We start from the raw sequence: 144,179 nt of genomic DNA on the forward strand, positions 1-144,179 counted from the left end.
TTTTGCCCTTTTTCCCCTCTCTATTTTGTGTGTGGTGCATTGCACTTGTTAAATTTAACTCCCTCTCCTTTCTGTGAAGAATATGAAAGAAAAATACAGCTGTAATATGCTAGCTTCACTGTCATAGGTGTGCAAACAATGAGAATCCACTTTAATCCGATGGCCTTTGAACAGTACATTCAGATCTTTTAGTATTTTCATGCAGTTCATAGTATTCAGCCACTGATTTTCTGTATCTATAAACTGCTGGGGTCATTTGCTTTTCAGGGTGCTTCTTATCTGAATAGTTTAGAGAGAGTTTAGATTTCCTTGAAGATGAAAGCTGTTTATCAGTCTAGGCCAAAAACACCTCCAATGGCCCCCTTAGAATTATTAGGGGAAAGTGACAATAGTCACAGTACTCTTCTATAGTGAAGTTTGAAGTCTTTAATGACACCTAATTTGGTCTTTTTTTTTTTTTTCCCCAAATACTGATAGCCTGTTCCTTGAGTCACGTACAAGAATATGCTCTTGGTTCAGTTTTTCAAAAAGACTGTGCAGGGCATCAAATGCCCAGAAGAGAGAGCTGTCTCCCTTCCACAAGCAGTTGTTTCTGGAACTGTTCAGCGAGCTACAATAAATACCTCTGTTAAATCCCCAGTGCTTCTTGCTTGCTAACCTTGGTTCACCACTACAGATCTGCTAGAAGCTTTTCTTTCCTTTTTTCTCATGGCACTGTTTATTGAAATGAGGAGGGAGAGTAAAGTTTCAGGAAGAATGAGATAATATGAGCTGATGAACTATTTACTCTGAATTGCATCTAGGAGATGCAATGTCTCAAAAGAGCATTTTTGTGGTTCTGGTTTCTCTGTTTGTAGACCCAATATGTTACATTGTGAGGAGCTGGCCCTCCACTTGGATGGTTGCTGGATCCTGTTGCACTGGTGTCAGGAATGCTGGTAGCTGAAACCCAGGATGCTGGCCAAGTCCCATCTCTGTGGTTCAATAACTCTTCTTGTGTGTGTACTTGATCCAGCACTTGACAGGAAGGGATTGGTGGAAGGACGACTCACCCACGCTCTTTTGATGGTTGAACTGCTCTGGTGTCTTGTCACTGCAGCTTCACGTTCTTGTACTGTTTCAGGCCATGGTCACTGACCATAACCTCTTTGCCCCTCAGGAATGATCCTTGCTGTGCACATCTTAGGTGGCTCTAATGTGCAGATTAGTGTCCAGCTGGTGGATCTTTGCTGGGGAACTGTCCAATTAAGTATTAATTAAAAGTGGATTTAACTCATTACAGGTGCAAAATAGTTTCTGCAAAAAATGGAGGCTCACTTTGAAAATGAGGCCATTAGGTATTTCTAAAATGCACCTGATTATGCATCCTGAAGCCCATGTCTATTATTAAAAATATATATATAAAAAATCCTGCACAGCATTTCACGAGAAACACAGGTTTGGGGACCCATAAATGAGATGCACAAGAGTACATGACCACTCCCTTCAACAAGAGAGTGTGACAAAGAGTGGTGACTGCACATTTCACAAATAGAACCATATATACTTACACAGATATAGTTAATTTGAAGAGAGAAACATTAAATATAAAGTCTGCTAAATAGCCAATTAATATTGTGGACTTTCTCTATAGCTCAGTCAGGAAGGAGCCCAGGTATTTTTATATCTGAGGTACACTCATGTAACAAAATGCTCTATTGTGAGGAAAAAAGAAAAAGTTTTATGAATGTGTCCTGAAGTTCCCTAGAGCTGCTTAGCGCAAGCACTCTTGCATAGGTGGTATCTCATTTGTATGCTATAGTGCTTCTCTACCCTTTTTCTGAGAGACTCAAACACCTGTGGTTTGTTCAGGCACTGCTTTTTATCCAGCCAGGGAACAAAAGAATACTAAATGGTTTATGGGACAATCACACAGTGAATATGAAGTGCACTTAAAAAAAATCTCTTCAAGAGTGGTACATAAGAAATCCAGAGGAGGAAATAGACTTGCATAAAATATCCTGTAAAGAAGTGTGAATAGTGAATGCACAGGAGGGGAAAGACAAAATATGCCAGCTAAGTTATCAGAAATTGTTCAGTTAATTCTAATGGTAATATAACTATAATTTCCAGTCCTGTAAGTACACCCCGGGGAAGAGGAGAAGTGGACACAAGAAGGGAGGGTTAAAAGAAGATAACACTTTGCTGTGTACATGATGGATATCTGAGGTGCAGTGTATGGAGTAGTGATGGATAATATTTCAAAGAAATACTGAACTGAGTTTCGATCAAAATGGCCTTTTTTGAAGAGTAGGGTTTTTGCGGTTTTTTTGCAAAAAAGTTGTCACCATTGTTGAAAACTCTTATAAAATGTTGTGCTTTTAAAAATATTTAAAAGTGTTGTTGAAATCCTTGTTTTGTTAAATGAAAGACTTAGAAACCATTTCTATAACATTTTGCTATGTTAGATAATTTTATTAAATGAAATTCATGAACAAATGCTTTAAAACCTTCAGTGAGTTTTGAGTGCTTAAAACAAAAACTAACAATTTTCATGAAAATGTTTTCGTTTTTCAACAACCTTTGAGAAAGCAACCTAACAGTACATAAATAAAAATATTTGTATGGTAAGGATAATAATATGGATGTAACTTTGATCTTTGAAGAATGGTCCTGTAAATAAAATAAAATAAAATAAAAATCTCAGCAAAATTCCCTCTAATAAACATGTTAGCAATTCTTAAATTTAAGTATTTATTAAGACAGAAGTAACAGCCTACATGAGGCCAGAAAACACTCCTGTGTACTGAATAAATCCAGATTAGCTAAGAAACAATTACTATGTATAGTATACTGGTAATGTTGTAAGGCCCAATTATATGCAGTGCTGAATGCCTCTTCCAAGGTGCTGACTACTCTCTGCTTACCTTGAAGTGGAAGGTGGTCAGCATGCTTAGGAGATCTGGCCTTTTCTGAGTAGTCCACTTCCATGAAGTTGTTTATCTGAGGCTGCAGCTGTATTTTTGATGAACCCTGTTATTCTGCTGTCTGAGGCTTTGCAGAATGAATATGATAGAGGTTTCTTGGGTAACATCCAGTCTGGTGAAAAATCCCTCAGTGTTGCTCTCAGGGTGGTTTCTGTACAATAGTATGTGATTCATTCATTTTTTAGCAAAATAAAATATTAAATTAAACTGTCGGGGAAAAAATCATCTTTAAAACTTTAGGCCTTGTTTTTTCCTCCTCCTTTCTAATTTTAAGAGCAGCAAAGAGTCCTGTGGCACCTTATAGACTAACAGATGTATTGGAACCTGAACTTTCGTGGGTGAATACCCACTTCATTGGATGCATTTTAAGCTAGTTCCTATTTGCTGGAAAATGTCTGAGTTTCGGTAAATGTCCAAGTTTCAGTAAATCAGATCACACGAATGTGTAAAATGAAGTAATGTCATTTTAAACTTCCTGCAACCACAAATTAAGATTTTTTATTAGTATTTAAGGGTGTGGGTGTGCATGACTGCCATTACCACTAATGGAATCAGATTCTGGGCTTTGGGGGGAGAGAATATGCTCTTCTTTACAGCAGTGTGATGGAGTTAATGAGAACTTGTTAGTGCTATCGGCTTTGACCCACTAGTACACCTGCATTAGGTTTAAAGCCTGGAGGGAGAAGTTAGAAGGGCTGAACCTGGCTCAGTTAGGCCCTAGACTGGGCTGGGTTTGCCTGGAGAGGTGAGAGGGAAAATTTTCTGACCCCAAATGAAGTCACTCTAGAAACTGAAGAAGAGTCTATTGGAGAGGGAGCATGGATACAAAGTAGGGAGTGGGGAAAGAAAAGAGTAGAGGCAGAATCAGATGATAATATCAGCCAAAAATGCAAAGTGGAGGAAGAAAATAAATGAAAATGTTACAATTGTAAGATCCCTAGCGAAAGAAATAAGATGAGGTGATGTTCACCTTGGGATATACTTAGAGCCAGGAGGTGGTCAGATGGGGAAGTTCTAGTTGAAAGTAACATCAAAGAGCAAGGCTGATAAACAGCTAAAAACTAAATGGGGCTGGGAAAGTTAAACTAAGCTGTAGCGACCAAAATATTTGAGTGAAACAAAGGGGGTTCTATATGAAGTGCCAGTAGAACTGACCAATGATCAGATAACAAAAAAGCACAGGAAAGTATGAAGTGTTAGTAAGTAAGTAAGTGACTAATCAGTAAAGGAGGAGGAGAAAGCAAACCATTAACAGCAGTGCTGATTACATTTAGGGAGGGATTTCAGCTGAGAAATTAATACCTGGTGTGACGTTGCAGCTCTATATGATTTTATAAATATATGCTAATGAGTGAATATAATGTAACTGGAATATGCTTTTATGCAAGAGGTCTCTTGTAAAGTATCCTATTTGTATAAATGTACCACTCTTGTATCTGAAACTAGAAATATAACTCTGAGGGCCTATTGTAATGATGCAAAGTGTGGGCTATTAATGGTGGTATGGAATTTTGATGACTCCCATCAACCAGGACAGTTGACTGCAGATGGCTCTTTTTTACCTGGAAGTGTGTGCTGGCAAGTGGGCAATGAAGTCTTCCAGTGACATGTGATCATGTCACCTGAACTGAAATTCATCTTTCACCTGGTGTCTTTCCATTGAGAAGGAGGGGTGGGAACCCAGAGAGGGACAAAGGATTTCTGCCGTACACAAAAGATTATATAAATGGGTGGAACAGGACAATGGAGGAGGAGCCATCATGAAGAATCCCCTAGCTACCACCTGAGCTGGAACAAGAGCTGTACCAGGGGAAAGAATTGTGCCCAGGCCTGGAAGGTGTCCAGTCTGAGGAAAAAAACTTACTGATGCATCTCTAAGGGAATGGCCGTCTCCAGGCACCAGCACAGCAAGCTGGTGCTTGGGGCGGCCCATGGAAGGGGGCGCATGTCCAGGTCTTCGGCAGCGGGTCCCTCAGTTCCTCTCAGAGGGAAGGGGCACCCACCAAATTGCGCTGAAGAATGAAGCGGCACAGTAGAGCAGCCACAGATCGCAGCTTTTTTTTTTTTTTGCCGCTTGGGGCAGCAAAAAAGCTGGAGCTGGCCCCGTCTAAGGGTGAGATTATCTGTATTCATTTTGATTAGACATAGATTTGCATGTTTTATTTAATTTTGTTTGGTGACTTACTTTCTTCTATATGTTACTACTTGGAACCACTTAAATCCTACTTTCTGTATTTAATAAAATCACTTTTTAATTGTTAATTAACTCAAGAGTATGTATTAATACCTGGGGGAGCAAACAGCTGTGCATATCTCTCTATCAGTGTTGTAGAGGGTGAACAATTTATGAGTTTACCTTGTATAAGCTTTATACAGGGGAAAACAGATTTATTTGGGTTTAGCCTCTATTGGGAGTTGGGCATTTGAGTGTTAAAAACAGGAACACTTCTGTGAGCTGCTTTCAGTCAAGCATGCAGCTTTGGGGTGAGTAATTCAGACCCTGGGCCTGTGTTGGAGCAGACGGGCGTGTCTGGCTCAGCAAGACAGGGAAAGCAGGGGCAGAAGTAGTCTTGGCATATCGGGCGGCAGCTCCCAAGGGGGTTTCTGTGATCCAACCCGTTACATTTGGATGTAAAACCTACATCCCCCTTCCCCCAAGGTGTTATGTGCTAACATTATGGCCATGTACTAATTGAAAATGAGATGTGGTAAATGTGCAGGAGAACATTGCTGTGACAATTGCATAGAAGGGGCAGAGGTCAAGTGTAGTAACTGGGGTGGTAACCATAATCTGGCATATAAGAATTTGTGTTGCACCAAGACAAGTTAAGGAGATACAAAAGACAAAAATGGTTAATAACATATTTTAAGCAGAAGCTGAAAGGAGACTTTCAAAACGCCAGGAGGAGAAAGAAGAGAAAATCAGCACAGGAAAAGGGGAACTGTGGACAAAGCCTCACTCTCTTAAAAAGGATGATAAACACTGCAGAAAGAATAGGTGATGGTATACTAGTAGTGAAATAAAGGTTTATTGAAATGATGATAGAAGTGATAAATTGTTTCTGATTTTTTCCCCTGATTGTGATGTGCAATGAAAATTATAGAAAATGCAGTGGAAAAATATTTGAATATTAGCAATCTGTCAGTGGACCATATTCATGCAATTTTTAATGAACTTTTAATGCTGAAATATGACTAGCATGGGGATCGCAATCTTTTGTTGGAGGTGCACAATTTGATAGCACATGGTGAAGAAGTATTATACTTGATGGCAGCTAAGATCATTCAGTTAAGTCTGCTTTGCCATTTTAAAAAAAGAAAAGACAAGTGAGGCCCTGACCAGGAAGGAGAGCAGATCTGTGCTTCTCAGTCAGTGAGAAAGGCCTGTTTGGAGTCAGGGAGCTGAGCTGCAGACAGAGACCCCGTGAAGGAAAGCATGCATGCAATAGGGAGCACAAGATAGTTGGGAAGGAGCAGTAGAAAGTAAGTCCTCCATCCAGGATTTTCTTTGCTGGTGGAGGGTCCTGCAGGGAGCAGGATGACTACAGCTTAATCAGGGACTACCCTGTCAGACAAGCAGAGAGATCTTCTCTCAGCAGAACCAGTTGTATGGCAGAAAGAGTGAAGTACCCCTGGAGTGAAACGGTGGAAGAGGCTTAGTGGGAGTGGAGAAGATACACTGGGAGCCTGGGAAGAGGCTGTGGGAAAGGCCTAAGAGAGGCCAAGGTAGAACAACCACTGCAGGAAGGAATAGCTGTCAGCAGGGGGTGCTAAAGGAGAGTCTGTGATGCCATTCCTAGCTACCCAGGGGTATGCTGGTTTGTCATTCACATGCTTACAAGCAGTGAATTCACATAATTAACACTGGAAAAAAATTCTATACCCAGAATAGAATATAGCCAACCTATCATGATATAATTCCCCCACTCCGAACCTTAGCGTCCAAGAGATGGGGTACCAGCATGAATTCTTCTAAGCTTGATTACCAGCTTAGGACCTGTAGCGCTGCCACCAACCAGGAATTCCAGTGCCTGGTACACTCTGGTCCCCCCAAAACCTTGCCAGGGGAACCCCAAGAACCAGAACCTCTGGATCTTAACACAAGGAAAGAAAACCCTTTCCCCCACCGTTGCCTCTCCCAGGCTTCCCCTCCCTGGGTTACCCTGGAAGATCACTGTGATTCAAACTCCTTGAATCAAAAAACAGAGAGGAAATTTCACCTTCCCCCCTCCTTCTCTCTCCCCCTCCCAGACTCTCCCTGAGAGAGACAGTAATCCTAACACAGAGAGAAATTAGCTTTCCTCTCCCCCTTCCCTCCTTTCTCCCCACCAATTCCCTGGTGAATCCAGACCCCGCCCCCTGGGGTCTCACCCCAGAATAAAAAAAAAACAATCAAGTTCTTAAACAAGAAAAACTTTTAATTAAAGAGAGACAAACAGTACAAATTATCTTTGTAAATTTAAAATGGAATAAGTACAGGGTCTTTCGGCTATAAACACTGAGAATACCCTCCCAGCCTAAGTATACACGTACAAATTAATATCCTTTCAGCAAAATACAAATTTGAACTCCTTCCAGCCAAATACACATTTGAACTCCTTTTAGCCAAATACACATTTGCAAATAAAGAAAACAAACATAAGCCTAACTCGCCTTATCTACCTATTACTTACTATTTTTGAGCACACAAGAACCTGTATCAGGGAGATTGGAGAGAAACCTGTTTGCACGTCTGGTCACCCTCAGAACCCAGAAAGAACAACAACCAAAAACTAACAGCACACACAAAAACTTCCCTCCCTCAAGATTTGAAAGTATCCTGTCCCCTGATTGGTCCTCTGGTCAGGTGACAGCCAGGCTCAGTGAACTTGTTAACCCTTTATAGTCAAGAGAGACATGAAGTACTTCTGTGCTATTAACTCTTACTTATTTGTTTATGACACAACCATTCAAACAAATATGAATTGGTACTGAGGTGTGAATCTAGCTAAAAATTTGTATTGTAAATGGAGCAAGTGCACATATGAAATCTTTTCAGACAATAGGTGGAAGTTTTTAGGTAGAGATGGTACGAAAAATCAGGAAAGATGAGATTTGTTTGTATTTTACATCAGATTTCTGATTCTATTTTGTGGGTCAAAAATAATAAAAATTTAATAAAGTGATTGAAAACGTTCATTTTCTGTAAAATTTGTTTTGGTCAAAGTTTTCCAATTAGCTCTAACTTTTGGAGATGTTTGTTTTAACAGCACCATGGGAGGAATGTTGAAAACGTAAAGTTCCATAAAGATTGGAATTGACCAGCTGGAGAAGCACAGATCTGCAGAAAATACAGTGACAGCAACAGGACCACTTTCAAGCAGGATTCAGCAAGAACAGTCAGAGAGGGAAAGTTAGTAGGAAGCTGCATGACATTCATGAATAAAACAGGATAAGGGAGGTGAGGAAGGGAACAGAGTTTGTACAGAAGCAGAAGCAGGGAGAAAGTGGCAGAAAACTAAAAATGGGCTGTGAAGTCATCCTGCAAAGATAAATCTGCACCAAGCTAACTCTAATGCATTGATGGTGTAACAAAAAGTCAACAGCAATTCACAATGGTCTATTGTTTAAGTATAAAAGGTATTCCACTCCTTCGCCCCATTTATAAAACTCTTTATTTACCTCATGTTGGTGAGGAGCAAGTGGATTCAGAGGGTTAAAAGTCTATTACTGAGCTTTTTATATACTGTGGACTTTAGCCAGTTCAACGGTGGACTGCAGAATTTGGCCCATTTTGTGGAGTAGGAATTCAGGGTTTGTAGTCATGACACTAAAATAAGGATCCTTGGAGCATCTACCTTTTAGTTTTAGGGGTATCCTACAGCAGAAATATATTTTTAACACATAACTGGATGTTAAAGAAAACAATAGTCTATTGACAATATTAGGCATCTAAGAATCAAGGCTTACTCTGTGATTTTTACCCTAGAGACTGTACCTGCCCAAGTGCTTCAGAGGTTGTAATGATCACAACCTCCAGTAGGGAACCCTGCAAATGGAACATAAGCAATATTTATTTTGTAGAACTAATATTATTTTATATTATATAAATTAATGGGGGTTTCCTTTAGATCCCAAGTATCAGCTTTAATGCTTGATTGATCTGAAAATCCTTAGCCTTGAAATCTAATGAGGGATGGATTTATATAATGCCTAACAGGTGTTTCGATAGTCCACTGCCACTGAATCTAGTCTGGTTAAGTACGTGCATGCTAGAATGCTACATACAGCACCTATCACAATGGGGACCTGGTCCTTGAGTAGAGCTCCTAGATTCTATGGTAATATACCTACACACTATGCTGGAATGTCTCTTTGTGCACTTCGAATGGGGTAGTTTGTTTGAAGTTGGAAGTATGTAATGGTCTCATCTCCCGGCAATTAAAGATCTGCAACAAGGACATAAAGTAAAGGACTGTATCTATTTCCAGTGAATGAAGATTCTTTAGCTAGAGCTCCCTCTTGCTGTTTGCATCTGAAGGTTGAATGACTTCTATGGTCGGTACATTAAATATGGCAATGGAAGTAATTTCACAAAATTTACTACTAATTCTCTTGTCCCTTCGATTAGTTTGTTTTTCATTGCTGTGGCCCAAAAAGTATCAGACTGATGCTTTTATTCCTTTTCTATATTGTATTGAACACCCAGGATAAAACTCTCCATTGAAAGAGTTAAAGATGTCATGCAGGAATCCTATCCAGAGTTGTGAAGAACACTATGTGGGTTATAGTATTCTTTGAGCCAAAAGTCTGTTTCTGAACTTCTGTTGTATTGTAAAGCAGTTGCACAAAAGGAGGTTTAATGGCCAGAGGAGAGTCCCGGACTAAGAGTTTCCAGGAGCTGGAGTTGGAACAAGTATTAGGCAGTGAGATTGGCATGAAATCCTGGACAGAGACAGACACAAGGCAAAGGTGCTTGACCTGAGGTTTCTTCGAGAGGGAGTTGGCTGTGTGTAGTCTGTTACCACCTCTGTTCTGGCTAAGAGGATTGCACACACATTCTAAATGAACAAATGGGACTAAAAATACCTGACTCTGCATCACAAACTTCTGGTCCAAATGGGAAGCTGATCTACAAGGCCACAAAAATCTGCTACAGTTCAGCAAAGGGACAAGAATATGAACATTATTTAGTAGTAACAATCTACTACTCTGGATCTTTTCACTTCAAGCACTCCTTCACTCACAAGTACAGCAAACAATTGTACAGTTCATTAGTTTGGCAACTCTGGGAGGGGTGGGCTGGGATTAAAAGGTGTCCTGCAAAGGAAAAAAAATGAATCTGAGATTTTTATTCTTCTTCATGATGAATACATTTCTCAGTTCCCACTCTGTTCTGATACAGTAAATTTGTCATAAACTTTTAACAGAAAGTGGGTGATATTTGTTCCAAGTGAAATCAAAAGTATCTAAGGAAGTGACCTTTCCATTGCAACTGAGTTCCCAGAAAAAGTCCATTGATTGAAATAACTGAGTTCCCGGAAAAGGTCCATTGATTGAAATAACTGAATTCCCAGAAGAAGTTTTGTGACTGGACATGTGGGTGGAGCAAACTGGCAACCCTCACTGTTACGTATACAGCAAAAGAGGGAATTATAGACCAAGCAGATGTTGTACTTGTAATTGAAAATGCCACCAGATATACTGAGAGGTCTTAACTTCAGTGATATAAATGATCTTAAATTATCTTTTTTTTAAGATGAGTCTTTAACCCACCCTGTATAGATCCATATTAAATTGAAAAAAATATAGAAGCTTTTAGCACACATGCCATGTTATTCTGAGTTAACATTTTAAGCAAATGTTAGCAGATTATGGAAATAGATGGAGTTGAATTTATAACTTGAAACAGAAGCTCCTAAACTGGTCTTTCAACAGTGTAAGAGTGTAACAGTGGAGGGAGATCGAGGGTGAGGGGCAAGAGAAATATGGGAAGGCAGGATTCCACTATACAGTAGATCCCAGGCTGAGGGAGTCTTCTGTTACCCTGCTGCTTATGTTAATTTGTTTTAATTTCTGGTAATAGGGCCTGATCCAAAAACCACTGAAGTCAGTGGAAGGATTCCCTCTGACTTGACCAGGTTTTGGCTCAGGCCTGTAAATTTTAATCTCTTGAGGACACGCCTTGTTCAGACTGCACACAAGCATTTGTTTCCACTGAAACATTCCACCAGTCTCCATTGCCTTTAGCTAAAACTGTTGTTTCTTGGGGCTGTGCTGTTTTCCACATTCCCAAATCCAGAGTGCAGTGAAAAAGATACCAGAGAGGAATGGGGAGGCAGCACACAGTTCCCCAAACACAGTGATGAGCAGACTAGCCAGTGCAACCACCTTTTGTTGACTAACCAGCCTAAGAGGGGCTGCACTAACTGATGAATAATCTCTTTAATGTTTTGATGCTGCCAGGTGCACAAGGGACAATGCAAGAATATAGAAGATCCCCCACCAATGCAAATCCCTTGTTGTGCCCAGTATGGAAGGACACACACATACCTACACAGCATAAAAGAAGCAGTCTGCATACACCCAGTCTTGCTGCTAAGCTTCTTGGACTGTAACTTAGCATCCGCTGGCTGCAATCACTATCTTGGTCATACCTCTATGCAGCTCCTTCATTGCTTGGCCTGATGGAGCCCCACATTGTGTCCCATAGAGACCATAGCATGGGCTTATCGAGACCCCTGTAAAGCACTCACCATATGCCATCTTCTACCTGCTCAGCTAGGGATCTCCAGCACAGTCGACAATTGCAAAGGTTTTGGAAGGCCACTGCTGGTCCTGCTGGTGTCTGTGTGCTACCTGGAATTTAACCAAGACTGCACTTGCCAAATCCTACCACTTTATTGTTTAATATTGCAGATATTCCCACTCGAAGATGGATACACTGAGGGTGATATTGCCCCATCAACCAGTGTCTGAATATTTCCTGTCTGCTCCCACCATAGTCGAGGACAATCTTTATATTCTCATAATCATGTTCACCAGTGTTTTGGTATCAGCTCCAGACCAATTGATTGCCCTCTGTTTGGTAGCGTTGTTAAACTCCCCTTGATGTCCCTCACCCTTGGAAATCACTCTTTCTTTGCATGGGAGATTTGCTAGCTCAGGCAGAACAACTATGTGGCAAGCTTTGATGCTTTTACCCTATGTCTCCTAACCCAGGAGCATTCCCAAGGGGTGGTGATCCTCCTTTTCCAACTATGCTGTAATATCACGAAAAAAGGCACAGCAGGAATAGGTCCAATAGCTTGGCCTCAAATGGGTACCTTTTTCTGCCTGGGTTAACTCATGGTCAACAACCTCCTTACGGATATCATGACAGTGTTTGCAGGTGGTGCATTTGCAGAAGGACACTCACTGAGCACTTTCCCATTGTGTCTGGCTTCCATTGACAGATGATCTGTGATACTGAAGGTGCCTCAACAGCAATATGTGTCATCTGTTTACTTTCTTCTCCTTTAGGAGGCTGGTGCTGGCAAGTGAATGCATGTGCAGCTTGGCTCACAGGAGAGCCAGGTAATCGATATTAAGAATAGTATTTCTAAAATGTGATTCCACAGTCTGTGTCAGGCTGGAGGATGCCTTTGGATGCAGCTAGAGAAGGTGTGCTGCTTGGTGTGACAGCAACATATGTGATCTCCACAATATGGCTCACCTTTGGGACCTATCTCAGGAAAAGGAGGGCCTTGTCTATGAGCCTGTGGCTAGAGAGAATGGCCAGGTTATGAATGTGAATCAGCAGGGCAGGGAACTGACAGCATGTTCCTTCACCTGACCCCATCTTATCTTTGGTGTGCCTGTGCAGTGGGGTTACCTCACTTATTACAGGATGGATTCTTATGGGTGAAGGCAGGTTTGAAGGGATTTAGCTGGGGAACGGGTGAGTCTGCGTATATGCAGTGACTGAACCCTAGTCAGCACTCACTCAGTTGTGCATTTGCCCCGTTGCTTGTCTTCAGGATTCTCTTTTATGTTGAGGTCCCAGATTGGGGTGGGGAGGGGACTGTGTTCCCTTCCTGTGCATCAGTCTGCCATCTCCACCTCTGGATGCAGGTCAGGTTGGCATCTACAGTTATGAACTAGACTCCCTGGTGTCCTTTTATCCACCACTGTTCTGATATGCCCTTCCTCTGTTCTACAGGAGTGAGTGGGATGGGGAAAATGGGTGTGGGAACTTACCTCTCATCCAGGGGACCAAGGGTTTTGTCCCACTGCTGCTGAGATTTGTTTTCCTTCTCTATTATACCTGTGGGCTCAACCCACCCCATGGCCTGCAGTGATGCTATTTTTGGGTAGCCATTGTTTTTAGTCAAAAAAGCTAACAGAAAGTTAGGAGCCATTAGGAAAAGGGTAAATAATAAGAGAGTAAATATCTTAATGCCACCATGTAAATCCATGGTACGTCCACACCTTGAATACTGCATGCATTTCTGGGCACCCCATTTCAAAAAAGATATATTAGAAATGGAAAAGGTACAGAGAAGGGCAAACATGATTAGGACTATGGAACAGCTTCCATAGGAGGAGAGATTAAAAGACTGACTTTTCAGCTTGGAAAAGAGATGACTAAGGGAGGATATGATAGAGGTCTATAAAATCATGATTGGTGTGGAGAAAGTAAATAAGTATTTCTTCACATAATGCACTATCAACCTGTGGGACGCTTTACCAGAGGCTGTTGTGAAGGCCAAAACTGTAACTAGATTCAAAAAAGAATTAGATAGGTTTCATTGAAGATAGGTCCAATCAGTGACTATTAGCCAAGATAGTCAAGGATGCAATCTCATGCTCTGGGTGACTCTGAGCCTCTGACTGTCAGATGCTGGGAATGGGTGATGGGGAATGGATCATTTGATGATTGCCTGTTCTGTTCATTCCCTGTGAAGCATCTGGTATTGGCCACTGTTGGAAGACAGAATACTGGGCTAGATGGACCATTGGTCTGACCCAGTATGGCTATTCTTACATTAAAGTTAAGTAAGTTCCCTGCAATTGCTCAGCCATTTGACTTTCCTGAAGGTTTCTCATGTTCACCAAGACTTCTAGATACTCATTGTTATCCATACTGTGCAATATTCACTGTTTCAAAGTGAGAACAACAACAAAAATCAGATACCTACCTTTCTGTAACTGTTCTTTTTCAAGATGAGTTGCACATGTTCATTCCACTGTAGGTGTGTGCATGCCTCGTGCAGTACCCATCGAGGTGGTCCGAGTGCCCTCTGTTGCCATGTGCCACTGTGTGCTGGTATAAGAGGATGGAGCCATCCCTGACCCCCCTTAGTTCCTTTCTACTGGATAGACTCCGATAGAGAGGGGAAGGTGGGCGGGCTATGGAGTTGACATGTGCAACACATCTCAAAAAATGACAGTAACAGGAAGGTAGGTAACAGTTTTTATTCTCTGAGTGCTTACACATGTCCTTTCCACTGTAGGTTATTCAGAAGCAGACAGATGTGGAGATAGGCTCAGAGTCTGCCTGCAGAGTGATAGTAAGACAATCCATCCAAAACTGATGTTGTCCCTGGACCAATCTGAAATGGCATAATGCAAAGCAAAAGTGTGGACAGATGTGCTTTACAAATGTTTATGATAGGCACTTGCACTGAGAAAGCCACTGATGTTGCCTGCATTCTAGTAGAATGCACCAATACCCTAGTTGGTGGGGTTATATTAGCCAACTGGCTCATAAACAAATGCACAAAGAAATCTAGGATTAAATCCTTTGAGTATATGCTGATCTGCCATTGCAATAAATAGTGGAGTAGAGGGCCTTAGCATAATCTAAATGGAAAGCTACAGATCTTCTCACATCCTGAAAATGCGGTCTCTCCTCATCTCTATGAGCATGAGGTTTCAGAAAAAAGTTGGCAAATAGAGTGCCTCATTAACATGAAAATTAGACAGTATCCCTGATGATGCCACAGCACAACTGGTTCCTGAACTTTATGCCTTTATCCTATTTCAAATTTGATGACAATATATACCTCTGGATCAGTGACACTGCTATGGGCACCCACATGGCCCCATAATATGCCAACATTTTTATGGCTGACCTGGAACAACGCTTCCTCAGTTCTCGTCCACTCACGCCCCTTCTCTACCTACTCTACATTGATGACATCTTCATCATCTGGACCCATGGGAAGGAGACTCTGAAAAAATTCCACCATGATTTCAACAGTTTCCACCCCATCATCAACCTCAGCCTGGACCAATCTACACAAGAGGTCCACTTCCTAGACACCATGGTGCAAATAAGTGATGGTCATGTTAATACCACCCTATACCGAAAACCCACCGACCGCTATGCCTACCTTCATGCCTCCAGCTTCCATTGAAGACACACCACACGATCCATTGTCTACAGCCAAGCACTGAGGTACAACTCCATCTGCTCCAACCCCTCAGACAGAGACCAACACCTACAAAATCTTCACCAAGCATTCTCAAAACTACAATACCCACACAAGGAAATAAGGAAACAGATCAGCAGAGCCAGACGTGTACCCAGGAGCCTCCTACTGCAAGACAAGCCCAAGAAAGAAACCACACAGTAATTAAACCAACTGTGCCAAATAACGAATATAACATAAACAACAGCTAAAACACTCAACTGAGCATCATCAGGATGATACCAAAACGCCATACTGACAATGTACCCCCATCTTCCACAGAGCTTTGCGCGTTGGGAAGGACCAGTCTCTGCGGCCACTATAGACAACGACCGCCAACCGCATTATGGCTGAAAGGCATAAATTCTCACCGGTAACTGCACACCGCACCATAGTAACTCTAACTCAGGACCAATCCATGCAACAAACTTGATGCCAACTCTCCCCACATATCTACACCAGCGACACCAACATCACAGGACTTAACCAGATCAGCCACACCATCACCGGTTCATTCATCACCACCACGCCAATGTAATATAAGACATCATGCCGCAATGCCCTCCTGACTATATCACAGAGCAAACTGGACACCCCCTCCATAAAAGTGAGATAAACGGACACGAATCAGATATTAGGAATCGGACATTAAACAAACTGTAGGACAGAACACTTCATCTCCCTGGAAACACAATAGCAGATTTAAAGGACGCATTCTATTGCACAGCAAAAATTTCAGGACCAGACTTCAAAAGAGAACACTGCTGAGCTCAACGTTCAAAAATTTGCTTAAGCAAACCATCAGCCTTCAAGACTTAAACAAAGACCTGTGATAATGGCTAGACCACTAAACAAGAGTTTGCTACCTCCCTTGAATTTTTCACGACACTTCCAAACTGGCCTCACACAGAAGGGAGCCTGCTCCTCCCGTTAACGTGAACACAACCTCATTATCTCTAGCCTGATTCTTGCTTGCATATATATACCTGCCTCTGGAAACTTCCACTACATGCATCTGATGAAGTGGATATTCACCCACAAAAGCTCATGCTCCAATACATCTGTTAGTCTATAAGGTGCCATAGGTCTTTCTGCTGCTTTTACAGATCCAGACTAACACGGCTACCCCTCTGATACATGAAAATTAGAGACTATCTTAGCAAGAAATTTTGGGTGAGGGCAAAGATAAACCTTATCCCTATGGAAAGCTGTATAGGGAGGTTCAGATACTAAGGCTTTTAACTCTACAATCCTTCTAGCTGAAGTAGTGGCCACTAGAAATACTACCTTTGAAGAGAGGTGCAGCAGAGGGCAAGTTGCAAGGGGTTCAAAAAGTGGTCCCATCAGTTTTTCCAGGACCAAGTTCAAAATCCCAGGAGCGATGGGATCTTGCATGTGTGAATACAGTCTAACCAAACCCTTTAGGAATCTTGATGATGATCTACTATCCACCAAGATGCTGAAGGCCAAAATAGCTGCCAGATGCACTTTCATAGTGCTAATAGTGAAAGTCTTTTTTTAAAATATAGAAAATAGCCAGTATGAGGTCCAGGGATGCCCACTCCAGAAATATGCCTTTCTGATGGGACCAAATGGAGAAACGCTTCCACTTATTCAGGTAAGTACTCTTCATTGGTGGTTTTTATCATCCAGAAGCACTTTCTGAATGTCCTTTGAACAAGATCTCTCAAATGGTGTTAACTATGAAGCATCCATGCTGTCAGATGGAGGGCTCTGAGGAGCAGGCGACTGTGGTCCTGGGAACGGACATCTGGATCCAACAAAAGAGACAGCAGAGGCTCGATTGAGAAGGCTAATAGGGTCAAATACCAGTGATGATGAGGCCACGTTGGTGCTAAAAGGATGAGGCGAGCATGGTCTTGTTTGCTTTGAACAAGGTTGTAGTCAGGAAAGGAATCAGAGGGAAGGTCAACAGGACGAGATTCCTTCAGGATGAGAAAAAAACATCAGTCAGTGTGCCTGGGCTCAGACCTCTTTAGGAACAAAACTGAAGACATTTTCTCTTGGTCTGTGCTGTAAACAGGTTCACAGATACTGCTGAGGGAAAAAATTCTCCAACTGTGTACAAGGTCTGTAGGCACCTACAGTGAAATGGACATGTGCAAATATTGGAAAAAGTAATGATGATCAGTTCTTCAAAAATCCTGTATTAATCTTGTTTCTTTCATTCACTGTTAGAAGTGAAACAATTACTACCTTCATTTTCTGTTGTTCAAATAACACCAGCCACTAGATGGTGCAGGGGCCAGATGATATCCTCTAAGTTTCATTATCTCTGTTACTTTATGTAGAAGTGTCTGATTTCATGGCATCCAAGTGAATCCTATTAAATTGCAAAAGTAGCATTTTAGTTAACTGTTTAAACATTGCACTACTATAAAACATGCTGAGCAGTGCTACACAGATACAGCATTGAATATTAAGTAGCCATCATTGCTGTGATCTCTCTGAATGTTTCTTCAAGATGACAGTCTTATTTCTATCTAAATCCTCAATGGATTATTAGAGTATTACATTGCAGTTCCACTTTGTCACTCTCTCACCACTTGGTGTGCAAATACTGTGTTATACATATTTTTTAGCTCTTCAGTAGCATTGTTCATCCATCGATATCAAAGCACTTTTCTGGTGGTAGCAGACTTGCAATGGATTCAATGAGATGCTTTGCAATCCCCATATTTTCTAGAATCCTCCAACATGGTCATACTGGACAATACTGAATGCTTTTGAGTAGCCAGTGACACACATGATCAGTGTATTTTTCAATGATGTAACAGTTGTGATTTGGTCACATGTGCATTGGCCCTCTCTAAAACCAGTTCTGCTTCTAACCTTTATTTCATGCAATCCTGGATTATGTAAAGCAGAAATTTGCTGGAGATGGTACAGTAGTTGGTACTCTGTCTCCCTCTAAAAATCCCTTTATCCAGTCCTCCAGCCAATTTCTAGTCAGCCATATATCACTACAAAATTTCCACATTAAGAGCGGTACCATGTTCATCAATTGCTTTTAACAATTCTGCAGGTATATTATCTGCCTCTGGTGTTTTCACAGCCTTCATTTCCATAATAGTGTGCCCTACTTCTTCTCACAGGTTTGATGGCTCAGATTCAATACTGTTTTTTCATTATGAGTGACTTTGGGGTGGCACACAGAATGGCACAATAATTTCTCTATGTGTGTGTTTAATATCATCACCCTCGGTGGGAACTCTGCCCTTGTGATCTTTTATAATGTTTGATTGTGGGGAAAAGCTTTTGGTAAGAAGTCTGACCACTGTGAACCTACCTTTTGTATTTTTACTCTCTTTATAATTCTCCAGTTCCATACCCTTGGCCCTTAGATATTCGCTCTCGTCTCATCTAGTCTGCTTATGAATCTGTCTGCTAATTTCATTACGTTCTATCTTATGTTCTTTCATCTCCAGGCCATTCTGTTTCACCCTGCATAGTCTTTCTACTAGCTCAAACATCTTCTCAGTTACTCATGGTGCGCTCCAACGCTGCGTGTGTGCTTTGGCAGTTGCAAGTATGAGGGAGTTGGAAGTAGTGGGGGCAAAAGACTTATCGGACTTTAAGACTAAGCTTGATAAGTATATGGAGGGGATGTTATGATGGGATAGTTTAATTTGGGCAATTGATTTTGGATTATCGGCAGATAAGTCTGCTCAATGGTCTGTGAGGGGATGTTGGATGGGATGGGAATGAGATATCTGCGAGAGAATTCTTTCTGGGTGCTGGCTGGTTGAGTCTTGCGCGAGCATGCTCAGTGGTCTTACCGCTGGATCGCCCGATTTTGGGTCGGGCACAGATTTTCCATCCAGGGCGGAATTGGCAGAAGCTCTGCTGGAGGTTTTTCGCCTTCCTCGCGGCAGCGTGGGCATGGTCCCACTTGCTGGTGGATTCCCTGCAAGGCTTAGAGGGTCTTCAAAATCTCCAATTTGAGATTCCCAAGAACTCAGTCATGGGTTCGGGTTAGTATATAGAAATGTAGGGGTATGGAGTGTTTGTGGCCGGCCCTTGTGCAGGAGGTCAGACTAGTGTCCATATTGGTCCTTCTGACCCCTTATAGTCATTGCAGTCTAATGCAGTCCTAAGTCCAGATAAACACACACCATACATAGGGCTAGAAGTTGTAAACATATAACACTGACAAGACTGCACTTTTTGGTAATCTTAACATTCACATCGTCTGAATTTGGTGTTTGGTGTTTGTGGTCGAGTTTCTGATCAAAAAGTGATAAGGGACAATGTATTTTGTTGACAACTATATTGCATTAGTGGCAGCACTCGTTCCATGAGCTATGTATATTGGCATTGTTGGCCTGGGTAGTTGACCTCATTGGCAATTTTTCATACATGTCTGCGAGGAGACAACCCATAGTAATTCGCACATCAAACACAAAATGTACTTCTATTTCGCAAATAGCTTCAAGGTTTCAGGAAAAATTCTCCTTTCAAAACAACTACGCCTCAGGACAGAGGAGAATTCAATTCTTCCCACCGGCTTAGCTTCGCGGTTCAACTTCTGCAGACCGTAAAACCGGCCACACCTTTCACCTATTTCCTACTCAGTTCCAGCAACCATCGCACTTGAAATTGGATTTCCCATTTCAAAATTTTGTACATAAATTGCTTTACAATAACTTCTGTTTTTTCCATTTACTTACACTGTGAAGGCTATTACTTGACAGGCACTTTGGGGGAATCATGGGCCCTGCTTTGATGTTATTGGCAAAGATCCTGTTTGATATTGCAATCTATATGATTTTATGAAAATATGCTAATGTACTGGATATGCTTCAATGCAAAAGGTCTCTTATAAGTAGGCATTACAAAGCTTATAATCTATCTGACTGGTGATCATCCTATTTGTAATAAATGTAACCCACTAGAAACTAGAATATGAAATAAAACTCTGAGGGCTATTAATATTATGCAATTCTGGGGCCACTAATGGGTGGTTTGAGAATCTTGAATGACTACCCATTAAACCGGGCAATCTGACTGCAGATGGCGCTGGGTGTATTTGTAAGGGTCTTCCTGATATTGACGTGTATGCTGGCAAGTTTGGGTGAAAGGGGTGTCTTAACAGGCAACAATTCGTGATCACGTCTCACTTGAAACCGGGAAATGCCATCTTTAACGCTATTGTGAGGCTTTGGGTGCCACTGAGAAGGCCGGCGGGCGGGGGCCGGGTGGAGCATGGGAACCCACGAGGACAAGGATTCCACTTTATGCAAAAAAAATATATAAAGGGTTGGAACGAAGGTGGAAACTAAGTGAGAGCGATTCATGATAATCTCTCTCCGTAGGGCGTACCAGCTGACGCTCGAACAAGAGCCTGTACCAGGGGAAAGGATTGTGGCACCCCAGACTAAAGAAGGCATCCAGTCTGTAAAAGAAAAATATTGATACATCTCTGAGGTGAGATCTTATCTGTATTCAGTTTCTACATGAAGTTGACAAATCTTGCATGTTTTATTTATATTATGTGCTTGGTGTAATCACTTTGTTCTGTCCTGTTACTACTTGAAACCACTTAAATCTTACTTTCTGTATTTAATAAAATCACTTTTTACTTATTAATTAACCCAGAGTATGTACTAATACCTGGGGGGGGGGAGGCAAACAGCTGTGCATATCTCTCTATCAGAGTTATAGAGCGTGAACAATTTATGAGTTTACCCTGTATAAGCTTTTTACCGGGTAAAATGGATTTATTTGGGGTTTGGACACCCTTGGAAGTTGGACATCTGACTATTAAAGGCAAGAACACTTCTGTTAGCTGCTTTCAGTCTAGCCTGCAGCTTTGGGGCAAGTAATTCAGATCCTGGGTCTGTGCTGGATGGGGTGACCAGACAGCAAAAAAAAATTGGGACGGGAGTGGTGGGTAATAAGAGCCTACATAAGAAAAAGACCCAAAAATTGGGACTGTCCCTATAAAATCGGGACATCTGGTCACCCTAGTGTTGGAACAGATGGGAGTGTCTGGCTCAGCAAGACAGGGTGCTGGGGTCCTGAGCTGGCAGGAAAGCAGGGGAAGAAATAGTCTTGGCACAGTAGTTGGCAGTTCCCAAGGCGTTTTCGGTGATCTAACCCATCACACCGTTGTCTTCAGTAGGGCCTAGATTTTACACTTTGTGTTTAGTTATTTTCACTGTTTTGTTGATGATCCATTGTACTTCCTGTCTTATGCCTTGCACTAGGTTGGGGTAAAGTTCTTACGAACATTTTAGCCTGGGCCCTGCAAGACAGTGCTTACCAGTAACAATAGTAGCAAACATGAAACAAAAGGATCAGCAGGCAGGTGAGTGCCTAGACTGAAAGGGAGAGGGCTGGAGGAGTGGACCCGAACATGTTTGCTCTTGGTCCTACCGAAATACCCTTTAAACAGTACTGGAAAAATCAGGCCATATAATTTCAAGGGTTCTCTGATAGAATAATTCATAGTTTGAAATAAATTAATCTGAAAAATTACAAATTGATAGTGGCCAGTTAATTTAGAGTTTTGCTTCTTCCCCAAATAATCTCTGTGTCAACACTGATTTGTTCACTGGAGGATATTAACATATTTGTATATTGTTTTACCTTTTTTAAAGGTCCTGTACAGCTATGAAGTTGTTGGATTCATCTGCATTGCTGGAAATAGTTTTGCCTGTTTCTATAGGCATGATTACAGTGAAAGTGGCCTTATTTTCTGAAATGACATTTTAGAATGCAAAAGGAGAGGGTGGTGGAGTTAGTCTAATAATACAAGAGATAGTCTTGGAATTTACTCATAGAGCAAGAGTACCAGATCACTTTGTTAGTCTATGCGTTTTTCAGGCATATAAACATTAGCAAATGTATTCAACTCTGAATAGCGAGAACTTGTTTCTTCACTTACTGTAACTGCATTGAGAAGCCTGCAGCCAAGAAATCAGTTATTCTCCAACAACAATAAAACAAATATAATTGGCAAGTGTTCTTGAAACCATTTTTCTCTATTGGAGTGCACTTTGATTTGTAAAAGATTAAAAATAATATTTAAGATTTTGTTGTAAGTTACCATTTTGCTAATGCTACATTATTTTTCATTGGATTTGTTGTTTTCTAATGAAAATGTGCAGAAAACCATTTGTTTTATTGGAGGGGGTAAATATGTTTAAATGTGTTTAATGAACACATCATTGTTTTTAGTAAATTCTGTTAGGTTTTGTGATAGTACTGAACAAAAGACAGATAAAGGCCTGGGCAGAGTTTAGTGTTCTCCTATTGATACTTTTGTAACTACATGTGTATGGCTCAGGTTATGGACATATGTACAGTATATACAAATGAAAAGAAGATCTGTGACAAAAGTCCTAGCTACACTAGAAACAGAACAATGTTTAGTGTAACTGCGTTTGTCAGTAGTAGTAAATATTTATATTATGGTATCATACTGTCTGGAGTGGCTTGCGACTGAGAGTTCCTACTTTAGGGAGACTATCAGAAGAAGGGCAGATACCCCAAACTGGTGGTATGTTCTATAATTTTATTTCACCAAACCAGTAACAAATGTGTGGAAGTAGAGAAAGAACTGACAGGGATTTGAAGGGGATTTCATATTCAAACAGTCCCCTTATGTGAGCAAGAGTCAGGCTAGCCGTAACCCTAATAATGCAAGATTTGTAGAAGTGAGGATTGTGTGAGGCGAGTGGGAAAGAACTGTATGAGAAGTTGTGACCTTGTGTTAGATAAGTATGGAATGTAGACTATAGTCTAAATTGTTGAGGAAAATAAGAAAACAGGATGACATACGTATAAGCAAAATGCAGCTGTCGCCCATTATTATATGTAACAAAAGGTATAAATGCTTGCTGTAATTGTTTACCTGGAGAGAGACCTGTTCTGCTCTCTCCCTCCATGCAATTGCTAGAGATAAAGTATCTGACTTGCTGCACCCAACCTGAGAGAGAGAACTCTGTTTTTCTCCGACAAATGTGTGTTGTACAAACATATGTCTGTTGGACAAAGGTAGAGTTCACATGCTTTATCATGTGTATATACTACAGTTTATTGATAGAGTTGACATGTTATGCTAATAAGAAGCACACAGAATCTTTTAAAGGGGATAAGGCAATATGCCACATTTACTGAGAGTTTAATTTAAGCATTAAATTCAGCATGCTTCCATTCACACACCCACACACAGCAAAAAGTTCTGCAGCTGGATTTTATAGTTACCAGTCCTTAGTGTTACTCACTCAGTTCCAGCAGCCAGCTGAAACTGCACACGAGGGCAGGGAGCTGGGCCCCTGTGGAATTTGTATGAAGCTCCAATGTTGATGCAGAACAAACCCAAACTCCCAGGGCTTTACACCCTTCTTTTATAGTGATGAGCTCTCACACAAGTCTCTGGATCTTGCTGTGTTACCTGGGAGCTGTTCAAGGTTTCTCCAATCAGCATTATTTGGGTTGTTATTGGGAGTTATCCACAGCTGTTTCTTATCTTGTCCCTCTGGCTCCATTCTTTATCTTGTCCTTGGGGTTGTATGCCTTTGGGTTAGGGTCGTCAGTCTGCCATCCGGGTGAAAGCTGGCACCTCTCAATTCCTCCACTTCCTTCTTTACCATCAGGCCTAGCTGTCTTTTCTCAGTTAATTATCATACATTCTTCACTCACACCAAAAAGTAAATAAGGCAGTTACAGCCATAAAACTTCTATCCTTCTAAAAACAATCATTAACACAATCAATAAAGAATCAACTCAGAACAATTTCTTTTTACTAATTCAAGGTTACAATTTCTCCTTACTAATTCAAAGCTAGCAAAATGGAGTATAAAGCAAAATGGAGTACTTGAGACAATTTCTTCCTATTAGGCTTTTGCTTACATTGTCCCTCTTTTGACCCTTTAATATCAATATATTAAATGGGTCACATCTTCTTTAATTGCGTTAAGGTAATGTATTGCAAAACAATTTGGGCTTGTGGTTTGAATTTATATATATATATGGAGAGATATACCTATCTCATAGAACTGGAAGGGACCTTGAAAGGTCATCAAGTCCAGTCCCCTGCCTTTACAGCAGGACCAAGTACTGTGAGATTTTTGCCCTAGATCCCTAAATGGCCCCCTCAAGGCCTGAACTCACAATGCTGGGTTTAGCAGGCCAATGCTCAAACCACTGAGTTATCCCTCCCCATTCTCTTCATCCAACAGCACATAAAACACATGACAAACATTATTCCAATTAGTACAAAGAAAACAATTATGGGATAAAATATTTAAAACTGATGTCCATGAGGGGGACCAGCCTCTAAAAATGTCTTACCAATGGCGCACCATCATTTGTTGAGCTTGTGTGGATACAATTAGAATTTCAGTTCCTCAGTGCAAAATAGCTAGACTTTGTGTTAGTATTTTTGTCCGGGTTGCTGCAGCCAGTGGACTAATTTGCTTATTCCCTGCTAGCCATTGCTACGAGGTAGTCCAATTAACCCCCAAATAAAAGTTAAAACTCAAAGCTTTATTGGCATCTACTGGGTTAACATCCTTGTTTTCATGAACCGGAAAACAGTAAGTCATGGTGGGAGTTTGCAATATTGTTACATTGCACATACATTGTTGTACAGGTGGCCTTTGAGTATACTTTTCCTGCCACACAATTTTTTCCAATCCAAGAATACAAACACAATTCTTTCTATCATAGTATACTTTCGTGGTGCTATTATCCAAGTCATCCCAGTAGCATGTTGCTAAATTTTTGTTTTGCATGGAGCAAGGCTCCTCTAAAATCGGCAAGGTGGGGCATACCCAGTGTTGGCTAGTCCATTTTTCATACGGTAATCTGTGATGTCTTCTTTCTCATTTAAATACATTTCTGCCAATCGTGGGGCCCAAATATGCCTTCCCTGTAGAGTGTGCTAGGAAAGACCATAAGGTATTCAGGTGCATGGCAGGGCAAACCTGTATTACCTGGATAGTAATATATCCTGTTAGGGTGTTTGTGTATACTTATGATTCCACAGGCTTATACCACTCTAGAACATAAGGAAGGAAAAGATTATTTCTGTGTCTTTTGGCAAGGGTGGGGCGGGGAGGGAGCGGGTAAGGCAGACATATCCTTGGCTCAGATCCAATCCATCTTTCTATTAAAACAATGGCTAACAGCTGTTGCTCAGTTAACTGTGCTGTGTTGCATTGTTATCATGGGTGCCACATATGCCTTACCGGCTGGTTGTTTTTTAAGTAAATGTGGCTTGGATCTTTCCATTATTGGAGGACCATTTAACAGTAGCACTGTTATGTTGCACACAAAAATTGTTTTGTTCACCGACACCGTAATCGTGTGCACCTCTAATGGTGGAAAGGTGTGTGAACCAGGTTCACTGGCTTCGCAAAAAGGATTAAAATCCATGATTGGCTCCATAGAGGTTGTCACCTCAATCATGCAGTCACAGTTCTCACTGGTTATATTAACCCAGGCTTGGAATGTAATTTGTGTGAAGGGACCATACAGGGTATTGTTATGCATGGATATTTTCTGAACCCTCTTCCACGCTCCAATGAAACCATTATAGCCCCCAGTCTGTGTATGTTATCCCTGAACCTCAAAAGCTTATAAATATCCCCCAAAACAACAACCTCTTGCCCTTAGCAGATTCCTTGCAGGACTCCCTTAGGATCAGGTAGTGTGTGAGGGAATCTCCATTGGGGTGCAGGAATTCATGCGGTTAGTGGCAGGTATATACTTCTAGTCTGTGTACAATACCTGTAATAATTGAACATAAACAGATTAAGAAAACAATTTTATCTGTGACTGACGAACCTATTTAGTTTGCCGTCTTTTTCAATATGGTACACTAGTGGGATAAGACAGTCAGCTATGGAATAGGGACCTGTCCACTTAGAATCCTTTTTCCCTAGCTTTAAATACACTATCTGGTCACCGGCTTCCTGTAAATCAGAATCAGTGGCTTTTTGCTTGTACAATTTTGTATTCATTTGTTCAATAGCTTGATTCACCCTGTATGGTAAGATAGTTTTGTTTTCTTGCAATTGTTTAAGCCACTGAAAGTAGTCATGCTGGATTGCTGTAGAGCAGGGGTAGGCAAACTTGGGGTATAGAAAATTGTATGAATGCTCACAAAATTGGAGGTTGCGGTAGAGAGGGGGTGAGGGCTCCAGCTGGGGGTGCAGGCTCTGAGGTGGGGCTGGGGATGAGGAGTTAGGGGTGCAGGAGGGTGCTCTGGGCTGGCATGGAGGGGTTTGAGGGCAGGAGGGGTATCAGGGCTGGGGCAGGGGGTTGGGGCATGGGAGAGGGTGAGGGGTGCAGGCGGCACTTACCTCAAACAGCTTCCAGAAGCAGCGGCATGTCCTCCATTCAGCTCCTATGTGGAGGTGTGACCAGGCAGCTCTGTGAGCTGCCTCGTCCGCAGGCGCCGCCCCTGCAGTTTCCACTGGCCACGGTTCCCGGTCAATGGGAGCTGCGGGGGTGGCCTTTGGGGCAGGGACAGTGTGTGGAGCCCCCTGACTGCCCCTACATGTAGGAATTGAAGGAGGGACATGCTGCTGCTTCCAGGAGCCACGCAGAACAGGGCAAGCCCCCAACCCCACTCTCCGGCTGGAGCTTGAGGGCTGGATTAAAATGTATGGAGGGCTGGATGCGGTCCCCCAGGCCGGAGCTTGCCCACCCCTGCTGTAGGGTGTTCTTCAGTGAGGCATTCAGTATTAATCATTAACCGTACCTGCTGCCCAAACAGTATTTGGTATGGCTGGATTTTTGTCCTCAGTCTGTCACTGCTGTGGATGACAGCTAGGATTAAAGACCGCTTTTCAGGCCAGTTCTACCGGTGTGGTCTACCACTTTTCGCAGTTCTTTTTTAATGGTACGATTCATTCTTTCCACCTGTCCTGAGGATTGGGGTCGGTATGGGATATGAAAGTTTTGTTTAATTTCCAGAGCATGCATAATTATTGTAAAGATTTCCCCCACAAATGTACCCCCATTATCTGCATCTAATAAGAAATGTTAACTAATATACAGATAGAGATATAGAATGAGTGGCCACTATACTTGGAGCCACCTTAGAACTATTTTATTTATACATACTCAATGCTTAGTTCCCCATTCAAATTAAAAGGAATTTGTACAGTGCAAGATAGTGGAGGGGCATGGGATGGTCTTCTTATTAGTTACAGCAGATCTGGAAGGTGATGCTGTGGCACTGTATGTGGCAGATTGGGAGGGGCCACTTTGGCAGCATGAGGAGTAGAACTGGGGTGGTGTATCAGCAATTTGTGGGGCATATTTTGTATCTTGGATTATATATAATTTAAGGCCCTTTGTTTCTGGTTTTTATTTTGTGGCCTGGGAATGTCAGTGTATAAAAAACAGGTGAAAAATCAGTAAAAACTGAAAATGAAAGGCCAGTGTTTGGGGTGCATTAAGGATGTCCAGTACTCATAGGAGGTGGCATGAGGGGAGCCTTCCATTGCCTACAGGCTTATTTCTGCAGTGGCCAGGCAATCTTGGCTGCTAGGGCTCATCTCCCTCCCCCACTGCACTGGGGGAAGCCGACACAGCTGTGCTGAAGGGCTGGGGTCAGGAGAGGCATCTGTTGGGCAGGGAAAGCAGATGGTGGCAACCATCAGCCACTCTGCCAATCTCATTCCCCCACACTTGGCAGCTGCCAACTGGCAGTGACCCTCCTCTGCTCAGGTGTGCTGTGCTGTCGGGCAGCGCCTGTGTGAGGCTGAGCCAGGTCTGAGTAGGTTTTTCAATTTTGGTTGGACACATCCCTGGAGGTTTCATCAAATGATATAATCTTTAATTAAAGATTGATTTTTAATTCCTGTAGACTCCAGAGCAATCCTGGGGGGTTGGCAACCCTAGGTCTGGGGTGTTCCTGCATTTGCCAAATTCAGGTTAAAATCTGATGATTTGGTTTTTAAAAAATCTGGTAATTTTGTGGGGGCACGAAATGGGCAGAAATACAAATTTAAGGTCTGTGTAACCCACTGCACTAATGTAGTAAAGCAGGCACCATCCTAAATTGTGACAATTAGCTGCTAGGTTCGTAAGATCAGTTTCAATAGTAGATGGGGTGCTGATAATCGATCTCCTTCTAAAATGGAGCTTGGTCCCTGTGTGAGTGGGGTTAGGTGGCTGGGTTGCCTGTGACAGCAGGGATGTGATGACTCATACGCCCCCTTGTACCCTTAGGTCCTTCTGAGCCAATAACGCCTCCTTATGGCCCAGCCCCAAGCACCCCCCATCTCATTGCTGCCTAGAGAGAGGACGGCCCGCCCATTGCCGTATAAGCCCCACCCACACCCCCACTCGGCCCCGCCCCCGTTCGCTGCAGACGCGAGCCCCGCCCCCTGCCGCTCTAGTCGCTCTGTGTGTGGCAGTTGCCAGGCGCCGCGGCGGTGTCTGTTGGTGCGCGGCCCTGTACAGCCGCCCCCCCTTGTCACAGCGGCGCGGCCCCCTCCCCCACCGCGGCTGAGGTAAGCCCCCCCCCCATGGGAATCCCCTCCCCGTTGGGCTCAGATCCCGCTCTTCTCCCCCCGCCCCGCTGTCCAGCTGCGCGCTCCCCCCTTGGCTGACTAGATCCCTCCGCCTTCTCTTCGGCCCAGTCACCGCCCCCAACCCCGTGACTGGCTCCCTCCGCGCCCCTCACTGATCTGCCCCTGCCCGGGCCGGCCACCGGGATCCCCAGGGGACGCGCTGCGGCCCATTAGGCCCTGAGGGCCGGGCAGGCCTGGATCGGGTCCCGGCCTCAGGCCGCTGCTCCCGGCTGCGGTGCGGAGGGGGCTGTGAGATGCCTGGACAGGTCCCTGGAGGGTCCGCGGCTCCTTGGGCCTGGGTGGATCGGTAGCTCTTGGGTCACCAGCTGGTAGCTGGGTTGGGGCTGTTTCATTTTCGTGTCCGTTCACAGAGTGGCTGGTTGGGGCGCAACAGCAGCTGGAGTGACCAGATGTCCTGATTTTATAGGGACAGCCCTGATTTTGGGTCTTTTTCTTATACAGGCTCCTATTACCCCCTCCCCCCGTCCTGTTTATTCACACATGCTGTCTGGTCACTCTAGCCCAGCAGCAGCGTTAAGAAAGGGTCATTGAAAAGTCAGTGACCCATCCCCTGCTTTATGAATCAGGGCATTTCTGTGCCAGAGCAGTTAGGCTTTGAGTCAGCATTGAATAAAGGAGGGGTCCAGTCTGCTCATCAAAGTGGAGGTTCCTCTAGAAACATCCAGTGTACAGTTTGTGCACTGCTTGAGCTGAAACATGTATGATGCATGCAGATCAGTCATACTTGATTTTTGTACCATACATCTAAAGCTTAATTTTTTTTTCAAGGGATGTCAGCAGGGCTGATGGAAGCTTCCTAAAAGTGTGTATGTAGGGGAGCCAATGCCTGAATTGCCCTTTCTCCCCTGATGCCCTGCTCGCCCTTGTGGACAGTAAGAAGAGCGCTCTGACCTTCCCCCCCCCCGTTCTGGTGCCCCTGCATGTCAATTTAGTACAGTGGTTCTCAACCTGCTGCCTGCTTGCAGCCCAATCGGCACACAGATATGTGACCTCCTCAGGGTCATATAGGTAGTCTATGTACTGTGTTGATGCAATAGAGAGCTGGATTTTTGTCCCCAAATGGTAAATAGATTGAGAACCACTTTAACAAATGCTCTCACATATACAACTCCACAGGAATTCTGTAGCTCAGTGTTTTGTCTTTGAAAACAGCCAAAACAAATTAATATGGGCAACTCTTGTATTTATCCTACAATGTGATCATATAAAGTGAATAATTCTAATATCAAACTACACCCATTGAATAGGTATGTCAATGGCTGAGGCCTTGCCTACACTGATGCTTTATAGCGCTGCAACTTTCTCACTCCGGGGTGTGAAAAAAACACACCCTTGAGCGCTGCAAGATACAGCGCCGTAAAGCGCCAGTGTAAACAGTGCCTCAGCGCTGGGAGCGAAGCTCCCAGCGCTGCAAGCTAAACCCCATGAGGAGGTGGAGTATGTGCAGCGCTGGGAGAGCTCTCTCTCAGTGCTGGTGCTGCAACTACACTCACACTTCAAAGCGCTGCCATGGCAGCGCTCCCACGGCAGTGCTTTGAAGTTTCGAGTGTAGCCATACCCTAAGAGAGAGTTTCTCATCTCAACATCAGGAAAGTTCAAAATTGATTCAGAAGTAGGTTGTCAGTTGAGATTTCAGCCAAATTCTTATGGACTTCTCTAGCAGGATGTCTAGTGAAGCTTACAATAGATTGAAATCTTTGTCATCCTCTCATAGACTTTAAGGTCAGAAGGGACCATTATGATCACCTAGTCTGACCTCCTGCACAATGGAGCCACAGAATCTCACCCAAGATGAAATGGATCATTATCTAAAGTATATGTAAGAACATTAATGTATGAAGCTATACAGCGCTGTACATACATTTCAATTAACTTACACCACTGAATCAAAAGAAGAGGAGGTCTGTATGTTTGGGGTTTTTTTTACCAGCAACATTTGGTCAACTATCTACTTTGTGATAGCCATGTTCCAGTGAAATACACTGATTAAATTTAGTATTGATGGTGGGTAACTTTTATCCTTGAAGAAAGTTTAAAATAAAAGTCATATTACTGAGCCAGAAGCTCAGATTAATACACTCTATCTATGCATTGAATGGTGGTTAAGCATTTGAGTTACCATCCATTTTGTATTTATATATAATATCTTTGCTTTCATTTTCCATCATAAATGTCTCTGTATTTAACTTTTTCACTTTGGAGGTTGGAAGCAGATATAATGCCAAGATTTAATCAATAGTTAAAGTAATCTTTTTTTACTCTTACTGGAACACTGAAACATGTGTATTGGTAGTGCTGGAGGTGGAATGCTTGGCTAGATGCACCAGTGGTCTGTTCTGGTATTACTGTTCCTTAGCTTGCTGACAGGTTAGTGTTTGAAAAATAAGCCTCTTGACTTCTTTAGGAATAAGTCAAAATAACAGAACTGTATAACTTCTGTAGCTTTAAACTAGTCTTACATGAATTTAGAATTCATTTATCGGTGCATTGGGATTAAATGTTGTTGTCTCCTTGGTGATGTATTCTAACTTGATTCAATCTCACAAGTTCTTGCCCCAACTTTCTGAAATCCATTCTATACCATTATCTAGGGCCACCAGCTAATTTGATAACTAATATATTTTTGGACTTGACTTTCCCAGTTGAATTCTAGTGGTCTGTCTGGATGTTTAATGTGTGATGTAACAACTTTATTTGTTGAAATGTTCTGTATAACCAGATTTGATTTCTAGTGAGTGAGAGAACCTAGACATTACTCTTAGGACAGTATGTTAAATTCACAGTTAGGAATAAGAACAATTAAAAATATTTTTGAAAATTGAATTTAAATATGTAAGAGATACTCTAGCAGGTTTTAAAAATTGTATGATCAATACATTTGTTTTAAAACCGCATAATCCAACATCATGCTTCAGTGTATCAGCTGATCACTACAGGGTCAGGAAAGATTTTTCCCTATTGCAGCATTGCAAAAATAGCCAGATACATTATTATTTGGGATGTGGTGTGGTGGTAATATCTTACTCTAAAGATCAGGCATAATCCTCTGCCAGGCACAGTGTACTCAATTTACACCAGTAGTCTGATCTGGCATAGTAATCGGTTATAAAGCTAAAGTTTAAGAAAATAAAAGAGGATATCTTGCAACCGTGTTATTATTAGGGATCTCTTTCAGAACTATAAAATATGACTTGTAAGTGTGAAAATGCTTGCAAAAGCTTGTCACATTTTAAAATGGCTCAGACTTTCTAAAATCAAATATTTCTTTAAAGGTTCTAAAGAATCCACAGGTATTCTTTGGTTTCCTGGAAAATGCACTTGACAGAGGCCTGAGAGATTCCCCATGCCCTTCAGATGTAATCCCTATTGAATTTAAAAATTGCTGTATTGAACACTCCCTTAATCCTACTCAGGAAAATACAATAAAAGCCTCTTATGCCCACACAGTGTTTGGATGGTAGCCTGGGGCTCCTAAATTTGAATTAGTTCATAAATACAGTCTCATGAATTTCTGAAAGTAGGAATACAACTAACCTGGCTCACTAGGGGAAAAATAATGTTGTCTTATCTACATTCTGAGGAATATAGCTTCCCAGGTCAGCATGTAGTAGTGATAGCAAAGAAAAATAACTTTAGTCACAGAGAGGAAAGCTACTGCTATTTTAACTTTCACTAATGCATTGAGTGCACTTCAAGATTTTACTAGTTAATATTTAACATGTAAAGCCTTAGTGGACCATTCTCCTTAAAAGGACCAACTGTTGTTTCAGCTGTGATCAGATGGATTGAAACTGATGATAGTCTATGGGTATGGCTACACTTGAAATTTTAGCGCTTTGAAGTGTGAGTGTGGTCGGAGCGCCAGCGCTGGGAGAGAGCTCTCCCAGCACTGCATGTAAACCGCATCCTCTACGGGTGTAGAGTGCAGTGCTGGGAGCCGCGCTCCCAGCACTGCCGCCCTTATTACACTGAGGCTGTACAGTGCTGTATCTTGCAGCGCTCAGGGGGGTGTTTTTTCACACCCCTGAGCGCGAAAGTTGCAGCATTGTAAAGTGCCAGTGTAGCCATACCCTATAAGGAAGGTTTGGAAAAGAGCAGGAGAGAGAAGTACTGAAGCAAACACAGGATTCTGGAATTCCTTCTTACTGGATGAAGTCTGTGGCATTTTTCTGCATAGACTGTTTTATATGGTGTGCATTGGTTTGCTGTTTGTTAGGAGGTTCATGAGTAATTATTGCCTTGTGTTGTCTGTATCTTTTGAAAACTATCGGCATATAAGGGGGAGCTAGCCAGGTAATTACCTCAAGCCTTCAAGGGTTCTTGGCCCATGTTGCTTATAAAAAATATTTATAAACTAGATATTGACCTGTGCTCAATATCTATTTTATAAATTTTGTTTAAACTCAAACGAAAATAAAATTGAGCAATCATATCACCAAACCTAAAAAAATAAAACACTATTAGATCAGAATCATATCATGATAAAATCAAACATGTTAGTCTCAGTATTGGATTGGGATCAAATAAATACCAAAAATAACCAGTCCCTGTGTATTCTCAGGAGTTGATGAAAGTGGCTGTCTACTTGGTTATAAACCCCAGCTAAAGAATTTTATTAAAGTCAGTCTGATCTATAACTTGAAAAGAGTTAAATATTGTAATAGTGAAAATAAATTGTCTGAACCTCAATGCCAATAATAAAGCTGCCTTCTTAGACTTAAGTTTTATTGTGGTGGCTAACCTTTCCTTCCCTCTATCCTAACAGAAATATTATAATACAGACTTCAACAGAACATTCCTGATAAACAGAAGTTTAAAAACTCTTATTTACCAGAAATTACATGACAGTTTAGTCTCTGAGGATTTGTAAACATGGAAAATGCTTTAATGCATATCTGTGAGATGCATTGAGGTCTGTTTAAACCTGGGGAACTTCTTTCCCCATGTGGACTTTATTGGTGTACTCTCACAGATCCATACACACAGCCATGCTCACGCCCACAAAACAGAAAGGCTGGGATGACTCCCAGTTAATAAAAAACAAGCCGACAATAGAAGAAGGTAATTAAGGTAACTGGTTTGTGAGCTCTTTACCTTCCACGTTCTTCTGGCTTTTTGTAAAATAAGAGCTGGGACTGCAGATGAGGAGCCAGGCAGCGATGTTCTCCTGGCACAGTGATTATCACTAGTGGGCTTCCTTTGGGTGCAGGGAAAGTCTAGTCAAAGGCTAGTTTGGGCTGTTTGTTGATGTTGTGACTTTCTCTACCAAGATGATCAGCCTTGTTGATTCTGGAATATCAGTCTTCCCTTAGGTGCCTTATTAATTTGAAAGCCAAGGTTTCTCAGCCTTACCACTGATGCTTATGGTTTACAAATTTTGCTTCCTTCACCTTGCAACTCTTTCCTCCAAGGTCTTCAGACAAATCAAGTGAGAGGCTTACCTTGGAGACATTGAACTGTTTAGTTCAGCTTAAAATAGTTGGAAAATCCCACTTAAACCAGCAATTTTAAAAAATACTGTGGTCCACATCAGAGACTATGCATCTGCAATCACCCTCGAAATGTCAAAAATCTAGACACATAAGACTACTTTTCTGGAAGCTGACATGGTCTTAAGACATTCAGTTACAAGTTTACAAAAATATTCAACATAAAACCCAGTGAAAACAATGAATAGGAAAAACCCTAGCACAGCAAAACCAGGTTCTCAGCATTCAGTCATCAGCAAAATAAAATAAATTCAGTCAAGACAAATTTCTTTGCTCCAATTTGTTCTTTGCTAACCCACTTCACCTTGAATGATCCCTTGGAATGTATTAACTACTTACGTTAAACAATCTGTTCCACCTTGAATGTAGCTGTTACACTTTGAGTGCATTTTCCAGACCTGAAGAACACTCAAAAGCTTCTCTCACCAACAAAAGTTCATGTTATAAAAGATATTACCTCACCCACCTTGATTCTCTAATATCATGGACCAGCACAGCTACAAAAACCACTGTATATGACCTAAAAAACAAATGATCTTTTTCTTCTGACAATCAAGGCAATTAAAACAACTTTTCTATTTTGGAACTGGGCTGTAGGTCAGACAGTTTATGTTCTGAAAGCTACATGTTGATAAAGAAAAGTTTCTTTAAATCTCATCAAGATGAAAATCCATTTGAAAGATAAAATTTCAAATTTTTTATAAGGTCTATATACCCTTACAAGGTATTCTCACAGTGAGGTGTATTTAAACTTTGTATATTTGATAAGGAATGTTCCTTAAATCATAGGGTGTTACAGATGAAAAAGATGTGTCATATTTCCTGCCAAAGCAGGATTATTCCATATAGAACTCTTCTAGCTTATTTTGGTTCACTGTTAAGTGTTCCAAGTGATAGGACTTCCACTACTGTTCTTAGACTTTTCTGAAATCTGCTACATCTTATACCATGCTCTATTGCTGGAAAAGTCTCCCTGTTCTCATCTGCCAAGCACCTTTTTTAAAAAACCCTCATTAAAGTCTTCATATACATAATCAACAATCCCCACACATTCCCTTTGTTGAACAGTTGTAAAAGATTGAGGAGAGATAGTATTTTACACTGTAAATTACATGTAGTGTCCTGCATTGCTGTATTGTGGGGTTCTCAAAACTGTGGGACATGACCCCAAAGTGGGTTGGGACCCCAATTTAATGGGGTCGCCAAGGCTAGTGTTGGCCCTGGGCCTTAGCCAGTTTGAAGCCCAAGCTTCACTGCCTGGGGTAAGGTTACATGTCCACCATCCAGGGCAGAAGCCTTTGAGCTTCAGCTTTGCTGCTGCCTCCCCCCCGCACCCCCCCGGCAGCGGGGCGCGGGCAGGCTTGGTCTTCAGTCCCCACTCCTGGGGTCGTGTAGTAATTTTTGTTGTCAGGAGGGGGTCATGGAGCAAGGAAGTTTGTGAACCGCTGCTGTATTCCATTAACCCGTTCTTTCTACCCCTGTTTTTGGATTCATTTGGATAAGGTAAGTATGTATGGTTATTTGTGTAAGTAGCATGCACAGGCCCATGGGCATAAGCACCTAAAACATTTTCACTGATAAGTAGCTAACTGAGTAATAAAGGTAGATTAAGGCAGGGGTGAGGCTGGGGAATGTCCCTCACCATGCTCTTAATTGACCAAAAGCTCCATGGCAATGGAGACAGTGTGGAAGTTGTTACAGTAGTGTTCTTAGAATGGCGTAACACCTCGGATTTGCCCCTTAAAGTAATCAGAGCACGAAAGGAAACTCTAGTAATCTGTTGGAGGGTAACTGACAGAAGGGAATGTCACAAAGGGAGAGGAAAATATAAAGAAAAATCTGGGCAATCCAACTTTGTCTGCGCTAAGTGACTACATAAGATACAGAAGATCTTTCCTTTTTGTTTAGAGGGGAAAAATCTCTTTAGACTGAAGTGCTTGTCAGGAGTGGCATCTGCTGTATAAAAATTTCTAGTACTAGATCTCATCTTCTGAACCTTTATGGTGACTCTTCCACCTCTGTCTTCCACGAGTAGCCCATCCCAGTGGATTCTGATTCATAACCATTGTTGTATTTAACTGTATGTAAACTATTTGCATGTTTCCAGTCATCTTTTGATGATAGAGTATGGTCCGATCAAGTAGAAAAACCTGATTGGAATTAACATTTTGCCTAGTTCTTACTCCTTTACAACAATTAACTAAGTGAATGCTGCACATATGTTAGTTATTTTGAGGTTTTGACTCATTGTATGTGATAGCCTAAAATGTTTTTCAAGTCTTGATTAGTTATTGGCCTAGGTGGACAGAACAAAATACATTAAAATGATGGTTATTGTAATCATGGTTCTCAACACTTTTTTGTAAGTTTTGCCTCCCTCTACTAGTGCTAGCACTTGCCAGAAAAACTGTAACGTGAGACAAAGGCCAGTCTTAAACTACTTCAGGGTTCTGATATTTTTGGTATTGTGGACAGAGGTCTAGGATGAAGCAAGGGAAGCTTCTAGAGAAGAATGCAGTTTTAACCAATGCATTTAAGACTACTTTGTAAACAAGACATATTGATGAACTCTGAGTTAACATACATCTTGGAAAGTATAATCCACTAGGGTTTTATTTTGCTAAAAACTTCAGGGACACGTTCGAATGCCTGCAACAGAGCTTTTTTAATCAGTGGCTGGACAAGAAATCAAGTAGTGATTATCTCCATTTTCTGTAATTGTTACCTCTTTACTTCTGTTTGTGCTGTTAAGAGTTTGCATGGCTTGAGCTTTCATTTCCTGTTCTATTTAGGCTGTTATCAGTAATTGTCTTCATTCTGTGTACTTCTAGTGATTTTTCTATTGCTCTTTAATGGAGCTTTCTGGGCGGATCAGTACAAGTGCTGTGTAGAATCTGTTCCTACTTGAATAGTTATCATATCCTCCATAGGTAGGCTAAAACCTGAATTTACAGAGTAGGCTGTGTTATTTGGTCATTCCCGTCTCTAGATTCTATGTTTTGATAGTCAAGCTATAATACCAACCATAATTGAATCTAATTCTAAGTTTAGGAAGTATATTTCTAAAAATTGTTTTGGAAGTATTTTGAGGAAGTAACAGTTATTGGGGAAGAGAAAAAGATACTTAGCACATAATAGTGCAGTGTCAAAACCTTCTTTAAAGATTAAGACTAGCCTAGAAAAGTGCTATGTATTGAGTAGGGAAGGGGTGAGAGTCTTGAAGAGGCATATTTGTGATTTAGATCTAGTTTAGGTTGGGCAGAAGTGACAATTGTAATGTTACTAGTACACCTCTACCCCGATATAATGCTGTCCTTGGGAGCCAAAAAATCTTACTGCGTTATAGGTGAACCCACGTTGTATTGAACTTACTTTGATCCTCTGGAGTGCGCAGCCCTTCCCCTCCCCCCCGGAGCACTGCTTTATTGTGTTATATCCGAATTCGTGTTATATCGGGCTGCATTATATCAGGGTAGAGGCGTAGCGCTATTCACTATAAGCTGATTTCTCTAATAATGAGCTCTTAACTCATCCTAAAAATATTGTCAACATAGAATGGCTTATTGATAGATAATAATGAATAGAATTGTAGAGGAATTTGTCCAGTGGGATTCCACAAGGCTTGGTGACCAGCTCAGTCTCAACATCTTCATTAAAATTTGGAAGGGGTAAAAAGCACAAAATTAATATTACAGGTTTTACTACAGATGCTACTTTTGGAGGTGCTCTCCATACCAGTGAAGATAACCACACAGAACAAATTAGAGGTGAGAAATATGTGCATGAAAAAACCAAAATGAAATTCAAACTGATAGGTATAGCAGATAATAGGCTGGAATACAGATTCACTGGCACGCTGAAAAGTGAAAAGCAGTAATGCTTAGAGACCTCAACGTGATCATGGACAGTAATTTTAAAGTAGAACCCCAATTTTATGAACATCGATCATATTAATGAACAGTTATTCAGCAGCAGAAAAACAGTTTGTGACTTCCGTCCTTCAGCCAACGTTCAAGCAACTGTAGGTTTGAAAAGACAGATTTGGTGGCAAAGAAGAGAGGTAGTTCTCTTAAAGAAATCAGGCAAACTATAAATTTGTTACTGTTCGTTATGTACACTATCATTGAACAATTAAGTTAAATTGTTCACTGTATATACTGTAATTATGAGATTTTCAGTTTTGATCTTATGAAGACAATCATAACTTTGATGCAACTTGTTGATTTTATGAAAACAGTCCCCAGTTAGTCCATAAAATGGGGTCCAAGTGTAATTTCATGCCGTGTGACAGTAAAACAGGCCAGAGTGACTTTGGGCAGTCTTGTTACAGGCATGTCACGGGGAAGGGAAGTAGTAGTCCCTTTTTATGATTAGTGAGACTGCATTTTTATTTTGCTATGAATGTACATCATTTTACAGTGTTCCCCAGTGTAGCCATCCCAGAATTCCTGTCCTGAAACACTTAGTCTAAAGGCATAAGCAGGTAAATATAGATATTTTTAGAATAAACAGTGTAATAACTCATAATATTATCATTGTTAGGTACTTCAGTACCAAAATGACTACTCAGAAGTGCTCAGAGAAGAGGATCAGAAACGATTAGGATTTGATTTCTGAGGAATAACTAAGAGCTGCGTATTGCAGTAGTGTAGCCTAAGGTTGACAGTACCAAGGATGGCAAAATCAAGTAATGAGATGACATTAGGAAAAAATCAGAATCAAAATCAAGAAGATTTTGTTGATGGTGAGACCTACATTATAGGACCATGAAATATTCAAGGGAAATGGTGAAATTCCCATTATTTTGGACATGTGAACGTAAACTAAACAAAACTACAAAATTACTTGCAGAAAATGGCTGTGTCTTGTTTTCTTCAGCCATACAGACAAGTCTTTTCCAGCTCTTAATTTCTTAGCTAATGCATATCCTGCCAGCTGGACAAAATATTAGTAAGTAGAATTGATGGACAGCATGTTAGTAAATACAGGTGATGGGGAGGAATGAAAGAACAATTTCTGCAAAAAATAAATCTATAGATATGTTTAAAATCTTGTTTTGCAGGGTTTGGCATGGAAACATTTCCTCAACTTTTGAAAAATGAGAGAGCTTTAATCATAACTTTGCCTAAGATTTTTGTCACAGGTATTTTTAGTAAAAGTCATGGACAGGACATGGGCAATAAACAATAAATCATGGAAACTTGAGCCTTGCAGCATAGAGCAGGAGTGAAGCCTCACCACGCGGGGCTGAAGTCATGGAGGTCATGTAAAATCATGGAAACCGTGATCGACTCATAGTCTATGTTATGATGTTTTTCCTTTTACCGCTCTGTCTTTTTGAAAGTTAGAGAAATTTTAAAAAGTTGAATGGAGAGGGGGGATTTTTAGTCTGTCAAATTCAGTGGCAAAAAAAGCAGAGCGGGGCAAAAACAATATGAATTTTGAAAGTGTTTTGTTTTTAAAAATAAACAAAATACAAACTTATTTAGTTATGAATAGGGCCATCACAGACCATGAAATAAGCCCTTCCCCTTGAAATCTGATCTCCCCCTTGCTCCTGCTCCTAGGTGCAAGTCCCCGCTGGGCTGGGGAGGGACAGGACTTGTCTTTCCCCTGCACTGCTGCTCTTCGTCTCTGGTGTGAGGGGAATGACCTACCTCAGAGTCCCTTCTCCTACTGCAGGAAGCTCCCTGACCAGCACCGGAGATTGCTGCAGCTGGAGGAGACTTGTGGAGTTGGGTCCGATCTCCCTGTGCTCCTGGAAGCTCCCCAACCAGGGGACTTCTAGTTTTGAGTGCATGCTGGGCTGGAGAGAGACAGGACTTGTCCTTCCCTTGCATGCCAGCTCTGGCGGGGAGAAGGAGAGCTCAGACCCACTTCCACGTACCTTTTAGTTTGGGCCCCCATGTTTACAACACTGTGGAATTTGAGATGTAAACAGCTGAAAATGTGAAATGCACCAGTTAAAAAACCCTGTCTGTTAAATTGGTAGGGCCCTAGTTATGAAATTTCCTATTGAGAAATCAATGTTGTTAATTACTTACCTGTGGGAATTCAGTGAAACCTCACTTTTGTCAGAAACATTTGGTTTTGCTTGGAAAATTGATCAGCTCTCTTAATAAGGGTAATTGACCTACTACCAGTGTAGTAGCTGAGAAATCCATAATATTTAATAGAAATAATTTCCAGAGACATAAGGCATATAAGTGATTTTGATTTAATGCCTTAAATCTACTTTAGCATTAAAGAAGAAACTAACTACATGCCCTCAGATTTTCCCAGTACAAAACAAATTGCTACCTGGTGGCAGTTCAGAGGTTCACCTGGGTTTGTTCTGGCTCAGTCAGGTAGAAGGCCTTTCATTTAAAATCTTGAGGTCCTTTTGTCTTTTGGATCTTGTCCTATGTGAGTAATATTTTTCATCCTCGGGGAAAAGCTCCATCTTCTGCTTGTCTTTAATACAAAACAACACCATCTACCTAGCCACACCATCATTTCCTATAAAATGAGCTGATAGTCTGTATCTTGTTTGCAAGAGTAGGTAGTCCAGCTGCCCCAGATGTGCATTCCCAAAGAGTTCAACAGCTCCACCCTCCTGAGTATTACCTAGCCTTCCCAAACAGGTAAATGGCTTTGGGAGAAAGAGGGGATAACAACATCTATATAACAGATATCATTTTGCATAATCAATCCAGCAAATTGTATGTCAAGGTCCATCGTACCCTGCACAATTTCACGTATATTGGACTCAATCAATTGAACTATAAATATTGTACTTTTAAGTGTATAGAGCAGTATAAACAAGTCAGTGCATGAAATTTTAGTTTGTACAGTAACTCCTTGCTTACATTGCAGTTATGTTCCTGAAAAATACGACTTTAAGCGACACATTGTTCAGCGAATCCAATTTCCCCATAAGAATTAATGTAAATGGGGGGGTTACGTTTCAGGGACATTTTTTTCACCAGGCAAAAGACACACACACACACACAGTATAAGTTTTAAACAATTTAATACTGGTACACAACAATCATGATTGTGCAGCTTGGTTGAGGTGGTGAAGTCAGAGGGTGGAATATTTCCCAGGGAATGCCTTATTGCTAAATGATGAACTAGCAATTGGCTGAGCCCTCAAGGGTTAACACGTTGTTAATGTAGCCTCACACTCTACAAGGCAGCACGACTGGAGGCAGGGAAGACAGCATGGCAGACAGAGACACACACTGTGTGAGAGAGATGCGCATTGCCTCTTTAAGTACTGTTGACCCCACTCTAAGTACATTGCCTTTTAAAATAGATCAGCAAGTTGAGACAGCACCTCCTGCCAGCAAGCTCCCTCTGTCCTGAGCCCTGTCATGTTGCCCCCCCCGCCCCCATTTGGAAATGGGGTAAGCGGGGTATAGGAGCAGGGGGGAGAGGGACACCCTGACATTAGTCCTCCTCATCCTCCCCCCCACATGCACAGCGAGCAGGTGGTTCTGGAGAGCAGCACCAAGGCAGAGGGCAGGAGCAGCACATGGCAGTGAGGGGAGGAACAGCTGAACTGCTGGCAATTGCTAGCCTGCTGGTCGGCTGCCACACAGGGAACTTAAGGAACAGGGAGCTGATAGACGGGCTGCCAATCCACCCTGGTTCCAGGTCCTCACCAGCTAGCTCCAACAGGCTGCTCTTCCTGCAAGCAGTGGACAAAGCAGGTGGCCGCCAAATGATTTTATAAGGGAACATTGCGCAACTTTAAACGAGCATGTTCTCTAATTGATCAGCAATGAAACAAGGTTAACCGGGATGACTTTACGTGAGGAGTTACTGTACTGACTTCTCTAGTGCTTTTAATGTAGTTTGTTGTACAACTAGGCAAATATCTAGATGAGCTGATGTGCCCCCTGGAAGATCTCTGCGTGCTCCAGGAGTACATGAACCCTTGGTTGAGAACCACTGAACTAGGTCGTCTTTTGGTATATAGATGTGAGTGGCATTTTATGTCTGAAAACCATAGTGCTTCCTATTATTTATCATTCTTTTTTTAGTTCAAGAGGCCAAAGTACTACCTGAATATTATCAATGGATGGTACGTTCAAGTTATTTACCATTCCAGTTTTATCACCAAAACCAACTGTAAATCTGTCTAAATATAGCCTGCTAACTCATTTCAGTTTTTGTATCTAATTTGTTTTTGTGTTGGCTACCACATATCCAGTGATGTGGTCCCAGTGTTTAATAAGAAATTTACTCATGCACTTTCCCCCTTTATCTGCCATAAAACATAGCTGGGGTTTTTCATAAAATATTTAATTAACTTTAGAAAAAACAAATGAATATGCACATATACACATCCAAATCATTGTAATTTATTTATGTAGGGATTTTTGGAGACTCAGTAATAAAAACATGAAAAGTGATAATTTGTATGTTTGTTAATATCACTCCTTATAGCACATTCAGTAGCTAGCTGGGAGGCTGTGAAAAGTGATATGTATACATTTGTTAATATCACTTTTCTCAGCAAGCCCCAGGACAAATTAAGCCCTGGATGTGTGGTCGGGAGATGGTGGGGGGATTGGATGTGGGGCATGGAGGAGGCAGCAGGGGCTTGGGCTGATGGGCCGGGGGGTGAGCCCTGACATGGTGTGACTGGGAGCCAGAGCATGTGGCTGGAGCAGGGGGCTGGCATCTGCCGTTGCACAGCTGAAGCTGGGGGCGCTGAGCTGGTGCCCGCCGCTGTATAACTGGAGCTGGAGGCCTGCACCGAGGGCTAGAGCTCACTGCTGTGTGGCCAGAGTCCAGGGCCACGTTGTCGGAGTTGGGGGTCAGTGCCTGCTGCCACACTGCTGGAGCTAGCACTTGCTGCTGCATCTCAGAGGTCTGCATCCAGGGCCAGCTTCTGCCACCAGAGGTTGGCACCCGCTGCCACGGGCTGGGGCCATGTGGCTGGAGCCAAGGGTCAGCATCCAGCACCTTGGAGCCTGGGACTGGAGCTGGGGACCATTGCCTGCTGCTGCACGGCCAAATCTGGGGGCCGGAGTCCAAAGCCCCACAGCTGGAGGCTGGGACCACATGGCTGGACGCAGGAACCAGAGTCAGGAGTCGACCGCATGGCCAATATCTTGAAGTCCAGCCACTGGAGCTTGCTGCCTAGCCACCCTTGGGCTGAATCCTGAGGCCTGTCGTGCCCCCACCCAACCCAGTGGGTCAAGAACTCACCTTGCTCCTGCAGTTTTTTGCACCACCTTTCTCCGGAGGTGGTGCAGGGCAGCACAGCCAGGAGAAAAAGGGAGGAAGGGAGAGAGTCCAGTGCTTTGCCCCACTCCTTCCATCACCACCCAGGAGACTGTTGTGACTGCACAAAAAGCCGCTGGTGTCCACATTTGAGAAACATTAGAATCTGTGTGCTTGTAGAGGGCTGAAGGATTGTAAGTCATTTGTTTGTTTTGTTTCCTATTTAAACAAAAGCTCGCCCTTAACTAAAGAGAATAGCTCTTGGCAATCAAACTTATATTACAGTAAGTTTGATTTGGAAATGTGGGGCAGAGGGTGAGAGAGAGAGACAATGAGACCGTCTATTGCTACTATACCACAGCATTAAACTTCTTTTGTTTGAAAAGAGGAAGGAGTTGGTGTTGAAAATCTTGTAGGCAGGTGTGATATTTTCCTCATGACTTTTTTTTTTTAAGGTACTGGATCTAGTGCAGTTTTGGGCATTGAAAAGACAAAATTGGTCCTCTAGAATTTTTTGAGCCCCAATAGACAGCCATCTCTGGGGATGATGTCATCGCAGGCAAGAAAGGCTGTATTTGGAGACAGGGTGAGCTCTCATTAGATTCATAGAAGTTACTCTAATCCTTCCTTCATTTTGGTGGTGGAACTTTAACAAAGAGCCACCTCAAGCACATTGTTCCTGCTCCTAATTCTTTCCCAGGTATTGTTTTCTGGTAGTCCTCGGAAGTGTGAAGCTCTGACATGGAGTGCTGTAGAAAAACTCTCACATGTAAAGTTGTATGAGTGCTGAATAGCTTACTGTATATTTACACCCTTTCTGTAGTGATGTTACTTTTATATTTTTAGCATAAATCTAATTGTAATACTTAAATACCACTTCCTACCTCTCCTAGAATAATTACTTAATTTTACTTTCACTTGGCTGAACAGCTGATACGTCCTTTAACCTCTTCTTTCTCTGAAAATAATAAGCATTTTATTATTTTATGAAAAATGCTGTAACATATTTCCTGTTTTTTTTAATTTACTTTAATATTGTGTCCTTTACTTTGTGTAAGAGACAGAGTGGTAGAAGATTAGAGTCTTAGTATTATAAGATATTGTACTGTAGGACCCAACTTGAGGCATCATGTATGTACAGTGAATAGGACGAAAAACCAGGGGGAGTGGTGCATTGGTATGGGAACAGGTATATTAAAAATGTGACCTGGGGTTTTTTCTAAGCATGATTTATCTATTATTTGGCTTCTGTTTTTGTGATTATTTTCTTCAGTATTAGTTGTCAGTGGGTTTTACCAGATGTCATTTTTTTTTTTGAGCATAAGCAAAAGTTAATTTGTAGTCATTAGGCAGCAGTTGATGAGAACATTTTTCTTTATTTTAAATGGGTTTTAGGAGGGTTTATGAAGTTCCAAGTTAGAGTTCATATAACAGATCATTTAATAACTCTGTATCTGACACTGAAAAAATATTGCAACCCTGACTCAACTAACTTTAATTAGTTCCATTATTTTTCATTTGACTGGGATTCTTGAATACAGCGTTTGAGGATCTCAAGAGCTTTGAATTTCCTCTTGGGAATTTTCAGTTGCACTGGTTTTATTTCTGCTTGAGTGGCTTTTAAGAAATGGTTTGTTATAGGGCTTTCAAAAGTCGTGGATTCTGTTACTTCCTTTTTTGGGAACCTTGTTGATGTCTACAGTTTTAACTTCTCTGGGGTTGAAGTGTTGCAGTTTTCTAGGAATTGAGGGGGAGGGGAAAGTTTCACTACTTTACCCTATGTGACTTAATAGAGAACAACCTGTACAAAAAAACCCCAGTCTTCGATTTGTAAAAGAATGTACTGTTTATCCAAAAAACTATTATCTAAACCTCTACATTGTTCAAATCCCTACATTGTCCACCAGCAGGAGATACATGACCTCTGCAGAGGGGACAAGGCAGGGATTTGGATAACATGAAGTTCTGAATAACAGAGCAGAGATTTTCACCTGCATCCAAGGCTAGGAGAAGCCCCTGGCTACAGGGGAGGCCACCCTGCTGCTGAATGGCTCCTGTGACAGAACAGGGACCGCAGGGAGCCCTCTGCGGCTGAGCTGTCAGGAGTGAGCAGGGCCATGATAGTGGAATTGCTTAGGGCTCCCTTTGTTGCCACAGAGCTGGTAACGCCTGATTCTTGTAGGCACAAGGTTGTGGAGGTGGTGTCACTGACACTACAGCAGCATAGGGAGTCCTTTGCAGCTCCGCGTCACAGGAACAGGGTAGAGCAGAGACCCCTGGCCGGGACTGTGAGGAGGAGGAGAAGTCCCCAGCCACAGAGGAGGCAACCCTACTGGTGAATGGCTCCTGCCTTCTCAGTTATCTGAGCTGCCCACTTATTTGAATAAAATCTCTCTCTCCCGTGCTATTCAGATAGTTGGGAACATACTGTACTCCCTAAATTGGTTACAATTGTTTTATATCGAAAGCTGCATAATTTTCAGTTGCAGAAATTGTTTTGGAATAAATGTAACACATTTTTAATGAATGCTGTTGGAGAAAACTAATCTGATTTTCATATCTGTTGAAACATATGACTACCTTAGTCAGCTGTCTTTGAGGAAGCTTTCCAGAAAAAGTATCTCATGCAACAGCAAGTGGTGGAAAAAAACCCCTTCATCTGCTTGTATATGAAGAAATGTATCAGTGTGAGACACCAGAGAGCACTTAATATATAAATGCAGTGTAGTGTGTCATAATATACTTTCCTCAATCTGAACCTTACAGTCTAAAAATGAGGTACTAGCATGAAATCCTCTAAGCTTAATTACCAGCTTAGATCGGATACGCTGCCACTAATCAGGACTCTGAGTGCCTGATAAACTCTGGTCTCCCCAAGACCTTCCCTGGGGACCCCCAAGATCCAGACCCCCTGGATCCTAACACAAGGAAAGTAAACTCTTTCCCTCACCAGTGCCTATCCTAGGATTTCCCTCCCTGGGTTACCCTGGAAGATACTGTGATCCAAACTCCTTGAATCTTAAAACAGAGGCTTCCACCTCTACCCCTCTTCTCTTCCCTCACCCAGAGGCAATATGGATTCAAGTTCCGTGAATCTAAAACCAAGAGGAAATTTATCTTTCCCTTCTCCCCACCAGTTCCCTGGTGAGTACAGACTCAATTCCCTTGAGCCTCAACTAGGGAATAAATCAAACAGGTCTTAAAAAGCAAAACTTTTAATAAAAAAAAGGAAAGAAAAAAGTACAAGTTATCTCTGTAATCTAGATGATAAATATTACAGGGTCTTTCAGCTTATAGACAATAGAGAAACAAGCTTTCTCCAGCAGAAATACAATTTAAAATACTTTCAGCCAAATACACGTTAAACTCTACCAGCCAGATACACAGTTGCAAATACAGAAACAATCAAAAGACTATAACCGCCTTTTTACTCAATACTCACTATTCTGAATATATAAGAGACTGTAGCAGGGAGATTGGCAGAAACCTGGCTGCACCTCTAGTCCTTTCCAGGACTCAGAGAGAACAAAACAAACCCCAAAACCCACAAACAAAGGCTTCCTTCCATCGAGATTTGAAAGTATCTTGTTTCCTGATTGGTCCTCTGGTTAGGTGTTGCAGGTCACTGTTTGTTAACGCTTTACAGGTGAAAGAGACATTAACCCTTAGCTATCTGTTTATGACATAGTGGAACAGACTTAGGCATCTGTTGACCTTTATATGTCACCATTAAATTCTATGTATTTTAGCTTCACAGAGAGACACAGTGGTAATGTAACATGGGGTAAATTATGCGGCAAGATATAACATATCAGCTCAGTAGAGCAGGATACCCAGTAGCAGAGATGTCAATAAGTGTAATGAACCTTTGACTTGTTCCTGTTTCTTTTGCAGCCAAGTCAGTCATACCTGGCCAGTGATAAGTGTGGGTGGCAGACACCCTTCTGTGTTTAGACAAGTTGTAAGAGAGCAGAGGTCTACTTAGTACAACTTCTTAAAGACAGAAGTCACACTGGTTTATCTAAAGATGCGATGTTGCATCAATTTAGCTAAACCAGTGGAACTTTGTGTACATTTAGATCGGTTTAGCTAAATCAATCTAACATCACATCTTTGGTTATATCAGTACTACTTTTTGTGTAGACCAAACCTCAGTCTGCAGACAGCACTCCCCTAATTCCATTTCCCCACATTATCTGAAGCTTGACCTGGGCCTGAGCACTTTGACTTAATGTGTAAAAAATTTAGATATAGTATGCTGATGTTTGAAAATCAAGTAATCATTCCATGAAGCAGTGGTGAAAGTGATGGAAAGGGTAGGCCCAGCTAGAGAACCTACTTTTACTAATCATTTAGAGTGCTTTCTAAATTTGAAGTACGATGTAAGCATTAACTAATCAGTTTGCGCAACATCCATGTGAAGTGTTAACCACAGTGTTGCAGCTGGAGACAGCAAGACAAGCTGAAGTGACTTGCCCAGGCCACCCAGTCAATCAGTAGCAAAGCTGATTAGAGTTTGAAAACCTCCAACTCTAGACTACATTTCCTAAAATATGGCTCATGTTGCTATATACACCGCTACTTCGATATAACGTGACCCGATATAACATGAATTCGGATATAACTCGGTAAAGTAGTGCTCCGGGAGGGTGGAGCTGCTCACTCCGGTGGATCAAAGGAAGTTCAATATAACGTGGTTTCACCTATATCTCGGTAAGATTTTTTGGCTCCCGAGGACAGCGTTATATTGAGGTAGAGGTTTATTTAAATATTAATGTTCTGTCTCAAAAAGGGAATTTATGGGTGAGCTTAGAAAACATGTTAAAAACATTTTTCAGCACCCAGTTGCCAAAGACACTCAACTGTTGGATTACAAAAAACAATTCAGGTCTCATTAGATGAAGTTTGCTTCGTAGCAGTCAATTTGCTATGACTAACATTTTGGATTTGTTCTTTCTAAAGACATCTCCTCCTATATGGATCAGCCTGCTAGTGATGGTGAAGCTGGGAAAAGGCTACTGTAATCACCGCCAGGATGAGTCGGCTGCCAGATGATGCAGAAAATGTTCAGAGCAGCAGTCGGGTCTCCTGTCCTTCCTTGCAGGATGTCCATTCCATCAATCCAGCGCAGCTGATGGCAAGGATCGAGTCATATGAAGGAAGAGAGAAGAAAGGCATATCAGATGTCAGAAGGACTTTCTGTTTGTTTGTTACCTTTGACCTTTTATTTGTAACCTTGCTGTGGATAATAGAGCTAAATGTGAGTCTTGTTTTTCAAAATTTTTTTAGATTTATTTTTTTTCGTCAGGGGTTGGTGGGCTCAGAAATGGCTAATTGCCACCATTCCATTCCAACTCAAAGTGTATACTATCACCCAGTTTGACATGTTACATTATAACAAATGTCTTGGCATCTAACAGTCAGTGAAAACAGATACCCATTTAGTTTAGCAGTGGCAACTCCATTTTTAATCGCTGGGGTTTCATTATTATCCATTTGTATTGTTAGATCTTTTCTGACAACACTTCAGTCTTCATTCTAATTATTAACCATGTCAAACTAGAACAAGAGTACTTAACAGAGTACTTAAGGGAGAGCAAAGAATCAAAAAGATTCACGCTTCCGTGAATTTGGATATTAAGTGTGAATTTGAATCTAAGAAGGGTTTAACTTGTTACCGCATGTCACATTGAGAAGAATATTTTCCTGCATTGCTTATTTGTCCTGAGAGAGATTTCCCTTGGGTGCTCTCGGCCAAAGTTGTTTTGATTTTTCAAATAAAATATTTTCCTTGTGCCAAGTTTACAATAATTTTGTAAATATATTAATTTTGCTGTTGCTGAGGTCTTCCCCCTTAACTACTTTGATTAATAATCTGGAATGTCTCCTCAGAAATATCAAAGTGGCTGTTTGTTGTGGGTAAGCACTGAGATTACTCAATTCAAACAGCTGTTCCTAGGTCCTGGATTTGAAATCCTACCAAGAGGTATGTAATAATGTAAAGATCCCATATGTTCAGTATTTACATTTTATTGTGAGATGGATATGAGGTGACTCTATCTAGACCTTCACCACATTTTTGAGGAGTTTGATCCAGCAGCAAGGTGAAACAAAAAATTTAATTGGTTAGAGATACGCTATTTTGATTGTAAAAGATGTCAATAAGAAAACAGCCCAGATGAAAAGATTGATTTAGATGAATGGATCTTTGTGGGAAAGGGGATATCCAGTCTTCTGTTTTTATAGCGTCTAAATATTTTTTTTAATAAATTACTTTATAAATGGCATTTACCCAGTTAAGATCCATCATATTTTTGCAACTAAGGAGGTGCGCTGTTGGAGGTGTTACAGAGAAAGGAGAACATGCTTGCACATGTGGTGGTTATGTCCCAAATTAGATTGTTTTGGGAGGAAGTTATTAAAGAGATTCATCTTATGACAAAATGCTTGCTTCCTAGAGATCCCCTCTCCTGCTTACTTAATGCTCCAGTAACGGATCTACATTTTAAACAGAATGTCAAATTATTATTTTTTTTAATTGTTAGCAGCTAATCTTTGTACTGCACGTAATTGGAAACCTGTGAGCACTCCTCCTATGGAATTGTGGTATAGTAAAATATGGACTATCCTTGTAATGGATAAGTTTATGCACCAAGTGCATACTCAAGAGGAGCACCAAAAGGAGGATAGATATTTAGAAATTTTGTTGCCCTTTCTAGAATATTCAGTGGAGGAGGGCTCCCCAGCCAGCAAGGCAGAATCTTTAGCCAGGTTCTTCCATCATTAACCTGCTCCTGAATAAGTGATATATGATATAGTATGGTAATGTTTTATTGTAATTCTTTCTCTCAAGTAAAAAACCCTTCAGCCTTCCAACATCACAAGATAAAAAGAACGTGGTTTTTTAAAAAGTTTTAAAATATCACGATTTTAAAGCTAGCCTCATGACTTGGGGGCAGGAGGTGGTGGTCAACTCTTGATTTTTAAACACTGAGTGTTGGTCGTCCTCACTGGTGGACAACTATTGGGGTTTGGAGAAGATACCAGATTTTTCATAAACCAGAAAATGTTTCTTGGGTTTGACTGCTACTTTTGGACCCGGACTGGTTATCATCACCAGTTGTTGTTGCACACTTGGTAGCTTAGTATAAGTAGCAGCAAAAGTCAGAGCGGATTGCTTGGTAGGAGTGCTGGGAGGGAGGGGGAAAAGGAAGGTTTTTTTTTTTTTTTTTTTTAATTATTTCCCTTCTTGAGGCTGAAGTGCTTACACATCAGGATATTTTTAAATTTTTGGTGCTATGATTATGTCAAGTGATAAAATGGCATATTAGCTATCTCTCTTGTTTTTCTTACTGTTCCCTCCCCCCACTGTTCTGTTTTCCAAAGGCTTTTGTTCAGGCTGAGTAGCATTCCCCAAGTTTTTTTATATTATAAACATGGCATCTTTATTAGTAATCATAAAGGTGGATAGATGCAAGAGGACAGTGTGCAGAAGGAAGGATTTTTGGCAAGTTGTCTCTGAGAATTGGAAGAGTATTTTGGAGCTCAAATTGAGAGAAGGGGATGAAAGTGTTTGGGGTTGCATAGGCTTGTGTGAGGGATAGGATGGGATGGGTGTTGATGGCATAGTATTGGGAGGCGTCCAATCTTCCTCTCTTCCCTGCTCTTTAGCCTACTTTGTCTATAGTATTTGTGCACTCTCCCTACTTTAGTTCTGGTCCTGTGCCTATGTGAGGAGTTCAACAGTGCACTCTTCCTGTCAGACAGCCACCACCTCTGTGATTTCAGATTCTGCTACTTTAGGAATTAAGCGGTTAACATAATTGTCTTTTGTGTGGACTTTTCTTTGGCTTTGCAATGACATACTGTTACACCTGAATGATTCAGGTGAGAATCCAAACATCCTGTTCCAGCTGTCAAACATCCTCATGAGTCTGGATTGGCAGGCATGTTGTCCTGCCTGGCCAAAGGAGCCTTGTCCTCTGAGCCCATCAGGAGCTCAGACCAGATGATCATACTGAGCCATTTTGGCCTTAAAACATATAACTCTCTGGAATGCAGACTTTAGGTTTTCAAAATCTTGGATTTAGAACCCACTCTGAATTGTTCATGTTTACTCATACCAATTTTTTTACACTGTGAACAGTGTAATAATGTAGCCATGTAACTTGTTCATCTCCAATACATGAGCTAGCTGTTGCTTGTGTTGCATATACATCAACACTGAAAAAAACCCATGTAGCTACATTGTACTACATCCCAATTTAATTCCAGTAGTGATCATGTGATCAGTCTTGTTGTCTGAATAGAGTTGTTTTTCTCTTTCCCATCAGAATACATGCTTTTAATATCTGTATTGAGACATAGCCAAAATAAATCCTCATTAGTTTTATATTTTAAATTCTGTAGGGATGTATGTTTAATCTTAGAAATAAAATGACCTATCAAACTGCTATATATCTTGCAGGCAGTGTTCCCTTTGTTTCTTCCTCCTAACATACACATTTCCAGTATATGTTCTGAAACAGCTAAAGTATTTGAGTAGAGTAACTGTAAAAGACTGAAAAAATGTGTTTGAAAACCCTGCTCTGTTGCCAGGTGGTGATTGTTTGTTTGAGAAGTCTTTTGGAAGTCATTCGTATTTACCAGACAAATATAAGGCATGTAAGAGTGGTTCTCGAGAGAGAAGAAGACCTAGAGTTGGGTCTGAGCATTCCTGGGGAAGGAATGCTGGGGGAAATCAAGCCTAGGGAGAAGGCCTGCGCTGGATTTTGAATGTAGTGTACTAAGAGCTGTGTGAGGAAGCCAAATGCTTGTAGCTTGCAATAGGTGAATTAACAATTAATTGAACTAAAAATACCATGCTAGTCTGGGAAAGATAAATGGTGCAGGCATTTTGTTTTCCTGACGGGCTGTGATTTTTTTAAATTTAAGATGATCAACTATTTGTTTGAAAAGCAATTGTTGCTTTTGCTGCCATGAATATTAAAGCAGCGAAGATTTCAGTTTCATTATAAATTATTTTTTGTGTCTATTTCCATAGTATAGTGCACAGCGAGAGGACTATGGAGACCTGGGTTAGTTTCCTGAATTCCCCAGATTTAAAATGATGCTTTATCCACTGTTAGAAAAATCTTTGAGGTTGATAGATAAAAAGCATGACAAAAATGCAAAAAGTATATTCATTGGACCCAAGTGCTAGTAAAAGGGACTCCTGTGGCTTCACTTTTTCTAGTATGATGCGAATGCTTTTAAAGAGTCAGTCTAAAATCTTTAAATTCTGAGGTGCTTTCAACAGAAAAGCTGAATACTAAATAAGTGTACTAAAATATTGATACCATATTTTAAACTGAAAAACCAAGCCATTCCCCACGTACCGACAGGGAAACAGGTAGATCTACACTCACGTGATCTGCCCAAGAAGTTAATATTAATACTTGATCTCACTTTAACAGATAAACTCCTCTAAGATTTTAAAATAAATGAGGTAAACTTTTAGACATTAACTTTTAATGGGGCCATAAATGCAGATGGCTTAGAGCTGCTTTCTGTAGCTCCATCATGATCATCAGAAAACGGGGGAAGTCAGGGGAGCTACCTGCTGAAACAGTCATTTAGTACTGGTGTTTGTGATAGTGCTTCCCTGTGTGGAGTCAGGAAGTAGTGCAAATTGATGAGGGTTTGCTGTCACGGCACTGCAGTGAGGGAGCACTATTGTGTCCTGGTAGTAGACAACAGGTAGCACTACAGTAAAAGAGAAGGAAGAAGAGAATTTTTTTTCCAAGTTACTCTGTCCTGATGCTCTTTGTGAGAGAATTGAAAATAATGTTTTTTTACATGAAAAAGTTCTTTGGACTAGTCTACTTGTGATTTGCAGGGGAATGTGGAGTGAGGTGATGATAAAGGGAAAGAAAACAAGGACAGTGAAATAGCAGCAGGCCATTAAAGAGTAGTAGAGAAAATAATCTGAACACAAGGTCTTAATGAACAAAGATACATCTTGAGAGTAAGAAGATGGAAAGAGAACTTGTTGTCCCAACACAGTTATAGCTGGTAATTTTTTGTTGGTTTCTTGTTTTACGTTGCTAGAGTGAAATAAATTATTCTGATTGCTAGACATGTAAGGAATTTTGGTTTCCTGCCAATGAAAAGGTGGCAAAATACATGGATCTGGCTATGTCTTCCACCAACAATTTCTTCACTGTTACCTCAGGGTGAGAATCGGGAAGGCAGCCTCAGTAGGCCATGAAGTCATTAAAAATAGTGATAATCTTAGACCCATTAGACTTTTGGAAAATGCTAAATGCATTTTGATGGAAAAAAAGAACATTTGTAACAATGCCACTCCCCTAATGTTTCTAGAATAGTAACGTTTCTGGCCTCTACGTTTACTGTCTAGGCATTAGGCAGAGAAATGCTTTGAAATTGTTACATGTACAGTTGAAAATGGCAAGTGTTTTGACTTCAGTAATTTCCCATTTTCTGAAGCTAAAATACTAAGACTCATTTGTTTTTTATAGGTAAATGGGGGCATTGAGACTACTTTAGAGAAGGAAGTCCTGCAGTATGACTACCATTCTTCATATTTTGATATATTTGTAAGTATTTTGTTTTAGAATTTCTTTAAAACATGCTTAATGCAAGAACTGGGATTTTTTTTTTAATCCAGAGAAGCCTTATCTTTTATTATCCCATAGTCTGAGTCCTGTGCCAGGGTTAGATTTTCTTGTATCTTAAAAGAGAGGGGAAATGTACTCTAAATCACATCTCTCTTTAAATTAGGGTGTATAATCTTACGTTTGGGCAATATTCCAGAAATAGATCCAGCAGTAGTGAGGGAAGAATGGATCACAGGACAATAGCTGGCATCTGTATATGTCAGATTTGTTGCAGATTTATGTATTTCAACTAAAATAGATTTTTTAAAAATTTGTTATTTAAAATCTATGTTTAGATTCTATTTTAAATATGGATGACTATAGACACAGTGACCCAGCTGCTTCCCTCTACACACAGGCACTAGGAACAAGGAGGAGGGGGGAGAGCACCTCCACTGCTCATTCACCCTCCATATGGGTTGACAGAAGCCTGCTGCGCTCGCTCTCTTTTTTTTTTGAGACTGCAGCTTTGTGGCAGTGTCAGAAGGGGCAAAGGCAGGGAGCAGTATTCTCCACGGCATGAACCATGCAGATATTCACATGCAAATAAATGCTTTTTCTTGTCGTTGGATCAGCAAGATTTGTAGGCTGTGCCCCCTTTCTTTTCCATAACCCTCATTCCTCTTAGTAATATTAGGCCGTGTCTACCCCAGAGAGAACAATTGTTGATATAACATTTGTTATATACCAGTTGTTCCTCCACTGATGTGTGCATCGAGACTAGTCATCTGGAATTAGTGTAAAACGTTGCTCGCATTTCCACATTGGTGCTGCCCTATACCACTTTGGATGGGATGGCTGTTAAGTTCAACTGCTCCAGCAGCAAAGAGTTGTACCCTCTGGTGTTTCCCACCGTGCTACCTTCAGCAATGCCCCCACGGTATCTCCCGTCACATAAAGCTAAAAACGCGATCCGTTTGTTCATTTTGATAATCTTGTAAATAAATCCAGCCTATGATTAAAGCTGCTTATGTAGAAAAACATATAACTTGGAATGGAAAAGTCTTGATACGAGACATTGGAGGCATTGAAATCCATAAATGATTTAGAACTTACAATTAAAACCACTTCTGCCTCTAGCACAATTGTAATTAATCTTATTCAACTTTATACTTAAAACTAGATTAGATTTGGTTGTACTTCCAGACCTATTCTCAGCTTTGATATTTTAATTGCTAAGGGAAAGACAATTCTCTTAAATTTAAGTGTTTTCCTGTTGCAACTTTTGTGAACTTTTTTTGTAAACTCATGAACAGATGATGCTTTACAGGTAACGTGGTCTCAAGTAGGGCCCTACCAATTTCATGGCCATGAAAAACGTGTCACAGACTGTGACCTCTCCTGCTGCTCGGAGTGCCCCAGCCTGGGGCTCCTAGCTGCGAGTCCTGGCCGGGCTGGGGAGGGATGGGACTTGTCCTTCCCCTGCACAGGCACTCTCAGGGGAGATCAGAGCCACCTCTGGGTGCCTTCTCCTGCTACAGGAAGCTCTGGGTCTGAATGGCAGCCCCAAAGGTTCTTGCAGCTGGAGGCTTGTGGAGGTGGGTCTAAACTCCCTCTTGGTGCTGGGAGCACACCAGCGAGGGGCTCCTAGCTGCTAGTCTAAGCCGAGCTGGAGAGGGACAGGACTTCCCCTTCACCTGCATGGCTGCTCTCGGGGGAATGAGGGGAAGAGAGATCAGACCCATGTCCGAGTACCTTTTGGGTTGGGACCTCCACAGTTTCAACACCATTAAATTTCAGATATAAACATATGAAAATATGAAATTGACCAATTAAAAACCCTCTGGCCATGAAATTGATCAAAATGGACTGTGAATTTGATAGGATCCTAGTCTCAAGGAATGAGCACAGGAATGGAAGATTGGGAACTCTAATTCAGAATTCGAATCACATCTGTGCCACTGGCTTATTCTTTGGCCTTGGGCAGGTTCCATAAGCTTTCTGCATCAAATTCTTCCAGTGTAAAATGTGGATAACACTGTGTCTGGAAAATATATTTACATAGATCTGTGAAAATGTCAAACGCTCAAGACTAATTTTTGGAACAGAAAACAGAAATAAAACAAATTAAAAATTGCAGGCATTCTCTAAAGGGAAACAAATAATGATGTTTGTAATACTTTTATTTCAGTAAACCTTTTAAATTCTTGAGCTACAGAAATCATTGTATAAATATGTTCCTTCCCATTCCATCATTTGTAAGGTTATATATTTAAAATATACTTACACAGATTAACTATCCTGTATTTGGCAGATTAACTATCTGAAAAGCTTAAATGTTCAGGTCCTGAACTGTACACAAGTGTATCTGTGCAGATTTAATGTACTTAATCTGCATGTCACCCTGCATGCTTGGAGGCCCTCATCTTACAAACATTTATGCATATGCTTAATTTTAGTCTCATCGACAGCAGTGTTTTATAACTGAGAAGCCAGAATGTTGAGTTTATATCTTAATAAGTAAAACCACTTTCAAAACTTTTTGCTAATAACCAAATTCCTTTCTTTGTGGTGTCCTGTTTATTTACATTTTTAGTCCATTGAGTATCTTGCTGTTTTTTTATACATTCAGAATTAACCAACAATTTTTTTCTTTTCTCTACAGCTACTGGCAGTCTTTCGATTTAACGTGTTAATACTTGCATATGCAATGTGCAGACTGCGCCATTGGTGGGCAATAGCTGTGAGTAGTAGCCAAGCACAACAGAGTTAACTAGAAATGGGTCTAACTTTCACAAACATTAGTATGTTGAGAAGCATCTATCTATAATAAAATAAATGTAAGAATGTGCAACAGGTAGCATGCTGAGCAAATGAGTCCTGGTCTTGAAACATTTTTCTGGTTGTTATTTGGTATACAAATAGCATGAGGTAGTGACTCCTGAAGACCCATTTCCGTTCTTTGAAGAATTCCAACTGTCAGTTCCTTTTTGAAGTGAAAATGGGAGGGGGTAGATAGACCTTTTTTTCTTACAATTTCTTATAATGCTCTAACCTGTGGTTAGCACATGTTGCTATATTTGCCATGCCACTTCACAACCCATTGTACCATCTGTCTTGGTTTCTTTAGACCAGAGTTTGAAAAATCTAGTTAACCATTGAAAACTAGGCAGCTTTATTCAGGGAAGGTTGTGGGAAAGGAGAACGCCATATTGATTTCAGAGTTCATGTGCAGACATTGTTACATGCTGCCGCCCCCAACTCTTGAGTTCATGTATTGTACTCACTTCCACTTTCCTGAGATTTTAGGCATGTATCACTGTGCTCATCTTGTTCTATACTCCAGTTCAAAGTGCTGCCCATAGGCCCCATGTAAAATGGGAAATTCTTAAGGATTTTTTGAGTGTATTGGAGTAAAATTCATTAACACAGCTATTTCTGTAACTGATATGAAGACGAGAGGGAATTTAACACATATAATGGCTGTGACTCATACTTCCATCCATATGGTGGTTTACAGTGAATACTGCAGGCTGTAATATTATAAAGCACCTACTGCTGGCTCATTATATTGTAGATCCAGGAAAGCCCATTTTTTCTATGTAGTGCTACTGTGTTTGTTTCATTTGCTGTGTTTGCATGTCTATGTAGAACGTTTTCAAAGGAGCAATATACAATATGTCTTGTACTAGACTGGCTCTGAACCAGAGTCTCTTGATTCAGTAAAAGTACATTGTCATCTTGCCACAGGTGTACATCTAATAGAAATTGCTGCTGAATTTTAGGGGACTAGTAATTTTTTTTATTCTAAAATGTGTTCATTTCAAAATCCCCTTGCCTATAATTTTGACTTCTAGATTGCATCTTCCATCTTTACACAAGGGGCTGTGAGATAGCATGCCAAACCCATCAGAAGTGGTAAGCATTAAAGGAGATACAAAAACCGATTGGAAGTTTTTCTGGAAGAAGTGAATCTCATTTTAAATCTCCTTTGTTCTCATCAGAAGAGAACCACATGTTTGCTGCAAATTGGTATTACTTGCAGCGATGTTGGACCTTTGTGCCTTAACAGAGCTATGTAGTGAAGGATACATAGTATCTGTTCACAGTATGTATAGGTCAAGTGAATACCATTAGCCCCTGGCTTTCATGATCACAAATTTCATTCACAAATTTATTTTTATTCTCTCCTATTGCACTTAGCACCCCCCCCCCGCCAACCTTCTCAAAAAGACTTCACTATTCATAACACTTGAAGTATTTTTCTAGGTTGTTTACCCAAATATGGTAGCTATATAGAATCATAGAATATCAGGGTTGGAAGGGACCTCAGGAGGTCATCTAGTCCAGCCCCCTGCTCAAAGCACGATCAGTCTCCAACTAAATCATCCCAGCTAGGGCTTTGTCAAGCCTGACCTTAAAAACCTCTAAGGAAGGAGATTCCACCAGCTGCCTAGGTAACCCATTCCAGTGCTTCACCACCCTCCTAGTGAAAAAGTTTTTCCTAATATCCAACCTAAACCTCCCCCACTGCAACTTGAGACCATTACTCCTTGTTCTGTCATCTGGTACCACTGAGAACAGTCTAGATCCATCCTCTTTGGAACCCCCTTTCAGGTAGTTGAAAGCAGCTATCAAATCCCCCCTCATTCTTCTCTTCTTCAGACTAAACAATCTCAGTTCCCTCAGCCTCTCCTCATAGGTCATGTGCTCCAACCCCCTAATCATTTTTGTTGCCCTCCGCTGGACTCTTTCCAATTTTTCCACATCCTTCTTGTAGTGTGAGGCCCAAAACTGGACACAGTACTCTAGATGAGGCCTCACCAGTGTCGAATAGAGGCGAATGATCACATCCCTCGATCTGCTGGCAGTGCACCTACTTATACAGCCTTGGCAACAAGGAGACACTGTTGACTCATATCCAGTTTCTTGTCCACTGTAACCCTTAGGTCCTTTTGTGCAGAACTGCTGCCTAGCCATTTGGTCCCTAGTCTGTAGCAGTGCATGGGATTCTTCCATCCTAAGTGCAGGACTCTGCACTTGTCCTTGTAGAACCTCATCAGATTTCTTTTGGCCCAATCCTTTAATTTGTCTAGGTCCCTCTGTAACCTGTTCCTACCCTGCAGAATATATCTCTCCTCCCAGTTTAGTGTCATGAGTGTATATGAGTGTTTGAATCTTTAAAATGGCTTGCAAAATGAACAGCAGGATAGGTGGGTTGGTATTTGGAGTAATAGCTGTGTTTATTTTTTTCTGAAGTAGGTATAATATCTTTAAATGGGTGGTGATTTACAAAATAAGGTATCAATATGTAGTTAAATTACAATTTATAATAACTCAGTATCTGCACAGTTTCTAAGTTATCATCTCTGCTGTGTCGAAATAGATGAGTACCCTGGTGTTTTGAGGCATCCAAATTAAAATGGTTACACCCCTGGACAATCTAATTTGAGTTGAAGTTTCAACATCTTGTCACCTCAGTTTTACTAATCTATGACCTTGTTAATTGTTGGGTAAATTTTAATGTGATTGCTGTGACTTTGGATTTCATGCCTTAGTGATTAATAAATAAATTACTATATTGTGCTGAGAAAGTAAATCCACAATTATAAGTGCAGTTTTAACTGTTTTTAACACTGTCTTTTTCAGTTTACAACAGCAGTGACCAGTGCCTTTTTATTAGCAAAAGTAATTCTCTCAAAGGTATGTATTCAGATCAAATTTTAATTTATTTATTTAAAATCTCGGTTTTCCATGAGGAAAAATGTGGTGTTTTGTTTTTTCAAGTTGCTTTCCCAGGGTGCTTTTGGCTATGTGCTGCCCATTATATCCTTCATACTTGCCTGGATAGAGACCTGGTTCTTGGATTTTAAAGTGTTACCACAAGAAGCAGAAGAAGAAAACAGTAAGTTTACATCTTAGAGTCTCCTCAGTTATTGCAGTCCACCTTGTACTTTTTTCTGCCTTTTACAATAAAAGAGTATTCTCCCTGTCACACTGAGAAACTGTTAGTGTATCTGATTTTTGAAACAAAGATTCTAGCAGTGTATCTGATTTTTGAGACAAAGATATTACCTACCTTGGGGGAGGTAATATCTTTCATTAGTCCAGTAAAGGATGTTACCTCAACCAGCTTGTCTCTAATATCCTGGGGCCAACACAGCTGCAGTAACACTGAATGTCTTATCCTTATCTTTTCTCCCATTGTAAAAAAGAGGAGGAATTTCTATGTAGAAAGAAGTGTGTCAGGAATGCCAAAATTACACATCATGGGAGGGCAACTTGCCATGAACCCACCAGCATGTCTTATTTTCATATACCTTTACATCTTTTAATAAAAAAACATTGCATGTAGCTGGGGCAAGTAACATTTTTCGCTGGGTGAATGGAGTAGGGTGGGGAGCTGAGCTGCTGGCTCTGTCTCTTGAAGGGAGCAAAAGAGTTCACAACAGACCAGGTGCCACTAGATGTTTTTGAAAAAGGATGGGGAAAGGAGAGAATAGTGCTCCTGGAGCTACTGTATCTCTCATAGTATGGGACTAGCACATCCTATGAACAGCTGCTCCTTCAAGAAGAGGCAAGTGAGAGGCTGAGGAGGAGCTTGGAGCTTGAAGACTTCCTACAGATTTATGGAGCAAAGGTAGAGGCATTCTCAATTTAGTTTATTTTATTTTTATATTTTTTTGGTAAGGGATAACATTAATTGGGCAGGATCTTGAAAAAGTGCACTCTGTAGTACAGTGAACCTTTTGTATTTACATAAACAGTTTAAATCTGGTCTGAAACTAGTGACCGTAAGTGAATGTTTGCCTCTAAGATCAATAAATCTTGATAGTGGCATCAACAGTGGAACTCAGTTTCTCCTCACCAAAGCATGTTACAGTTAATCCAGCACATTGGAGCACCAAATCTTTTCATCCTCTCAATCTCCTTTCCCATCCAAAAGAAGATAATTAAATTAGAGGGGTTTGTTTATTTAAAAAAACCCAGGACACTAAATAGGAAAATGTAACACATCATTTTTTGCCTTGCTAATTAGCCGGTTATTTTTATTCTGTCACTTACATCATGCAGTATCCCAGCAGCTACGCAGCGTGGTGAATTCAAAGTCAAGCATTGTTTTAAAATTAGCAGTCCAGATTTTTAAGTACATCTTTTACAATGAATACTCATAAGTGAAGAAAAGATTTGACATGTGCAACCTACATCTTTTTGAGGTTCAGTTCATAGAAATTGTCGAAAAACTGAATGTGTTTTTCCATTTTTTGGTGGGTTAAAGGAGATAGTTATAGTATTGTTCTAAAGGAATCTTCTGTATTGAAGTATGGTGTGCTCTTGTTTGAGCTACTAATATTTTTAAAGAAAATACTGTGTTCCCTGGTGTAGAGCATTGTTGTGCATTTACTTCAGACACTCCATAGGACTCTTTCCTTGTATTAGAGAATTGTAGGTGCTCAGTACATCTTGGGATTTCTCCCCAAGTTTGCTGTTGTATATGTTCTGTGTTTTTATGTATAATATACAACATTAAATCTTGCTACAATAGGAATTCTCTATAATCTCTATAATTACACCACTTTGGGGAAGAAAAATATATTTTTAACAACGCCTTTGCTGCGTAGAAAAATAGTCGAGTGTTCAAAGTTAAAGCAAGAATTACAGAAAGTACAATAGTTTTCTTCTTTTTCTGTATTTTAAAAGATGGAAAGTAGGATACTATGATTCTAGAGAAATATTTTCATAAATAGGAACATGCATATGCATATATTTACTATAACTAGACATGGGCTAACCAGCTGGATAAAACTACCTTGATCCATTTGAACAGAACCCACATTTATTTTGAGATTTGAGAAAAATGAGATTAAATCTTTGTATTGTATTTGATTCTCACATATGTCTGTGTTTTGTGGTTCCTGCTAAAATATGGAGAGAATTTCCAGACATGCTAGAAGTAAAAGCACTAAAAACCTCATGGGAGCTGCTTCTTGTAAGACTTTCAGAACAGTCTTGTAAACCAAGAAGTACAGGTAAACATTGAAGTGTTTGGTGCTTCCCTGCACTGAGCTGCCTAATTTTGAGGTTTACCCGTCAGGTGAGGTTTTAAAGGGTATGACCCATTTTTAATTCCTCCTTTGTTTTTATTCTCCTAATGACTCATCACTCCATTTTCCCACTTGCCACTAATATTTGGTTTCTTAGATTGTTGCCTCCCAAGGAACTGGTTGGCAGAATAAATTACTATCTGCAAATAAGTGGCTGAGATGGAAAACAAAACTCAGCTCTGATTAGAAAATAACCTATTATCACACTGTCTTTGTCATTTGTTATTTCAGTGTTTAGTACAGATTCAGTGACAGTAACATTTAAAAAAAACCCAGGGCAATCCCTATGGGACAGTAAGTAAATAAATAAATAAAAGATGGAGAATTTGAATTTGTTTAAGTACCAAAAAAAATTAGGGAGCATTCCTGCATTGGCATGGGAATGCATTAAAAGCCCTACTATCTCTTCCATATCCAGCACCTGCAGTTCTGAGACTGGCTGAAAGTAAATGGAACAAATGGCAGTACTAGTCCACGCAGGCTTATTATGCATGGTTTTTCTTTCTTCTGTCCCCCAAAACTTGAATTCATTTTCATAAGTAGAACTTAGTTAGCAAGGATATGGTGGAGTGAACAGTTCAGACTTTAGAAAAAGAAAAAACTTTTTCTAAACCAAAGTGGTATGATTGGCACAAATTAATAACTAGAAGGTGTTCCCTGTTTACTGGGTGATATTCCCTTCACCTTTACTCAGAATTGCCTATCCTCATCATCAAAACAAATAGGACTGAGATTCATTTTTTCCCACAGCACTCTTTGCTTCTTGATAATGCATAGTCCCTCCTCCCCAAATCGTGCCCACCAAAGACTAAGTTTTTATGAATTCTTTTGTACTGAAATAATATCTTGCAGTAACACAACTTACACAGACCACAATGGAAACAAACTTTTTAGAATATAGTACCTTATATTCTGACTGATAGTGGTAACAGTGGTGCACATTTCTAATTACTGCTTTTCTTAGGGCTCTTACTAGTGCAAGATGCGTCTGAGCGAGCAGCTCTTCTTCAGCCTGGACTCCTCTCTGATGGGCAGTTTTATTCTCCTCCTGAATCTGCAGCAGGTAATTTTGTTCAGAGAGTATATGCAGAAAATAATTTTCTGTTGCTGTTAGGTTTCCTGCAGATTCCCACGGAGAGTGTCTAATCTAAAGGGCAAGTGACACAGTAATTTTATAGTTTTGGTACCAGAAAATGTGATTTTAATTTATCAGCATTCGATCTGATTTGATCAATTTGCAATTTACCCTTCTCTGTTGTAATTTTTGTTACAATACATGGGTCACTTGTTGCAAGTAAAATTCCATGTAGCATTTTAACACTGCAGAAATAACAGACTTATCCATCGCTATGAATCTTTATAATATGAAGTTATATTTATTTTGAAATATGTCAGCTGTTCAGTTTGACTCTTCAAATAATCTCAAAAATCCTTTTCTAATAGTGTCAAGAAATATAAAACTTATTCTTTACATATCTGGTTTTTAGATTTGTTTAGTTAAATAAGCTCAGAGAGGAGATATGATAGTGGTATATAAAATAATGGATGGAGTAGGGAAGAGTCCTATCATACATAATACAAAAGCAAGATGATAGTCAATGGAACTGAAAGGCCAACAAATTTAAAACAGATCAGAACCTGAGATCAAGGGGTTTCTTGCTCTCTTGTCATCAGAAAATCTGAACAGAAATAAGGGCTTGTCTACACTACTGCTTCAGTTGATGTAATTTGCGTTGTTCGGGGTGACGTAAGTTACTTTCATTTAAAGTGGTATCTATACCACACTGTGTCGGCAGGAGACAGTTTCCCACCAACATAACTTCTGCCTCTCATTGAGGTGGAGTAATTATGCCAATGGGAGAGTGCTCTCCTGTTGGCGTAATATGTCTTCACCAGACATTCTACAATGGCGCAGCTGCACTGATGTAGCACTGTAGTGTAGACTAGCCCGAAGTGTTATAGATAGATAAGGTGTAAACATGCTGAGTTCTGCTGAGGCAAACTTCAGTTGCATCTTAACTAGGCCTATGGTGCACCTCAGTTGGGTCGGTGTAAGAGGTGACTAGACACGAGCCAGAAAGAAACAGCTTTACTATCTGATTCAAGGATGAGTTTGCAAGGAGTACAGATACTGTCATCTGTTTATTTGTAGAATTAACTACAGCTGAATTCTTTAAGAAACAAATATGGAACCCCACAATACAACACTAGTCATTTTTCAGAATAGGACTTCACTTTCATGCTGTCTGTTCATACCTTTTTAAAATATGAAAGCAAATCAGATATTGTCATCTGCAAAATATTATAAATATCTTCCTGTGATCTTGTAAGGTGTGCTTTATAAAGGTATACTTTGGCATTATTTTTTACAGGTTAATTGAGTTCCTACCCTTACAGTTCCGTTAGAGACTCTTCACAGCTCTCTGTCCTGTCACACGCGGGGGAAAAACCAGAAACAGTTGTCTCAGATTTCTGTGAGGAGCTCATCTGTCAGGAATCTGGACTTCTGGTCTTTTTACACTGTTGAAGATAGCTGGCTGAACGGCTTTTGGCATCTAACAAAACACTTCCTGGAAGCAATCCCATCTCAGTCCCTCTGCTGCTATCTTGTTGATGCAGCAGGATCAGAGCAATGCAATGTTCACTCCAGTGACTGGAGTGAGCCTGGTCCTTTCTGTGACAGGCTCTCCCATGCTTTCCCCAGGGCACATGTGGTGTTCCTTGCATGTATTAAAATTAAACTCTGAATTCTTGGAAATCAAACTTTGGTTTGCGCTATTGAGAGTGTAACAAAGAGGAGAAAGTCTTTGCAGTTGTTCATAGCTGTATTCCTGCACTAAAGAAAGCTACATAGAATGCTTTAGTTTTCAGGTGCTTTGAAGAAGTGTTACAGATTAGTAAATCTTTCACTGGGCTGAGAGAAGCTTGTACAGGATTTAGGCAGGGTAACAAAAGCTTCAATATCCAGCTATGTGGGGTGGAGGTACCTGTAATAAGGAGCAACAACCTAGAGGTCACACTGGCAATCTCTGTACAAAGGAGGGAAGATGACATATCTGTTTTTTTTATAACTTCATATTGGTAGTTAATACAGTATTTTATGTCCATAAGACTACTATTGACAGTTATTTTGCATGCAAGTGATCATGAAATCATAGAGTTTGCAATTCTAAGGAAGGGTAGAAGGGAGTACAGCAAAATAGAGACAATGGATTTCAGGAAGGCAGATTTTGGTAAGCTCAGAGAGCTGATAGGTAGGGTCCCATGGGAATCAAGACTGAGGGGAAAAACAACTGAGGAGAGTTGGCAGTTTTTCCAAGGGACACTATTAAGGGCCCAAAAGCAAGCTATTCTGATGGCTAGGAAAGATAGAAAATGTGGCAAAAGATCACCTTGGCTTAACCACGAGATCTTGCATGACCTACAAAATAAAAAGGAGTCATATAGAAAATGGAAACTAGGTCAGATTACAAAGGATGAATATAGGCAAATAACATAGGAATGCAGGGGCAAGATTAGAAAGGCAAAGGCACAAAATGAGCTCAAACTAGCTACGGGAATAAAGGGAAACAAGAAGACTTTTTATCTATACATTAGAAGCAAGAGGAAGACCAAGGACAAGGGTAGGCCACTGCTCAGTGAGGAGGGAGAAACAGTAAATCAGGAAACTTGGAAATGGCAGAGATCTTAATGACTTCTTTGTTTCGGTCTTCACTGAGAAGTCTGAAGGAATGTCTAACATAGTGAATGCTTATGGGAAGGGGGTAGGTTTTAGAAGATAAAATAAAAAGAGGAAGTTAAAAATCACTTAGAAAAGTTAGGATTGCCTTGCAAAGTCAACCAGGGCTGAGGAAATGCCTCCTAGAATTACGCAAGGAGTTAATAGAGGGAGGGGTATCTGAGCCTCTTAGCTATTATCTTTGGAAAGTCATGGGGAGACGGGAGTAGCATTCCAGAAGAGCTGGGAAAGGGGCAAACATTATGAATGCCCATCTATAAAAAGGGAGAATTAATCAAAACCCAGGGAAACTAACAGACCAATTAGTTTAACTTCTGTGCCAGGGAAGGTTTATGATAGCAAGTAATTAAAGAAATTTCATCTGCCAACACTTGAAGTTGGTCGGTAGTGATTAGGGATAGCTCGAGCTAAGGGATTGGTTTGAAAGAAACAAATCATGTCAACACCAATCTGATAGCTTTTTCTTTGATTAGTGATAATGAGCCTTGTGGTAAGGGAGGAAGCGTGTGTGGATGTGGATATATACCTCGAGCCGTGAGGTGAAGGCATTTATGAGTATGTTCTCGCATGACATTCTTTATATCAGATAAAACTAGGGAAATAGGAATTTAGATGGGAGCTTACGTATAAGCGTAGGATGCCAAGTGACGATGAACTGGAGCGTGGACTAACCATACTCCTCAGAGAGTTAGTTATTAATACGCTCCCAATACCTGCTGGAAGGTTCTAGGTCAACTATAAGATTAGTGGGTTCCCGGCGATGGGGTCTGTTTACAGGAAACTGGCTGCTCTGCTTCAAGTATTCTTATCTCTCTAATGTCTTAGAATTCATGGGTGGCACTTAGAAAGTATACTGCTTTATTTAAGTTGGCATGAGTTGTACAAACTGGGCGAGGCGATTGCAAGCTGCTTTGGAAGGACAGGGTCAAATTCAAAAGGATCTGGACAAAATGGTGGAGAAATTGGTTCTGAAGTAACCGGAATGAAGTTCAATAAAGACAAAGTGCTAAAGAGTGCGATCCATTAGGGAGGAAGACTAAATCTCAGTTTACACGCATACACGAACTGGGGAAGAAGACTTGTCTAGGCAGGAGTTATTGGCCGAAGAAAGAGATCGAGGGGTCATAAGTGTGGACCACAAGTAAATATGAGTCCGGAACAGACTGTTCGAATACGTGTTTGCAAAAAAAAGCAAACAGCTGATGTCTGGAGAATGCATGATTAACAGGTGGTTGTAAACAAGAACACAGAGAACCAGTCATTCTTCCACGCCTCTACTCTGTCGCCTGGTTAGTGTGTCCTCACTGGAAGTAGTTGGTGGTCCAGTTTCTGGGCACCGAATATTTCAAGAAGAGGTGTGGAGAAATGGAGAGTGAGGCTCCTCAGAGAAGAGCAACAAGAAATGATTAAAGGTGCTTTGAGAACATGGACCTAATGAAAGGAAGGCTGTGGAAAGAGTTTGGGTTATAGTTAGTCTGGAAAGAGAAGACTCTACGAGAGGTACATGATAGCAGTTTTCAGGTATCTATAAAAGGGTGTCATGCAGGAGGAGGATGCAAAATTTAGCTTCACCTTACTCTAATGATAGAACCAAGAAGCAATGGGCTTTAAACTGCTCTCAAAGTAAGGGAGATTGTAGGTTGACATTAGGAATAGAGTTCCTAACTGTACAGAGGTAGTTATGAAACACAGGAATAATTGCTAGGAGGTTGTGATCTCCAGAATCTCCATCTCTGGAGATATTTAAGAGTAGGTTAGATAAATGTCTATCAGGGATGGTCTAGACAGTATTTGGTCCTGCCATGACGGCAGGGGACTGGACTCGATGACCTCTCGAGGTCCCTTCCAATCCTAGAGTCTATGAATCTATGTTATGTGGAGGTTAATGTAGAAGTATCACTCAGGAGCAAGAGTGCAATATAATCAAGGATGATCTTGTTATAATGATGCTATATTAATGAAGAAGGGATATTAACTGCTGAATTTAGTACCGTATAAGGCTAAACTGTTTAGCATCATAGTATAATAAAGATAGCTGTCGTATAGTTCCATCTAGTGGTGGTAAGAGGCATTAGGACAATATAGAGCACAGAATAAAAAAACTAATTGCTCCTGTACCCATATACTAGTCACCTGTTGTATCTGAGCGATATCATCTGTCTAGTAGGTTGTAATTCTGAGACTTAAGAATACACGCTGCATGTCGGAAGTATTGTATTGTTATCCTTGTAACCTTATTTTAAAATCCACAATGCTGCATTATTTCTTGCCTGTAGAATCATGGAAAGATGCATAGAGTAAAAATAAGTCATACAGGTAACTTCAAATCAGAAGATATTTTAGAAAATTATAATTAATATCCACTGGTCTAATCTAGTTTCCAGTAGATTTTGAGGAATATTAGCAGAAGTAAGCAGCCAGATCTAATCCAATCTAGTGGCAAGAAAACTGAGTTTTAAAAACAAAATTACGGCTGTGTTGTCCAGTCTACTGCTACAGACAAGAGAATTGGGGTTTGATAGCAACCTTTGAGACTGGGATTTTTAAAGGTCTGCTGCAGAGTATACTCATTCTAGAAATGATCCTTACTGCTGTCATGGATTAAAGCTTCCTTAAGTTGTGTGGGCCAAGTTTATTGCACACACCAGGGGATCCTTGCATTCTTCTATTCCATCCCACAAGCTTCCTGTCTGTCATCCTCCCATCCCTCTCTGCTTTAGGGACCCCCACCCCAACCTCTTCCTGACAGGGATTCTGTGTGCCCCCTGCCTCTATCCCTCTATGCCAGGGTTCACCATTCTCTCCCATAGCAAGAGCTCTGTGTGCATCCCATACCAAAGTCCTTCCAGTTTCCCTCTTCCAAAAATTATGTGCTTGCCATTCTTCTCTCCCCCTATGCCATGTTCCCTGGGGGGCTTTATGTGAGCCTCCATTGTCCCCTCCACATCGGGGGCTGTGTGTGTTCCCCCACCTGCATGCCCCCCATTCCTCTCTATACCATTATGATATTTGTGGGAAATGTATCGTTCAGGGTGTCAGTATATTACTGTATTGGAAAGACAAGCAGAGGTTAGATAGGGTGTTGTCATGCTGGAAGGCATTATTGGGTGCCACCAACCAGTTGTTTGATCTGTGGACTATTGTAGAGGTGGTTAAAGCATTATCCCTCATTTTCCCGTTCTTGTTTTCCCCAAAATCAATAGGGGTCTGGCCATTGATGCCTAGAACATTTCTTGAAATTTTAGAATTGAAAGACTTTGAGTTATGAACAGAGAAATGCTGCCAAGTTGAGTGTAAGGCCTTTGCAAGGTCAGCCAATAAATTTAAAATCAGAAATAGTATAGGCAGTATCACTGGAGATAAAAATTGGTGACCTTATTTTTCATTGTCAATGAGGAGAGACTGAAAAGAGAATGAAGAGCAACATTGGGATATAATTTAATGTAAGAGATAATAAATCAGAATGTTTCAGTGTATATCTAGGTGCTGGTCTAGAATGTCACAAAGTAGTTTGCAGTCCATTGGAAAAACTGTGCAATAAACACAGCACAGAATTTTAAGGGACGCTCTTAACTGAAAATCACACGTTTGAAAATTCTGTACCTGCTCTTGTTAAAAGTAAAACCAGTGATTATTGTAACTAAAAGATGGTAAAAAAAAATTTCTCTGTTTATTTCCTTTGTACGTCTGATAGCTTTACGTATAGTTACTTTCAACGCTCCCCTTGCTAATCAGTTTTTTCTATGCTAAAAAGACAAACAAGAGAGCAGAGAAATCCTTTACACTTGTTTGTTTTAAATTTGTAGGGCTTGTCTACATGGCATGACCACATGCACCAGAGGGGAGTAAACTCTAGAGTGCTCCAAAATATTGCACTCTGCCCCATGTAGACCCTTCTACCTTGCTCTAAAAGGTTCCTAATACATGTTAATGCCATACTGTTTCATATGGGACTACATCAAGACACATTAGGAACCTTTTAGAGCGAGTCAACAGGGTCTACACGAGGCAGTTAAAGTACAACACATGAGAATACTTTACAGTTTATACCCTTCTGGTACTGTGTACACAAGCCCTTGGAGGGTGCCCTAGAGGAACATCAAATATTTGTAAGTTAGTCCTTTAAAAAATGTAAAGCTGTGTCCCATTAAGAGGAATAGGTCAGTTTCAGTTTACTGTACTTACAGCCTCTTTATCTTCAGTAAGCAGCTAATGGTTGCTGAGTAACCATTGTGGTGAGAGCAGGTGCTAACTGAGCCAGGCAACAGTTAGATTTTAACAGTTTCTTTTAAATTTCAACTTCAAAATAATGGAGACAGTTGAGCCACTACAAAGAATTTTAATGATTGGAAGTAGTTTAGTTAAAAAAAAAAAATCCTTCCAGGCTCTGTGGCTTTTGCCAAAGATTTCATGTGAAAAATACAGCGTTGCTCTTGTGGTCCACAATCTGGCTTTAAGATAGTGGCACAGATCTCCAGAGTAAGTTTCCCAGGCATTTTTCGTCATAAACAGTTACAATCAAATAAAATTCTCACAGGAAAAATAACTATTCAAGACACATAGTCAAAGCTGGAATGGTTCAGAGGCTGAGAAATTTCTCATTACCCACAGGCAGTGTTCAGTGCCAGGTGTGATGGGGACAAAGGAATCTATAACTCAAAACATAGCTACAGAACGTCTGTTTGCTAGTCCTCATCTGACCTGTTTAGTATCCACACAGCACTGGTAGGTCCACCTACTTCTGCTAATATAGTATTGTGCCTTAGTGAAGTGACTGAGCTGTACAGCGTTATCTTCTGTCAATTAGTGAGAAGTGCTGCATGGAAGGTACAGAACTGTATCCAGCTGAGCCATTTCATCTGGGACATGCCAGCATATTTGCAGTAGAGGCAAAGAGATGAGGTCCAGATGAAGAGATGGCCAGCTGATGATGGGAGACCGGGAGAGGGAGATGCCTGAGATGAGACTGATAGACAGTGAAGGTGGCCTTCAAACTTCCTGTGAATTAGGTCTAATGTTGGTCTTGTTTCCTCTTTTCTCACTTGGTCCAAACTAGGACCTTATGTAACAAAAAAAGTCTAGTTTGCATGCTAAGCTACAGATTCTTCCTCACGTTGTCTTACATGTTATCTAATCTAGATAGCAACATTTTGTTTTTTGAGTAGTGGTCTAGAAACAGCCTTAAAATTAAAGAAATATTTTCTGGATGATGGGATATGTAATTTAAAGTCAGAAAATCTCCTCATCAATGAATGAATTTAGAATTGTAGCTTGTCACCTAGCTGGGCGTGGTTACAGAACAAATTCTTAGCCTCTGGAAAAACCTTCTATAGGCTCATTCACCCTAATCGTATATGGGATGGCACAGTGAAACAGAATAAGGGTCAGTCAAGTGGACTTGCCCTGTTGAGTGGGCACTAGATTCTGAAGTGACACTCCCTCCAATATGGCACAGTACGTTGAGGTTCTAGGTGAGGATATAGAAAGGGCCCACCACCACTCTAAAAGGTTTACTGATTATAGATGTGGTAGTACAGTGGTTTGAGCTTCAGACTGGGAGCGAAGATCTCCAGAATTCTAACCCCATCTCTGATACTAATGCATTCTGTGATCTTAGTAAGTAATTTAACCTCTTTGTATTACTGTCTCTCTAAAATAGGGTTAATAATTTACCATTGGTGGTCACAACTGTGCTATGATAAATCTGATTAGTTCAGTCTTCACACGTCATATAAATGAATACCATTATTTCACTAATGACTTGATGCTTATAAAATACTTTACTTAGGCCTTTACTAGCATTTCCATTTTACACTAAAATCTCTGATTTTAGATTAAACACCGACAGACCCTGGTCGTCTGTGGGCGGGATTGAACCCAGGACCTCTGGAGCTTAGTGCATGAGCCAAAAGCCATATGCCTCTTAGCTAAGGCTGCAAAGCAGACTCATTAATCTCTCTTTCTAAATAGTCTTGGTGCCACTAGCTGGGACAGAACAGCACACCCAAGTGGTTTGTGGGTTACATACTTCCCTGAGCTTAGAAAGCGCGTCCTGCGCTTCAGAGACTTCCCAGTTGAAATCCTGAATGAGCCCCTACTTGTAACGCCAACCGACCCCAGTCATTGGCGGGTGGGATCGAACCTGGGACCTCTGTAGCAAAGGGTACGTCCAGACTACCCACCGTATCGGCGGGTAACGATCGATTTTTCAGGGATTGAGATATCGCATCTCATCTAGACGCGATATATCGATCCCTGAACGCGCTCCCATCGATTCCAGAACTCCACTGGCACGAGCGGCGGTAGCGGAGTCGACATGGGGAGCCGCGGACGTTGATCCTGCGCCGTGAGGACGCGAGGTAAATTGATCTAAGATAGTTCAACTTCAGCTACTCTATTCACGTAGCTGAAGTTGCGTATCTTAGATAAATACCCGCCCCCCAGTGTAGACCAGCCCTTAGTGTCTGAGTCTCTACTGCATAAGCTAAAAGCCATATGGCTATTAGCTCAGGCTGTAGAGCAGACTCATTAATCTCTAAGTGGTCTCAGTGCCACTAGATGGGACAGAGCACCACACGAGGTGTGGATTACATTAGGAAAACCTTATCTTCACAATTTGAACAGATTTTTTAATGAGGACTCTGAGTTTCTCTTACCAAACTAATAATTTTACTCTTTTCCTGTTTAGGATCTGATGAAGAATCTGAAGAAAAACAGGATAGTGAAAAACCAATTGTATAGCAACTATGAGAGATAACAGGCAAGTCCTTCTTTAGGGAAAATGTCTCTTGCATAAGAAGTTAATATTTCTTTTTAATTTCCTTCCATTTAATCACCTAGGAATTAGCCACACTCCGAATGGTTAACACCGTTGGAACTGGCCTGTTTCTAATGTCTGACCTAGCTATTATGGAGCACAGGCAAATATATCTGACGGCTGAAAGGGTGAATTAGGACCCACCTACAATGAGGTCTGACTATCCCAGTTTTTCTCTTCCTGGAGACAGCAACAGATGAGGGCAAGGCACACTGGGTACTCTGGTTGGGTCTGAGATGAACTATCATGGAGCACATGAAAGGAAGTGGGCTAGCAGCATGCATGTATTTGTTGGCCACCTGACATTCCTCCTGTTTCTCACTTTAGAGGATGGGGAAGGACAAGAAGTTAGAGGATTTTGTGTGGAAGAGAGAAAGGAGCAGAAGGAGTTCTTTCTCTTAGGTCTGGCCTTCACTTAAAAGTTAGGTCAATGTAGTTGCTGTGAAAAAATCTACACACTAGAGTGCTGTAGCAGTGGCACCTACCCCCCCTTCCCCACATTGTAGACACAGGTAGGTCAATAAAAGAATACTGCTGTCCCCTGGGGAGGTCAGGTTCCTACAGCCAGGGGAAAAACCCTTTCCATTGCTGTAGTATCTATGCTGTGGTGCTGTATCTGTAATGTAGACATGAGAAGTGTAAAACATTAGGGGATCTGCATGTGAAAGTGCTTTAAACAACAGAAAGAAGAGGGACAGGAGAATATATCAGTCAGGAAAGGGCTTGGCTACTTGTTGTATTTCTTATGTTTTATATGTTACCCTCTCTTAATACTTAGTACAAAATATTTTCTTTCATATCAATTTTATTAACTATTGAAGAAACAGAATTCTTTCTATATTATTTCACAGTAGTCTTTCCCTCAAATGTGCTCACTGTACTAAAACTGATATTGTTTCTATTTGGTGGGGAATTAATCCTCTAAAGATGATTAAGTTCCTACCTGTCTATTTTTTTCATAGCTCATTTCTGATTTTTATATGAATAGTAGTGGGATATTGTTCTCTTTATCTTAATGCCTCTTTATCTATCTTAATATTAATTGTCTTGAATCAAATTCTATTTATTCATCTTGACTTGTTTTATCTCTTACAGAGTGAAAATCTGAATCAAAGGCCATTAGGGAATTGCTTATATTGAAACTGGAAACTGTAACGACAATGTCTGCAGTTGACTTTTTGGTGGAACTGCTAACAAAAGAATTTATTTATTAGAGAGCAAAGAGGAGTGATTCCCGTGTACTGTAATACCTCACAAACTTGTTCTGTTCACATATATATATTAGACAGCCTCATGGCTGTTATGAAAACTTACTCACATTGTATTCAGTGATTCTTGAAGTTGATCTTCTAACAGCTAGGTAGCTACTAGAAAGTGTTGTGCTTGTGTAACTAATCAGTAGACGTGGTAATATATTGAAGTAACACTTCTGTATGATGGAAGTATATTTAATGATTGTTTGAATTCACCAGATAAAATTATTTTACTTTAAATATTTGTCCTGTTAATTTTTACATTTTCTTTTTTTTAAACTCCATGCATTTTTTTTTAAATGGACTTATGCACTCTTTGTAAAATAAAGAAAAATGTTAATAAAAACAATGTGACATATTGTGACATGTTTGTCCATCCCTTCACATAGTATGAAGATCTGCCTTTCCAATCTCCTTGTCTCTCACTGGGAAACAAACGGTCTATGTTGACTTTCATTTTTGTATAGATTTTATGGGACATACATGTAAAGTTAATTTATTGCTGCCTATTATGACTGACTAGTGTGGTGGAGTATAATTTATAAATATAGCCTGTGCGACAGTAGAATCCTGTTTGTTCAAGCAGGAAGTAAATGTGGAATTTATTCTAATAATTGTTTTGGGCAAAGTTTCAGTGCAAACAGTAAACAACTCTGTTTGGTGAAGAGTTTCAGGAAATGAGCTTCTGCAATAATTATGTGGATTGTGGGAGGGTTGAAACTGTAATCTACTTTAAAATGAAATTAAGGCCTAGCATATGAAAACTATTCACAGACAGAAAATCTCTTCAGTTTTTATTGATAGTCTCCTTTTAAAATAGCATTAGCCAGAGAAAACAGGAAACTTTAAACCTACCGGTGTGATTTTTGGGAGTCTCAGTTTTTGGGCACTCAACTTGGGACACCTCAAAGGGGCCCTGATTTTCAGAAAGTGCTGAGCACTTGCACTTAAGGTGTCACAAATTGGCTACCCCCAAATTACTAGTTACTTCAAAATCTTGTGCTATTTGTTTGTTCATATTAGCACCCAGGTGCATAACAACCATCCTCCTATGCCTTGTGTGGGTGTCCATGCTTGAATTCAGGGTTTAATGAGTAGCAGGTGACCTGTGATATGATAGCAGTAGTTTCAAAACCTAGCCACACTTTACCAAGTAGAAAAACAAAGTGAAATAGTAGCTTTTCTCACAGCTCTATAATAGCCATTAGTAGATCAGATTTCATCCAGAGGTAGAATCGTACAATATCAGGGTTGGAAGAGACCTCAGTAGGTCATTTAGTCTAACCCACTGCTCAAAGCAGGACCAATCCCCAGACAGATTTTTACCTCAGTTCCCTAAATGGCTCCCTCTAGGATTGAACTCACAACCCTGGGTTTAGCAAGCCAATGCTAAAACCACTGAGCTACACCTCTCTTGATGTATGAAGCACTTACTTGAGGGGGAAAATAATCCATGGGTAGTTGCCATAACATGTATCAGGCTTTTTTACATTATTCAGGCTTTCTGTGTAAGAATCTTACTTGTGCTCTACTGGAGGAAGTGACTGTATGGTGTTTATCTCTAGAAGTACCACATGCTTCCTTCAGACTGACACTCCTGTGTCATTTTTCTAGCATTTTTGTCAACAATTGCTGTTCTACAATCAATGTACAGTGGGTGGAATTTGTACATTATTCATAATTCTTAGTAACTGTTGCCCTAATTGAATGTGGATTGTCATTCTGGCACTGTGACCTATGAAATCATAACTGGTGTAAAGTACATATTCAACCGTGTGTGTGGATACAGTATGATCGGATGCTTGCCTTCACAGTTGAGAAGATGATTAACTCTTGAATGGTATTAAACTCACTAGATAAAATCTAACTTCATGGTAGGAAGGAGGAACATCAGTGCATGTAGCTTTCCTGCAGTCCTAGTCTTGCAATGGTAGCCTGTGTGTATTAATATGCTTTGAACACACTGTAGAGTAAACTGCACTATTTCTACAAATACCATAGCGGTAGACTATGAAGTGTTACTCTACTCTCTACATGCAGCTCACGCATGTCTTTGTATTACATTGTATTTCCATTAGCTGTGGCTTGTAAATATGTATGTGGTGGAGTTCAGGACTGGCTGTGGTTTAACTGTCCTCATGTTATCACACACACCAATCACAAGCTACCTTTTCTGCAACAGCAGTGACTAGCTTAGTTTATAAAATTTTCCACTAAATAACCACATCTTCCAGCAAACAAAATAACTCAAGCCTCAAAAATAATACTCAAAACAACCCCCGGCTCCCATGTTCAGCATGTAAAAGTGCAGCCGGAGGTCACCTTAGGTGCTCATGAGCCATTGCAGCTGTGAAATTTGCTTCCACACACTTGATAAACCTCAGTAATTGCTACATGGTGACTTCACTTAGGGCTGGGGGTGAGCAAAGGCCTTTCCACAAGAAACTTTAAAACATAAAAACCTGTTCTGCTCGTGGCTACGCATACAGCTCCCATAAAAACAAATGGAGGGGGCAGAATCGGCACTACAAATCTAATTATTGCAATCTAATTCATTTAAAAGTTTCCCCTCTTGCTATCATGGTCAGGGTGTTGTGCAAACAAAATGAAATCATAGTACAAAATAAGTCTCAATGGGAAGTGGTAGGTGCTTTAATACAACATCAAACAAATATTTTTCTTTCAAACTCAGGCCTGAGTCTCAGCTGCAGAGCTATGATAATTTACATCAGCTGAGGATCTGGCCTGATCAGAACAAACTTGGCTTATTAACGTTAGTGGATTGTGCTGTCTTTTCTTGTGTTCTGGACTGCAACAGCAGCAACAGAGGTGTGTTTTTGTTTTGTTTTTCTCCAAAATATAAATGTGTACTAGAATCCATTGTAATGGTATATAAAGTATTTGGTCCAAAGATAGCTTTGTAGGTATTTATTTTCACTTAAACAGACCAAGCTAGCCAATTTAAATGCCAGTATGTTTGAAAAGTTTCAAGGCTAAGACATTACCTACTGAATAAGAGCCAGACTCTCCACCCTTATATTGAACAGTATGTAATATCCTAATCTATGACTAACTCTTGTTTATTTCATTGGGCAAATTTCTCAAAAATGAGTGGGAATGGCAGAATTTGGTACAAAGTACTTTGTTTTTCTACAAATGTGTCATCCTTTGAAAACAGAATTATTTTATTTACAATATGTGTTTCCCACTTCCCCATTCTATAGGAAACTTTTTTATTAAATTGTTTTGTTGTGTATATGTAAAATACAGCTAATATGATTTTTCCTATATGGATACTGCAAGCATTCAGGGCCCAATGTGCTTGTACTTATGCCAATAATTTGCCCAGACTTGGACAACATTTTTAGAAAGATTAATACTAATGATTTTATCAAAATAAGGACTTGCAGAGTTTGGAGACGAGTTCAGATTGATACCTGAGAACTCTTGCCTTTATTGGTTTAAAATGAACTGTTTGAGCTTACAGTATGTATTAAAGAGAGTATTTCACTTCTTGAAATTCTTTAGGCATATACTGAAGAGGGTATATCCAGTTAAGATTGTATTTCATTCAGTATAACTTATATATTGTTAAAAGATATAATATGGAAGTTTGCCATGTATGAAGCAAGAGTAGGTGTTTAGCTTTACCATTCTCTTTCAGACTTGTGTATGTCTGCCTTGAAAAATCTTTTTAAAAAGTGTTTAGATTTCCTTTAAATAAATAAACTGGACTGAATATTTTGTAATGCTGAATTTTATTTAAAATACATTAATTCTTCAATTTTTTAAAACAATTACTCATATTTCAAAGCCTGTTTTTGTTTTATAAAGGAAATAAATGAAATTAATAGAAATGAAATGACAAATCATTTTAAATTACAGATTAGGACTCCATGCCCACTAACAATTACAGCAGTGAGTTTTTTTCCATTGACTTCCTTGAATGCAGTTGGCCTATCCACATCCAAACAGTTGTTCGTGTGCACAAGTGTTTTTGCAGGATAAGAGCCTAAGAGACTGATCCTGCACTGCTTTGTGATGCAAAATTCCCACTGAAATCAAGGAGCCCTTTAAGTTCCACAGTTACAAAATTAAAATAATAAAATAGAAAAAATGAACACATATAAAACTGTTCGCTCTCAAGCAGAATAAGCCATCTGTGCTAACTAGAGAATAAACCAACAAAATCAAATTGAAATGCATGTCTTGATATTTAGAGCAAAGTGTTTCATATGAACAGGCTTATGGCAAAGCAAAGTAAATTTCAGACAAAAATGCTGAGTTTGGAAGGTGCAAGGAGAAGTTTAAGGTTTCTTTCCCTGGCGCTTGATTGGACTTTGCATCCTGTACATGAAGAAGAGTATGATGACATAGTACATGGTGCTTTTCAGGAGAAGGGCAATGTATATTAAATATGCTGTCCTGTGCATGAAACTCGCTGTAATAGCAACACAAAATTTAAAAAAAAATCAGTTAATGGTGCATATTTTACAGCCTCAAAGAAAAATAAGTGTAAAACCATGTGTCTGATAGAGGAAGATCTATATGGTATTCAGCTGCATTAACTATACTGGCTAATCAGACTATGCATAAATGAGTGTGTCTGCTAATCAGGTCTACATTCTGAATATCCCTGCCCATCCAGCAGAGCTGATGGAAAAGAGGCACTCTGAGTGCTGGTATTGCTACTATCTGCTAAGGAGTAAGCATGTTGCTCGTGCTTCTGGCATTGACAGTTTATAATAGGGTGTTGCCATGATTTTAGGCTAAAATTTTCAGACCTGGCTGCCTAAGTTTCTTCTAAGTCCATATTCAAGTCGCTAAATAAAAGTGGTTTGATTTTAAGACTTCCTGATCACCCACAAATTACTCTGAAATAAGTTGGGTCATCAAGCATTCAGCACCTTTACTCGCCATTTGAAAATTTTGGCCTTGGATGCTTTTTATAATTTAACATGTTTAAGTATTAGATTAAAGAACTGTTGCATGTGTAGGCTAAAGAAAATGACACACATGGCATGTTAACAGAGCATAACAAATAACACCAAAGCATGTATTTCAGCAGAACCTCTGCAGTGTTTAACCTGAACTACCCATGGGCATTAGGTACTGGACACACTGCAAATGTTAACTTACAGCAGTGTTCCACATCTAGAATAATTATGTGTGGACTATTTACAGAGAATATTTTCATTCTTGTCTTAACCATATGAAATAGTGCTTAATTCTTAACTATATTGTAGAGAAAATGAGAATTGGACACAATTACCTGTGAAAAGTCTGTTGGTACAGTCTGCTGTGGTTTGAGGCACTGTGGTGGTGTCTGAAAGGACAGAAGCATAACATGTAAAGAGGGATTTAATTGTCAAATGGGATTCTTGTTGAAAATTAACACACCACTTTCTTGACAGAAGTTTAAAGGGAAAAATGGTAGAAGTATTATAACTACAGTGATTTAAATTTGGAAAGTTAATATTTAAAAAAAAATAAGTACCTAGATTCCATCCAGAGTAAATGCTCAGTAGCATATAATTTATGTGCAAAACCAAGTAGAGATAAAACTGGGAAAAATGCATATGCTCCTGCAAGTGAGAACATGTATGCCTTATATCGAGATTTAGGTACTGATGTTGCAATCAGATCAGTCAGTGCAGACCTCTGACCTGTTAGTAGCTCAAGTGAAGTCTTTGCATTTACATGGGTACCGGGGCCTGGACTAGCAGATCTGATTGCAGGGTCTGGGCATTGGCCCTTCTGTGTGTGCAAGTTTCTGTTCATGTAACGCCAGATGCATTTTGTCCCACTAAATTACTCAGTTGTGTTTGCCCCTTTGCAATGTGTGTGTATAGTCTGCAGATAAAAACCTGGCCGCCTTATTTTGTCTCTAGTCAGAGGGAGCCTGAGATTGTTGGCATTCAGAGTAATGTTGTTTAATAGCTATACAAGAGACAGAAGAAAATAATCCTGATGAAGATACAGCCTAAGGCCCATCTCTTAGGCCTTTTGGATGTGCAAAAGGGAGATAGTCAATAAGGCTATTTTTCTATTGTATTTGAAATAGATAAATTCTCTTATTAATTGCCTCCATGCTGACTGAGACGGGGGATAAGATACATACTGCAAATCAATAAATAACTTTAAAATATACTTTTATCAGAAGGCACTTTGAGAACTGAAATGTAAGGATTATGGACCAGATTCTGAGCTAGTGTCCATTGGCCTGGCTATATTAACTTGACTAGAGCTATGCAAGTTTACACCATCTGAGAATCTAGCTATGTGTGAATAGAAGTTGGGGAAAATTACGTATTCAATCAAAAGAACGGAGAAAGGTTTTGTTCTTAAAGATCTACACCTGATCTCAAATAAGAATCAAACAGAAAGTATGGTATTTCTCTTAATTTATTTTCTCTTTCTCTTGCATTATCTTTTTGATTTTGGTTTGTGTAATTCTTCTGGTCTGTTTTAGTAAGCCAGATGCGGTGTGTGTTATTAGTTATTGTTGCAGTATATAGCACTTGTTCAAAACCAAACGACGTAGACTAGGTCCATGGCTGTGTAAATCTACAGAGCTCCATTGACTTCAGTGGAGTTATGCTGTTTTACACTAGCTGAGGATCTCAGCCAACATTTTCTTTCATTCTAGAAAGATTTTAAACTGGGGCAGAGAAGCCAAAACTGAGCTTTTGATGGAGAAGCAAGTTTCAGTGATAGCCAACTTATGGAGAGATGGAAACTAATATTGGCCTGGAGAGCGCAAACCCTTTTAGGAACAGTAACACATTTTATTGTTTTATTTTAAAGAAACAGGAAACTCTCTAAATATATATAGAACTAGTTCTAATATAGTATATACCTTGAGATTTGGTGAGGACAAAACCTGCTTCTTTTTCATGTTGATAGTTGCAGCGATAATTCTTATTGCTAGGTTTATTTAGGGTCAGCCAGCTGCTCACTGAGTATGATTGTTGATTGTCATCGGGGGGCCAAATTTCCCCAAGCACTGCATTTTTCTCTTCATTCTTCTTGTCGTCTTCCCAAGTCACTTTAATAATATTTGGGTAAAAATCTTCAATGAGGCATATGTGTGTTACTTGCCCATCTTTTTCAGTAATGGAAGGCAGGACCTGGATCTTGCTGGAATCGAGTTTTGCTTCTGTCTCTGGATTCATTTTAGAGAGGGAAATGAATTTGTTAGAAATTAAGTACATTCAGAACTGCAGTATACATGGTATGCTGTGCTTTTGAAACAATAAAGAATTCAAAGGTTTGAAAGTGGGAGAGAGGCAATTTCATTTCTTTCAAATTGCACTCCCGCACACAATCTTAACTCTGAGTTGAGCATGAGAATGATATCCTGTTGCCAAACGTATTTTAACTATTTAAATCTATAATATATTGTTACTGCCTATTACATTCTGAAGATGGCAGTAAATTGACCACTTATGAGTTACAGTTTTAGGGCATTGGAATTGGAGAAATTTACAAACTCAAAATATATTAAACACTTTTTGAATGAATGCTGAGTACAGATTTATGTTCTGGTTCATTTCAAAACGTTTGTGACTTTGAAAATCTCCCCTTTATTTACCCAAAATGTGTGTATAAAAGACACATTGAGAGGAAGGGAACATCTACACTGAAACAAAAGACCCACGGCACAACCACGACTGGCCCAAGTCTCCTGATTCTGACTTGCAGGACTGGGGTGGCACGGCTAAAAATTGCAGTGTAGATGTTTAGGCTTGAGCTGGAGCGAAAGCTCTGAAACCCAGTGACAGAGGTGGTCTAAGAGCCCAGGCTCCAGTCAGAGCCTGAATAACTACACTGCAGTTTTTAGCACCAAAGCCTGAGCCCCACGAGCCCAAGTCAATTGACCCAGTCTCGGAGACTTGGTGCCATAGGATTTTTATTACAGTGTAGATGTACCTGAAGGGAAGGGTATTAAAGATTTCACAAACGTTTTAATAAGACCTCTCTTTAAAAATCACTAGACTATTTTATCAGGAATTGAATTTGCCCTGGACTAACTGTATATATTATTTGAGAACCTTGGTTTGCACCTTTAGAAAAACACTAAGAAATTTAACCTTTGTAAAAACACTTTTTATCAATTATTCACCTTAAAATGATATAAGAACATACAAGATATGTTCTGTTGCAGACCCAGATGATACAACTTTGGGGGAACTGTTGCTGAACGCCATTTTGGGAAATTACAGTAAATACATTAACGTGTATCCCTCAATGACAAATATCAACTATGAAATTAGCAAGGATGATACATTCTGAAATGACTTTGTTCATGTATTTGGCAAATGTAATGGAGTGTTATGCACAATGCTCAACACTTCTGAAAATCAAGTCACTTAAGTATTTAGGAGCCTAAATTTAGTCATCCACTTTTGAAAATCTTGATTATGAAGCATTACTAATAACGGAGCTCTCAACAGAACTTAGCTATCAAATCTTTGCTGAGGAACAGAGGGAATGTTGCTGCTTGTGTCCAAATCCTGAAGTGAATTAGCAAAGTGCCAATTAGTGAATTTCTGCTCTATCTCCTAAATTATTCTAAAATAATTCTGCCACAGTATTAATGTTGTCACTCTAGAAATACAGCTTAAAATTGCAAAAAAAATCAATTTTTTGTCATGTAGTAAAGTTTTAAAAAATTGCGGCCTGTTATAGGATTGGATAAAACACAACCAAAAATATTTTTTATTAAGAGTTTGAACTAGAAAGGATGAAAATTTTATTTCATCCCTGAGTTTGTGTAAGTGTATGAAATAACGCTGAAACAGGCAAGAAAAGACTTCCTTACTAAAATCATCTGTTTGCTTGTTTCATATGGCTGACAGTAAATGATAGATTTTTTTAAACAGCATATTGATTTTACTAGTTATCACAAGAAGTGAGCAGGTTCAAAACACTTTTACTTCTGCTAATTTCTGTCTCCTGTTTGTCACTGTGGGATACAACCAAGAGAATAAGGTTGCCAACTCAGCTAACTGCCAAAGAAGTATTGTCAACAAAACGACTCAGCATTCTCATGTTATAAATTTGCATCACAAAGAAGAAACGGAAGGTTGTTGATATTTCAGTAGTGTTGAAGGACCCCAAATGGGCACCATGCATTCTGTGCGTTCTGTATTTGTTCCAACACTTAATTGCAGGTGAAAAATGAGAGGCCATTTAACAAAATAGTTGGCCTATACTCTACAAAACATTTAGTTGGAATTTTTAAAGGCAGTAAGAAGGGATTTAGGTGCCCAAATCCCTTTCAATTTCAGGCTCCTTTGATAATGTCAGCCATTGTCTTTAGTCAGCTGAGACACAAATGGATTAATACTAAGGCCTTGCTCCTGCAAAGCCTTAAACATGTGCTTAATTTTATGCATTGTGAGTAGTCCCACTGATGTCAAAGCTTGTGAAGGTTCTGCTAAAATGGTTTCAGCTTATTTTTGTGCTGTCTGGCTATTCTGAGACTATTTGGAACTGAACCAGACTATAACCCTGTAATTAGGGTTGTGTCAAAAAGTATTTAAAATATCTTGAAATCAGAAGCGAATAAAGATAGTTGAGATGTAAGACTACCTCACCAAGAAAAATCTCTTCATTAAAGAACTTTCCCTCATTTTGGAAATTGTCACCAAAAAGGGAATTGATTTTTCTCTTCTTTCCAATTTAGATCCTCATGCTCCAGCACAATTAGTTCAACCTCTGGGGCTCAATCTTACACTCCATGTGCACCATAAGCACCCAGGAATACAGGATTGGGCTTGAACAGTACGTTTACCAAATGATTTACTTACTCAAGTCTTGTATGTATTCAAAAAACCTTTACATAGCTTCCTGCCCAGTGGTGAGGTGCTTTGCAAAATATGATGGTTATTTCTGGTATTTCTCTTTAGATGTTTTTAGAAATTGGAGTCACATTTACATGTTGATACTTTTGCAACCGCACATAGTTTTTTGTATTTGCACATGGTAAGATGAATGTCTATCCAATATAAAATCTGAATTTTGTACATATATAAGCAGTATGTGTGTTTGCATAAGTGGGCAAAATCTGTTTTAAATATCTTGACTCATTTTAGGTGAGATATAAAACCCCTTAAGGCCAATGGGATTTTCTCCTTTGGCTTCAAAGGCCTTTGGATAAGACACTTTAAGAAGATAAGACCCTTAATTTCCAAGTCAATTATAGTTTCCAGTGTGGAGCTACTCTTTGTTTTGATCCAACTTAACTTTTCAAAACACCTCATTTGTCTAATTTATTTAAGTGGAATTTTTAACAAGGAAGGCATGTTGTAAAAGAATATACGTGCTATAAGTATCACATCTTTTTTAAGACGGCAATCGACTTTGGGCCCTTTAGTTTCACTCCTTGCTCAAAAGAAATTGCTATTGCTTTCAATATGAGGTTTTCCAAAGGGAGGATTGAAGGGTTAAGTTGTAATTGACTCACTGCTAACTATTTTTGTGTGTTGCAAACTGCATGCCACTTATAGATAAACTATCATATGTAAATAATGCTGAAGTTCTATTTGAGAACAAAGTCCATTATGCCATCAGAATATATTAAAAATAAGTAAATGGTGTACTTGTAATTTTAATTTTGCATTATGTGCTTGGTCCAGCAAAGTGCCAAATGCTCTTATGAAGTTCTGAACGCTTCTCATTTCCAATGGAAACCAATGGACATTGAGGGTACTCAGCACCTGGTATTATTTTCACCCAAAAGGGCAAAGGATTGTTATGACATTTCTCTGTTGCTGGCCGGTGACTTATAATTTCATTAACATTAATGTTGTTAATAAATTATTACACTTATAATAAAATTTTAGCCAGTGTACATTCTTGCATTGAGATAAATTATTGAGCTTATTTTGATAGATTTTGCCGTTATGAAACATTTAAAGTAGTTTGTCTAAAAACTTACTAGTTACGATAAGTTTTGTGCCAGTTCCAAAGATTTTCACAGCTCCCAGAGTGTTGCAACTTATTACAAAATCTGCCCAAGACATTTCTATTCAGAGGGATCAGATCTGAACACATATTGCTAAATAGGCACAACTGAAAGCCAGTTAATTCAAGCAAAGAAATGATGGACATTTCAATGTATTTTTCAGGGCGAGTTTACATTGGTATTTTCAAATACTGTATATTAATATTGGAAACTTTTAAATTCTGTTTAAAAGAAAATCATTCATTTCATTGACACAGAGGATCTGGTTGACATTTGAGACCTAATGTTGGACTCGTACTATTTTCTGTTACCTAATGGATTGATGGAAAAGGGTATTTCAGTTAAATTCTGCTGGATGCTCGGTGTTTTTGTCCCTGTACTGCCAGAGTGGTCAAATTGGTGCATTTTTTAAATCCCAATGTGAATAAACATATAATTAGAAAAAAAAATACTCATTTGATAGTACACTGTGACCTATCCGCTTTTCTCAAGATGTTTCATGATATCTTTCCACCCACTAACTTCTTATATCTCCTGACTTATACATACTTGTGATACAAGATGCTAAATCCTGGTCACCGCACTAAGCAGAGTAAAGGGGATTTCTCTAGGAGAGCTACATGATGGACGGAAAGAAGAAATCTTTCTCCCAACCTAGCTAGAGCATCATAGCCCAGGAGCTTTAGTAAAGTCCATGCAGTTGCCCACCCACTGAACAGACATTTTGGCCAGTTGATCTCCCTAGTCACAGACCCACTGGCCATTCCATGCCCTTAACACTCCCCTATCCCCGATCCCCACTGTTCTTTGGTGCATAGGGGTACCCTAGAATTGCCTCTTTGGCTTGCCCCCACCCCACACACTGGATGGAACTGTGGATGTTCTCCTAATCTGGGGTATTGACCCCTACACAAGAGAACAACCCAGTTTTGACTCAGGATGAGTAAAAAACCCCTTTATATCAATAATTGTCAATGTGAATTCTGTACATTAGCCTCACATTTAGATAGTAAAAACATTCATTCTTCTACTGTAGATTGCATATCACGTTTCCATTGTCTGTTATCCTTTTTGAATAAATTGTGCTCGGCAGTCTCTAATTTTATATTATCACAAATAATTTTTTCTCTGATACTATAGAACTTACTTGAAACAACGAGCTTTGTGCCAGAGCCAAAGACTTTCATATCATTGTTCTCACTGTGTTCATGTACTTTGCAAAAACTCATGGGCCAGATCTGCTGCTGCTGGAAATGAAAGGCGCTTCATTGAGGGTCTGGCCCACATAGCTTCCATATGACCCAATATACCTTCATATTTTTTGATGTGCAGTCATGAACAGAATCACTTTAATATACTAGACTTGTGAATAAAATGGCTTTTCTTTACAAAATGCCAAATACTTGATCGTGTATTCCATTGGTATCCGAAACTCCAATAGATTGCATTGGATGTTTGGAGTACTTTAGGAGCAGACATGCAAAATAAGTCAAAAACTTCAAATGTGTTCTACATGCCTAAGGCTTAGAATTTCCTCGGGCTGGGATCCCTCAGCATCACTTGAAATTTCTATTTTTCTTTTAAAGTGAATGTAGCGTTTGTGAAATGTGCCAAATTGACAGCACTATACTGAAAATATTTCAGCATTCTAGAAGAGTGGTCCAGTGCTTAATAATGCTATTTTAAATTGTGATGAGTGATTTTGGACTATTACTGGAGAATCTATTTTATTTAATGCTGATTTCTCGCTTGGTCCTAACAGTGTATTTGAAATCTGTTTGCAAAGGTCACCTTTAATGGATGAGATGGTAAATTATTCTTAATATCCCATAAGTTCTTGGTATTTCTGATACAAGTGTCATCAACAATGCCTATCATGATGAAGTTTTTTAAGGTGGACATCTGTTGTCTGAAGATTCTTTGCTCACAACTGCACATCACTTTCTGCCATAAATTTGGTTTTGGTCTTTTAGGACCAATGGGGGTTTGGATCAAATACTTATATATTTTTTTCTATAAAGAGTTTGTTATATTCAGTCATTAATGTCAAAAATCAGTACCTGGAACTGTTTGAAAAGGCAGCAAACCAATTTAAACCAGCCCTAGACTACTTGAGAATCTTATCATCAAAATAAATATCAGTAATAGTAGCTCTTTTGTACTTTATAACTAATGATCTACGCTGATCACTCTGTTCTTAATGCACTTTGTTTTATAAAAACCCAAGTAACTTCCATCATATAATGTGAGATAGACCCAAAGATCATATCTTTTAATTGCCAAATATTTTTCCATTTATTTCTTCTATGAAAGAATGTAAAATTTTGGTGAATTATTTTTTTTTATTTTAAACAAAATGACTAAGTACTTCTGAAAGTTGTCAGATAGCATTGTAGACTGTATCCCTTTCGTCACAGGATAGATACAACACAGCGGAAGCTTCTTCATACCATTCCACCGAACTACGTCATTTTTGTCCTGGGAGGACAACCTCTAGAGACGAGAAGAGACAGTTCAGTCTCCAATTTAATCTTTGGCTTCTGCACTGAGCCTGCCATTAGTACCAGTTTTCTTCTAGAATATTGCGTTCAGAAGAATCCATTTATTCCATTTTAATGTAAACTTCTTTAATGATGACTAGATGCACTTTAATGGATACAATAAGAGAAGCATCGTTATTCCTATGTCATGCTTGTTGACAGCACTAAGCTTGGTTCTGTTTCCAAATCTTTTTATTCATCTATTCCACTAAGCAAGAATTCTGTTAGGTCCTAACCCTGCTCTTATTTACACTGGAGTAAATCTGGAGTAACTCCATTTTAAATGAATGGAGGGAAGTCAGTTTAAAAAGAGGAATGACAAGTGTGAGAGCAAAATCGGGACTGCTGACTATATATGACTTTAAAAGCAATTTCTGCTTGTTCAGTATGCTTGTGAATAATGTTGTCCCTGTTAAGAAGTATGGTTATACAACATGGGTAAAATCCTGGCCCCAAAGTCATTGCCATTGAGTTCTGTGGAGTTGGGATTTCACCTCATGTTCTTAAAATGGAAAGGCCCTGACTCCTATAATTCTGGAGTCAAATTCAGTCATGGGCACATACCGCCATAATTTCTTTTGATTTTACTTAGAATTGTGCCAGGGTCTGAATTTCTCCATGATCCTAGAGTTATTTGATATTTCTCTTTGAGAAGATATTTTGTTACTAAAACATTTAATTGTATCCTACAGGTTTAATACACTAATAAATCAAGTGAGCAATCTCAGGTCTTCATGGTGTAATAAATAATCTACACACATCACTGACATGGTTCTCCATTCCTTACACAATCAAAAGTGCTGGTAAAGCTGTGGGAGTTTTGCCTGTCAAAGAATGCAGGATCTTATGTAGGTAAGAGGATTTAGGAAAACTGTCCATTGTAAACTATAATGCTAACTAAATTGTATCTACACTCTTAATACCACAGAATACTCACTTAAAGCAACATGCTGATCCTGATCTTATATTTTTAGAATTAATTATGATAGTGTATTTATTTTAATTAGCAGCATTACAACAATTTACCTTTAGTTCAGAGCTATAGGGGTACTAAGGCAAACTTGATTGTGAATTGAGTTTTAAAATAGACAAACCATTCTAGCTGATTTATATAAATGTGCAGAGCATGATTCTGAAGAGTAAGGACCTGATTTTCCTTTGTTCTATGTTTGTGCAGTCAGTTATACCAATGCAAACTGGGTGTAACTTTCAACTTAATCAGAATGGTAGCATTTCCAATTGACTTTTCGTGAGCGTAAGTGACTTTCAAGAGAGAGGCAAAGAAGACTTAGGTCCCAAGTATATTTTGTGAAACACTGTTAAGAATACTTGGAAATGTCAGTTTGTCTGCAATGCCAAGGTACTTCACACAAGATGACAATTTCTAGGGCCAAATTCTTTCACTTACACTGGTGTAAGTGCAGGAATTCAGCTATGAAGATACTGACTACCTCAGAGATTGCTTCTTTCGTTTTAATTGAGAAGCATGATGTTGTTACTTCTTTCAGAGTTGTTTAATTTTATGCATGTTTATGAATTTCAGTTCAAGAATTTGAGTAATATCAAAGCTAAGACAAATTTTTGCAACTGGGCCAAGGACCAGTATGCTTATGGTGGCACCCTCTAAAACATGACTTTTGACAGCTGATCTTTAGAAATATGCATTACCTTGAAAACATCTACTTTGACTCTATCAGTAAAAATTGCAGGTTTGCTCTGGGGTTGAAAAGTTGATGTATTTGGGATCAGACCCTAAAAGGTGCTAACAACCCTGACCTGCATTGAAGTCTACAGGAATTGATGGTGTTCAGCACCTCACATTAAGTGCTCAGTACTTCACAAGATCGAGCTTACAATTGTTGACCTTACCTGTGATAAAAAGCTTTTCTATGATCACAATAAGCATCTTTATCTTTGCAATTACTGTAATTAGCATATGTCTTACCTGTTACTATGAGCTTGGTACCGGAGCCAAATATTTTGAAGCGATAGCCACTAGAAATATCACAGTGAGCAAATCCTTTGCAAAATACTGTACAGATCTAGTATCTTTATATTGATGAACCAGTAGTTGCTTTAAAAAAAATCTGATTTGCTATTTAAATTGCTTTCTGGCCTTGTAATAAAATGGTAAATAAGGAGAGTACACGTAAAATAATGTGAAAACTGTGGAGGCGATTTTCAAAGGGGCAAAAGAAACTTAGAAATGGTTGAGTTAGACGTGCCATTGAAAATCTGTCCCTAAATTAATCTGATTCAATATGGTTTAGATTAGCTGTTTCTAATAATTTGTGGAAAGGAACAAATTACTTTTTAAATTAGGGTCCATGGGCTGAGGTTATAAAATTAACCCTGTATGCTGCCATCATTCCACAATGGTGCTCCTAATGATAACGATAGATCGAGGATAGAATATAGCTCTTAAATTGGATATATACGTGAGAAAATTTTTGGCTAGTTTCTGCCATTTGGTGTAATCAGAAATATTCTCCAACAGAAAACATTTGCTCTTCAGAAATATTTGTTTGTCTCAGGGACTAGGCACCCAGCAAGGATGATTTAGCAGTATGTGGAGGGAAGAATAAGTTTAATTAAAGACATACAATTCTCTCAATCCTATGAAATCCAAAAATGGCTAAAACCTTTTACCAATTGGATATCATCTTTAAAAAATAAAATTGAGAATCGTATTATTGGATCAATTATCATATTTTATTAAAAGGATCACTCTATCACATATACCTTATGTTTATGTAAAAAAGAAGCACACCTCTTTATTCCCCATCACTATATGGAATCAGTAAGATTGACTGCATTTTCGCCGCCTTTTGGCCTTTAATTAAGCACATGCTTAAATACATTGCAGTATACAAATGGAAACATGTTTAAGTGCCTTCCTGAACTGGAGCTTTTTAAGGAAAGAAAGCACAATTGCATTAAGATATTACTACTAGAAATGTACCTTTTAATGTTACCTAGTGGCCAAATTCTCCAAGGGCTGATGATCCTCAACTCCTATTTAAATGTATGAGCATTAAAGAAGCTCAACAACTCCTATCATGAGGTGCTAAATAAACAGTACTGTACAAAATCCATAAGTTCTACATTTCATATTGATTGCTAACAATAACTGGTTCCACTTCTGAATATTTTTGCACAATCACCTCACAGCGTGACAAGCTCTCCAAACAATTTACATTATTCTCATTGATTATACAAGTGTAACTGGTTTGCTCTGAATTACAGAGACCGCTATGGGTGAAATCCTGACCCCACTGAAGTTAGTTGGAGTTTTGCCTTTGATTTCAGTGGAATCAGGATTTCACCCAGTATATTTATTAATAACTTGATTTTGTCGTGGATAACAAGCATAGTCAATACAGAGAGTAAAGGTATGCTTCGAAAACATCTTGAGAAACTTACTTGAAACCACCAAGTTGGTGCCCGAGCCAAAGTACTTTACTCCATACTCACATTATTGAAATCCTCTACAAAAACTAATGAATTATCAAGTTATGAATTTCATAAGAATAAAATTCTGAAGTTCATATTTTTGATACAAAGTTCACAATCTAAACTAGGCTTGCTACTGGCCACTTAATTGTATGAGTATTAAACTGAGTTTATGCACTTTGTGAAATCCTGTGCCACCTTCTTCCAAAAATGTTTTTTGCTCCTTGACATACATCACTGCATGGCAAATTGACTGGGGTGATTTCCTGGTCACCACACAATTTCATTAATTTCAGTGGAAGAGCAGGATTTAGTTCTGTGATCTCCAGTGTGCCTGGATGGCAAGAATAGTCTTGTGGTTAAAGCACCAGAGTGAGACTCAGATTTGCCTTTTTTCTGGCTCTCTCTCTCTGCCCTTTGTCAAATCACAATCTCTGTGCTTCCCTTTACATCTTAATGTATAGTTTAGAAAATGACATTTCCTAGACAATGTATTATAAATACTGTTACGTACTCAACATTAACTAGCATTTATAATATTGATTGGATTGTTTCTGTAGCTTTAATCTGATAAAGAATATTATACACAAAAGGGAAAAGATACTTTCGGTAAAAATGCTTACTGAGAACCTGAAGACTGTTGTACCTCAGGCAATTTTCCTTCATTAATCATCGTATACTGATATAGTCCTAATAACAAACTTTTTAATACTCTCATACCTGCTAAATTGAAACTTGTACAGAGAATTTTACACTTGCTGGCTTTTGGACATAATTTCAAATGTAAAGCTCTTCATTTCCCTCCTTCCTGATTCTTTACACTTATTCAGTAAGTATTCCAGCCTTTTACTCTTGTATTCACTTTACTCATTAGGATCATATACTGCCCTCAGTGAACCCGTTGTTATCTTTGGGAGTTCCACACACAGGTTAGGAGCAATCCATGGATTATGTGCAAATTTCTTTTTAAATATTCATTTATTCGGTCCATTTTTTTTTGTCCCTTGAGTCTATTTACCAAAAGAAAAACTATCAAGAATAAAAATACTTACCAGAAACAACTAGTTTGGTTCCTGTGCCAAAGTACTTGATCCAGCTTGAAGTAACACATTGACTTTTCATTTTACAAGAAGCTGTGGTACTTTACTTATCCTGCTGTGTCCTTGCTCAAATAACCAGGCACTTTAACCAGTAGCTGGGGAAATACTTCTAATGGAGTATTCCTGGTTTCTTGCCTATTTGGAGAGTTTAATGAATTCACGTTTTTGTGCCCTCATAAAGCTGAAACACAAATTCTCTTTCCAGTGACTCTATTTGCACGTCCTTGCAGCTTTTCTGTTAACAAACCCTCACACCTTAAAATGGAAACTAGGTGATGACTTCTATTTGATTTTAATGTTGTAAATAGATTTTTGGATCAGGTGGGTCTCAAACATTTTCATTGTGTGGTCCACATATGAAAAGAGAGATTGTCTCATGGACTGCAACCCCTCTCCCATTCCCAATAGCACTGACCACCACCTTCTTCTCCCATCCACAATCACATCACATCTCTGTAGCAATTGCTTACATGGAAAAATGATGCCTGGAAAGAATTCCATTCTTAGCTGTGTTACTGAAATTTAATACATGGTAATGAAGAGGAAATGGCATTATGTGATCAGACAGCTCTCTAGTTACTAGCACAAAGAGCTCCATAGACTGCAGCTGGGAGCCTGTACCCTAGATACATATATTTCTGTATGTTGGGATTGCAGTTTTTGTGACCGATTTACTGGTATCTTTTTATATGGCTGCTGGAGAGGGGGAAAATATTTTCCTTTGTGTACACAGACATTTTAAAACAGAACAGAGATAGCTCACCTCATTTCAGACAAAAGGTGTGGATGAGAATCTAGCAAGTGGACAGGGAATAACCAGAGTATTTGATCTCTCTCACAGACACAGACATACCCCACCTCCACCTCACTCACCTGCAGAGTAATTCTGAGAACTGACAGGGGATAAGAAAAATTAAAAACGAACTTACAGAGAGAGGTTCCTCCCAAATGTACAGATGGTTGTGTCAAAGGGCTTGTCTACTACCCAAGAGTTTATTGGGAATATCTCCCAGCATTGCAATAGTTCTGATGAATCTTCACTGGTGAGCCATGGGAGAACTGGTGTAGTGAGGGCACTAGCATTCAGTGGCATGTTACCACCATGTCTTCTAGACCTGCTCTGAGCAGGATTAACTGACACTAGCACTGCTGCACTTGGTGTCCTTGGTGGGGCTGTACTGATGTTAGTGCGACAGCAGGAAGTTTCACAGAATACATCCATTGTTGCCCCTCTACCTAGCAAATATACCAAATCATAGTCATACATTATCTAACATGGTAATTGTAATATGATTTGGTCTTGCCGGTACGGAGAGAGCAAAACTGAATTTTAGACCTTGTCTAATCCTCATGCATAATAACTTGCCCTGGTGTTGCACTTTTCATCCAAGAATTTCAATGTACACCTCTACCCCAATATAACGCAACCCGATATAACATGAATTCAGATATAACGCAGTAAACTAGCTCTCGAGGGGGTGGGTGGGGGCTGTGCACTCCGGGAGATCAAAGCAAATTCGATATTACACGGTTTCACCTATAATGCGGTAAGATTTTTTGGCTCCCAAGGACAGCGTTATATCGGCGTAGAGGTGTACTTTCCATCCAAGAATGTCAATGTACTTAAATGCATTAAGCTTCAATGTTTATGTGACGCAGGTATTATTCACAGCAGGCGAAACTGAAACCCAGATAGGATATGTGATCTGGTCATGCAAGAAAGGGTGTGGAGGTGCAGGGGGCAGAGACTTGGGAAAAGAGAAGGAACAGGGGGTGGGGTCACTGTCCCGGTGCTGGTCGCCCCCCACTTCCACACAGGTTCCAGCACCCCTTTGGGGGCTCCCAAATTGGCCAGGACGTGGGATGCTTGGGCATGGGCTCCGTGGGACCATGCATTAATCCACTACTCAGTAGAACAGAAGAATTGCATCCCATGTCTTGCTTACCACACTCCTGTAATACATCCAAGAATGACGTTCACTTTTCTTGCAACAGTGTTACACTGTTGACTTGTATTTAACTTGAAATTCTCTATGACCCCCAGATCCCTTTCCACCGTACTCCTTCTAGACAGTCTCTTCCCATTCTGTATGTGTGAAAATGATTGTTCCTTCCTAAGGGGAGTATTTTGCATTTGTTCTTATTGAATTTCATCCTATTTACTTCAGACCATTTCTCCAGTTTGTATAGATCATTTTGAATTTTAATCCTATCCCCAAAGCACTTGAAATAGCAGGAAGGGAAGCTGTTTAGCCCTATGGCTTTTGTAGCTGCTTAGATAATCCTGGCTCATGCCAAATGGGATCACCCTAATGCATCACCACTGAGAGACTTCAGTGATGAGTGATAAGTAACAACATAAAATAGGACATGGAAGGTCCAATGGTTTCTGTGATGGGTTGGAAGGACTGGTCAAAATCTCCCAGGAGAGTGAATATAAGAGAAATAGAAGAATCATCCTCTCTTCTCCTTTTGTTGCTCACTTTGTCTATTTTAAATGTGCAACCATAATTATACATTAACAGAGGAGTTTATATTTTCATTAAATGTAAACAAAAATGGGTTTGTTGTAGGTAGATGAAGTGGTAGGAGACAGATACCAGCAGGGCTGGAATTTCCAGGTGCATGATATAGACAAACATTTTAATTATAGCTGGCTCACTTTAGTGATAGATGTCTGTAAGTTAACGTTGCCTGAAATTTCCCATTACAAGACCCTGATTTCAGTTGCTTATACCTTTGTCAAATTTAAACTGTTCTGGCTGAAACTTTCTATACCAGCTTTCTGCTTTAGGCTGATGTTAAAAAAATATTTTTGACAAAATGGTGCAGCTATTTGTGCGAAGTAGATTTTGCCCATATTAAATAATTCTTGCAGCTGTGTTGTTTACAATTCGGGTGGGAAAAACACCCAAGTTTGGCCACATATATCAGCCTTTGAAAAAAATCTCAGTTTGCACATGTCAGGAGACACTTTCAAGTTTGGCAGTTCCAGTTCCTGAAGACTCCGTTTGCAATAAGCATGCTATAGTGCCCTCCCAGTTCAGATATGTGGTCAGTCTGCCCATGTGGCATCTCCACAAAGCTACTGAGCATGTTGCAACCTGGTGATTTGGGGGCTGAGCAGGACTTTCCTTGTAATTGCTGCTCAGTGTTGTCAACCTTGGCAATTTTTTGCTGACTTGGTGACTTTTGAAAGGCCTTGGCAGCAAACCTCCCCACCACAACCCAATAACCCTTTAGTTGGTGACAGGTGACCCTTTGCATGATCTCTGGGTGATTCAGATGGGCCCTGTCTCTGCTGCCATAGGTCACCTTTGTGAATGAGCAGCCACTACGGTGTGTCACAGCTGGGTAGGGAGGCAGCCAATGGAGAAGTGTGGGCGGGGCATAAACCAGAATTGTCCCATGTGCGAGTGAGCCATGGCTCCTGCCATGACACCTCCATGGAGCGCACAGGGGCAACAGCTCCCAGTGCCTGTTTCATCCAGTGGGTGGTGGCACCTTTTCCTTCCTCCCACCTAGAGCTATTTCCTCTGCCGGTTTGTGCCCCTCCCCCCATGCAGCATAGCAGCAGTGAGCGGGGGAGAGGCTGAATAGCCACAGCCCCAGTACCAGTGGTGCCTCCTCTCTATGGTATAGGGGGAATGGCTGCAGGTAGAGCCCAGGAAGGGGCCAGGCCTGGTGTTTGCAGCTGGCTCACGGAAAGCAGCCGGGCCTGAGCCGGCACAGGAGCAGTGAGCTGAGACATCATTGTGAGGTCCGTTTTGCACAGGCAATGGTACGTAGCGTGGAGTCTCAGCGGGCAGAGCCAGGGGCCAGAGAGGTGTACTGCCCATAGACACCACCATGATTCTAGATACGATTTTATCCCGGTGAAATTATGTATAATTCACAGGTTATGATAAAAACAGATCAAGTCACTCCATGGTCACGGCCACCTTTGGACCCACTGGCTCAAAGCGAAGGCACGACCTGTTAATATGTGGCAGCTGATCAAAGTGACCTAACTCTCTGATACTGCGGGGCAGCAGGGGCCATGTAACGGGCAAAGTTTCCTGCCCATGACAGTGGTGACAAGTGAGACATAGCTGTTTCCTTAGCCATCACGCTTGTTTGCTTTCAGTCCGTGTGAGGGAGAGGAGGCGGTGGGAGGTGGGGGGGACCAGGAAACAAAAAGCCAGGCAGGCAGTGGAGAGAACAGTGTGAGAAGGGGATGCTGCAGCCACAGGTACAGGGAGGAGGAAGGGCCAACAGCCTATGTTACCAGACCCCCACAAAGTCCTGGATTTTGTGGGACTCTCCTTTGATCCCCACAATCCTCTGTTTGCCCCAGCCCCCCCCCCCCCAGTTGGCATCATGAGCTAGCACATGGGGTCATGGCACCACTGAGGTTTGGCTCATCTGCCCCTGCATCTCCAGAGTCCACTTTTGCCACTGGAAAGGTTAGGACGTATGCACTAAAGCGCTGCAGGCAGGAGAGGAACAGTGTTCCTGCTGGGGGAGGGGGAGTGTGGGAGGAGCAGAGTCACCAACCTGGGCGATCTTGGGGGCTACTTTTCGCATGTGTTTGCCAAAAGCTAAGTTTTGAGGCTGAAAACACTGTTGCTGCTGCAGGCCACTTTAGCACCAAATGTGAGAGGAAGGATTTGCTCTCTTCTGTGTGATCAATGCCTCCCTACCCCCGCTGCCAGCACCCAGGCAGTGAGGAGGAAGCAGCCTGACTGAGAATGCAGAGGAGTGAATAGACAGGTGCAGGAGCCCTAGTGTGAGAAGAAGCACAGTGGGAGGGGGGATGGTTGCCAGAAGTGGTAGGAAGCAGTGGGATACAGGAAACAGTGCGGGGAGGAAGGGACAGGTGGGAGAGCAGAGGAGGAAATGGACTGGAGGTAACGGGTGGTGGATAGGACTAGAGGGAGTGGCAGGGGAGGCATATCGGTGTTTATAGGCATGGATGTGCAGGAGGATGGGAGCTGAAGGGGAGGAGTGGATATGAGAGACAGGGACAGAGACAGGGTTGGGTCTGAAGGGAGGAGGCCTGATCTAGTGTTTAGTGCTAGCCTGGGAGTTGGGAGACCTGTATTTAATTCTCTTTTGTGCCACAGGCTTTCCATGTGGCTTTGGGCAAGTCACAGACCTCAGTTCGCCATCTGTAATATGGGCATAAGAATACTTCCTTATCTCACAGCAGTGTTGTGTGCATAAATGCATTAGAGATTGTGAGACATTCAGATACTACCATGGTTAAAGCCATATAAATATGTTACATGGTTGGGTGCAGGGGATGAAACAAAGAGGTCTCTGACCACTAGAGAACCCTCCCCTGCAGTTCCCAGAATTGATTTCCTTTAAATAAATAAACTGGACAGAATTTTCTGCAATGCTGAATTTTATTTAAAATCCATTAATCTTTCAATTAAAAAAATTAGTCATATTTCAGAAGCCTGTTTATCTTTTATAAGGCAAATAAAAGTAATTAGTAGAAATGTAATGACAAATCATTTTAAGTTATAGATTAGGACTCCACTCTTTGCAAATATTTATGGGATGAGTTTTCCCATTGACTTCACTGAATGCAGTTGGCCTATCCACATCCAAAAAGTTCTTTGCGTAGACAAGTATTTTTGCAGGACAAGAGCCTAAAAGACTGATTCTGCACTACTTTATGATGCAAAATTCCCATTGAAATCAATGAGTGTAGCCTCATCTCTTGAAGTTCACAGTTACAAAATTAAAATAATATAATAGGAAAAATGGTCACATATAAAACTGTTTGCTCTCAAGCAGAAGAAGCCATCTATGCTAATTAGAGAAATAGCCAACAAAAATCAAATAGAAATGCATGTCTTAATATTTGGAGCACGCCGTTTCAAAGTGAGTGACCAGATGTCCCGATTTTATAGGAACTGTCCCAATATTTGGGTTTTTTTTCCTTATTTAGACTCCTATTACCCCCCATCCCCATCCCGATTTTTCACGCTTGCTATCTGGTCACCCTAGTTTCATATGAACAGGCTTATGGCAAAGCAAAGTAAATTTCATACATGAATGTTGACTTTGGAAGGTGTAAGGAGAAGTTTAAGGTTTCCTTCCATGGCGCTTGATTGGACTTTGCATCCTGTATATGAAGAAGAGTACGATGACGTAGTACATGGTGCTTTTCAGGAGTAGGACAATATATATTAAATACGCCGTCCTGTGTATGAAACTGTCCATAATATCTACACAAAATACAGCAACAAGTGGTTAATGTTACATATTCTATAGCTGCAAAGAAAAATAAATATAAAACCATATGTGATAGCGTAAGGTATACATGGTGTTTGACTGCAGTAATTATACCACTTAATCAGACTACGCATAAATCAATATTTGATTGTGTCCTCTAAACAGGTCTACATTCTGCTCAGACCTTCCCATCCAGGAGAGCTGATAGAAACAAAGAGGCACTCTCAGTGCCGGTATCGCTGGTGTCTGCTAAAGAGTGAGCAGAATGCTAGCGCTTCTTATAATAGGCTGTTGCCATGATTTTAGGCCAAAATTTTCAGATCTTGGTGCCTAAGTTTGTTCTGAATTGGTATCCAAGCAGCTGATCAATCAAATGGTCTGATTTTCAGAAGTACTGAAATCAGTTGGGTCTTCAAGCTTTCAGCACCTTTAAGTACCATTTGAAAATTTTGGCTTTGAATTTTTGTAATTTAACAGCTGATCAATCACTTCAAAATTCTGGCTTTGAATACTTTTTATAATTTAACATGTTAAATCTTAGATTAAGGAACAGTGTCATGTGCAGATTAAAGAACAATGATCCATGTGGCATGTTAACAAAGCACAACAAATACCACCAAAACATGTATTTCAGCAGGACTTCTACACCTCTACACTGTTTAATCTGAGCTACCCATGGGCATTAGGTTTTGGACCCTTTTGGTAATGCACAGCAGATTTTAACATACAGAGACAGGTGCCAACTTTCTTCTTTCTGGGTCGGTTCTCCACTCCACTGCACTCCTTCCCTTAAGGTCCCAACCTCGATCTGCCTCTTCTCCTCCCTGCTCTGCCCCTTTCCCCTTGGCCGTGCACCCCACCTGCCCCATCTCTGCTCACCCATGCTCCACCCCCTCCCCCGAGTGCGCCCTGCCCTCGCTCCACCTCTTCCCCCCTGCTCCGGTCCCTCCCCCAATGGCTCCCATCTGCTCCTGAGCAGCTGATTGGCAGGTGCTGGGGGGTACTCAGCACCCACTATTTTTTTTTTCCATGAGTGCTCCAGCCCCGGAGCACCCACTCCTTACAGCAGTGTTCCACATCTAGGAAGAGAAAATATTTTCACTTTTATCTTAACCATATCAAATAGTGCTTAATTCTTGTATAGAAAATGAGACTTGAGAAACAATTACCTGTGGAAAGCATGGTGTCATTCTCAGCAAACTTGATACAACCTCTGGTGGTTTGAGGCATTACAGTTGTGTCTGAAAAGGTGTCTGATAAAAGCATAACATGTAAAAAGGGCTTTAATTGTCACATGGGATTCTTGTTGAAAATAAAGGCCTACGTTTCTTGATAGAATTCAAAGAGAAAGATGGTAAAAGTATTATAACTACAGTGACTCAAATATGGAAGGTTAATATTTTAACAAATGAGCACCTAGGTTCCATTCACAGAATAAATGCTCTGTAGCACATAACTGATGCGCAAAACCAAGTAGATATAAAACTGGCAAAAATGCATATTCTCAGGCAATGCAGAGCCCTGTGCCTGTAACAAGCTCACTTGAAGTCTTTGGCATTTGCATGGGTGCCGGTGTCTGGAATAGTAGATTTGATTGCAGTGTCTGGATGTTGGTCCTTCTGTGTATGCAAGTTTTTGTTTATGTAGAGCCAGATGCATTTTGTCCCATCAGTTGAATTTGCCCTTTTGAAATGTGTATGTATACTCGGCATATAAAAACCTGGTCGCCGGATTTTGTCTCTAGCCTGAGGGAGCCTGAGACTGTTGGCATTCAGGGTAGTGGTAATATTGTTTAATAAATGTATAAGAGACAGAAGAAAATAGTCCTGATGAGTAGACAGACTAAGGCCCATCTCTTAGGTATTTTTGATGCGCAAGAGGGGGATGTGTGTGTTATTTTTGTTGCAATATATAGCACTTGTTCAAAACCAAACACTGTAGGCCAGGTCTCTGGCGGGTGTAAGTCTACAGAGCTCCACTGACTTCAGCAGGGCCGCCCAGAGGATTCAGGGGGCCCGGGGTAAAGCAATTTTGGGGGCCCCATCCATTAAAAAAAGTTCCAGTACTACAGAATACTATATTCTCCTGGGGGCCTGGGGCAAACTGCCCCACTCGTCCCTCTCTCTGGGCGGCCCTGGACTTCAGTGGAGTTATGCTGATTTACAATAGCTGTGGATCTCAGCCAACATTTTCTTTCATTATAGAAAGATTTTAAACTGGGGGAGAGGAGCCAAAACTGAGCTTTTGAAGGAGAAGCAACTTATGGAGAGATGGAAACTAATATTGGCCTGGAGAGCGCAAACCCTTTTAGGAACAGTAATACATTTTATTGTAAAGAAACAGTGACCTCTCTAAATATATATAGAACTAGTTTTAATAATATAGTATATACCTGGAGATTCCATAGGAACATAATCTCCTTTGCTTTCATGTTGATATTTGCAGCGATAGTTCTTGTTGCTATTTTTATCTACGGTCAGCCAGCTACTTAATGAGTATGACTGTTGATTGTCACCAGGGGGCCAGATTTCCTCATGCACTCCATTTTTCTCTGCATTCTTGTTCTCATCTTCCCAAGTCACCTTAATAATATTTGGGTAAAAATCCTGAATGAGGCACATGTATGATACTTTCCCATCTTCTTCAGTAGAAGGAGGCAGGGCCTGAATCTTGGTGGAATCAAGTTTTGCTGGTGTGTCTGGATTCATTTTGGAGAGAGAAATGAATTTGTTAGGAATTAAGTAAATTCAGAATTACGTTGTATGTGTCATGCTTTACTTTTCAAACAATAAAGACAGAATTCACAGATTTGAAAGTGGAAAAGAGGAGCAATTTCATTCCTTGCATCCAGTTCCTCCAAACTGCACGCAAGCACACAATCTTAACTCTGAGTTCAGCATGAGAACAATATCTCATTGCCAAATGTATTTTAACTCTTTAAGTCTATAATATAGTGTTACTGCCTATTAAATTCTAAAGGTGGGAGTAAATTGTCACTTATGAGTTACAGCTTTAGGGAGTTGGAATTGCGGAAGTTTATGCGCTTAAATTGAATGCAGGTTTTTGTGGAACAGAAGAATCTGTGAGAATACCCACTAACTTAGCTTCTAAACTTAAAATACATTAAACACTTTTTGAATGAATGCTAAGTACAGCTTTATGTTCTGGTTCATTTCAAAACATTTGTGACTTTGAAAATCTCCCCTTTATTTACCCAAAATTTGTGTATAGAAGACACCATGATAGCTAGAAGAAGGGTACATCTACGCAGCAATAAAAGACCTGCAGCACAACTACAACTGGCCCAAGTCTCCTGATTCTGACTTGCTGGGCTGGGGTTGTGTGGCTAAAAATTGCAGAGTAGATGTTTAGGCTTGGGCTGCAGCGCAAGCTCTGAAACAGAATGACGGAAGTGGTCTAAGAGCCCAGGCTCCAGTCAGAGCCTGAATGACTACACTGCAGTTTTTAGCACCAAATCCCGAGACCATGAGCCCAAGTCAATTGACCCAGGCTCGGAGACTTGGTGCCATGAGATTTTTATTACAGTGTAGATGTACCTGAAGGGAAGGGTATTAAAGATTCCACAAACCTTTTAATAAGACCTCTCTTTAAATATCACTAGAATATTTTATCAGCAGGTAAATTTGCTCTGAACTAACAGTATATACTATTTAAGAACCTTGGTTAACACCTTTAAAAAGAGAGTTAGAAAAGTAATCTTTAAGCCTTTTCCACACTAAGGAACTGAACCATTTTGATTTTTTTAAATTAATTATTCACCTTAAAATGATATAAGAACATACAAGATATTCTGTTGCAGACCCAGACCATAGAACTTTGGGAAAACTGTTGCTGAACACCATTTTGGGAAATTACAGTAAATACATTAACATGTATCCCGCAGTGACAAATATCCCTTAAGAAATTAGCAAGGATGATGCATCCTGAAATGCATCGTTCATGTATTTGGCAAATGTAATGGAATGTTATGCATAATTCTCAATGCTTCTGAAAATCAAGTCACTTAAATGCCCCAATATGTATTTAGGAACCTAACTTTAGTCAACCACTTCTGAAAATCTTGATTATGAAGCATTACTAATAATGGAGCTCTCAAGAGAACTCAGCTATCAAATCTTTGCTGAAGAGTAGAGGGAATATTGCTGTTTGTGTCCAAATCCTAGAGTGGATTAGGAAAGCGCCAATTAGTGAACTTCTGCTGTGTCTCCTGAGTTATTTTTAAATAATTCTGCCACAGTATTCATTTTGTCACTCTAGGAATAGAGCTGATCAAAAAAAACCAACCCAATTTTTTGTCACTTCATAACATTTATAAAAATTGCTGCCTGCTATGTATTGGATAGAACACAATCAAAATATTTTTATTCAAAGTCTGAATTAGAAATGATAAAAACATTATTTGATCCCTGAGTTTGTGTAAGTGCATGAAATAATCAATACTGAACTGGACCTAAAAAGACTTCTGTACTAAAATCGCTGTCTGCTCATTTCATATGGCTGACAGTAAATGATACATTTTTTAAACAACATATTGAATTTACTAGTTATCACAGGTTCAAAACACCTTTACTGCCTCTAATCTCTGTCTCCTCTTTGTCACTGTGAGATACAAGCAAGAGAATTAAGTTCCCAACCCAGCTAACTGCCAAAGAAGCATTCTCTACAGAACAAGGAAACATTCTCATGTTATAAATGTGCATCACAATGAAGAAACAGAAGGTTGTCAATATTTCAGTAGTGTTGAAGGTTCTCAAATGGGCACCATGTATCTTGTGCATTCTCTGTTTGTTCCAACACTTACATAGAGGTGAAAAAATTAGAGGCCATTTAACAAAATAGTTGGCCTATACTCCAGAAAATATATTACTCGCTTGAGTCATGTATATATTCAAAAAATCTTTACATAGCTTCCTGCCCAGTGATGCTGTGCTTTGCAAAATCTAATGATTATATCTGACATTTCTCTCTAGATGGTTTTAGAAATTAGTCATATTTACATGTTGACACTTTTGTAAGCACACTTAGTATTTTGTATGTGCACATGGTTAGATGGGTGTCTATCCAATATAAAATCTGAATTTTGTGCATATATAAGCAGCACGTGTGTTTGCATGAGTGGATTTGCAGCTGCATGAGCAAAATCAGTTTTGAATTTGTCACCTCATTTTAGGCCTGATCTAAAACCCATTAAAGCCAATGGGATTTTCTCTCTTGGCATCAATGGGCTTTGGATAAGACACTTTAAGAAGATGAGTCCCAACCTAACTTTTCAAAACACTTCACTCGTCTAAATTAAGTAGAATTTTTAAGAAGGTGTGTTGTAAAAGAATAAATGTGATATATTCTTATTACTTTAAGTATCACTTCTCTTTTTTTAAGTCAGCAGTTGACTTTGAGCCCCTTGGCATCACTCTTTGCTCAAAAGAAATTCCTATTAGTTTCAATGGGAGGTTTTCTAAAGGGAGGGTTCCAGGGCTAAGTTGTAAGTGACTCACTGCTAACTAATTTTTGTCTGTGTTTGCAATCTGCATGCCACTTATTAAAAAATAAGCTAATGGTATACTTATAATTTTAATTTTGCATTATGTGCTTGGTCCAGCAAAGTGCCGAATGTGCCTGTGAATTTCTGAATGCTTCTCGTTTCCCACTGAAACCAACGGACATTGAGGGTGCTCAGCACTTGGTATTATTTACATCCACAAGAGAAAAGGATTGTTACGACATTTTTGTGTTGCTGGCCAGTGACTTATGATTTCATTAACATTAGTGTTGTTAATAAATTATTGCACTCAAAATTTTAGCCAGTGTACATTCTTGCATTGAGACAGATTATTGAGCTTAATTTGATAGATTTTGCTATTATAAAACATTTAAAATAGTTTCTCTAAAAACTTACTAGTTACGACAAGTTTTGTGCCAATTCCAAAGATTTTCACAGCTCTCACAGTGTTGCAACTTACTACAAAATCTGCCCAAGACATTTCTATTCACAGAGACCATATGTAAACAAACATAGTATAAATAGGCACAAGTTTGAGCCAGTTAATTCAACCAAAGAAAGGGCGGAAATTTTAATGTATTTTTCAGGGTGAGCTTACATTGGTATTGGTATTGTGAAATACTGTAATTTAGTAGCTTTTAAATTCCGTTTAAAATAAAATCATTCATTTCACTGACAGAGAGGATCTGGCTGAGGTTTGAGACCTAATGTTGGACTCATACTATTTTCTCTTGCCTAGTGGATTGATGGAAATGGCTATTCAGTTAAATTCTGCTGGATGCTCAGTGGATTTATCTCTGTACTGGCAGAGCAGTGGAATAGGTGCATTTTAAAATTACCAATATAAAGAAAGACATAATTAGAAAAAAATACTCATTTTACAGTACACTGTGATGTATCTCCTTTTCTCAAGAGGTTTCATGACATTTTTCCACCCACCAAAAACTATTTTAAATGGTTTCCTAAATGGAAACAAATGTAAAACTGTCTAATACAATTTTGTTTTCCTGTGCAATATAATTAAAAGGAATCGTAAAAGGCCAGTAGGCTTGGGGATTGGTTATATTCTCATTGGTCTCAATTGTAAAGAGGAGAGAGATTTTGAGACGCATATTTTAGCAACCTAAATGTAGCTGGCCCTATGGAATATTATGCAACAAGGGCCAAATCCTTGTTCGACTTTCTGTAGCACGTGTTGCATAGAGCTCACTGATACAGACCGGCTACAAAATATTTTGGGCCAAATTCTCGACCGAGCAGAAATAAAGTTGTACTGATGTAACCAGAGGATAATTTGATTGAGATAGAATATCTTCCTTCATATTGCTCGTGTTTGAGAGCAATCACTCATTTACTTGTTGCATAATTTGGAAAATTCCTTATGACAACAGTAGTTCAATATGTCAGGGAAGAAACCCTCTCTCCCATGCAGTGTGACTAAATTTGTCAAAAACTGACAAGGGACTCTGATCCTGAGGTACTGAGGAGCCTCAACTCCCATCAGAGTCAATGGCAGATCAGAAGCTTTCAGGACTGGGCTCACAATACATGTTACAGTCTCAAATCCTATGCGTTTTAAAAATATGGGGAATTTTGATGCTGAATCAGGCCCTATTATTCCTGCAGCCATCCACTCTTATGTGATGGCATTTATGTTTTAGTATGAATTTGAATTGATTTTGTGCAATAGAAAATTACAATACTAATCTAAAATGCTCATGTCAGTAATGACATATACAATATTCACAAATATTGGCTCTCTTGGTTCCAGTGCACAACCTTTCTCCCAGACCTTCCACTTCCCCTACTCTCTTAACAAGAGAGAGAAAAAAATTAGGATGAAATTGAGGCTCCATCCAAGTCAATGTCAAAACTCCCATTGACGTCACTGGGGCTGAGATTTCATCCCTAACTTCTTACATCTCCTGACCAATACATACTTGTGATACGAGAGGCTAAATCCTGGTCACTGGATAAGCAGAGTAAATAGTATTTCTCTAGAAGAGCTACATGATGGATGGGAAGATGAAATCTTTCCCCCAACCTAAGCTAGAGGTTGTGAGCTTTAATAATCTTCATACAGTTGCCCCCACACTGAGCAGGGATTTTGACCAGTTGATCTCCCTAGTCACAGACCCACTGGCCATTCCATGCCATCACTACTCCCCTACCCCTTATCCCCACTATTCTTTGGTACACAGGGGTCCCCTAGAATTGCCTTTTTGGCTTGCCCCCCCCGTACTGGATGGAACTATGGATATTCTCCTGGTCTGGAGCATTGACCCCTTCAGAAGAGAACAACCCAGCTTTGACACGGGGTGATCAAAAAAAATTTGGTGTCAATAATTAAGAGTCAATGCGATCACTAATCCATTTTACTTTGAATTCTGTACGTTAACCTCACATATAGATAGTAAAAACATTCATTCTTCTACTGTAGCTTGCATATCACGTTTGTTGTCTGTTATCCTTTTTGAATAAATTGTGCTTGGCAGTTGCTAAATTTATATTATCATAAGTAACTTTTTTCTCTATGCTACTATAGAACTTACTTGAAACAATGAGCTTTGTGCCAGAGCCGAACACTTTGATATAATTGTTCTCACTGTGTTTATGTGCTTTGCAAAAACTTATGGGCCAGATCTTCAGCTGCTGGAAATCAAAGGAGCTTCATTGAGGGTCTGGCCCATATGGCTTCCATATGGCCCAATATAGCTTCATATTATTCGATGTGCAATTGTGAACAAAAGTTGAAGGAATCACTTTAATATATTCGACTTCTGATTTAAATGGTTTTTTCTTACAAAATGGCAAATCTTGATCATGTATGCCTTGGACATCCCAAACTCCAGTGGATTGCATTGGATGTTTGGAGTACTTTAGGAGCAGAGATGCAAAATAAGTTAAAAATGTCAAATGCATTCTACATACCGAAGGCTTAGGATTTCCTCAGGCTGGGATCCCTCAGCATCACTTGAAATTTCTATTTTTCTTTTAAAATGAATGTAGTACTTGTTAAAGATGCCACATTGACAGCACTGGAAACTACCTATATTGAAAATATGTCAGCATTCTACAATAGTCGTCCAGTGCTTAGTAATCCTATTGTAAATTGTGATCTGTGATTTTTGACCGTTGCTGGAGAATCTATTTTATTTAATGCTGGATTTCTTACCAGGTCCTAACACTCTTTTTGAAATCTGTTTGCAAAGGTCACCTCTAAAGGATAAGATGGTAAATTATTCTTAATATCCCATATTCTTGATATTTCTGCAAAAAGTGCTCGCAACAGTACCTACCATGATGAAGTTTTTTAAGGTAGACTCTTGTCTTCTGAAGATTCTTTGCTCACAACTGCACATCACTTTCTGCCATAAATTTGGAATTGGTCTTTTAAGGCCAATCGGGTTTAGATCAGATACTTACATTTTTTTCTATAAATAATTTATATTCAGTCATTAATGTTAAAAATCAATACCTAGAACTGTTTGAAAAGGCAGGAAACTGATTTAAACCAACCCTAGACTACTTGAGAATCTCATCATCCAAATAAATATCAGTAATAGTAGCTCCTTTGTCCTTTATAACTAATGATCTACACTGATCACTCCGTTCTTAATGCACTTTGTTTTACCAAAAAAAACAAGTAACTTCCATCATATAATGTGAGATATGATCTTTGTGTCTAGCTTTTATTAAGCATGCCAAATATTTTTGAATTTATTTCTGCTATGAAACTTAATGTAAAGTTTTGGTGTTTATTTTTCTTATTTTAAAATAAAATGACCAAGTGCTTCTGAAAGTTGCCATATGGATAGCATTGTAGACTGAATCCTTTCTACACAGAATACATACAACACAGGCAGGGGCAGAGGAAGCTTCTTCACACCATCCCACCAAGCCATGTCAATTTTGTCCTGAAGGGACCACCTTAGAGATGAGTCGATAGTTGAGTCTCCACATTCAATTCAATCTTTGGCTTCTGTACTGAGCCTGCCAGGTTTTTTCTAGAATATTGCATTCAGAAGAATCCAGTTATACCATTTTAATGTAAACTTCTTTAATGATGACTAGATGCACTTTAATGGATACAATATGAGAAGCATCATTATTCCTATGTCATGGTCACTGAAAGCAGTAAGCTTCGTTCTGTTTCCAAATCTTTTTACTCATCTATTCCACTAAGCAAGAATTCTGAAGAATTCTGGTAGGTCCTGACCCTGCTCTCACTTACACTGGTGAGAATCTGGAGTAACTCCATTTTAAATGAATGGAGTGAAGTCAATTTAAAAAGAGGAATGACGAGTGTGAGAGCAAAATCAAAACTGCTAAGTATATATGACTTTATAAGCAATTTCTGCTTGTTCAATATACTTGTGAATAACGTTGTCCCTGCTAAGTACAGTTATACAACATGGGTAAAATCCCGGCCCAAAAGTCATTGCCATTGAGTTAGCATTTCACCTCATCTTCTTAGAACAGAAAAGCCCCGACTCTCCTAATTCTGGAGTCAACTTCAGTCCTGGCACAAACAGCCACAATTTCTTTTGATTTTACTTAGAATTGTGCCAGGGCTTGAATTTTTCCATGATCTTAGTGTTATTTTTTTCGTAGGAGAAATTTACTTACTCAATATTTGATATTTCTCTTCGAGAAGAGATTTTTTAATAAAACATGTTATTTTACCCTACAGTTTATATACACTAATAAATCAAGTGAGCAATCTTAGGTCTTCATGCTGTAATAAACAATCCACACATATTACAGACTTGCTTTTCCATTCCTTACACAGTCAAAACACCTGGTAAATCTATGGGAGTTTTGTCCATAGAATATTCATTTAAAGCAACGTGGTGACCCTGATCTGATATGCTTAGAATTAATTATAGTAGCGTATTCATTTTAGTCGGCAGTATTACAAAAATTTTCCTTTAGTCGAGAGCTATAGGTGTACTGAGGTAAACTTGATTGTGAATTAAGGTTTAAAATAGACTGACCATTCTAGATGATTTATATAATTGTGCAGATCATGATTCTGAGAGAGTAAGGACCTGAATTTTCTTTGTCCTGTGTTTGTGCAGTCAGTTATACCAATGCAAACTGGGTGTAAGATGCATCATCAGAATGGTAGCATTTCCCCTTGACTTTTCATGAGTGTAAATGGCTCCCAAGAGGAAGGCAAAGAAGACTCAGGCCCCAAGTATATATTGCTAAACACAATTAAGAACACTTGCAAGTGTCAGTTTGTGGTAATGCCAAGATGACAATCTCTAGGGCCAAATTCTTTCACTTACACTGATATAGCTGCAAGAATTCAGCTACGAAGTTGCTGACTACTTCAGAGATTGCTTCTTTGGTTTTAATTGAGATGTACAACATTACTTATTTCACAGTTGTTTAATTTTATGCACGTTTATAAGTTTTAGTGAAAGAATTTGAGTAATATCAAAGCGAACATGAATTTTTGTCTCTGGACCAAGGCCCAGCATGCTTATAGTGGTACATCCTCTGAAAAATGTCATTTTTAGAAATATTCATCATTAACTTGAAAAAAATCTACTTTACATCTATCAGTAAATATTGCAGGTTTTCTCTGGGATTGAAAAGTTGATATATTCGGAATCAGACCCTACGAGGTGCTACCAACCCTGACCTGCACTGAAGTCTACAGGAATTGATAGTGTTCAGCACCTCACATTAAGCGCTCACTACTTCACAAGATCACGCTTACAGTTGTTGAACTTACCCATGATAAAAAGGCTTTTCTGTGATCGCAATAAGCCTGTTTATCTTTGCATTACTGTAATTACCACATAACTTACCTGTTACAATGAGCTTGGTACCAGAGCCAAATACTTTGAAGAGATAGCCACTAGATGTATCACAGTGAGCAAATCCTTTACAAAATACTGTACAGATCTAGTATCTTTATATTGATGAACCAGTAGTTGTTTCTTTAAAGAAAATCAGATTTGCTGTTTAAATTGCTTTCTGGCCTTGCAATAAAATAGTAAATAAAGAGAGTGCATGTAAAATACTGAGAAAATGGTGGGGAAGATTTTCAAAGGGGTAAAAAGACACTCAGACATCTAACTATCATTCTTGGGCACCTATATGTCATTGATAATCTGTCCCTAAAATTAATCTGATTCAATATGGTTTAGATTAGCTGTTTCTAATAATTTGTGGAAAGAAAACAATTACTTTTTAAATTAGGGTCCACAGGCTGAGGTTATAAAATAAAGCCAGAATGCTGCCATCATTCCATTGTGGTTCTCCTAATTATAACGATAAGTTGTGGGTATAATATAGCTTTTAAATGGGGTATATTCATTATTTTGTCTAGCTTTTGCCATTTGCTGTAATCAGAAATATTCCCCAACAGAAAAAATTTGCTCTTCAGAAATGTCTTTTTGTTAGGGACTAGGCACCCAGCAAGGACCATTTAGCGGTGTCTAGAGGGAAGAATAAGCTTAATTAAAGACACAGAATTCTCTCCATCCCCTTAAATCCAAACATGGCGAAAACACTTTAATAATTGGAAATCTTTAAAAATAAATTTGAGTCATATTATTGGCTCAATTATCCTAGTTTTTTAAAAGGATTAGGTCTATTATACATACCTTATATTTATGTAAAAATTGAGCAAACCTTTCTTTCTCATTATTGTATGGAAACAAGAAAATTTACTGCATTTTGGCCTTGTTTTGGCCTTAAAGTTAAGCACATGCTTAAATACCTTGCTGAATAGGAATGGACACCTGCTTAAGTGCCTTCCTGAAGTGGAGCCTTTTTTAGAAAAGACAAGACACTTGAATTATTGTTATTATAACTATACTCTTTAATGATGCCTAAGGGCTATATCTTCCAAGTGCTGATCATCCTTAATTCTTATTTAAATTAATGAGCATTGAAGAAGCTCAACTCCTCATATGATAGGCTGCTAAATATATGGTATTGTATAAAAAACCATAAATTCTCTACATTTGACATTTACTGCTAACAATAAGTGGTTCCATTTCTGAATATTTTTGCATAATAGTCTGTTACACTGCTAAACAAAATCTCCAAACAATTTACATAGTTCTCATTGATTACACAAGTGTAACTGGTTTGTTCTGAATTAGAGAGATCATGGATGAAATCCTGACCCCATTGAAATCAATTGGAGTTTTGCCTTTTCCTTCAGTGGAATCAGGATTTTACCTTTATATATTTATGATTAGCTTGATTTTGTCCTGGATAACAAACACAGTAAATGCCCAGAGTAAATGTATGCTTTGAAAACATTGAGAAACTTACTTGAAACCACCAGTTTGGTGCCCGAGCCAAAGTACTTTACTATTCCATACTCACATCACTGAAATCCTCTACAAAAACTGATAAATCATCAACTTATGAATTTCATCAGACTAAAATTCTGAAGTTCATATTTTAAATACAAAGTCCACAATCTGAACAAGACTTGCTATTGGCCACTTAATTTTGTGAGGACTAAACCATGTTTATGCACTTTGTGAATTCCTGTTCCTTTTTGCTGCCAAAAATGTTTTTTGCTCCTTCACATACATCACTACATGGCAAATTGAATGGAGTGAATTGTTGATAAGCAAGCAGTCCCATTAATTTTAGTGGATGAGCAGGATTTAGTCCTATGATATCAAATGCCCATAGGAAGGATGTGTGCAGTTCTGGTGTCCCATGTTTAAGAAGGATGAATTCAAACTGGAACAGGTTCAGAGACGGGCTACTAGGATGATCCGAGGAATGGAAAATCTGCCTTATGAAAGGAGACTCAAAGAGCTTGGCTTGTTTAGCCTGGCCAAAAGAAGGCTCCGGGGGGATATGCTTGCTCTATATAAATATATCAGGGGGATTAACGTTAGGGAGGGAGAGGAATTATTTAAGTTTAGTACTAATGTAGGCACAAGGACGAATGGGTACAAACTGGATATTAGGAAGTTTAGACTTGAAATTAGACGAAGGTTTCTAACCATTAGGGGAGTGAAGTTCTGGAACAGCCTTCCGAGGGAAGTAGTGGGGGCAAAAGACTTATCTGGCTTTAAGACTAAGCTTGATAAGTATATGGAGGGGATGTTATGATGGGATAGTTTAATTTGGGCAATTGATCTTGGATTATCGGCAGATAAGTCTGCTCAATGGTCTGTGAGGGGATGTTGGATGGGATGGGAACTGAGTTACTGCAGAGAATTCTTTCTTGGGTGCTGGCTGGTGAGTCTTGCCCACATGCTCAGGGTTTAGCTGATCGCCATATTTGGGGTCGGGAAGGAATTTTCCTCCAGGGCGGATTGGCAGAGGCCCTGGAGGTTTTTCGCCTTCCTCTGCAGCGTGGGGCATGGGTCGCTTGCTGGTGGATTCTCTGCAGCTTGAGGTCTTCAAATCACAATTTTGAGGATTTCAATAACTCAGTCATGGGTTAGGGGTTGTTATAAATGTGTATGGGTAGGGTTTTGTGGCCTGCCTTGTGCAGGAGGTCAGACTAGATGATCATATTGGTCCCTTCTGACCTATGAGTCTATGAGTTAAAGCACCAGACTGAGACTGAAGAGATTTGTCTTTGTTTCTGGCTTTCCCTGTGTGACCTTGGGCAAATCACAACCTCTGTGCTTCACTTTGTTTTAACATGCTCTTAATGTATAGTTTAGAAAATGACATTTCCTAGACAATGTATTATAAATACTGTTATGTACTCAACATTAACTAGCACTTATACTATTGATTAGACTGTTTCTGTAGCTTTAAACTGATAAAGAACATTATACACAAAAGGGATACTTTAAACAAAAACACTTCCTGAGAACCTGAAGACTGTTGCACCTCAGGCAATTTTCCTTCATTAATCAGTATACACTGATATAGAATTAATAATAACAAACTCACACTTGCTAAATTGAAACCTGTGCTGTGAATTTTACACTTGCTGGCATTTGGACTCTTTCAATGGAGTTGCATGAGAGATGAATTTGGCCCAATATTTTAAATGTAAATCTCTCCATTTCCCTCCTTCCTGATTCTTAACAGCCATTCAGTAAATATTCCAGCCTTTTACACCTGTATTCACTTTACTCATTAGGACCAAATACTCCTCTCAGTCAACCCATTGGTGTCCTTGGCTGTTCCACATTCAGATCAAGAGCAATACATGGTTCACGTGCAAACTCTGTTTTTTATATTCAATTATTCGGTCCAATTTTTCTGTCCTTTGTTTTTGCTTTTGGTAAATAGAATCAATCAAGAATAAACATACTTACTGGAAACAACTAGTTTGGTTCCTGTGCTAAAGTACTTGATCCAGATGGAAGTATCACGTTGACTTTTCATTTTACAATAAGCTGTGGTACTTTACTTATGCTGCTGTATCCTTGCTCAAATAACCAGGCACTCTAACCAGTAGCTGGGAAATTACTTCTAATGAAGTATTCCTGGTTTCTTGACTGCATGGAGAATTTAACAAATTTCACATTTCCATGCCACCATAAAGCTGATACATAAATTCTCTTCCCAGTGATTCTATTTGCATGTCCTTGCAGCTTTTCAGTTAACGAACGATCACTCCTTAAAATGGAAACTAGATGACAGCTTCTATTTGATTTTAATATTGGAAACAGACTGTTGGATCAGGCGGTTTTCAAACATTTTCATTGTGTGGTCCACATATGAAAAGAGATTGTCTCATGCACTACAACCCCTCTCCCATTCCCAATAGCACTGACCACCTCCTCCTCCCATCCGCAATCACATCACATCTCTGTAGCAATTGCTTACATGGAAAAATGCTACCTGGGAAGAATTTCATTCTTCGCTGTATTACTGAAATTTAATAGATGGTAATGTGGAGAAACCAGCATTATGTGACCAGCCAGCTCTCTAGCGACTAGCACAAAGAGCTCCATAGACTACAGCTGGGAGCCTGTACTTAGATACATATATTTCTGTATGTTGGGATTATTGCAGTTTTTGTTACCAATTTACTGGTATCTTTTTTTAATATGGCTGCTGGGGAGGGGGGAAATATTTTCTTCTGCATACACAGACGTTTTAAAACAGAACAGAGATAACATCTGAGAAAGCTCACCTCATTTCAGACAAAAGGTGTGGATGCCAATCTAGCAGTTGGAAGGGAACTAACCAGAGTATTTGGTCTCTCTCACAGACACAGACACTTCTGCCTCACTCACCTGCAGAATAATTCTGCAAAATAACTGACAATGGGTAAGAACATTTGAAAAGGAACAGAAAGAGAGAGGTTCTTCCAAATGTACAGGTGGTTGTGTCAAAGGGCTTGTCTACTATCCAGGACTTATTAGGAATATCTTCCAGCATTGCAATAGTGCTGGTGAATCTTCACTGGTGAGTACTGGGAGAACTGGTGTAGTGAGGGCAATAGCATTCACTGGCATGTTACCACCATGTCTTCTAGACCTGCTCTGAGTAGGATTAAGTGACTATAGTGAACTATGGCTCACTGACATGGCACCTCCTGCTGGTCATCTTGGGAATTAGCTTTTCACCAGATCTGGAGCACCCTCTGCTGGCCAATGTCTCCCTTGTCTCAGGCCCCATGTCCCTCCCAGACTCCGATGCCCTTTACCCTCAGGTTCTTCCCCCAGCAGTAACTCACAGTCTGAGTCTCCCCTCCCAGAAGAACCCCCAACCCTCTATCCCCACCTTGCCTCAGTGGCTACTGTCAGTCATTCTGTACCACCCGGTAACTGGGGCAAACTGCAGTCTGTAAAGGCCACTCATTACTGGCAAGGGGTTAGGACCTGTTGCCTTTGCCTGTCCCCAGGCTGCACCTCTGTAGCCCCCATACCTCTGTAGCCCTTCACCAAGGCCTGCAGCCTGGGCAGTTTCCAGGCTGGAGCTCCTCTGGCCTTCCCCCAGCCCTGCTCCACTCTAGGTACGCTGCTCAGCTTCCAGTCAGCCAGGTCCTTCTCTCTCTACAGCTGAAGAAAGACTCTCTCAGCACCTGCCTCACAGCCCTTTTATAGGGCCAGCTGTAGCCCGATTGGGGTGTGGCCCCAGCTGTGTCTGCTTCCCCAACAGCCTAGCCTTTCAGAGCCGCAGACCTCTCCAGGGCTGCTTTTAACCCCTGTTCTTCAGGAGTGGGGCAGCTGCCCCACTACAGTGACACCATCATAAAAACGCCAGCACTAGCACTGCTGCACTGGTGTCCTTGGTGGGGCTGTACTGATGTTAGTGCAACAGCGGGAAGTTTCACAAAATCGGTCCATTGTTGCCCCTTTACCTAGCAAATATACCAAGTCATAGTCCTACATTATCTAACGCGGTAGTTGTAATATGATTTGGTCCTGCCAATATGGAGAGAGCAAAACTAAATTTTAGCCATAGTCTAATCTTCATGCATAATAACTTGCACTGGTGTTGCACTTTCCATCCAAGAATATCAATGTACTTTAGTGCATTAAGCTTCAATGTCTATGTGAGGCAGGTATTATTCACAGCAGGAGAAGCTGAAACCCGGAGAGGATAAGTGACTTGGTCATCTAAGAAAGGGTATGGAGGTGCAATGGGCAGAGACTTGGGCGAAAGAGGAGGAGCAGAGGGTGGGGTCTCGATGCTGGTCGCCACCCACTTCCACACAGGTTCCAGCACCCCTGTGGGGCCTCCCAAAATGGCCCGGGCATGGGCTCCGTGGGACCATGCATTAATCCACCTCTGAGTAGAGCAGAAGAATTGCATCTCATGTATTGCTTACCCCACTCCTCTAATACATCCAAGAATGACGTTCACTTTTCTTGCAACAGTGTTACATTGTTGACTTGTATTTAACTTGAAATTCTCTAGGACCCCCAGATCCCTTTCCACCGTACTCTTTCCTAGGCAGTCATTTCCCATTTTGTAGGTGTGCAACTGATTGTTGCACACCTACTTCCTCAGGGGAGTATTTTGCATTTGTTCTTATTGAATTTCATCCTATTTACTTCAGACCATTTCTCCAGTTTGTCCAGATCATTCTGAATTTTAATCTTATCCATGAAAGCACTTGCAACAGCAGGAAGGGAAGCTGTTTAATCCCCATTCCTTTTGTAGCAACTTAGATAACCCTGGTTCATACCAACTGGGATCACCCTAATGCATAACCACAGGTAGGAGGAGGAGAAAGGGCCAATAGCACTTTGTGTGTGTACATTCTTTGGGGGTTACTGTGCGGGGGAAGCGACTATATTATCAGAACTCCTCAAAGTCCTGGATTTTGTAGGATTGTCCTTTGACCCCCCCACAATTCCCTGTTTGCCCCAGGACGCCCACCAAGTGGCATCATGAGCTAGCACATGGGGTCATGGACCACTTAGGTTTGGCTCATCTGCCCCTACATCTCCAGAGCCCACTTTAGCCACTTGGGACGTAGCCACTAGAGCGCTGCAGGGAGGAGAGGAAGAGTCTTACTTCTGGGGGAGTGGGAGTGTGGAAGGAGCAATGTCACCAACCTTGGTGACTTTGGGGACTACTTTTCACACATCTTTGCCAGAAGCTCAAGTTTTGAGTCTGACAACACTGTTGCTGCTGCAGGCCACTTTAGTACCAGATGTGCGAGGAAGGACCCGCTCTCTTCTGTGTGATCAATGCGTCCCCAACCCCTCCACTATCACCCAGGCAGTAAGGAGGAGGAGGAAGCAGCCTGACTGCCAATGCAGAGGGGTGAAGAGTGTGTGTGTGGGGGGAAGACAGAGAGAGACAGGTGCAGGAGCCAGAGTGTGAGAAGAAGCACAGTAGGAGAGGGGATGGTTGCCAGAAGTGGGGGGAAGCAGTGGGATACAGGAAACCATGTGGGGAGGAGGGGACAGGTGGGAGAGCAAAGGAGGAAATGGACTGGAGGTAACGGGTGGTGGATAGGACTACAGGGAGTGGCAGGGGAAGCATATCGGTGTGTATAGGCGTGGATGTGCGGGAGGACAGGAGCTGAAGGGGAGGGGTGGCTAAGAGAAGTGGGGACAGAGACAGGGTTGGAGCTGAAAGGAGGAGGCCTGGTCTAGTGCTTAGTGCTAGCCTGGGAGTTGGGAGACCCGTATTTAATTCTCTTTTCTGCCACAGACTTTCCATGTGGCTTTGGGCAAGTCACTTAGTCTCTACAGACCTCAGTTCCTCATCTGTAATATGGGCATAATGGTACTTCCTTCTCTCACTGTGGTGGTGTGTGGATAAATGCATTAGTGATTGTGAGGCATTCAGATACTACCGTGGTAAAATCCATACAAATATATTACATGGTTGGGTGCAGGGGATGAAAGAAACGGGTCTCTGACCATTAGAGAACCCTCCTTTGCAGTTCCCAGAATTGATTTCCTTTAAATAAATGAACTGGACAGAATTCTGCAATGTTGAATTTTATTTTAAATACATTAATCTGTCACTTAAAGAAAATTAATCATATTTCAGAAGCCAGTTTTTGTTTTATAAAGCAATTAAATGTATTTAGTAGAAATGAAATGACAAATCATTTAAAATCACAGATTAGGACTCCACCTCTGCAAATATTTATGGGACTTCACTGAATGCAGCTGATTTATCCACATCGAAAAAGTTCTTTGTGTGCACAAATGTTTTTGCAGGTGAAGAGACTAAGTCCGGGGTCCCCAGCGTGGTGCCCGCGGGTGCCTACGTCCTAGCCGGCAGTCAAGCATCCGCCGAAATGCTGCTGAAATTCAGTGGCATTTTGGTGGCAATGCCTCTGGATGACACTGCTTGCCATCGACAAGCGACGTCATCCAGAGGTGTTCGGTGGCATTTCGGCAGATGCTCGACCGCTGCCACGGTCCTTCGTTTGATGGGTGGCAGACGAAAAGATTGGGGACCACTGGACTAAGTGAATTATCCTGCACTGCTCTGTGATGCAAAATTCCTATTGAAATCAAGGAGTGTAGCCTCAGCCCTTGAAGTTCCACAGTTACAAAATTAAAATAATAAAATAGGAAAAATGGTCACATATAAAACTGTTTGCTCTCAAGCAGAAGAAGCCATCTGTGCTAATTAGAGAAATAGCCAACAAAATCAAATTGAAATGAATGTCTTAATATTTAGAGCAAGGCATTTCATATGCTCAGGCTTATTCAGGGCCAGCGCTTTCATTTAGGCGACTTAGGCAGGGTGCCAGGGTGCCTAGGGTGCCAGGATTATGGGGGGGGGTGGCATTTTGCCAGGGGGCAGCAGGCGACTCTAGTGGAGCTGCCCCAGCCATGCCTGCGGAGGGTCCGCTGGTCCCGCGGCTCTGGTGGAGCTGCCGCAGCCGTGCCTGCGGAGGGTCCGCTGGTCCCGTGGCTCAGGTGGAGTTGCTGCAGCCGTGCCTGTGGCAGGTCTACTGGAGCCGCAGGACCAGCGAACCCTCTGCAGGCACGGCTGCGGCAGCTCTACCAGAGCCGCGAGACCCGCGTGCAGGGCGGCAAAATGACCCGTCGCCTAGGGCGCCAGAAACCGTGGTGCCGGTCCTGGGCTTATGGCAAAGCAAAGTAAATCTGAGAGACAAATGCTGACGTTGGAAGGAGTAAGGAGAAGTTTAAGGTTTTTTCCCCCGGTGCTTGATTGCACTTTGCATCCTGTATATGAAGAAGAGTACAATGACGTAGTACATGGTGCTTTTCAGGAGTAGGACAAAGTATATTAAATATGTTGTCCTGTGTATGAAACTGTCTGTAATATCTACACAAAATACAACAAGAACAAGTGGTTAATGTTGCATATTTTTGAGCTGCGAAGAAAAATAAATATAAAACCATGTGTGATAACATAAAGTATACATGGTGTTTGAATGCAGTAATTATACCACCTAATCAGACTATGTATAAATCAATATCTGATTGTGTCCTCTAAACAGGTCTACATTCTGATCAGACCTGCCCATGTTATGGCAGAGCTGAGAGAAACAAAGAGGCACTCTCAGTGCTGGTATTGCTGGTGTCTGCTACGAAGCAAGGAGAATGCTAGTGCTTCTTATAATAGGATGTTGCCATGATTTTAGGCCAAAATTTTCAGCCCTGGATGCCTAAGTTTGTTCTGAATCAGTATCCAAACAGCTGATCAACCATTTGAAAATTCCAGCTTTGAATACATTTTATAGTTTAACATGTTAAGTGTTAGGTTAAGGAACAGTGGCACGTGCAGATTAAAGAACAATGACCCCTGTGGCATGTTAACAAAGCACAACAAATACCACTAAAACATATATTTCAGCAGGACTTCTACAATGTTTAACCTGAGCTGCCCGTGGGCATTAAGTTTTGGATCCTTTTGGTGACACACAGCAGATGTTAATTTACAGCGACAGGTGCCAACTTTCTTCTTTCAGGGTGGATTCTCCACCCCACTCTACTCCTTCCCCTAAGGTCCCACCCTCACTCTGCTGCTTCTTTTCCCTACTCCGCCCTCTTCCCTGTTGCCCTGCACCCACCGCACCTCTTCCCACCCACGCTCTGTCCTCTCCTCTGAGCGCGCCCTACCCTCACTCCTCTTTCTCCCATGCTCCGGCCCCTCCCTCCAATACCTCCCAACTGGTGCCGAGAAGCTGATCGGCATGTGGCTGGTGGGTATTCAGCACCCACTATTTTTTTTCCATGGGTGCTCCAGCCTTGGAACACCCATAGAGTTGGGGCCTGTGCTTACAGCAGTGTTCCACATCTACAGTAATTATGTATGGACCTTTTAGAAAGAGAGAATATTTTCAGTTTTGTCTTAACCGTATCAAATAGTGCTTAATTCTTAATTGTATTGTATAGAAAAGGAGAAGTGGGACACAATTACCTGTGGACAGCGTGGTGCCGTTTTCAGGTTTTTGGCTACAACCTCCTGTGGTTTGAGACACTACAGGTTTGTCTGAAAGGAGAGAGGCATAACATGTAAAAAGGGCTTTAATTGTCAAATGGGATTCCTGTTGAAAATTAAGGCCTTGGCTACACTTGCAAGTTGCAGCGCTGGTGAGGGGGTTACAGCGCTGCAACTTACTAGGTGTCCACACTTACAATGCTCAGCCAGCACTGCAAATCCCTGTCTGCAGCGCTGGCTGTACTCCTGGTCTGCTACGGGTGTAGCGAATCCAGCGCTGGTGATGCAGCGCTGGTCATCAGGTGTGGACACTCACCAGCGCTGTAATTGGCCTCCAGGGTATTAGGAGGTATCCCAGCATATCTTTCAGCCTCTCTGGTTCATCGCTTTCGCACTCCACTGCCCTGGCTCAGTGACCGCCCTTAAATGCCCGGAATTTAAAAATCCTCCTTCCTGTTTGCTCACGAGGCGTGCGAGTGCAATCAATCATTCATGACAATGCTCCACGCCCCAAACGAGCCCAGCATGGAGCACTGCGCGCTGCAGGACTCATCAGGTTGGGTGAGGAAGCTGTGCAGCATCAGCTGCGCTCCAGCAAGATAGAATTATGATATCTACGGCCAGATATCAAAGTCAATGCATCAGCGGGCTATGCACGGGACGCAAGGCAGTGAGGTTAAGTTAAGGAGCTGCGGAGTGCTACTGCAAAGCACGTAGGAAACCGTCGCTAGGTGCTGCCCCCACGACTGCGTTTTACAAGGAGCTGGATCGATACTTGGATTAACCCCAACTGCAACGAGGATCACACGGACAGTTCGAGCCTGGAGAGGAGGGGGAGAGGGAGGTGGAGAGGAACCTGAGGGGAGGCTGAGGTGTTTGGAGACTCCCAGGACTCATGCAGCAGGAGCTATTTCCAGCAGGAAGAAGTAGCCAGTCGCAGCCGCTGGACTTGTAGTGAGGAACCAGCAGAGGAGCCTGTTCCTGGTAAGAAGCTTATATTAAGATGCAAATGTTTTGGAGCAGGGGGGCTGCTAGAGGGAATCCACATAGCTGTAGAAGAGCTTCTGCTCCTCCCAGTGACCCAGGCGCGAGACATCGGGGAGGTTAAAATCTGTGGAAATGCAGGGATACTGTTTAAGTGTTATTTCCCTGTAGCTGATCTTAGCTTTCCACCAGTCACAGAACCCCATGGCTTCCAGATGAAGCAGCTAGCAGCACCCCTTCCCAGGTGTGCCGGGTGCAAGATGGCTCTGTGTTATTTCCCTAGCTATTTACTTTCACAAGTACAGAAACCCAGGCTTCCAGATTGAAGCAGCTAGCAGCCCCTCCCAGGTTGTGCCGCAATGGCAGCACCTTCCCTTGAGCCGCTGTGGGGAAACCACCATCTCTATATGTATCTGCAGCATGCGTCCTCTCGTTGCTATGCTCAGAAGTGTAAATGATGCTACATATACTCTTAAAAACAAGCTGCTCTGTATTAACAGTTTATCTTCTGTGTTTTTTTAAAAGTGACCTTGATACTCCAGCAGCGCAGATTCTGAAACGCGAACTTAAGAAAAAAACCAGGGAAAAAGAAGAGAGATGGAACAGTCATGAATTGTATTCCACAAATAAAATTGCAAGACTGAGGATAAGGAAGCATTGAAAGGAAACAGGCTGCCAAGATAAAGGAGAAGTGCCAGAGAAAGGAATTGATACCAAGAGAAGCACAGATCGGTGCTAGCATCAGAACGCCACACAGACCTCATGCAGTCAATGCTAATGCAGCAGAGCACTACCGTGGCTGCTCACCATCCAAAACTAACCCTTTTGCCCCACGTTTCCCAAAACAACCCTCTCCAGCATCCTGGTTCTTACCACCACCAGCTGCCCCAACACCCATATCACTCACAGCCCTGATAACTACGACCTTACCTATGCACTCAACCCTCCCATGCAGCAATACCCAAGTGCAGCAGCTGCAGAGCACTCAAGGAGGAATATCCAACTTCTTACTTTAACTGATCATCACCCTACCCCCTGCCTGTTTTAGTACTGTATTTAATAAAGGATTTCTTGTCTTTAAAACAGTTTTTATTATTACAGAAGTTAAACATACTGTACATAAGTGAAAAAATAGGCACTGCAAATCATTTGCAACCACTGCCACTTGAACTGCTGTGGCCACTGCACTTAACTGTTGTGGACAGCACCAACATATGTGGCTTCAGCCTCAAATTGCTCCTTTAAGCATCCCTAATCCTTGAGCAGTGTGATGGGTCCTCCTAGTAGCCCTGCTCTCTGGCAGTGCAAATTCAGCGCCAGGGTTGAACCTCGCAGGCCCATTCATCACTGAAGGTCACCCTTCCCTTCAAAATATGATGAGTCACGCACGCGGTATAACGCTGATCTGCTCCCACGCTAGCTCCCTATTGAGGGAAGGAGAACTTCTCCATCTCTCCTTTAAAACAGCCAAAAGCCCTCACAGTCATCTGCACCGCTCAGCCTGTAGTGCACGGTCCTGCTCCTGTCAAGCTTCCCTGTATACGGTTTCATGCCAAGGCCAAACGGGTAGCAGGTCTCCAAGGATCACAATGGGCATTTCGACGTCCCCACTGTGATCTTCTGTCTGGGAAAAAATGTCCTGCCTGCAGCTTCTGAATGCACGTTCCGAAGATGCGTGCATCATGCACCTTCTCCAGCCATCCTGTTAAAGACAGTGAAACGCCCATGGTGATCCACAAGCACCTGGAGAACCATAGAGCGAATACCTTCCGATTAATGTCTTGGATGCCAGGTGGGGTGTGCCAAGAATGGAATATGCGTCCCATCTATTGCCCCTCCACATTAGGGAAACCATTGTGCAAAGCATCCAGATTCTGCACATTCCCCAGAAGTCACAGTTCTTCTTAGCAGATGCGATAATGGCCTGCAAACTTGCATCCACCACTATTCCACAGTCGACTCTTCCCACTCCAAACTGGTTTGCGACGATCGTAGCTGCTGGAGTTGCAGCTTCCAGATGGCATAGCCCCCGCTGCTCCAGTGACGGGCAGCTTCAGTTCGTGTCCTGCGCTGCAGGGTTGGGCGAGCTCATCACATAGTCCATGGAAAGTGGCTTTTCTCACTCCTGAAGTCTGCAGCCACTGCTCGTCATCCCAACTTGCATGACATGTGATCCCCACATCAGTGCTGTTTCCCGAGCCAAAGCGGCTTCCACGGTGCTGAGCACTCCGTTCTGCCACACATTTAGTGTTCAGGCGCGTCCGAATCTATTTCATCATCTGATCTCCTCACTGTCACTGGAATAAGGAATAGCTCAGCTGCCAGACGTGAGTGCTGCAACATTCACAGCAAAGTCCTCAGCAGCTCGGGCTCCATTTCTACTGAAATCAGTCGGCAGACTCACAATGCACCAAACGCTGAAAAGGAAAGCAGATGCAGACGGGTTGTTGAACAGGAAGCGAAATGACCACACCCTTCCGTCCCCTCCCACACCCTCACAGCGCCAAAATGGACGAGGTTGCTCTGTGGGATAGCTGCCCACAATGCACCACTCACAACAGCGCTGCAAATGGTGCAAGTGTGGACACACTGCAGCGCTGGCCGTACACAGCTGTATGACCACAGCTGTAACTACCAGCGCTGCAAAAATGTAAGTGTAGCCATGGCCACAGGCATACTTTTCCTGATAGACGTTCAAAGAGAAAGATGGTAAAAGTATTATAACTACAGTGACTTAGATATGGAAAGTTAATATTTTAAAGCATGAGGACCTAGATTCCATCCACAGAATAAATGCTCAGTAGCACATAATAGTTGTGCAAAACGAAGTAGAGATAAAATTGGGAAAAATTCATATTCTCATGCAGTGCAGCCCTTTGTGTCTCTTACAAGCTCACTTGAAGTCTTTGGCGTTTGCCTGGGTGCTGGTGTCTGGACTAGCCGATCTGATTGCAGGATCTGGGCATTGACCTTTCTGTGTATGCAAGTTTCTGTTCATGTAAAGCCAGATACATTTTGTCCCATCAAATTACTCAGTTGAATTTGCCCTTTGCAATGTGTATGTATAGTCTACAGATAAAAACCTGGACGCCTTATTTTGTCTGTAGCCTGAGGGAGCCTGAGATTGTCGGCATTCAGATTAATGTTGTTTAATAGCTGTGGAAGACACAGAAGAAAATAGTCCTGATGAGGAGATAGTTTAAGGCCCATCTCTTAGGTATTTTTGATGTGCATAAGGGGGATGGTCAATAACCCCCTTTTTTCCTTTGCATTTGAAAGAGATACATTTGTATCTGCTGCTGTTAATTTATTGTATCTCAGACAAGAACCAAACAGAAATTATTTCTCTGAATCTCTTTTTTCTTGCATTATCTTTTTGATTTTGGTTTAATTCTTCTGGTCTGTTTTAATAAGCTAGATGCGGTGTGTGTTATTACTTTTGTTGCAATATATAGCACTTGTTCAAAACCAAACACTGTAGGCCAGGTCTCTGGCGGGTGTAAATCTATGGCGCTCCATTGACTTCAGTGGAGTTATGCTGTTTTACACTAGCTGAGGATCTCAGCCAATATTTTCTTTCATTCTAGAAAGATTTTAAACTGGGGCAGAGAAGCCAAAACTGAGCTTTTGATGGTGAAGCAAGCTTTAGTGATAGCCAACTTATGGAGAGATGGAAACTAATATTGGCCTGGAGAGCACAAACTCTTTTAGGAACAGTAACACATTTTATTGTTTTATTGTAAAGAAACAGTGACCTCTCTAAATATATATAGAAATAGTATTAATAATACAGTATATACCTGGAGATTTGGTAAGAACAAAACCTTCTTTGCTTTCATGTTGATATTTGAAGCGATAATTCTTGTTGCTATTTGTGTCTATGGTCAGCCAGGTGCGTATTGTCATCGGGGGTCAAATTTCTTTCTGGACTGCATTTTTTTCTGTATTCTTCTCGTCGTCTTCCCAAGTCACCTTAATAACGTTTGGGTAAAAGTCCTGAATGAGGCACATGTATGATACTTTCCCATCTTGTTCAGTAGAAGGAAGCAGGACCTGAATCTTGGTGGAATCAAGTTTTGCTTGCACGTCTGGATTCATTTTAGAGAGAGAGAAATACATTTGTTAGGAATTAAGTAAATTCAGAATTACATTATATGTATCATGCTTTACTTTTGAAACAATAAAGAATTCACTGATCTGAAAGTGGAAGAGGGGGCAATTTCATTCCTTGCATCCAATTCCTCCAAATTGCATGCAAGCACACAGTCTTAACTCTGAGTTCAGCATGAGAACGATACCTCATTGCCAAATGTATTTTATCTACTTTAAGTCTATAATATATTGTTACTGCCTATTAAATTCTGAAGATAGGAGTAAATTGTTACAGATTTAGGGAGTTGGAATTGCAGAAGTTTACATGCTTAAATTGAATGCTGGTTTTTGTGGAACAGAAAAATCCCTGAGAGTGCCTACTAACGTAGCTTCCAAACTCAAAACATATTGAACACTTTTTGAATGAATGTTGAGTACAGTTTTATGTTCTGGTTCATTTCAAAACATTTATGACTTTGAAAATCTCCCCTTTATTTTCCCCAAATTTGTGTATAAAAGACATCATGATAGATGACAGATAGATAGATACACTGCAATAAAAGACACGCAGCATGACCACGACTGGCCCGAGTCTCCAGATTCTAATTTGCAGGGCTGGGTGGCGCAACTAAAAATTGCAGTGTAGATGTTTAGGCTTGAGCTGGAGTGCAAGTTCTGAAATCCAATGACAAAGGTGGTCTAAGAGCTCAGGCTCCAGTCAGAGCCTGACTGTCTACACTGCAGTTTTTAGCATCAAAGCCTGAGACCATGGGCTCAAGCTAATTGACCCAGGCTCTGAGACTTGTTGCCATGGGATTTTTATTACAGTTTAGATGCACCTGAAGGGAAGGGTATTCATGATTCCACAAACGTTTTAATAAGGCCTCTCTTTATTTGATCCTTGAGTTTGTGTAAGTTCATGAAATAATAAATACTGAATCAGACCAAAAAAGACTTCCCTACTGAAATCATTATCCGTCTGCTCGTTTCATATGGCTGACAGTAAATGATACATTTTTTTAAACAGCATATTGAATTTACTAGTTATCAGAAGAAGTGAGCAGTTTCTCATCACTTTTACTGCTACTAATTTCTGTCTCCTGTTGTCACTGTTGGATGCAACCTAGAGAATAAAGTTCCCAACTCATTTAACTGCCAAAGAAGTATTCTCTACAGAACGAGGCACCATTCCCATATTATAAATGTGTATCACAAAGAAGAAATGGAAGATTGTTGATATTTCAGTAGTTTAGAGGGTCTCCAAATGGGCACCATGTATTTTGTGCCTTCTCTATTTGTTCCAACACTTAATTGTAGGTGAAAATTAGAGGCCATTTAGCAAAATAGTTGGCCTATACTCCGCAAAACATATTGGTTGGAATTTTGAAAGGGAGGAAGAAGGGATTTAGATGCCCAAATTCCTTTGAAATTCAGGCTCTTTTGAAAATGTCAGTCATTGTCTTTAGTCAACTGAGACACAAATAGATTAATAAATACTGAGGTCCTTATCCTACAAAGTATGCTTAATTAAGGGTGCTTAATTGTATGCATTGTGAGTAGATCCAAAGCTTGTGATGGTTCTTCTGCTAAAATGATTTCAGCTTATTTTTGTGCTGTCCAGCTATTTTAGAGTTTTCTGAAACTATTTGGAACTGAACCAAACACTATAATTAGGGCTGTCAAAAAGTGTTTAAAATATCTCTTGAATTTAGGAGCAAATAAACACAGCTGAGACATAGAACGACCGAACTAGGAAAAATTCCTTCATTAAAGAATTTTCCCTCATTTTTGAAATTGTCACCAAAAACCGAATTGATTTTTTTGTTCTTTCCAATTTAGATCTTCATGCTCCAGCACTAATTAGTTCAACATTTGGGGCTCAATCTTACATTCCATGTGCACTATAAGCACCCAGGAATACAGGATTGGCCTTGAATAGTATGTTTATCAAATGATTTACTCACTCAAGTCTTGTATGTATTCAAAAAATCTTTACATAGATTCCTGCTTTAAGAAGATAAGACCCTTAATTTCCAAGTCAATTATAGTTTCTAATGTGGAGCTACTCTTTGTTTTGATCCAACTTAACGTTTCAAAACACCTCACTTGTCTAATTTATTTAAGTGGAATTTTTAAGTGTTGTAAAAGAATATACATGCTATAAGTATCACATCTCTTTTTTAAGACGGCAGTCGACTTTGGGCCCTTTAGTTTCACGCCTTGCTCAAAAGAAATCCCTATTACTTTCAATATGAGGTTTTCCAAAGGGAGGATTGCAGGGTTAAGTTGTGATTGACTCACTGCTAACTATCATTGTGTGTGTTTTCAATCTGCATACCACTTATTAAAAGATAAGTAAATGGTATGCTTGTAATTTTTAATTTTGCATTATGTGCTTGGTCCAGCGAAGTGCCAAATGCTCCTGTGAAGTTCTGATTTCCCATTGAAACTACAGCCATTGAGGGTACTATTTACATCCAAAAGAGAAAAGGATTGTTACTACATTTCTCTGTTGCTAGTAACTGACTTCTGATTTCATTAACATTAGTATTGTTAATAAATTATTACACTCAAAATTTTAGCCAGTGTACATTCTTGCATTGAGATAAATTATTGAGCTTAATTTGACAGATTTTGCCATTATGAAACATTTAAAATAGTTTGTCTAAATACTTACTAGTTACGACAAGTTTTATGCCAGTTCCAAAGATTTTCACAGTTCCCACAGTTTTTACTGCCCAAGACATTTCTATTTCAAGAGACCTGATCTGAACAAACATAGCAAAAATAGCATAAATAGGCACAACTGAGAGACAGTTAATTCAGCCAAAGAAATGGTGGAAATTTCAACGTATTTTTCAGGGTGAGCTTACATTGGTATTGGTATTTTCACACACTGTAGTTTGGTAGCTTTTAAATTCTGTTTAAAAGAAAATCATTCATTTCACTGACAGAGAGGATCTGGATGAAGTTTGAGACCTAATGTTGGACTTGTGCTATTTTCTCTTACCTATTGTATTGATGGAAATGGCTATTTCAGTTAAATTCTGCTTGATGCTCAGTGGTTTTGTCCCTGTACTGTCAGAGTGGTCGAATGGTTGCATTCTTAAAATACCAACATAAATAAACATTTAATTAGAAAAAAATACTCATTTTATGGTGCACTGTGACCTATCCCCTTTTCTCAAGATGTTTCATGACATCTTTCCACCCACCAAACACTATTTTGAATGGTTTCCTGAATGGTTTCAAATGTAAAACTGCCTAATACAATTTTGCTTTCCTGTGCAATATAATTAAACGGAATTTTAAAAGGCAGTACAATCATAAAAGGCCAGTGGGCTTGGGGGTTGGTTATATTCCAGTTGAAGTCTCAGTGACAAAGGAGAGAGGTATTTTGAGATGCATATTTTAGCAATGTAAATCTAGCTGGCTCTATTGAACATTATGCAAGAAGGCACAAATCCTAGTTTGACTTTTTATAGCACATGTTGTGTAGAGTCTCTTGCTGATATAGACAGGCTACAAAACACGTGGGGCCAAATTCTTGGCACAGCAGAGATAGAGTTGTACTGATGTAACAAGAGAAGTATTTGATTCAGATAGACAATCTTCCTTCATGTTGCTTGTGTTTGAGAACAATCACTCATTTAATTATTGCATAATTGGGAAAATTCATTGTCTTATGAAAACAGTATTTCAGTATGTCAGAGAAGAAACCTGACTCTGATCCTGAGGTACTGAGGAGCCTCAACTCCCATCAAAGTCAATGGCAGATCAGAAGCTTTCGGAACTGGGCTCACAATGCAGGTTACAGGCTCAATCCTATGCTTATTAAAAATATGGGGAATTTTGATGCTGAATCAGGCCCTTTTATTCCTGCACCCCTCCACCCTTATGTGATGGTATTTATGTTTTTGTATGAATTTGAATCGATTTTGCGCAATAGAAAATTACAGTACTAAACTAAAATGCTCATGTCAGTAATCACATATACAATATTCACAAATATTGGCTCTCTTGGTTCCAGTGCACAACCTTTCTCCCAGACCTTTCGCCTGCCCCTACGCCCTTAACAAGAGAGAAAAAAAATAGGGTGAAATCCGGGCTCCATCCAAGTCAATGTCAAAACTCCCATTGACATCATTGGGGCTGAGATTTCATCCCTAACTTCTTACATCTCCTGATTAATACGAGAGGCTAAATCCTGGATGCTGCACTAAGCACAGTAAAGGGAGTTTCTCTAGGAAGCTACATGATGGATGGGAAGATGAAATCTTTCCCCCAACCTAGCTAGAGCATCATAACCCAGGAACTTTAGTAATGTCCATGCAGTTGCCCACCCACTTAACAGGAGTTTTAACCAGTTGATCTCACGAGTTACAGACCACTGCCATTCCATACCGTCACCACTCCCCTACCCCCGATCCCCACTGTTCTTTGGTGTACAGGATACCCTAGTATTGCCTCTTTGACTTGCTGCCCACACAGGATGGAACTATGGATGTTCTCCTGGTCTGGAGTAATGACTCCTACACAAGAGAACAACCCAGCTCTGGCTCAGGATGAGAAAAAAGACCTTCTATGTCAATAATTGTCAATATGATCACTCATCTGTTTTACTGTACATTAACCTCACATTTAGATAGTAAAGACATTCATTCTTCTACTGTAGATTTTATATCACATTTCCATTGTCTGTTATTCTTTTTGAATAAACTGTGCTCAGCAGTTGCTAAATTTATATTATCACAAGTAACTATTTCTCAATGCTCCTATAGAACTTACTTGAAACAATGAGCTTTGTGCCAGAGCCGAAAACTTTGATATAATTGTTCTCACTGTGTTCCTGAGCTTTGCAAAAAATTGTGGGCCAGATCTTCAGCTGCTGGAAATCAAAGAAGTACGGTTATACAACGTGGGTAAAATCTTGGTCCCAAAGTCATTGCTATTGAGTTTGTGAAGTTGGGATTTTGCCTCATGTTCTTTGAACAGAAAAGCCCCGACTCCTATGATTCTGGAATCAAATTCAGCTCTGGCACAAACAGCAGCAATTTCTTTTGACTTTATTTAGAATTGTGCCAGAATCTGAATTTCTTCATGATTTTTGGTGTTTTTCTTTTCTTAGGAGGAACTTACTTACCCAATATTTGATATCAGGGATATCCATATTAGTCTATATTCACAAAAACAACGAAGAGTGTGGTAGCACTGAAGAAATGAGTTTTTCATCCATGAAAGCTTGTGCTCAAATAAGTCTGTTAGTCTTTAAGGTACTACCGGATTTCTCACTGTTTTTGCCAATATTTGATATTTCTCTTTGAGAAGATATTCTGTTACTAAAATATTTTATTGTATCGTACGGTTTTAATACACTAATAAATCAAGTGAGCAATTCTAGGTCTTCATGCTGTAATAAATAATCTACACATATCACAGACATGGTTCGCCATTCCTTACACAGTCAAAACACCTGGTAAATCTATGGGAGTTTTGTCTTTCATAGAGTACAGGATCTTACACGGCTAGGACAATTTAGGAAAACTGTCCATTGTAAACTATAATGCTAACTAAATTGTATCTACACTCTTAATATCATAGAATATTCACTTAAAGCAACATGCTGATCCTGATCTGATATTTTTAGAATTAATTATGATCGTGTATTTATTTTAATTGGCAGCATTACAATAATTTACCTTTAGTTCAGAGTTATAGGGATACTAAGGTAAACTTGATTGTGAATTGAACTTTAAAATAGACTGACCATTCTAGCTGAGTTATATAAATGTGCAGAGCATGATTCTGTGAGAGTAAGGACCTGATTTTCCTTTGTCCTGTGTTTGTGCAGTCAGTTATACCAGTGCAAACTGGGTGTAACATTCAACTTAATCAGAAGAGTAGCATTTCCAATTGACTTTTCATGAGCGTGAGTGACTTCCAAGAGAAAGGCAAAGAAGACTCAGGCCCCAAGTATATTTTGTGAAACACTGTTAAGAATACTTGAAAGTGTCAGTTTGCTTGCAATGCTATGGAACTTCACAGAAGATGACAATCTTTGGCCACGTCTACACTACGGGATAATATCGAATTAGCTAAAATCGGCTTCTTAAAACTGATATTATAAAGTCGAGTGTGCGCGTCCACACTAGGGACGTTAATTCGATGGTGTGCGTCCATGGTCCAAGGCTAGCGTCGATTTCTGGCAGTGACGCTGCAATGGGTTGAGGGGGAAAATAGGGAGAGAAAGATGGATGTAACAGTAACCACATGTTAAACGAGAACGATGCGTGTACACATATTATCAAGTCGTTCAGCTAATCGAATAGATCTACTCCATATCAGCCTACACACATACTAGCACATTATCTCTCACTACAGAGTCGCATTTGCCATCATTTAAACGATTGAGTTGTAAATCCAATAGGAGTAGCCTGAAATGGCTCGGTGTTGCAGAGATCTCACAAAGACGCAGGTCCTAGGACATGCCAAATGAAGCTTCAGGCGCGCCATCAGGGAACATCCCAGCGTTTCTGTTGATCGTTCTCCATCGTTCACTTCTGATACACAGTGATTCTAAGACACAACCAGCATTGACTCCTAGATCAGAGAGGAGAACCAAGACACAAAGCACCCAAACCCCTACCCTCACTTCACCCGTCAGCTCAGCACCCATTGCGCAGGGAGCTGCGGGACTTTCTTTTTTACCTCCACTAGGATGCTCTATCTAATGTAAAGAGTCATATCTGGTAAGATAAAGTGGGGCAGGCATGTACTGGAAAAGATTGCCTGCTCAGGCCATACGCTGAGAAACGCAGCGCTATCTTCTCCCCTCCCCCCGCTATGCTACAAGCATTAAGGAAGGATTAAGCGGCTGCCGTAGGAAAAAGTCGCCATCGTCTGCCCCTAATTAAGTCCTGAATTTCAACCAGGTTACCAAATGAATGATAGAAAACTCTCCTGAGAATACCACCTAGAGATGCAGAAACTATGTTTCTGGAATGCAGCGGGTTCACCTCGTGTGAGCCATACGCGTAGGTTGTGCTTTGTGAAGCTAGATTCCGATTATTGCTACATGGCATTGGCGGTGAAAAGTGTCATACATGGGGGACCAAATAGGGCTGCCTTGCCCAGAATGTTCTGGCAAAAGCTTTTGGAAATCATCCAAGAGTGATTCATAGATATACAAAGGTACATTCACCAGAGGCTGCTTCCATGGCTTCACCGGTCGGGCTAGTGGCTTGGCTTGGAGGGCTGGGACGGTAATATGCGTCACACAAAAAGCTCACTGCGCTGTGGGGCTAACGGAGTGCGTTGATGGCTGTTCACAAGTCTTCCTCTCATTCCCTCTTCTCCTCATCTTCCCCCTCCACCCAGAACCCAGCCACCTCGCTGGATTATTACAACTCCGACTTCTGAATCACAGCCAGGGATGGGGTACTGGGGAGGTTGCACAGCCCGCCTCTAAAATTGCATGGCAGCTCAGCATAGAAGGCGAGCCATGGTTTCGGCCCTACCCGACCTTCGGTCCTTTGCTCAGTGGTTTCGATGCCTGTCTGAGCCCTTAACTTTACTCTGCACTGCACTGAGTCCCGCTGTGCACTCTTTTCCGTACAGACTGCCAACTTTGAAATCTTTAGCAGATATTTTATACATTGTTGTCTTATCGAACGGAGTTCTGTTAGCACTGAATCCTCTCCCAGTATAGCGATCAGATCCAGTACCTCTGTGCGGATCCAGGCTGGTGCTCTTTTTCGATTCTCTGGAGACTGGCATTGTTACCTGTGTGATGAGCTCTGCGTGGTCATGTGCGCTGATATCAGAGTCCACGCTGGCCAACGAGGAAATGTGAATTCAAAAGTTTGCGGGCATTTCCTGGTAAGCAACCCACCCTCCCCTTTGGATGTATTCTTTATTAAAAAGTAAGTTATAAAAGAGGCAGAGAATTATCAAGGTATCCCTGCCTGCTGTGCTTTGGAGAGGGATAGGAGGAAGGAAAAGGCCATTAAGCTCATTTCAACGTAATGACAGCCTTTGCTTGGACTGTCCAGGGGGGTGGAGTGGGCGGGTGCAGAAAGCCTTCCCCCACGCGTTCTTACACGTCTGGGTGAGGGAGATATGGAACGTGGGGAGCTTTGAGGGTGGTTAAACATGGGCTGCAGCGGCACTCTGTAAGCCCGCTGCTCTTCCTGAAGATCCACCATGCGTTGGAGGATATCAGTTTGAGCACGCAGCAGCTGCAGCATAGCATCCCTAAGAGTTTGGTGCACTGTGGGTAGCTGTTCCGTAGGTATCCCATAGTTCCCTCAGTTCCCCCACCCCTTGGGAATTTCTGAGTTGAGGCCGTGCCTGATGGGGCAGAAATCATTGTCACGGGTGGTTCTGGGTACAGCCTCATCCCTCCTGTGAAGCAGCAGACAACCATTTCGCGCTTTTTTCCCTGGGTGAACTGAGCAAACGCCATAGCACAGCAAGCATGGACCCTGCTGAGATCAGTAACGCTATCGTGAACGTTTGTCAACACCTCGCGCATCTCTCGTGCTGTCTATGTGAACCATGAACTGCAAAGAGGAGGAGAGGAGGAGGCAGCTATGGCAGCGCGGCGACGAGAGCGATGGACGTGGAACTGAATTCTCCCTAACCGCGGGCCCTGCGTTTGGAGCTGCTGGTAATGGGGCAGGTTCTACCCATTGAACGCCGATTTAGGGCGCGGAAACAAGCACAGACTGGTGGCCGATAGTTTTGCAGGTGTGGACGTTTCCCAGTGCTGCGAGAAACTTTTGCATGCGTAAGAGCATCTTTCTTTGAACTTTGTGCAATGCTTTCCCCTGCCCTGAAACCCATAATACTAGATGAGAGCAGCCCTCACAGTGGAGAAGCGAGTCGGCCAATAGCCTCTGGAAGCTTGCAACGGCCCCAGTCAGTCGGGAATCAATTTGCAGTGGCAATCTACTGTGGGGGCTGCTGTGATGCAAGTAGCCAAAGCAATCATTAAGCTGCTGCTACGAAAGGTTGTGACTCTGGAAACGTGCAGGTGATAGTGGATGGCTTTGCTGCAATGGGATTCCCTAACTGTGGGGGCCATAGATGAACCCATATCCTATCTTGGCCCCAGAGCACCAGGGCACCCCCGTACGTAACCGCAAGGGATACTTTTCCATGGTGCTGTGCAAGCATGGTGGATCACAAGGGACGTTTCACCAACATCCACATGGGGATGGCCAGGAGGGTTCATGACGCTCGCGTCTTCAGAAGCGCTACTCTGTTTAAACGGCAGCAGCAAGGAATTACTTCCCAGACCAGAAAATAACGTTGGGATGTTGAAATGCCTGTTCGTTATCCTGGGTGACCCCCTATCCCTTTGATGCCAGGCTCATGGACCATACACAGCAGCCTGGACAGTGTGTCAGGAGCTGTTCCACACTACGGCTGAGCAAGTGCAGGATGGTGGTAGAATGTGCATTTGGCGTTTTAAAAGGGCCGGCTGTAAGCCGAACATAGTTTACTCGTCCGAGGCCTCCACAAACCAAGTCGTGGCCTATGTGCTGGCTGGGTGCCCTTCCACAATCTCTGTGAGAGTAAAGGGGTGGATGATCAATTGGCTTTTTCATGATGAGGCCGCCGGCAGGGCATCAATGGGAAAGGAGGCTGGTCACCCAGTAGACGGTGAGCAGGCCATGAGGGGCTGAGGCTAATTTCATCACCTTGAGCGATTTTCGCAACAATTACAGGCGGGGTGCATTACTTCATTTCTGGACACTAGCTGGCGGAGATTGATAAGTCACAAACAGCTAGCAGCATCGCGCAGGCCTGTAGTTCGGAGTGGGCATTCGGAAGCCTTTAAAACGAGTTTTTCAGCACGGGGCCAGAGTAGCCGCATTCTGAAGACGCGGCGTATTTTCCGCGTAGCGTCATGAACCCTTCCTGGCCATCTACGTGCGTCCCCGTGTTGGTGCGGAACGTCCTTTTGTTTACCTGGCCAGTGCCTCAGAATGCTGTACAGAGTGGGCAGTGGTGCACTGTGGGATACCTCCCAGAGGCCAATAACGTCGATTTCCATCCACACTAACACTATTCCGAAGTAGCAATATTGATTTTAGCTCTACTCCTCTTGTCGGGGAGGAGTACAGAAATCGATTTAAAGAGCCCTTTATATCGATATAAAGAGTGTTGTAGTGTGGACGGGTACAGCGTTAAATCGATTTAATGCTCTTTAAATCGATTTAAACACGTAGTGTAGACCAGGCCTTTCATTTGCACTGGTGTAAGTACTCAGATAGGAAGATACTGCCTACTTCACAGATTGCTGCTTTTGTTTTAATTGAGAAGCATGAGGTTACTTATTTTACAGTTTAGTTTAATGCATGTTCATGAATTTTAGTGAAAGAATTTGAGTAATATCAAAGCGAAGATAAATTTTTGCAACTAGATCCTGAGGATCCCCATACTTATGGTAGCACATCCTTTGAAAAATTACATTTAACAGCTGATCTTTAGAAATATTCATCATTAACTTGAAAAAATCTACTTTAAATCTATTGCAGGTTTGCTCTGGGACTGAAAAGTTGATGTGTTTGAGATCAGATCCTATGAGGTGCTGACAGCCATGGTGTTTAGAACCTCACATTAAGTGCTCAGTACTTTACAAGATCGAGCTTACCTGAGATAAAAAGCTTTTCTATGATCGCAATAAGCATCTTTATCTTTGCATTACTGTAATTACCACATAACTTATCTGTTACTATGAGCTTGGTACCAGAGCCAAATACTTTGAAGCAATAGCCACTAGAAGTATCACAGTGAGGAAATCCATTGTAAAATACTGTACAGATCTAGTATCTTTATATTTATGAAGTGGTAGATGTTGCTTTAAAAAAAATCTGATTTGCTATTTAAATTGCTGTCTGGCCTTGCAATAAAATAGTAAATAAGGGGAGTACATGTAAAATAATGTGAAAACTTTGGAGGCGATTTTTAAAGGGGCAAAAGACACTTAGACATCTAACTATCATTCCTGGGCACCTGCATGCCATTGAAAATCTGCCCCTAAAATAAATCTGATAAAACATGGTTAAGATTGGGCATGCCAGATAATTTGTGGAAAGGAACAAGTTACTTCTTAAATTAGGGTCCATGGGCTGAGGTTATAAAATTATGCCTGCATGCTGCTATCTTTCCATCATTCCATGATGGTGCTCCTAATGATAACGATAGATTGAGGGTAGAATATAGCTCTTAAATTGGGTATATTCATGAGAATAATTTTGGCTAATTTCTGCTATTTGTTGTAATCAGAAATATTCCCCAACAGAAAACATTTGCTCTTCAGAAATATTTGTTTGTCTCAGGGACTAGGCACTCAGCAAGGATTATTTAGAAGTATCTGGAGAGAAGAATAAGCTTAATTAAAGTCATACAATTCTCTCAATCACATGAAATGCAAATATGGCTAAAACATTTTACCAATTGGAAATCATCTTTAAAAAATAAAAATTGAGAATCATATTATTGTATCAATTATCATGTTTTATTAAAAGGATTACTCTATGACATATACCTTGTGTTTATGTAAAAAAAGAAGCACATCTCTTTATTCCTCATTACTATATGGAATCAACAAGATTTACTGCATTTTTGCCTTGATTTGGCCTTTAATTTAGTGCATGCTTAAATACGTTGCTGAATACGAATGGAAACATGCTTAAGTGCCTTCCTGAACTGGAGTTTTTTTAGGAAAGAAAACACAGTCACATTAAGATATTACTACTAGAAATGTACCTTTTAATGCTACCTAATGGGCAGATCCTCCAAGAGCTGATCATCCTCACCTCCTATTTAAATGAATGAGCCTTAAAGAAGCTCAACAACTCCTATCATGGGGCGCTAAATATATATTGTAGAAAAACCATAAGTTCTACATTTCATATTTATTACTAACAATAATTGGTTTTACTTCTGAATATTTTTGAATAATCATCTCACAGTGTGACAATACTAAACAAGCTCTCCAAACAATTTACATTATTCTCATTGATTACACAAGAGTGACTGGTTCATTCTGAATTAGAGAGGCTGCTATGGGTGAAATCCTGACTCTAGTGAAGTCAATTGGAGTTTTGCCTTTGATTTCAGTGGAATCAGGATTTCACCCAGTATATTTATGAATTACTAAATTTTGTCCTGGATAACAAGCGTAGTAAATGCCCAGAGTAAATGTATGCCTCAAAAACATCTTGAGAAACTTGAAACAACCAGTTTGGTGCCCGAGCCAAAGTACTTTATTCCATACTCACATTATTGAAACCCTCTACAAAAACTAATGAATTATCAAGTTATGAATTTCATCAGACTAAAATTCTGAAGTTCATATTTTTAATACAAAGGCCACAGTCTAAACAAGGCTTGCTACTGGCTACTTAATTGTGTGAGTATTAAACTGAGTTTATGCACTTTGTGAATTCCTGTGCCACTTTCTACCAAAAATGTGTTTTGTTCCTTCACATACATCAGCACATGGCAAATTGAGTGGAGTGAATTGTTGATAAGCAAGCAGTTCCATTTATTTTAGTGGACGAGCAGGATTAAATCCTACGATCTCAAATGGGGATAGGAAGGATGGTCTTGTGGTTAAAGCACCAGAGTGGGACTGAGGACATTTGTCTTTGTTTCTGGCTCTCCCTGTGTGACCTTGGGCAAATCACATCCTCTGTGCTTCACTTTACATTTTAACATGCTCTTAACGTACAGTTTAGAAAATGACATTTCCTAGACAATATTTTATAAATACTGTTATGTACTCAGCATTAACTAGCACTTATATTATTGACTGAATTGTTTCTGTAGCTTTAATCAGATAAAGAGGGAAAAGATACCTTCAGTAAAACTACTTACTGAGAACCTGAAGACTGTTGCACCTCAGAAAATTTTCCTTCATTCATCATCATACACTGATATAGTCCTAACAATAACAATTTTAAAAATAATCTCATACCTGTAAAATTGAAACCTGTGTTGTGAATTTTACAATTGCTGGCATTTGGACTCTTTCAATGCAGTTGCACAAGAGATGAACTTGGCCCAATATTTTAAAAGTAAAGTTCTCCATTTCCCTGTTTCCTGATTCTTAGCATCTATTCAGTAAATATCCCAGACTTTTACTCTTGTATTCACTTTACTCATTAGGATCATATACTGCCCTCAGTGAACCCATCAGTGTCCTTAGGAATTCCATACTCAGGTCAAGAGAAATACACAGATTATGTGGACATTCCGTTTTAATATTCATTTATTCGGTCCATTTTTTTTGTCCCTTGAATCTATTTACCAAAAGAAAAACAATCAAGAATAAAAATACTTACCAGAAACAACTAGTTTGGTTGCTGTGCCAAAGTACTTGATCCAGCTTGAAGTATCACATTGACTTTTCATTTTACAAGAAGCTGTGGTGCTTTACTTATGCTGCTGTGTCCTTGCTCAAATAACCAGGCACTCTAACCAGTACCTGGGAAAATATTCCTAATGAAGTATTCCTGGTTTCTTGACGGCTCAGAGAATTTAACAAATTTCACATTTTTGTGCCCTCATAAAGCTGAAACATAAATTCTCTTTCCAGTGACTCTATTTGCATGTCCTTGCAACTTTTCTGTTAATGAATCCTCACTCTTTAAAATGGAAACTAGATGATAGCTTCTATTTGATTTTGATGTTGCAAATAGACTGTTGGATCAAGCGGTTCTCAAACACTTTCATTGTGTGGTCCACATATGAAAAGAGAGATTGTCTCATGTGCTACAACCCCTCTCCCATTCCCAATAGAATTGACCAACTCCTCCTCCCAGCCGCAATCACATCACATCTCTGTAGCAATTGCTTACATGGAAAAATGATACCTGGAAAGAATTCCATTCTTAGCTGTATTATTGAAATTTAATAGATGGTAATGAGGAGGAACTAGCATTATGTGATCAGCCAGCTCTCTAGCGACTGCACAAACAGCTCCATAGACTGCAGCTGGGAGCTTATACCCTAGATATATATTTTGCTGTACGTTGGGATTGTTGTAGTTTGTGGGTTACCAATTTACTGATATCTTTTTATATAGCTGGTGGGAAGGGGAAAATATTTTCCTCTGTATACAGAGATGTTTTAGAACAGAGCAGAGATAACATCTGAGAAAGCTCACCTCATTTCAGACAAAAGGTGTGAATGCCAATCTAACAATTGGAAGGGTACTTACCAGACTATTTGATCTCTCCCACAGACACAGACACCCCTGCCTCACTCACCTGCAGAATAATTCTGGGAAATAACTGACAATAGGTAAGAAAAAATGAAAAGGAACAGACAGAGAGAGGTTCCTCCAAATGTACAGGTGGTTGTGTCAAAGGGCTTGTTTACTATCCAGGGAACATCTTTATTGGGAATATTGCAATAGTGCTGGTGAATCTTCACTGGTGAGTACTGGGAGAACTGATGTAGTGAGGGCAATAGCATTCAGTGGCATGTTACCACCATGTCTTCTAGACCTGCTCTGAGCAGAATTATGTGACACTAGCTCTGCTGCACTTGGTGTCCTTCATGGGGCTGTACTGACAGTGGGAGTTTTCTCAAAATAAATCCATTGTCACCCTTCTCCCTAGTAAATATACAAAGTCATAGTCATACATTATCTAACATGGTAGTTGTAATATGATTTGGTTTTGCCAGTACGTAGAGAGCAAAACTGAATTTTAGCCATTGTCTAATCATCGTGCATAATAACTTGCACTGGTGTAGCACTTTCCATCCAAGAAAGTCAATGTATTTTAATGTATTAAGCTTCAATGTGTATGTGAGGCAGGTATTATTCACAGCTGGAGAAACTGAAACCCAGAGAGGATATGTGACCTGGTCATGCAAGAAAGGGTGTGGAGATGCAGGGGCATCTTTCTTGGGAGAAAGAGTCCTGGTGCCAGTCTCCCCCATTTGTACACAGGTTCCAGCACCCCTGTGAGGGCCCCAAATTGGCCAGGGCTCTGGGAATGGGACACAGGGTCTATGTTTTAATCCACTACTGAGTAGAGAAGAAGAATTGCATCTCATGTCTTGCTTACCACATTACGACTAATACATCCAAGAAAGACGTTCACTTTTCTTGCAACAGAGTTACACTGTTGACTTGTATCTAACTTGAGATTCACTATGATTCCCCAGATCCCTTTCCACAGTACTCCTTCCTAGGCAGCAGGAAGGGCAGCTGTTTAACCCCATTCCTTTTGTAGCAGCTTTGATAACCCTGGCTCATGTCAACTGGGATCACCCTAATGCATCACCACTCAGACACTTCAGTGATGAACGATAAATAACAACATAAAATTGGACATGGAAGGCTATAGACTACCAATGGTTTCCGTGATAGGTTGTAAGGACTCATCAAAATCTCCCCATTTCTAGAATCTAGGAGAGTGAATAAAAGAGAAATAGAAGAATCATCCTTTCTCCGCCTCCTTTTTGTATTTTAAATGTGCAGCCATAATTATACATTAACGTGGGTGTTTACATTTAATAAAAATGGATTTGTTGAAGGTGGATAAAATGGTAAGAGACAGATACTGGCAAGGCTGGAATTTCAATGTGAGTGATATAGACAAACATTTTAATTATAGATGGCTCACTTAGGGATAGATGTCTGTAAGTTAACCTTGCCTGAAACTTCCCATTCCAAGACCCTGTTTTCAGTTGCTTATACCTTTGCCAAACACATTCATGGTAAAAACAGATCAAGTCACTCCATGGTCACAGCAACCTTTGGACCCAGTGGCTCAAAGCGAAGTCACGACCTGTTAATATGTGGCAGTTGATCAAAGTGATCTAACTCTCTGACACTGTGAGGCAGCAGGGACCGTATATAACAGGCAAAGTTCTCAGCCCATGATAGTGGTGACAAGTGTGACATAGCTGTATCCTTAGCCATCACGCTTGTTTGCTTTCAGTACATGTGAGGAAGAGGAGGAGGCGGGAGGTGGGGGTACCAGGAAACAAAAAGCCAGGAGGCAGTGGAGAGAGCAGTGTGAGAAGGGGATGCTGCAGCCAAGGTACGTGGTGGATCAAGGGTCAGCAGCAGCCTGTGTGTGTACATCCCTTGGGGGTTACTGCAAGGGGAAGTGACTATGTTACCAGAACTCCCCAAAGTCCTGGAGTTTGTGGGATTGTCCTTTGACCCCCCACAATCCCCTGTTTGCCCCAGGCCCCCCACCAAATGGCATCATGACCTAGCGCATGGGGTCATGGACCACTTAGGTTTGGCTCATCTGCCCCTTCATCTCCAGAGTCCACTTTAGCCACTGGAAAGTTTGGGATGTATGCACTGGAGCCCTGCTGGGGGAGGGGGAGTGTGGGAGGAGCAGTGTCACCAACCTCGGTGATTTTGGGGGCTACTTTTCACATATGTTTGCCAAAAGCTCAAGTTTTGAGGCTGAAAACACTGTTGCTGCTGCAGGCCACTTTAGCACCAGATGTGAGAACAAGGACCCGCTCTCTTCTGTGTGATCAGTGCCTTCCCTCCCACACCACTAGCACCCAGACAGTGAGGAGGACTCAGCCTGACTGAGAATGTAGACGGGTGAAGAGAGAGGTGCAGAGCCAGAGTGTAAGAAGAAGCACAGTGGGAGGGGGGATGGTTGCCAGAAGTGGTAGGAAGCAGTGGGATACAGGAAACAGTGCGGGGAGGAGGGGACAGGTGGGAGAGCAGAGGAGGAAATGGACTGGAGGTAACGGGTGGTGGATAGGACTAGAGGGAGTGGCAGCAGAGGCATATCAGTGTGTATAGGCAGGGATGTGCGGGAGGATAGGAGCTGAAGGGGAGGGGTGGATATGAGAGAGGGGGACAGAGACAAGGTTGGAGCTGAAAGGAGGAGGCTTGGTCCAGTGCTTAGTGCTAGCCTGGGACTTGGAGACCCATATTTAATTCTCTTTTCTGCCACAGGCTTTCCATGTGGCTTTGGGCAAGTCACTTAGTCTCTACAGACCTCAGTTCCTCATCTGTAATATGGGCATAATGGTACTTCCTTCTCTCACAGTAGTGTTGTGTGGATAAATGCATTAGTGATTGTGAGACATTCAGATACTACCGTGGTAAAATCCATGCAAAAATATTACATGGTTGGGTGTAGGGGATGAAAGAAACGGGTCTCTGACCACTAGAGAACCCTCCCTTGCAGTTCCTAGAATTGATTTCCTTTAAATAAATGAACTGGACAGAATTCTGCAATGCTGAATTTTATTTTAAATACATTAATCTGTCACTTAAAGAAAATTAATCATATTTCAGAAGCCTGTTTTTGTTTTATAAAGCAATTAAATGTATTTAGTAGAAATGAAATGACAAATCATTTAAAATTACAGATTAGGACTCCACCCCTGCAAATATACCTCTACCCCAATATAACACGACCTGATTTAACATAAATTTGGATATAACATGGTAAAGCAGTGCTCTGGATGAGTGCGAGGGGTGGGGCTGCACATCCTGGCGGATCAAAGCAGATTTGATATAACGCGGTTTCACATATAACACAGTAAGATTTTTTGGCTCCCGAGGACAGCGTTATATTGAGGTAGAGGTATATTTATGGGACTTCACTGAGTGCAGTTGGCCTATCCACACTGAAAAAGTTCTTCGTGTGCACAAGTGTTTTAGCAGGTTAAGAGACTAAGTGACTGATTCTGCACTGCTTTGTGATGCAAAATTCCGATTGAAATCAAGGAGTGTAGCCTCAGCCCTTGAAATTCCACAGTTACAAAATTAAAATAATAAAATAGGAAAAATGGTCACATATAAATCTGTTTGCTCTCAAGCACAAGAAGCCGTCTGTGCTAATTAGAAAATTAACCAACAAAATCAAATTGAAATGCATGTCTTAATATTTAGAACAAAGTGTTTCATATGATCAGGCTTATGGCAAAGCAAAGTAAATTTCAGACACAAATGCTGACAATGGAAGGTGTAAGGAGAAGTTTAAGTTTTTTTTCCCCAGTGCTTGATTGGACTTTGCATCCTGTACATGAAGAAGAGTACGATGACATAGTACATAGTGCTTTTCAGAAGAAGGGCAATGTATATTAAAGACGCCGTCCTGTGTATGATACCGTCTGTAATATCTACACAAAATACAAGAAGAAGAAGTGGTTAATGTTGCATATTTTCTAGCTGGGAAGAAAAATAAATATAAAACTATGTGTGATAGTGTAAGGTATACATAGTGTTTGATTGCAGTAATTATACCACCTAATTAGACTATGCCTAAATCAATATCTGATTGTGTCCTCTAAACAGGTCTACATTCTGATTGTACCTTCCCATGTTATGGCAGAGCTGATAGAAACAAAGAGGCACTCTCAGTGCTGGTATTGCTGGTGTCTGCTAAGGAGTAAGCAGAATGCTGGTGCTTCTTATAATATGCTGTTACTGTGATTTTAGGCCAAAATTTTCAGACCTGAGTGCCTAAGTTTGTTCTGAATCTGTGTCCAAGCAGCTGATCAATCAAATGGTCTGATTTTCAGAAGTACTGAAATTACACTGAAATCAGTTGGGTCCTCAAGCTTTCAGCACCTTTATGCACCATTTGAAAATTCTGTCTTTGAATACTTTTTATAATTTAACATGTTAAATGTTATATTAAGGAACAGTGGCACGTACAGGTTAAAGAACAATGACCCATGTGGCATGTTAGCAAAGCACAACAAATACCACCAAAGCATGTATTTCAGGACTTGTACAATGTTTAACCTGAGCTGCCCGTGGGCATTAAGTTTTGGACTCTTTTGGTAACCCGCAGCTGATGTTAACTTACAGTGACAGGTGCCGACTTTCTTCTTTCCACCGCACTCTACTGCTTCCCCTAAGGTCCCACTCTGCTCTGCTCCCTTCCCTGTGGCCCTGCACCTGCCCCACCGCTTCCCATCCATGCTCTGCCCCCTGCCCTAAGCATGCCCTGCCCTCACTTCACCTCTTTCCCCACCTCTGCTTTGGCCTCTCACCCCAATGCCTCCCACCTACCACCAAGCAGCTCATAGGCTGGACGCCCCAAATAGCTGATTGGCAGGTGGCTGGTGGATATTCAGCACCCACTATTTTTTTTCCATGGGTGCTCCAGCCTCGGAACACCCATAGAGTTGAGGCCTGTGCTTACAGCAGTGTTCCACATCTACAGTAATTATGTTTGGACCTTTTAGAAAGAGAGATTATTTTCAGTTTTGTCTTAACCGTATCAAATAGTGCTTAATTCTTAACTGTATTGTATAGAAAATGAGAATT

General features: G+C 40.6%; 3 protein-coding genes, 1 long non-coding RNA gene and 1 gene segment (V, D, J or C); 2 read left to right on the forward strand and 3 right to left on the reverse strand.

Annotated features, from left to right (window-relative positions):
* The window catches only part of LOC116834771 (uncharacterized), an 82,353-nt gene extending 73,100 nt beyond the window's left edge, over nucleotides 1–9,253 (forward strand). The window contains exons 3-4 of the long non-coding RNA XR_004376037.2: nucleotides 5,838–5,964; nucleotides 8,216–9,253. This is a non-coding gene — a long non-coding RNA (uncharacterized LOC116834771). The remainder of the gene's footprint in view (nucleotides 1–5,837; nucleotides 5,965–8,215) is intronic.
* A 19,516-nt stretch (nucleotides 9,254–28,769) lies between these two features.
* STARD3NL (STARD3 N-terminal like) lies at nucleotides 28,770–74,561 on the forward strand. 2 transcript variants are annotated; one of them, XM_032797059.2, is made up of 9 exons: nucleotides 28,770–28,899; nucleotides 48,648–48,945; nucleotides 54,206–54,283; nucleotides 56,949–57,026; nucleotides 59,933–59,986; nucleotides 60,071–60,188; nucleotides 63,353–63,451; nucleotides 72,816–72,887; nucleotides 74,040–74,561. In XM_032797059.2, the coding sequence occupies exons 2-8, from the start codon at nucleotides 48,721–48,723 to the stop codon at nucleotides 72,866–72,868; spliced, it is 705 nt and encodes a 234-aa protein (XP_032652950.1). In that variant the 5' UTR covers nucleotides 28,770–28,899; nucleotides 48,648–48,720; the 3' UTR covers nucleotides 72,869–72,887; nucleotides 74,040–74,561. The 2 variants fall into 2 exon arrangements, with proteins under 2 accessions (XP_032652950.1, XP_074918695.1); XM_075062594.1 differs by lacking the exon at nucleotides 28,770–28,899 and adding an exon at nucleotides 41,016–41,092.
* A 3,377-nt stretch (nucleotides 74,562–77,938) lies between these two features.
* Nucleotides 77,939–92,289, reverse strand: LOC116834769 (T-cell receptor gamma chain C region C7.5-like). The segment is given in 5 exon segments: nucleotides 77,939–78,638; nucleotides 79,470–79,523; nucleotides 81,057–81,362; nucleotides 86,317–86,416; nucleotides 92,215–92,289. Coding segments are annotated over 4 exon segments (576 nt in total).
* A 5,344-nt stretch (nucleotides 92,290–97,633) lies between these two features.
* Nucleotides 97,634–114,443, reverse strand: TARP (TCR gamma alternate reading frame protein). The gene is made up of 5 exons (XM_075061997.1): nucleotides 114,438–114,443; nucleotides 109,834–109,930; nucleotides 100,883–101,188; nucleotides 99,660–99,743; nucleotides 97,634–98,483 (listed from the first exon to the last, which is right to left on the reverse strand). The coding sequence occupies exons 1-5, from the start codon at nucleotides 114,441–114,443 to the stop codon at nucleotides 98,341–98,343; spliced, it is 636 nt and encodes a 211-aa protein (XP_074918098.1). The 3' UTR covers nucleotides 97,634–98,340.
* A 4,089-nt stretch (nucleotides 114,444–118,532) lies between these two features.
* The window catches only part of LOC116834761 (uncharacterized), a 79,524-nt gene continuing 53,877 nt past the window's right edge, over nucleotides 118,533–144,179 (reverse strand). Inside the window, exons 8-10 of the mRNA XM_075061998.1 lie at nucleotides 142,892–143,023; nucleotides 119,789–119,860; nucleotides 118,533–118,690 (exon numbers count right to left, since the gene is read on the reverse strand). Coding sequence (XP_074918099.1) covers nucleotides 118,548–118,690; nucleotides 119,789–119,860; nucleotides 142,892–143,023 — 347 coding nt within the window. The 3' untranslated portion in view covers nucleotides 118,533–118,547. The remainder of the gene's footprint in view (nucleotides 118,691–119,788; nucleotides 119,861–142,891; nucleotides 143,024–144,179) is intronic.

Source organism: Chelonoidis abingdonii, chromosome 2 (assembly GCF_003597395.2).
Source record: "Chelonoidis abingdonii isolate Lonesome George chromosome 2, CheloAbing_2.0, whole genome shotgun sequence".
Classification (NCBI taxonomy): domain Eukaryota; kingdom Metazoa; phylum Chordata; order Testudines; family Testudinidae; genus Chelonoidis; species Chelonoidis abingdonii.

What these genes read in the sequence shown, in the direction of transcription:
- STARD3NL (XM_032797059.2), top strand. Translation starts at nt 48,721, where the DNA reads ATGAGTCGGCTGCCAGATGATGCAGAAAATGTTCAGAGCAGCAGTCGG. An exon ending in CTTCATATTTTGATATATTT is followed by an intron (nt 54,284 to 56,948) that starts GTAAGTATTTTG and finishes TTTTCTCTACAG; the next exon opens with CTACTGGCAGTCTTTCGATT. An exon ending in AGAAGCAGAAGAAGAAAACA is followed by an intron (nt 60,189 to 63,352) that starts GTAAGTTTACAT and finishes TGCTTTTCTTAG; the next exon opens with GGCTCTTACTAGTGCAAGAT.
- TARP (XM_075061997.1), bottom strand. An exon ending in TACCAAGCTCATTGTAACAG is followed by an intron (nt 101,189 to 109,833) that starts GTAAGTTATGTG and finishes AAATGAATCCAG; the next exon opens with ACACACCAGCAAAACTTGAT. An exon ending in TGTTCCTATGGAATCTCCAG is followed by an intron (nt 99,744 to 100,882) that starts GTATATACTATA and finishes TGCTTTTATCAG; the next exon opens with ACACCTTTTCAGACACAACT.